Source organism: Argentina silus (assembly GCF_951799395.1).
Source record: "Argentina silus genome assembly, chromosome: X".
In the NCBI taxonomy this organism is placed as follows: domain Eukaryota; kingdom Metazoa; phylum Chordata; class Actinopteri; order Argentiniformes; family Argentinidae; genus Argentina; species Argentina silus.
In genome coordinates, this window is record NC_139653.1 from 10,427,172 (window position 1) to 10,571,350 (window position 144,179).

General features: G+C 41.0%; 7 protein-coding genes across 7 annotated transcripts in view; 3 read left to right on the top strand and 4 right to left on the bottom strand.

Moving 5' to 3' along the window:
* Positions 1-1,023: 1,023 nt before the first annotated feature.
* Positions 1,024-48,014, bottom strand: pde10a (phosphodiesterase 10A). The gene is made up of 22 exons (XM_083695137.1): positions 47,898-48,014; positions 33,413-33,544; positions 21,656-21,684; positions 18,163-18,283; positions 15,840-15,889; positions 15,548-15,688; positions 14,886-15,041; positions 14,345-14,395; positions 13,677-13,735; positions 11,935-11,986; positions 10,489-10,631; positions 10,179-10,271; positions 9,608-9,794; positions 7,475-7,617; positions 6,925-7,008; positions 6,537-6,687; positions 6,220-6,375; positions 5,748-5,917; positions 5,448-5,559; positions 5,194-5,274; positions 4,934-5,022; positions 1,024-4,257 (listed from the first exon to the last, which is right to left on the bottom strand). The coding sequence occupies exons 1-22, from the start codon at positions 47,959-47,961 to the stop codon at positions 4,134-4,136; spliced, it is 2,388 nt and encodes a 795-aa protein (XP_083551263.1). The 5' UTR covers positions 47,962-48,014; the 3' UTR covers positions 1,024-4,133.
* A 22,473-nt stretch (positions 48,015-70,487) lies between these two features.
* tbxtb (T-box transcription factor Tb) lies at positions 70,488-73,655 on the bottom strand (the record flags this gene model as incomplete). Its single annotated transcript, XM_083695506.1, has 8 exons — positions 70,488-70,754; positions 70,934-71,070; positions 71,584-71,760; positions 71,873-71,934; positions 72,106-72,167; positions 72,408-72,542; positions 72,773-73,037; positions 73,450-73,655. 8 exons carry the CDS (start codon positions 73,653-73,655, stop codon positions 70,488-70,490), a joined length of 1,311 nt encoding a protein of 436 aa, XP_083551632.1.
* A 16,546-nt stretch (positions 73,656-90,201) lies between these two features.
* Positions 90,202-91,567, bottom strand: prr18 (proline rich 18). The gene has a single exon (XM_083695140.1). It carries the CDS (start codon positions 91,424-91,426, stop codon positions 90,659-90,661), a length of 768 nt encoding a protein of 255 aa, XP_083551266.1. The 5' UTR covers positions 91,427-91,567; the 3' UTR covers positions 90,202-90,658.
* Positions 91,568-93,988: 2,421 nt separating this feature from the next.
* Positions 93,989-112,795, bottom strand: sft2d1 (SFT2 domain containing 1). The gene is made up of 8 exons (XM_083696030.1): positions 112,642-112,795; positions 111,156-111,242; positions 108,825-108,907; positions 99,770-99,851; positions 99,245-99,280; positions 99,047-99,105; positions 96,899-96,928; positions 93,989-94,625 (listed from the first exon to the last, which is right to left on the bottom strand). Exons 1-8 carry the CDS (start codon positions 112,705-112,707, stop codon positions 94,586-94,588), a joined length of 483 nt encoding a protein of 160 aa, XP_083552156.1. The 5' UTR covers positions 112,708-112,795; the 3' UTR covers positions 93,989-94,585.
* A 4,714-nt stretch (positions 112,796-117,509) lies between these two features.
* On the top strand, positions 117,510-123,928 carry lhcgr (luteinizing hormone/choriogonadotropin receptor; the record flags this gene model as incomplete). The annotated part of the gene is made up of 10 exons (XM_083694567.1): positions 117,510-117,586; positions 118,568-118,639; positions 119,000-119,074; positions 119,372-119,446; positions 119,828-119,902; positions 120,197-120,274; positions 120,688-120,756; positions 120,872-120,946; positions 121,292-121,477; positions 122,713-123,928. 10 exons carry the CDS (start codon positions 117,510-117,512, stop codon positions 123,926-123,928), a joined length of 1,998 nt encoding a protein of 665 aa, XP_083550693.1.
* A 2,849-nt stretch (positions 123,929-126,777) lies between these two features.
* Positions 126,778-141,330, top strand: mertka (c-mer proto-oncogene tyrosine kinase a). The gene is made up of 18 exons (XM_083695165.1): positions 126,778-126,891; positions 127,091-127,191; positions 127,275-127,445; positions 130,909-130,995; positions 131,133-131,248; positions 131,468-131,657; positions 132,378-132,523; positions 134,443-134,578; positions 135,013-135,163; positions 135,730-135,818; positions 136,340-136,435; positions 136,566-136,646; positions 136,836-136,928; positions 137,113-137,231; positions 137,378-137,487; positions 138,705-138,864; positions 139,752-139,888; positions 140,099-141,330. The coding sequence occupies exons 1-18, from the start codon at positions 126,806-126,808 to the stop codon at positions 140,535-140,537; spliced, it is 2,508 nt and encodes an 835-aa protein (XP_083551291.1). The 5' UTR covers positions 126,778-126,805; the 3' UTR covers positions 140,538-141,330.
* Positions 141,331-141,603: 273 nt separating this feature from the next.
* The window catches only part of tmem87b (transmembrane protein 87B), an 8,696-nt gene continuing 6,120 nt past the window's right edge, over positions 141,604-144,179 (top strand). Inside the window, exons 1-7 of the mRNA XM_083695948.1 lie at positions 141,604-141,737; positions 142,619-142,679; positions 142,860-142,951; positions 143,097-143,231; positions 143,336-143,389; positions 143,521-143,695; positions 143,865-143,926. Coding sequence (XP_083552074.1) covers positions 141,612-141,737; positions 142,619-142,679; positions 142,860-142,951; positions 143,097-143,231; positions 143,336-143,389; positions 143,521-143,695; positions 143,865-143,926 — 705 coding nt within the window. The 5' untranslated portion in view covers positions 141,604-141,611. The remainder of the gene's footprint in view (positions 141,738-142,618; positions 142,680-142,859; positions 142,952-143,096; positions 143,232-143,335; positions 143,390-143,520; positions 143,696-143,864; positions 143,927-144,179) is intronic.

Below are 144,179 nucleotides of genomic sequence, written 5' to 3' on the forward strand. Positions count from 1 at the left end.
GATGTTATTGAGATTTGACAATTTAACACCAACATTTATCAAAATGTTTGAATTGAATGATATAATATTACAGATGCAATCAATAATGTCATCTGCATGCATCAGCAACATCTTACAAATTAGTAAATGAAAAATATTCATACTTTGAATACATAATTATATTCATACAGCCGATCTAAAGTGCACAGAAATATCAATATCACTGTCAATAATATCAAATATCAATATCACTGTTAATATTAAGAAAAATGTGATGAACAAGGGTATAATATGATTGGCAACAATTCATTAATTAAGTAGTCATGAATAATAATGGCAAAAGTTGAGTAATATAACATTAATGTTCATGGTATAATCAATAACCGTAATTAGTCATCATAAAACTGCTTTGGGGGACCAAGTGTCATATGTGTAAGCCACTATCATTATTTTACAATAATTGTCATTAGATTACTCTTAAAAACACAATTTTGTTCAGATCGTGAACACTATATGACATCACAGTACATCGATATGTACTGTAGAAGGACCACTGAAACCAGGCAGTCATGAATTCCGCCATGGACTACCTATTTTCTTTTCACAAACAACATCCTGGCCGGTACACAGGTAGCTCAATATGCATGCGCGACTCACTCAAAACGAACTTGTCCACCGTGAGAAATACTTACTTTTGTCTGTGGCTGTGTCCATGACTGTGAGACCAAGAAAGTGACATGGACTTCAGGAATTCCTTCTTTTTTCCCCCCCGACGGTTGTCAGGGGATACCGAGCGTCAACACTGGGTGGCGAAAGTTACCGCGCGTTCTAAAGCAACGTCCTCTTTTACACCCAGCCCAGTATTTGCTATACATTATCCGTAGAACCCCCCCCCTCAAAAACATTTCCTCTCTCATTTAATCACGATTGGTAATGGCAAATCCTTAAAGGTTGCCCATTTCATGCTTTCAGTATTATGGCTACTGTAAACGTATTGTTGAAGCATGACAACAGAGGGCACACACACAGCCAAGTGATTTCAGGAATATTTAATAAAAGTCATTACTGTCCTTACATTTACAGTTGCGACATTCCTCAGTTATCTTGGGAAACATGTCTAGACCTTTCTGTTTCAATGTGTACAAAACAAAAAGGCAAACATTTCTTCTTTGTATAAAAAATATAAGTTAATTTAAATGTAACTCTAATTAAGAAAATAGCAATAGTTATAATAGCAATAATAATAATAATAATAATGATGATGAAAATAAGCTAAACAGAAAGTGGTGCTGAAAAGCAAAGAGGGACAGTGCAGTGCTAGAACCCTCTCTAGTTTAGAGGTGGGGTTAAGGGACTGGGGGAAAGGCAGTCAAAAGCTCACACACACAAAGTCAGAAAGTGCATGACTGCCGTTCAAAGTTAGCACCATTAGAGCATACTGCTTACTTTTTCCGAATGAATTCTAGCATGTAGACATACGCATGATAGGCTGCACCTATCCCTGTGCATATGTAAAATCATATACAGTTCGGTTTAGGTGTATTTTCTTTTAATGTGGATCTTTGTTGTAAGTTACTGGAAGCAGCTCTGAAAAGTAACACAGAACACATCATTAAAACTGACTGTGTCCTGAACCCACAAACTGCAGGGTAAGTAGCGTTGATCACAACGTACATTCACACGTTTGGGCCCAGTGATACTTTTTCAACAAGTATTGGAGGGAATGACTATTCAAGGGAAAAGTGTCATCTTATTGAAAAATATTGGTAAATTGCCAAACAGAAACATTACAAATGGACAGACCAAATTCCAAATCTACAATGGTGCTGGAATATCATATGAGGAAGATAAATGATATATTAACTGCATGTTAGACTGTCAATACAATTGAACATATCTAGTGGAGAATATACAGTAGTTTGTTTTTCTCCATAACAAATTAATATAGTACTTTTTGTACATTGCTGCAAGTTTCCCTCTCCACCCAGTGATAGACTTGTGATGTATTTAAGCTTTACAGGGGGTAAAGTTGTCAGGAACTGACATGGTTTTCTGTTTGACATGAAATTAATTGAATACAAATATTACCTTCAGTTACAAAAAAAAAAGAATAATAATAAAAAAAATACATACATATATATATATATATATATATATATATATACACAGTACCAGTCAAAAGTTTGGACACAAACTTGCCAAGAGTGTGCAAAGCTGTCATCAAAGCAATGGTGGCTACTTTGAAGAATCGAAAAATATACAACATATTCTGGTTTGTTTAACACTTTTTTGTTTACTACATAATTACATATGTGTTCCTTCATAGTTTTGATGTCTTCAATATTAATCTACAATGTACAAAATAATAAAAAATAAAGAAAAACCATTGAATGAGAAGATGTGACCAAACTTTTGACTGGTACTGTGTGTGTGTGTATATATATATCTATATATATCTATCTATCTATATATCTATCTATCTATATATCTATATCTATATATATATACACTGGGTGGCGAAAGTTACCGCGCGTTTGTATATATATATATATATCCCTAGCTTATTTGAAAACAGTGGCAGGGGAGGGATAACTGAGCTGTGGTCGATCCAATTGCCCAAAATCCTCACCTTGCTCTAAAGTGACAAATAGTGAATTCTCTGTCCAAACACCAGCTCTGGTGGATTCATTTTTGTTAGTAGATCATAGTGTCTCCTCCATCCTCTCTTCTACTGTATATTACTTAATTCCTTCCACAATTGTTGCTGGGAAAAACAGAGAATAGAGATCATGTGTATGTGATTTGGGACAGGAATCATCTCTCTCATTATCCCCCTGGGCATTTTAAGTTGTTAAATGATTGTACATACGTCACATCAGACCATTTTGGTTAAAAGTTAACTTAAATTTGAATGTTTGTTGATTATTGGGTTGAAAATGTTTTCTAAACATTAACGTAATAATACCATGGCAAATATTTGCAAACATAAATCTAACTGACTGGTATCTTGATATTTTTGTGATGTATCTTACTCCTTAATATCATATCTAACTTTTCTGTCAAGGTTTCATGAATACAACCAAATAGTATTTATTTAGCAAATCTTAAAAAATAAATTTAAAAATGATGCTAAAAAGAGGGAGACTTTTCCTAAGTCATGTCTGCACTGCAGTCCAGGTATGTCAGGCTATCAATTATCATTGTATGTGTCCTGCTCCTCCTTGTCTTGTGAACTCAGGGCAGCAAGTACTTGCCCTAAAAAAACAACTGAGTGGTTTCCATGAACCAGACACTGGAAAGCTGACTTGTGCAGTAGGTTCCTCATTGCCAGAGGCATGTGGTGGGCTGGTGGGGACCATTTCTCAATGGAACATTGTGACTCTAGTGTGACTTTAGTAAGTGTTGACATTTTCTAACTCATCCCTTCACAGTCCATCTGTGCTTTGCACAATATGCTATGGGGGATTTCTGCCATCTCCACATAGAATAGGCTGTATGTCTTCATTCAAGTACAGCAAAGGTTTTTGCTCAAAGTAACAGAAAACATTCTCCAGACCACCTCCATAAAAAGATGACCTTGCAACATGCATCTTTGTTAAACATTCCTTCTGTCTCCGTAAAAACCCCTCACAAGTAGTTTTGCGTGCGATAAGTCTACCACAGCAGGCAACAGTACCATTTCAGAAAGTCTGAACGGACAACAGTCAAGATTTCACATATCCTGGCCTGTAAAAGGTTCAGAGTGTAAGGCCTCTACAAATACAAGACCATAAAAGAAAAAAACAACATGGTATAAAAAAAAAAGAAGAAAGAACAAAATGAACAAACATACATACAAATGCAGAAAAACTGCAGACAAAGACTAATCCATTCTTCCGAATGGGTTCCCAAGCAGAGTGGACATAGGGCGATCAGGTTCTAGTACCCCCTTTGTTGTCCATCAATCCCTGGGACCGGTGAAACCGTCAGTGTTGACACCTCCGTCACCCAATGAGGTAACCGTGTATTTTTAAGATCCCCTCGAAAGTCAACTTCCCTGCCCATACTCTGCCCCTTCCCATTGCCACAGGTAGTGGGATGTTGACACGGGAAATTCAGAGTCCCTGGCAGGGTTTAAAGCATGTTCTGCTGCAGGTGAGCAGCCCTTCTGCCAGTCAGTTGTCTACCTTGACAGGGCCTGAGTCAGCTACGTTGCTGGTTTCCACGGGGTCTGAAGGAGCGAACACTGAGTCCTCCTGATCTCCACTCACTATCTTCTCCCACTGGCCAAGGTTATCCCTGCAAACACAATCCAGATTAACAAACAAAAACAGGCAATCAGTCTGTGTGTGTGTCTGTGTGTGTGGCCGTGTGTGTGTGTGGCTCTATTGGTATTGAGACCATTACATTTGTGAACATTAATAGAGGCCTCAAAGATAATAAAAGGAGGATACTACAAGGTCAGCATGACCCTCCACAATATCAAGGAAGGGGGGTGGTTATCATTGTTCATTCATTCTTTGAGGTTGTTTTGGTATCTTTTTCTACTGTACCATATCAAGCCTGATATGAGAATGCAAAACCCAATTGTCTATTCAGACCATTCCATTCAATTAGTTGGGTTGATGTAGTTTACAGGTCTGTTGCAGATCCCACAACAAGCAGGGCTCCATGGCTTCTGGGCCAGCTGCCCACCCATTCCAGCCTGGAACCTTGGTGCTGACGCAGGGAACAGCCTTCCATATTGCACCTCTTAGTTTGTTTACATTCCCAGCAGATCAAGGTCACAAAGGCTTAAAGCACTGGGTTACGCAGGAGGAGCAGTGAATGTGCAATTTGAGCCTGATAATCATACCCACATGTACACACATACACACACACACACACACACACACACACACACACACACACACACACACACACACACACACACACAATAGCATTATTGAGGTGGTGTGTATTGCAAGTAACTCACTTGCAGGCTCCTAAAAGAGGACTAGAGGGTGGAAAAAGCTCAGACAGTGTTGTATAGCATGGGATTGCAACAGCGTTGTAGAATCCAACCTATGGAGACAGAAAAAGAGAATCTATATGTCACATGGATTATGAACATGTATTCTGACTAAATAAACATCTTGATATGGATGCATAAAATGCTCTCTATGCTGATGTACTGTGAAGATGATGTATCGCTGATATGTGGGAGTAAAAGTGGGTAGTGTGTGGTATTGTTACCTGCCCCTGGGGAACTTCATCTTTCTTATCCCTGTCCATCATAGGGATGGGCTGCAACCCAATCTTCTTCATCTCATCCCCCTGTGGAAGACAAGACCAGAGGAAAGGTTGAGTGAAAGAAAACCTTGATATTGTCATTAAAAGTCATAAACATTTGAAATTTGATGAGCAGCATCATGAACTATCAACATATATTTATGACGAATGAGCTCTTTAAAAAGTAGAGCTGTAGTGTAATTTGTATCATACTTTACCTCAGCCCAGAACTCTGCATAGATGTCGTTGGCTGTGAGTCGTGTGATCGGCCACAGCTTGGTAACCGAGCACAAGTCACATGCTGTCATCATCAGACCAATCACACGGTCCCTGAGGGGAGCAAAGTCTTGTTACAGCTTGAACTAAAATCATTGTACTACATACCCATGTCTCTGAGTACTTTATGCTAATGTTCTGAGTACAGTATGCTAATGTTCTGAGTACTGTATGCTAATGTCTCTGAGTCTGACTGAGCTGTATAGATATGCCTGTGTGTGTGTTCTTGTCTGTCCACAGACCTGTGTGCGTGGTTGTTGAGGTCCAGCGCCTCCGTGGTCAGCAGTTCTGCCAGCTGTTTGCGGTTGCCAAAGTAGAGGGCCAGGTCGGTGGCGATGATGGCCTTACGGATAATCTCCAGCACCTGCTCGTACTCGCTGGAAGTCAGGTTGGAGAAAATATTGTGCCCTTCCAGCTATGGGAAACAAAGAGATCAATAAAAAAGCAAAAGCTCCACTTATGAGGCGTTCGGCTCAGCTAGACTGTGGCAGAAAGCCAGTGGGCATCTTTAGTCCAGCCCTGCCTAGACATCCTGTACCTTTGGGCTACTTTGTCCTTTCAGTGTACAAGGATTCCAGGTACAGCAGCATCCACTGAGACTGCTCTGAATTCAGATACCAGTAAGAGCAGGATCACAGCAGTGAGGATCAGTAGTGAGCATGAGGATCATGGGTGGGTGTGCAGTGTGCAGTGTGCAGTGTGAGGGAGCTCTACCTGTAGGATAGACACTGTCTGGGAGAAGTGGTGCTGCTCCATGGTGGAGGTGGAGTACAGGGCAGCCAGAGGATGGTCAAACTTCTGCAGGTATGTGTTACTGTATCCTCGATGGTCCAGGTCATGACACAGGCAGGCAATCAACAGACCCTTCTTCTATATATGGGAGTGTAAAAGAAAGACAGGATGGGAAATAGGGAGAAAGAGGACAATTACATGTGAAAATCAGCTACAGATCTTTTAAAAAATATATTTTTTTCTTTCTGATTGACTGTGATAAACTGACAGACATTGGTTGGGTTGTTGGACAGACTAACCTCTATCTCTGTGAAGATCCCAGTGGATTTCTGCAGGATGGCATACATGCAGTGTGCCACCGTCAATGCATGTTTCCAGTTGTGGTACGGAACTCGCCGGTAGTTCTTACGTACTGACATGGTGAATCGGCACAGCTTCTCCAACTCAAAGCTATGGCAGATAGAACAGGAGAAATATCTGGATTCATCATTCATCCTAAGAGACATTAATCTCACTGTTGCATATACCTTACTGACACCTTACTAAAGTAGAGTGTTATGGGACTCACCTGGGTAAATAAAAAGGAACAAAATGATAGTACTGTGAGGAAAAACATTGCACTGTATCTGGCAGCCCTCAGATTGAGATCAAAGTAGTCATGGGAATCATAGTCTTATTAAGTGATACCTGCTTTTCCCACAAGAGCTGTGAACCATATAGACAAAGACAGCAGGCCAGAGCTCCTCAAAGGGAGTGATGTCAAAGTGGAACCTGGGGGAGGGAAGGAAAGAGGGAGCGTCTCAGATTAGCATGGCCTGCACAACTGGGAAAGAGGAGAAGAGAGAGTAATGAGAAAACATGCGAGGTCTGGAGCTGAAGATCTAGCAGGCTGTCACACAGTGGCTCCGTCTCTTCCTGCTCTGTGGAGTCTCTGCTCTGTCCTCCAGAGTGGAGCTTCACTCAGGACTGGACTGTGTCAGTGTCAGTGTCAAGACAGTCTCCTTCAGAGACACATGGCTGGGAACCAGACTTATGTCAGGACCACAGCCAAGAGTCTAGGCAGACAGGGATACTGAGCAGCACTGTGCTGCACATCCACAGCAATACTGGCACCAATGCCTTACTATACATACTTTGTTTAGCAGCACAGAGACACGTGTCACATAATATTGTACATACTGTAAAGCAAATGACCTTCTGTGGGAGATCTCATGAAATATGGAGAGAAGATACTCACAACTCGATCTCTTTGTAAATGGGTGTGGGGAGGTTGAGCTGTGTGAGGGTCTTCCACTCCTCCGATGTACAGATGCTGTGGTATGACAGCTTCTCCATCGTCACTCTGTAGATGCACTCTGAATGCCTGATCCGGTGGTACATCTGCAGTTACACACAGACACAAAGAGTCACAGCCAAATAGGGGATCATTCTCTATCAGTGGACATCATTGCCATAGAGTGTTCAGTGTAATAAATACGACTAGTACTGGTATCAATAATTCAATAAACCTAAAAGCCTTATAAGTTTAGCCTTTAAATGTATATCTGTCTCATGTAAATGTATATAGTAATCTAGGTCACAACTATCAATTAATACATTTAAATCAGAAAAACAGGGCAGCAGGTCCCATCTCTTGGCATTACAAGTAGAACAGGGGGACTTTGGCAGCCAGCATAGGCCTCTGGGAACCAACCCTCCTGCCACATCTTTGAGCTATGTGTCCCTAAACAGCCGTTCAGCATCCCTGCTGCCTCCATCCCCTCTCAGACAGACAGTGATTATACAGTCAGGCACACAGCTGCAGGCGCCAAACCCAACACCTTCCACCAAAACAAATAAATCACACAAGCCAGCCAAAGTGACTTACCTAAAGGCACAAGGTGTGAATTATGGCAAAACATAAATCCCATCGCAGGATGGCGGCAGAGTGCTTGTGGTCTTAAAATATTAACGTGCCTCATCAATTTTAAAAGCAACATTGTGATGCAGCTCCTGCGCAAGTGTGTCGCACAAGAGGGTGAGTCAGGCCCCAATGGAAGGAGAGAGTCTGGACCTGGGGAGGCTGGTGGAGGCAGAAATCATAGGACGGGCGCATTGTAATGCAATACAATGAGCCCGCCCTGTGATTTCTACCTCCACCATCCTCCACTGCTCTGGACCACACTACTCAAACACCAAGAGATTGGAGGACTGTTGTCATGACGCCTTGCTTTTTATAATTTTCACATAATACTGAAAATCCAGTCCAATCCATAATTTTCACAATAAGAGAAAATCCAGTCCAATCCAGAGATAAAGAGAAAGGAGGGGAGACTCTAGATTAGGGGTGTTAAAGATGTGGGGTGATTTGCGCAAAAAGGATATCAGCTTTTAAATGGGAAAATAGCAATTAAGTTCTATCAGAAAGCATTGCTTGCATAATGTCTTTTTTTATTTCATATTTTAATCCCTACTATCCCTTTCCCTGATTAGAGGACATGAAAAAGCTATTTATTGTGCTTGGTAAGGTACAAAATTATACAAAATTGCTCGTAATGGACTTAAGTATATTGCTTAATTAATTATTAATTCTATTTTTAGTTCCAACCTTCAGAGTCTATGGAGGCTATTGAGCTCTGTGGAAATTAGGCAGTGAGTGTATGAGTACAAGCTACTGTAATATCAAGTGCTGTAATAATATGAGGTACCAGTGTGCACAGCACTTGACATTTGTTTAGTTTTAGTAACACATTTTTTCCAGCCTGCAGTTGGCCGTATCTTTGACACCCCTGTTCTATAACAACTATAGCCAATATATTATAATTTCCTATACATGTATACATGTAATAAAATACTTAGGGGACACGGTGCTAACCACCCAGATTTGGAGTAGTTAGTAGGTCTATTTCCCTGCTTTGGAGAGGAGCTAGCTACTTGTTCCTGTCGACTTCCATTAATTGCGCTAAGGCATTTAGCAATGCATCACATTGAGAGCCTGTAACTTCCTTCAAACTGTACACAGATATATACAAATGATTGATATTGATGAGTTCATCTGACTCTGGGTAAGTAGAATTGCCAAAACTATCCCTTTAATTCCCTTGGTGGAGATGCTAAGAGGCCTTATATAGGCTTATTATAGTATGGTATAGAAATGTACTATAAAACATTTTGAACCTATTATGTACGTAATAGTATATTTGTGTGAAGGGTATATTCTGTTTCAGCCTGCTGCTACAATGAGAATTTGTAATATAGCGGTCATAACTGACTATATAGCTGTAGTCATTCAAATTCATGATTTTCCACATCCATCCATGCTTTCACTGTGTTGCCATCTTATCCTGTGTTTCATGCATACTGTACAGTTATTGAAACATCAGACACTCACATTTGCACAGTGTAAGGCCAGAGCACAGAAGACAGCAAACATCTTAAAGTTGTTCTCGTCTGTTTTAGTGAAGGCACTTCCACTCAGCTTGTTCACCATCTGTACGACACCTATTACGGTCCCCCTGCTCACAATGGGCATGCACAGGATGTTCCGTGTAGTGTAGCCAGTATAGAGGTCCACTTCCCTGTGACGGGTGATGGGTAAAAATAGAGAGGGGCACCTTGTCATTACAGTGCTCATTTATAAGACTGATATTCTGATTTACAGCTAAGACTGAACCTGAATACTCTGAGCAAACACATACATGTCTGGTGTGTTTGCTGACTTATCTGGGCTCTGGGTAGGCAAATAATGTTACTTCAGATTACACTCAAATCTAGATTGCCTGTCTAATAAATAGGAGCATCAGGTTAATGTCTACTCTCTGCTATGCTGATTAAATAAAACAGGTAATCTAGGCATGTACAGTAGTCCATTGAACCTCTTTCCACAAAAGTCACAGTTAAAATCGCTCATGTAAACAAATCCTGACTACATAGCTGTTTAAGGATGCTGCTTATAGTTCTACCTGTTGAAGCGTGGGTCTGCATAGGCATCTGGGATGTTTAGGACCTCCCCCGTCCGTGCCACCTGGCCTGCGATTCCTTTCTCTATAGAAAACCTGGGAGGGACAGATGAGCAATGCACAACTATGCAGGCAGGAGCGCAGATACATGAAAACAACATATAACAATGAACATAATCACCACAATAACACACTGGACCACTCTGGACCACACTGGACCACTCTCACAGGATCATTGGTCAATTCACTGAAACGCACTCTAAACAACCCATAGATAAGTACAAATACAGAGGAAATGCAACATTACACTTACCTAATTTCTTTGGTTTTCCTGAAGACAGGTTTGCCCTCGTTCTCCTCCCCGATATCAAACAGGTCTGAGTACAGTTCTTTGTTATTGTGATCTACCTGAAAGAGAGCACATCTATCCGCATTCACCAGGTCTTTTGCATATATCTGAAACACAAGACAATGACACATGACTTACTGTAGCAACATCAATAGTGTAGACAGAAAGACAAGCATATATAATTCTACTCACAGAGAAGGGTGAATCTCCTGATTGACAGGTGAGTGGATATTTAAAAGAATTGGCCCAAATATCCACTAAAGGGATGCTTCACAGATACACAAAACATTTCTTAGGTGTCAAAGAGCTAACATGATGATCATACACTCACTGAACACTTTATTAGGAACACCTGTACACCTTCTCATTTTTGAGGTGGTGTAATAGTGTGGGGAATGTTTTCTTGGCACACTTTGGGCCGTTAATACCAATCAATCATCGCTTGAATGCCATAGCCTATTGGAGTATTGTTGCTGACCATGAGCATCCCTTCATGGCCACAGTTTACCCATCTTCTAATGGCTACTTCCAACATGATAATGCACCATGTCACAAAGCAAAAGTAATCTCAAACTGGTTTCATGAACATGACAATGAGTTCAGTGTTCTTCAGTGGCCTTCCCAGTCACTGGATCCAATAGAACACCTTTGGGATATGGTAGAACGGGAGATTCACAGCTTGAAAGTGCACCTGAAAAATCTGCAGGAATTGTGTGATGCAATCATGTCATCATGGACCAGGATCTCAAAGGAATGTTTCCAACATGTTGTGGAATCAATACCACAAAGAATTGAGGCTGTTTTGAGAGCAAAGGGAGGCCCTACCCAGTATTAGTACAGTGTTCCTAAAGTGCTCGGTGAGTGTAAGTCTTGAGGAATAAGATATAACATAGTATACACATGTTAAATAACAGTAATTAGGAATCCATCTTCCATTTAGTGAATCCATTTCCCCCTACATAATTAGCAGAGGTGGTATCATCTAACACTGAATAAAGGAGGGCGCCATTCAGCTTGCACACCCTTTAACAAACACACCCTTTAAAGACAACAGAGGTATGTGTGTGTGGGTCAGTAGGCCTGGAACCACATGAACTGAATGGCCTGACATGACACCAGAGTCACAAGACAACACAGGATATACAGCAGCTCATTGCCAACCACTCATTGCCACATCACCAAAACACTTACTGCTCACATACACTTCCAAGGACGGTATATTGGATAAGTGGCTACAACCACTGGATAGCAATTTTGATTACATTTACACACAGCTGCTGATGGAGATCTAATAGATTGTTGATGAGGTACACATTCCTTGAAAGCCCAACGGAAATCCTTGTTTGTTTCTGCCAATGAGATTAGTTCCTCTCTATAAGATCACTACAAACCTACCTAAAACAAACTTACCATGATATGTTCAAGTAGAGAATCTATTGCCACAATGTTGTCAAAGTATGTTCTGTTGGAAAAAGGGAAAGAGAGAGTGGGAGAGTGGGAGAGAGAGAGAGAGAGAGAGAGAGAGAGAGAAAGCACATTGTCATCATGTCTGACAAAAATGCTGGCCAGACTTCTGCTGACCTCTGTTCAAGTCATGTGAACCCATGTTTACTGCAACCTGTCACAAGTGATAAGGGATGCCATCTAACAGTGGGAGAGAGTAAACACTGCTACATAAAAACCTTAAATTAAGACGTCCATTAACATGGACAAGTCATTAGTTCACAGCTCAAATCTCTGCCAGCTACATTGACTGCTGTAGATATGTATCCACATTGGATATATAATATAGCTGACCTTTTTGCACAATATGGCTTTAATCACCTCTATACGAAGAACCTTGAACCTGGAAACAGGCTGGTATTGCGGTGTTGAAGAGGATGAGGGATTCTGTGATTATTGCAAGGTCGGAGAGATTGGAAATAAGATGTATTTTCTTCTACAGTATACTGTCCATTCTATCGTGCCCTATGTTTAATTTTGTTTCAGGAAACCCATTCAAATATCATACGGTTAAGCAAAGAGGATAACATCAAATGGTTCTTCAATAATAATATTTTCGCAATCTGATATTATCTTCATTAAGCCTGGAATAGCAGGAAAAGAGCAACATACAAATAATAGCCAGGGCTTTTTTTATTGTCTGCCTGCTTGTTTATTTTGTTTTGTTCATTTCAATATTCCAGTCTTCTCTCTGGGTTCGATTGACTACAGTACACATAAGCTGCATACTAGCCCAAACTGTGCATGTCCTGAAGTAGTATTCTGTATTTATTCAGAAATGGAATTACTGTCCTCAGTGGTCTTCAGTATTTTCATGTAAAATGTAGCAGTGGAAGTGTTTTATGTACAACATTGTATATATTGTACTATAATTTAAGTATAGAGTATATACTATATATACTCCACTCCTAACCCTGTTGTAAACTTTTCTATTCGTCTCAGCGCTCTGTGTATTATTCTCTCATAATTCTTGACAAATTAATCAATATTATTCTTGCTTTTTATTATTGCTGCTTTTTATTATTGCTTTATTATTATTTTTTATTTTTTTGAGGAGGCACAGCCTCCCTTGTATCCTTGAACCTCATGCCCCTGATATAGATTAAAGGGGCAATTTGGGATTGGTGCATCCATTTTTGTACTTTAAAATTAATCATATATAGCTATTGATTCTTGAAGAAGAATATAACTTATAAATGCCTCATGAGCTTAGTTCAACTGTCTTACCCCATCAGAACCCAACATATTATATACAATATTACTCCATTGTAAACAATGTAATTGTAAACAAGCAAACATAGTTAGGACTATAATTTTATCTCATGGATGGTCAGTCCTTGCATCCATAGCTCAATCTATGAATTTGAGCGTGGTTACAATTCTCCAGCCCCATCCCTCAGCTGTTTATTACAATAAATGGCAGGGAGATCATTTTGTTGTTATTTAAATCCCAGATTGCCCCTCTAATGTGTTTAATGATCCCATTAGGAATGGGCATTTATGACTCGAAAATTCAGTTCGTTTATTCATTCATTTATACAATAGCTTATGTCTGTCTACTGAACTACCTTGAACTCCATATAATGAGACTCACTATAGCCTGTTCTCTGTCCCATGCCAGCTAAACTATAACAGAAGGTGAGCCTTACTTTGACACATCGAGTAAGAAGTCATTGAGCTCAGTCTGTTTGGCGAGGCCTCTGCACATCTGAGAATACAAAAACAGGTAATGATTTCACACAGAATTATGAAGTGGTGTTTCAATGTTTTGACAGAATACTCCCGCAACATAATGCATTGAAACTAACCAACTACCAGTTTAGTATGTGTGCCAATTACAGGCCCAGTGTTTCAGTGAGAGAAGAGCCTCTTGTTTTGCACCCAGGTAACCATGGGTATGACATGCTGTGGTTCTGTTCCCCTCACTGTGGTAGACAGGCCCACTGTGACCCAGGCTGCAGTGGGACTACTCCTTCTGCATGCTGTTGTGCTATTTACCGGTAGCAACTGTTCAAATACAAACAAGGCTGCCAGGTTATAATGACGTCCCTTGAGAACAGTGTTAAACGTACGGCTTGGTTGATTAGACTATTAGGCTACTGGCAGCCCAGTTCATGTACACTGTGGACTTAATGTACACTGTGGACCAAAACAACCACTCTCATGCAACAGCATGTAAGTGTCCCAGCCAACTCTAACCAAATGACTAGAGTATATTGCCTAACATTTGTATAAACAGAAACCAGGTATCATATTCTGAAAGGTTTCCAACTTATTTGTCTTCTTATTTACTGGCATTTTGCAATAGCCTACTCACCTGCACTTGGTGAATGGCTACTGATGCCCAGGCTAAATTTGCTGTTGCAACCTTAAAAAAGATAATTACATCATTACTTGGAGGGCAATAATGAGTGGAGCATATATGAATAGATAAGATCTACAATATAATCTAAATGAGGGTATAGTCTTGATATGATATACAGTATACTATGTGACATCCCCATGTAGCCTATACAGTTAGGGTCGAATTTAGACATTTTCTATTCTACCTCCGTTTTCTCTCCAGTAATGGCTGGCACTTGGCACTGGTCTAATATTTTCCTCTCAGGACCCAGCCCACATACCGGGCCCCTCATTACTGTATCTCATGATAGCAGTGCTAGACCACTCTGGTCCTCCAAGGCCACACTGTTTGTTCTTCTTATTACCTATGTACTATGTGCTATAAGTGTAGACAGTGTGGCTAGGTATTAAATAGATGCAGACTAAGGAGCTAGGATAGACCCACTGTGGTTCCTAAGAGCCTCTCACCACCAACCCTGGGCTGGTCCCCTGAGGTGGTGTTTTGGGAGACTGACCTCCTGCTGGCTAAGGTTGAAGGGCTCCTTGCCCCAGTGGCGGTGCAGCTCCAGGATGGCGATGAGGTCCCCAATGGCAGTGAGGATGGGAAGGCACAGGACAGAGTGAACACGGATCCCTGAGTCCTGCCCTGTGCCGTCGGGGAAGCGCTCGTCCTGCACACAGAGGACAGGGGTTGGCAATGAGACCACCTAATCAGTCAGACCTCAGTAGCTCTGACTTAGCTAGCTTAACAGTTTAAGTATGGTCAATGGGTTTTATATAGTTAGCTACATCATGTAGATCACAGGCAAGCTTAATCAGAGTGACATTATAGGCTACAGATCCAAACGCTAACACTGTCCTTTTCTCCCCCAAAAATTTAAATACTAAACCTAACTCTAACCACGTCCATTTCTTGACCCCTTTTTAAAACCCTGATTTTAGCCCAAGATTTTTCTGTCATCTTTTAACTCAAAGCCAATTTAACCCTAGCATCAGCCTGATATCCGTCCTCCCTAAAAAATCCTGATCGTGACCATAACTTTATCTTGATGTGTTTGTATACATGTGTAGTATTATATATACTAGTAGTAGTGTATATAATGTATATACTATATAGTATTGTAGTATGTGAGAGGGGGGTAGCAGTGTAAGTGGGGAGGGGGGTGTTGAGACTCACCCCCATGATGTCCTCTACCAGCAGTGTTTTGTGTGTCTTAGCGACGTGAGCGGCGATGGTGGTCCCAAATGCAATGGGGCCAGAGGGGATGAGCCCTGGATGACCGTCCTTTGCCCCCGTTGGAACAAACAAACATAAACTCTGAGGGGGGCACAGACAGAGGAGAAACATGAGACACACTCAGTTGTTCACTACACACTAGTCACTACAGACTAGTCACCTTCTAAACCAGATCTGCGGAGCTCAAAATCAGCTTGTGCTGACGATCAGGAGATGTGTGTGGGGCACTTACATTGTTGCATTCACCCAAGAAGTAAAGTGCAAATCCATCTGCTTTTGTGGCTGTTGATGAAAGAAAAGAGATGTGTGACTCATTTGGACATATGCATACATACAAGTGGATAATCTATAAATATCAGCCTTAAATGTCTAATGTTGGCAAAGACAAGCTTGTGAAAAAAAAAAAAAAGTGGCTCAAAAGTTCTGTTATATCTTTCACAATGATGTTGAGAGATTTTGAAAAGGGTTCAGCTTCTAGCTGCGTTCTGTCATCCAGGGCCTTGCCCCACGAGCAGATGTCAATGTTGTGTGAATTAGGCATCACCCTTGTCATATAATAACCTTCATATCCCACCCTTTAACAATCCATCCATGAGAGCCTCTAATCTGGTTTTAGGCCAAACATAGCACAGACTAGTGTTGTCACGATACCAACATTTTTTGATACCAGCTTAAGTATCAAGAAATGATACAACGGCAACCAAAAAAACCAGAATGAATCCATAATGAGATTTGATAGCTGATATTTTAATCAGTATACTATGCTGAACAACAAATGAGTGAACACAAAATAATTCTATGAATTTTTACATTCATTCAATATGATACAAAATATAAGGTTATATTTGTCAATTTGGCCATAATACATGCCCAGGTCTTATCTCAATTACTTTAATATTTCACTAAGTTATGGTATGTAAATGTTCACCTAATCTTGAGGTTTCATTTTTAAATCTAACTTAATTCACAAGAAGAAGAATAGATTAACATGTACAGGGATGGAACATCAGGCAAAGGCACACCCGTTTCTTTTTTTTTTTTTTTAAATGTGTTATGTTTTCAAATCATGATCTAAGCATATTCTTAGCTATCAGACCTCTTTGCTGACCTGTCGTGATTTGAATTCCTTTTGTCAATGGCGCATTGCTCCCCCCCCCGTGAGCATATAGACGAATTACACTTAGAAGATAATATTCTGCATAGCTCAAAGTAGATACTGCGTCAGGAATTTATGGTAAAACCCCAACCCAAAAAAACGGTTCTACATTTTCATAGCAGGGTACCGTGATACTTTTGTAGAAAGTACAACAACACTGACAGAAACTGCATTAATCAAAGTATTTAGTGACCTACTACTGGCCTCTGACACCAACTCTGTCTCTATCATTGTGCTCCTTGACTTGACTGCTGCATTTGATACAGTTGATCACCAAATTCTATTACAGAGACTGGAGAAACTTGTGGGAATCCGTGAGTCTGCTATGTCTTGGTTTAATCATACCTCACCAACAGATACCAATTTGTAAACATTGATTGTGATTTATCTGAACATTGTACTGTCAATTAGGGTGTTCCACAAGGCTCTGTTTTGGGACCACTACTTTTCTCCCTATATATATGCTACCCCAACTTTAAGTTGCCGTGAAACCTGGCATGCCACTAATTGTCTTGTTTGACTGTGGTTCCACTGGCATGTATCTAAGCATTTTTGAAAGAGTGGCCCCAACAACATTTTGGAGTTAAAACGTTGCTATGATGGTGACTATGACATAATATACTGTATAAAACCTATGTATCCATGTGTGTCTATATACAGTATGTGTGCTTTAGGTGCATGCTCTGTTATTCATGTACAATATGTCTGTGTGTATCATTTATACTATATGTGTGTAGGCTTTTGTCAGTGGTGTCTGTCTACACCCGTATGTGATACTGTATGTGATGTGTGCTCTGTGTGTGTGTGTGTGTGTGTGTGTGTGTGTGTGTGTGTGTATGTGTATGTGTGTGTGTTTGTGTTGGGGGAGTGTAAATGCATCAGGGGCTGGGACATATCCCAGGGCACCCTGGTGCCGCAGTGCCGTGATGAGGCGTGGGAGGATGGGATGTGACAGGCTGTGCACTGTTCACCCTCCACCAAACCAGCCACAGCTATGCCAGAGTACTACCAGAGCCAGAGACAGGAGAGCTAACTACAGGAGCAGGGGCACAGACAGGACAAATACAACAGAGGTTTTGGGGAGAGAGCATCTACAGTCCCCTCAACAAAATCTTTCCAGTACACTTACAATCTATATCTGAAATATGGGGCATATGGTATGAAGACTGCAGACAGAGACTGAAGGGTGTGCTTTCATGGAATGAATGAGAAATGAATTCACACATCTCTGCTGTACAGTATTGACATGACTTAACAAGCATTGATCCATCGACCAGAAATAGAAGGGGAAAAACAGGGCTGATGATTTTATGGGTTAGGGTTCTTCACTTGAGGTGTAGTGAGGCAGCTATAAGACAGACACAGGGCACCTGTTGGCTGAGGGCCATCTGTTGCCTACCTGTTTTGATGATGTTGCACAACTCATAGAGCAGCAGCTTGTTGTCTCCCCCAGTGTCCAGGCGCTGCTCCATGTAGCTGTTGAGCTCATACACCACGCCCTGCATGTTTGTGTCCTGGTACTGCTGGACACAAGAGACATAATACTACTGACACTTGCCCATCTTGCACATAATGTATGTATGCAATTATAGTTCCTACAGAGGAAACTCATTTGTATTAGGGATGTTAACCCTAACAATAACCATAAGGAATTCCTAACCGGTTAGAGAAAATCCCTCAACAAAATTTCTCCTATGGATTTTTGACCGCAGAAATATTAATTTGTCATGAAAAAATTTAAAACTGTCTCTTTATGAAACTCGAATATTGCCTCGCGAATATTTCACAGCCTCTCTGCCACCCAGCATACGTATAGGCGTTCACGTTAAAAAGCTGAAGTTTAATGCAAGTACAGTATTGGTTTATTTTGTGGGTCATCAGAATGTTAGAAAACCATATCTAGCAGTCAAATGCACAAGTGCGATAATTATGCAATAATGCATTACATGCATAATTAAATAATTGTTCTTATAGTTTCAACGTTTAACCATTACAAATTGCCACCACTAAACCTTTAGAAAGAACACTAATTTTTAACATCCCTAATATATGAATACAAGCAGGTGACAATGACACACCACCCATCCAAATGACATTACATCACACATATCATGGACTCACACACAAACAATCCAATCACATACAAACACAAACACACCTTGCATTTATGTCGGCTGTGATTTTAAAATGATCCAATGTCATGAATTGGGCTTGCTTATTGCCATTCACAATATGGAGATCCATTCATGTCCCCCACCCACCCTACCAAGGAATCTCCGCTGCAGCCACAGTGGGAGGACATTAGAGCCCCCAAGTCATGAATGCCCTCCCTCCCTCCCTCCCTCCCTCCATCGCCTATGCCTGGCTGCTCCACTGAGCTAGAGGAGCAGCGTTACATAACAGCAGGCCTCCCGCCGCGGTGTGCACAGGCCAGGCCAGAGACAAGTCTATTTCTGTGACTGCAGAGAGGATCAGGACAAGACGATGGGGAGACTGGCATACTAGAAACCCAACCGCATGGGACCCCCCCCCCCACACACACACACACACACACACACACACACATCCTGTTGTAGGGGAACACTGGAACACAGCTCTAGTGCCCTCCCACAGGCCCTCACTCAACCCCTCTCCTTCTTCAGCGCCTCCGCCCTGAGAGCCAGGCCTACACAGGTGTGAACACATGGAGCTCCACCCCTGTGCATCATACACAGTCTCACATGCACATTGCTTTAAGGTGTTACTACTTGTTCACATCACTCACACAGGCACCATCTCTACTATGTGCTCATCCACACACAGCCTCATCCACAGGCTTATTACTGACAGTGTTCTTTATAGATAATATAAAGTATTTAATAATTATTTTACCTACTAAGAAAGCTGAATTTATCAAGGCATTTGCTTAATTATTATTATTATTTTGGTATTGGGCAGGTCCATGTAAAAGGACCCATGAGGACCAAAATGTGAATTTCATCAGATTGGGTGTCAAATGAAAGCAAAGTCTATATTTTTGGGTAATGAAGTCAGAAATACATTTCGAAAAACATCTAAGAAAACTACCAGAAAAAGTATTTAAAGGTGTGAGGATAATGAAAGTTAACAAAAGTAAGAACTACAGGTAGACCTACCAAGAATTATTTATGAATTAGGAAGTGATTAAAACTGGTCATTCGGTAACGGAATTACTACAATTTAATTGGCTACATATACTTATTGTACAGGTTGTACAGAATCTAAACTGGTTTTTCGACTGTCCCTGTGGGAGACCCTTTAAGGAACTCTTTTGGGTTCTACATGGAAGAGTAAAAACAAAAACAAAAACAGGCCAAAATGAAAGAACTTGTATTAATATGGGAAAAAGCAATAGAGTATGACACTCCAATCAATTTGACTGAGTTCCCAGCCAAAGGCAAGCAGCACATTGTTACTTAAGTGTTTCCTCTACTGTTACAGCTCCCTCTCTTTTATGGCTGGGGTCTTTAGGGCTGCAGAGAACCCCTTTAAGTTCCATACAGAACCCTTTTGGGTTCCATGTAGAACCCTCTGTGAGAAGGGTTCTATATTAAACTTAAAGGGGTTCCAAAACAGTTCTTCCACAGGGACAGCCGAAAAACAGTGGGAAATCACACAGTCATTAGAAAATTACAAACCACTGCATCAACATCCTCACCAAGCACCGCATCAACATCCTCATCTCATGCTCCAATAAATGGAGACTTCATTGTTGAGTACAGTGGGGAAAGCAAAGCCAGCAAATCACATAAATATATAGCAAGTGACTTCCATTGAGAATGATGACATGTTGCACACTTCTACAAAAAGGATTAAAAAAGGACAAATCAAAGGATTTGTCTTCATCGTTAAAGAGCGCACTGACACATATGGTGTGATGTCCCTAAACCTATGCGCACACATGGGACGACGGGGCGCTACAAACCGACCAGTGATCATTCATTGTCAATGGAAGATGGCAACTTGACAAGACTTGGCATTACGACACTTGGCGATGTTGTTTAGGCTAGCGGCGCGACCAGACAGAATAGGATCCAGGTCTTGTATTTTTGACGGTGCTAGGCGATAACCAATCAGAAGACGGAGAAAGGTACTCCTCCTAATGTTTCCTGAAGGTTATACAACCTTACTTTAGTTCCACTGCATACCTTGTTCCTACTGTTTTGGTATAAAGGTGGCAGAATGCAAGCTGGCAAAAGTTTACCACAGGTTGTGGCATATAAATTAGCAACCAATAATGATACGAGTAGTGGAGTAGAAACGCCCACGATCTACCCATGACGACCTCAGTGGAGTCTCGATCTACCATGACAACCTCAGTGTGCACACGGTGCACATTAGCATGTTCAAAAAAGGCTTTGTTTTAATGGACCCTTTTTAATGGACCCACTTTGGTTTGTTCCCAATCATTATTGGTTGCATTTATGTTGTTTCCTGGCTTATTAGCTACTTTATATGCCACAACCTGTGGTAAACTTTGACAAGCTAGCATTCCCCCCCTTACTACCAATCCTGGATCCTATTCTGTGTAGTCACGCCACTAGCCAGAACGACGTCCCTGAGGGCCGTATTGCCCGAAGTCTCGACAAGTTGCCATCTTCCATTGACAATGAATGACCATTGGTTGCTTTGTAGGACCGCGTTGCCCCATGTGTGTACATAGCTTAACAACCCCAAACTATTTATAGTTCTTAGAGAGATGGTTATTTTTGTTCAAAGTTCACTCATAGTTTCCATTGCAAGAGTATGAATTTAGTAACAGGCATCAGCACTATAATGAATGAATGTAATGGGCTTGAAATATGACAGAGACCTTTAGGATATCGCACGCATACACACGCACACGCACACACACACAAGAATGCAACACTTACCCTGCTGACTTCTTTAGCTGATGTGTCATCTGAAAGGAGACAAAGCAAGCTATTACACTCTGGTAGAGATGGGGACAAGGACATATGGCCACAGTTCATGTTCATGTCCATGTAGAGCAGGGTCTAGTTATAATGTGAATGCAATCACAAGGTACAGAACCACAACCAGCATGTCAAATGATCTTTGCTTGCAACAACTAATGAAAAAGGTCAAACATGCAAATGGACAGTCAACATTATTTAGATAATAACCTACTGTAAATTAAAACAAATGTGTAAGCACCAAAATGTTGTGTGCAAATATCATTGTTTAACTGTTGACATGCCAAGACATCTCCTTCAGTGTTTGTCTGACAGTGTTCATTTCATATGAAGGGTGCTAGTTGTGAAAATTTTGCAGATTCATGGTTTTGATGTCAGGCTGTTGGACAAAAACTAAACATAACTATTGCCTTTGGACTGAGGTGTTGAGGTATGCTTACAGAACAATTATGGTAGCTTCAGCCAATCAAAGCAAATATAGGGGTTGATAGGGTGGGAGTCCTATTCAAATGAAAGATCACTCAATATACATTTTAAGGAGTCATTGTTATGTATGTGTAGTTTGATATTTTGATGAGCATGATAGGTAGCAATTTGTTATTTGTGAATAATTCTAGGAGATGAATAAGACAATAACCTACTCACTTAATTGACATAACTTGAACAGATCAAAACAATATAAGGTTTACAAAGACCTGCCTGCTGAAACATTTAATTGGGAACTGAACTTCTTTGTAAATGCGAAGAGAATAAAGCGCTCAACTCTGTTGTTATAAACATTCCTTCAGTGTGCGATGAATTTCCAAACTTAGCCCTGGGAGCTATTTTAGAGTAAACCCCAAGTCCTGGGAATGACGTCAATCAGGAGGCATAGGGCTATAGGCCAACACCAAACAGCAGACCATCACCCAATTTCAATCGTTGACATGCATTCATGTGAACATATTCACATGTAGTAGCCTAAATAAACTCACCCCTATTAATTTGCTCCCTCATCAAACACTTTTAGACAGTAACATGAGTGAGACAGTGAGATGACTTTCAATGTGTGTATGTTTGTAACAGTAATACATGACTTCAGCGTTTGTTTCTAATTGTTTGTAATTTGACACTTAATGTGTAAAATGTGTGTAAACTGAACTACAGTATGCGCCTCTGATGACATCCCATATTTTGAGTTGCCCATGTGCTTTCAGTAAACATAGGAGAAGAGAGCAAACGTGTTCCTAGAGAATATACAGTACCCTCCCTTTTACCAACTTACTTAACATCCCTTTTACCAACATGCTAACTACTGTTAGTGCAGGAGAAAAAGAGCAGGTGTACTGTAGCCATCTAAATCCAGTAACAATTAAATATATTTCTGTCTAACAACTAAAGCTACCTGATTGTATGCATGTAGACTATAAACACACGCACGCACGCACACCCTGGCCTTCTGTGGGCCATGTGATAATGCACTATGATAGATGTTCAGGACAAACACCAGCAGGGTGTCAACAGCAATCGGCCGAGCACACATAGGCTTTTCACAGCGCAAAAGCCCATAGTCAGCTGGGCCTAAAGTGCATGATACACAACGGGTGCTCCATCGATCCACTGCAACAGAGACACAACCTCCCGCTGGATGGTCAGCCAGCGGTGACTCAGCGGTCAATAAGTGTAGACCCCGTGGTCGTCCAACATCGACTTGGTCCACGGAGAATGTTTAGCTGCCAAAACTACCAGACTCTTCCTCTGTACGGTGACAGAAGCCCTAGGATGCTGTGCTCCTCTTCTTCCTCAAGCAACACGTGCAAAATATCTCAACTTAAACAGTACTGAGGGAAACAACTCACAACAGATTCAGGATATTGAATTCCACTGGACACTGAGCGCGTGAGGGCCGCCCTTCTGATTACCAGGCCCTGCAGGTAAGAGAGGGCTCATAGCACAGCAGGGGATGGGATTCTGCCACACAAGCGCATCTTTGTCTGCCTGTGGCCGCCGTCCAAACGCAGCTGATAAACAGCATCAGCTGCCTGCCAACACAGCCCATCCCGGCCTAGCGCGTCATCACTCACAGAGTGGAACGGCCTGGTAACTAGCAACCTCTCATCCTTCCTCCTTCTTTAGCCCCATCTCAGCTTCCACACACCTTTGCTTCACACACACTCAACCTGCTCTACACAACAGTTGGGGAAAATCTGCTACCCTCTCCTGTTACAGTAGATTGGGACACCTTTGGGACACTTTTCTACTGATCAATACAAAAAATAATTAGTCAGCCTCATCATGTTCACCTTGAGAAGATCAGTGATGTAGCTGGCATAAATGTGTGGATTTAGCACATTAATCAGAGACCTATGACCGTCTAGTCAAGAGAGGCTTGGTGTGATCTAGTTCAGCCTTCCTCCTACCGGGACAGAATACCTTCTACCTGACCACCTCATAGCAGGCATCATGGAAAGAACACAATGTATGTGTGGGTGCTTGTTTTCCTGGGAACTGGCCTTGATTAAGACCATGCTGACATCAGCCACAAGGAAAAGACCCACTCAATAGAGAGCAGCTGTAACTTGAGCTGATAAATGCAATTCAGGGCCTCAGGACCGAAATGGGTCTTCATCTTTAGATGGAAGTGTTCAGTAATCTAGGTTTTGCTATAGAAATGACAAATATGAGTGAAGAGAACCTTTGTCTTCATAGAATACATTGACATGATTATTGACAAATGTTTGTGTCAATAATTCAAATGACAAGTTACATTTTCACTAACAAATAAAACAATGAGAGGGCTGTAAAAACAAAAAACAAAAACAGGCCAAAATGAAAGAACTTGTACTAATATGGGAAATGCAATAGAGTATGACACTCAATGAATTTGATTGAGTTCCCAGCCAAAGGCAAGCAGCACATTGTAGCATAATGTTTCTTCCACTGTTATTGATTTATGGTATTGTAACCCCTCATCCACAGCTCTCTCTTTCATGGCCAGGGTCTTTAGGGCTGCAGAGCAACAGACAGTCTGGGCGACTGGGTTGTGAATCACAACAAGACTGTGTGTGTGTGTGTGTGTGAGAGAGACAGAGAGAGAGCTACAGAGAGTAAGGTGTGGTGGAGGACACAGCCAAGCAGTGAAGGGCCTCAGGAGGGGGAACAGCGCAGGGTTTGGGATTTATTAATTACCTCCTGACAGTGTGCGTGTGAAGTAAACAGGGCCAGCAAGACACTAGGCGGGAGAAGGGTGGAGGACACAGATGTCAGCGGGGCCTGGGGGTCCTCGTTGGTCACAGCCATAGTGAGAAGATCACACCTTACCTACAGCACTGTAGCTATCCTACACAGCACTCATGTGTTATGCTTCATTGGACCTACCACTACTTCATCACAAAAGGACATCAAATGCTCACAGTGCAATGGTTCACTATAACTCAATTGCAACACTGAAATACATTACAAATAAGATGGATAAGAAGATGTCACATTTTCTGCTAGTTACCTTAACTATGTGAAATAACTAACTAGTAAAATGGTCCCCCACTCCAAGTAAAACAAAAAACATAAACAAAAATAATCTCCATTCTTGACAATGCTTGAAAATTGAGTGGTGTTGCTGGGTTTATGGTTTACGTCAGATGGACTGCAGTCTGATTCAACATGCTTTATATTCCTTAGAGAAACAAAATCTAAATCCTGATGAAGTACAGTACATATCCCTGTGACATACATCATTCATCTCCTTTGCCATGTTTCCTCATTCCAGGATTAACTTTTACAGAGGAGGGGTAATTCTTCCAGAACCTTTTCTGTTGGCAGCACATCAAAATGGTACAATTCTACTTCTAAAGACATTTCTAACTGTGAATGTCAGTCACAATCTCCTTTCTTTTACTGTCACTAACCACAGACCACAGAAGTGTTCACTAAACAGCAGCACTGGGACAAATAAATATTAGGCATATGAAGACCAATAAACCAAATGTGTGGTTTAGGATTACCAGGACCACATAAAAACAACCATAGATATCCATATATATACAGTGAGGGAAATAATTATTTGATCCCCTGCTGATTTTGTTAGTTTGCCCAATTACAAAGAAATGAGCGGTCTATAATTTTTATGGTACTTTTAGTTTAACAAATAGAGACAGAATATCAACAAAGAAGTCCAGAAAAAACACATTATATAAAGTTATAAATTAATTTGCATTTGATCGAAGGAAATAAGTATTTGATCCCCTACAAACCAGCAAGAATTCTGGCTCATACAGACTGGTTATATGCCCATGAGGCACACAGATTAGTCCTGTCACTTTAGGAAAAGTACTCCTAATCTCTGCTTGTTATGGGTATAAAAGACACCTGTCAATAGAATCAATCTCTTCCATTCCAACCTCTCCACCACCATGGGCAAGACCAAAGAACATTCAAAGGACATCAGGGTAAGAGTTGTAGACCTGCACAAGTCTGGAATGGGCTACAAGACCATCAGCAAGAAGCTTGGTGAGAAGGAGACAACTGTTGGTGCAATTATTAGAAAATGGAAGAAATACAAAATAACCATCAATCGCCCTCGGCCTGGAGCTCCATGCAAGATCTTGCCTCGTGGGGTAAGGATGATCATGAGAAGGGTGAGGGATCAGCCCAGAACTACACGGGAGGAGCTTGGTAATGATCTCAAGGCAGCTGGGACCACAGTCACCAAGAAAACCATTGGTAACACACTACACCGTAACGGATTGAAATCCTGCAGTGCCCGCAAGGTCCCCCTGCTCAAGAAGGCACATGTACAGGCCCATCTGAAGTTTGCCAATGAACACCTAAATGATTCAGAGAAGGCTTGGGAGAAGGTGATGTGGTCAGATGAGACCAAAATTGAACTCTTTGGCATAAATTCGACTCTTCGTGTTTGGAGGGAGAGAAATGCTGAATGCTACAATCCCAAGAACACCATCCCCACCGTCAAACACGGAGGTGGAAACATTATGCTTTGGGGTTGTTTCTCTGCTAAGGGTACAGGACGACTTCACTGCATTGAGGGGCCAATGGACGGGGCCATGTACCATAAGATCTTGGACGAGAACCTCCTTCCCTCAGCCAGAGCACTGAGGATGGGTCGTGGATGGGTCTTCCAGCATGACAATGACCCAAAACATATGTCCAAGGCAACAAAGGAGTGGCTCAAGAAGAAGCACACTAAGGTCATGGAGTGGCCTAGCTAGTCTCCAGACCTTAATCCTATCGAAAATTTGTGGAGGGAGCTGAAGCTTCGAGTTGCCAAGCAAAAGCCTTGAAACCTTCAGGATTTGGAGAGGATCTGTAAAGAGGAGTGGACCAAAATCCCTCCTGAGATGTGTGCAAACCTGGTGACCAACTATAAGAAACGTCTGACTTCTGTGCTTGCCAGCAAGGGTTTCTCCACCAAGTACTAAGTCATGTTTTGCTTGGGGATCAAATACTTATTTCCTTCAATCAAATGCAAATGAATTTATAACTTTATATAATGTGTTTTTTCTGGACTTCTTTGTTGATATTCTGTCTCTATTTGTTAAAATAAAAGTACCATAAAAATTATAGACCGCTCATTTCTTTGTAATTGGGCAAACTAACAAAATCAGCAGGGGATCAAATAATTATTTCCCCCACTGTGTATATATATATATATATATATATATATATATATATATATATATATAGGCAACAATTCATATTAGGTTGCAAAAGATTTCCTCATTAACAGAATCAATAATGAGTGGCAATGGGCTGAGAGGAGCACTTCTGTAAATGTACATCCTGTCATACACATCTTAACTGGGTCATTACATGTCAAATCATCCTGTCATACACATCTTAACTGGGTCATTACATGTCAAATCATCCTGTCATACACATCTTAACTGGGTCATTACATGTCAAATCATCCTGTCATACACATCTTAACTGGGTCATTACATGTCAAATCATCCTGTCATACACATCTTATGTCAAATCAATGGACAAAAGAGGATTTTGACAGCTACCATCTCAGATTGTTTTGAAATGGTTTCTGTCGTTAGAAACAGATAAGATAAGTATAGTACAATTGCTATGAGGTTAAAGTATAGATTGTCAACTTATTTATTTAAGGGTATTTGTGTACATGTTGGTTTCACCATTCAGAAATGTTTTATAGTCCCCTATTTAAGGGCACCAAAAATAATGGGAAAAATTAATAAAACGTCCAAATTAAGCACCTATGTTTAGTATTTGGTCGACAATCCTTTGCATGCAATAACTTCAATCTGTCCCATTACTTGTGCCCTGCAAAAGGGGGACTATGTATAAAAATGGTTGTCATTTCTAAATAGTGAAACCAATATGTGTACAGATACCCTCAAATAAAAGCTGAGAATGTCTACTTTTAACCTCATAGTATTTGTCAGATTTCAAATCCAAACTTTTTGAAGTATAGAACCAAAAGAATAAAAAATGCTTGACTGTCCCATTACAGTACTTACGCTGGTACAGTATGCATACGTTTTGGAAAGAGGAAGCATTTTGTCTTCTTTTAGCTCTATACTCCAACAGTTTGGATTGTTTGAAATCAAATCAAACAATTACTATGGGGTTAAAGTAGAGATTCTCAGGTTTAACTCAATGTTTTTTTCTTTCAGATTGGTTTCACAATTTAGAAAGTACTACATTTTTTCAACATACTCCCCCTATTTCAGGGCTCCAAAGAAAAAAATCATATAATGTCCAAATAAAGCACTCCTGTTTAGTATTTGGTCAACAATCCTTTGCATGCAATAATTGCCTGAAGTCTGTGACCCATTGACCCCACCAGACGCTAGGTATATTCTCTGGTGATGCTCTGCCAGGCCTGTAACTGCAGCCATCTTCAGTTGTTGTTTGTTTTTAGGTCTATTTTCCTTAATTCCCTCTTCAGCAATTGAATGCATGTTAAATTGGATTTAAATCTGGAGATTGATTTGGCCACTCTATAACTTTAAAATTTTTTGGCCCTGAAAAACTCTAATAATGATCTATTAATTCATATATGAATCCCACAAATGAAAATGGCCAATTTGGGTTCAGTTAGCTTTTCAGGGATTTCTACAATATCATGATGCAGGAATATTTCTCTTATCCTTTTCAAACTACAGAAATCATTTCAGAACAATCTAAGATGGTGGGGTGTGACTTCTTGGATTTGACATGGAATGACCCAACTGTCAGACAGTCAACAGTTAGACACATGCAAACACCCGCACTAATGTACAGACAGACACACAGATAGACAGACATGCATGCTCACAGCTCATATGCACACACACATACACACACACTGTAAGCAAACAACCCTGTACAACACACACACACACACACACACACACACAGTTATATAATGTTCTGTATGAGGTCTGTAGTCTGAGGCAGATGGTGAGTGCAGTGGCAACAGAATGAGCAAGTTAGGCATCACATGACCAATGACCAAAGGGCTAGCCGGAGAGACTGACTGCTTCCTGGAAGCAGCAACTTATGCAGCAGCACTAATAGACAGCACAACAGAGGTCACATGACACTGGGGTCTGAGAGGTCACATTTCATAGTAAAAGACCATAGGTCAAATACGTTTCATCTCTGTTTCCCATATGAAACAATACTTTTGAGTTTTGCATATATAATAATAATAATAATAATAATATTATATGCCATTTAGCTGACGCTTTTATCCAAAGCGACTTACATTGCAGTGAGTGCATACATTTTTCAATAACAAAACCTAAATGGACACTCTCCCTCTAACAGGTCAACCACCATTTAGACTCCTTCAGTCTGCTGTTGCAGATGATGGTCTGGTTTAAACTAAAAAAATAAACTAAAAAAAAAAAGACCACTCTCAGAACACAGTTCACAGCTGGACAGAGAGGGCTAAAGTGAGAACTGGAGGGGGAGGGGGACCAAGGTTTATCAAGGGGGCCAGTCCCAGTGGTCTTATACCACCACAGGAAGTGGAGTTTAAGAGATATTGCCATTATGACGCAAAGCCAAGCCCCCAGAGAGACGTGTGGCATAATGAGAGGGCTGTCAAGCTGATTACTCATGTTTTCATAAGGCCTGGCTGACAGTCAGCCTGCCTCTCTCTCTTCAGTGGACAGCCAGCTTCAGTACATTTACAGCTACAGCAGTACCTACTGGCCACAGGACCACCACCTCCCATCTTTAACTACCAAAAAGACTGAATGCTTGGTAAACATATAAACATGGTAAACTACGTTTATTTAAATAAAAAAAAGTTATACATCAAGCGGAAGTAGGAGAAATATGTTGTACTTTTAATTATTATATCACATTGAAGACAAAGGCTACAGTATACAGTATCATCAGTTGATTGTCATAAATAAAGAACGACATTGGGTATTTTGAGATATAATTAATTCTGCAATATGAATATGGAACAGAAGTAATGCTGTGTCATAATCTCACATGATGTGTAACCTTGCCTGGATTCTGAAAAGTCAGGAGTATACGAAAGTGGAGCTCTGACGACCAGGATTTGACACCAACCTGTATGCAAACAACTTGAAAAGGCACAAGATGAAAAACTGACTTGCAATTATGACTGTAGACACACAGAGGCCTTCATCTTTGACCCATTTGGCTAGCATTTCAACACTCGTATTGTTCCTAATAGCTCCCTCTTCCAATAGGGTAAACTGGGAATCACACTCTTTTCTCCCACTGCGCCTGTGGCTCCCTATCTCTCCTATAGAGCCATGACCTGCTATGTGAACATTAACGCTCTGTTACTCTTTCATCAATTAATGACAAAGATGACAACTACTCTAATTGAGGTATTTAGAAGTCATGTTCACCATTATCAAGGGGTATACATATTAGGGATGCACTGACACCACTTTTTCATTACTGATACTGGGTACTGAACTTTGAGCACCGGCCGATACAGAGTACTGATCTAATAAAAGGCTCTTTTTCTAAAATGTGAAATGCTACTGCCACCCCTCGAAACACTCTCCTTGCAAATTTTGCAACAAGCTGTTTTACTGGTGGCTGTCTCAAGCGTGAAGTAATTCTGGACCGCAGACATGGTTGTTACCATGGTTGTTATCAGACATGGTTGTTACCATGGTTGTTATCAGACATGGTTGTTACTGGCGTCACCGCACTCGTGTGTCATCTCAGCTGCGCAGCAGTCAGTCGACGACGTGCGTGTTTGGCAGGTTTTTACAGTTTGTGCCGTGGCGTTGGATCGGTAATTCACATTCCCTATCTCAGATTCCCGATCCAGCATTTTAAGCCTGATACCAATGCTCAGTCATTAGAGATCGGTGCATCTCTAATAAATATAATTATTATCAAATGAAATATAAATATTTAAAATGACTGGAAATCTTGCAGACAGGCTTTAATAGTTGGTGTTGAAGACAAACAGAGCGGTTGTTCATCGTAGATATAATGGTTGACCTTTGTCTTCTTAGGGGGACTTTAGTTCCAGGTCTCATGTGATAGTGCTGACGAGAGACACAGAAGCACAAGAGCCAAGAACCGCTCTTTCTGTTCTGTGGAGCCTTGGGCTTACCATGTGAACGTGTTCCCTGATCCAGTCTTTATCTCTGCCCAGGCACTGCATGTCTGTGTGTTTCACAGATTCATGTTACACAAAAAGAAAATAGCTTCTCTTAAATGCACTGCTGAAATTATTAGTTTATTTTATAGTATCATAGAGCATCGTAGTTTGGCTATGGCTTATCTGCATATTTAAATATATTTCAGTCAGGAACACTCACGCCTTCGTCCAGTTTATTGAATATAAAATGGTTATACAATTAGGCTTGGCGTATTTGGATGGCTCCACCCTTTGAGAGACCATACATCTATCAACCCCCCGATAGATCCAGACAGAGCAGAAGCAGGTGGAGGCTGGGGATGGTGGTCGGAACAAAAACAATAGCAACAATATTGTAGGCTACACAGAGGTGTATAGATTAACCACTTAAATAGGCTGCCATAGCAACATGTAACATGTGATTGTGTCAGGTGTAAACAGCTAGCAGCTAGAGTGTCCTGCCTGAACTAAGCTCGCTCCATTCCCGTATGTTGCCAGTGTCACTTGAATATACAATGATTGTATGACTATTGTAACCAAGTAAATAATCAACATATATTCTCTCAATAACATGTATGACAACAGTAGCCAACAACAGTAGCACGCCTGACATTATCTGACTGTATGATTGGACAGACTTTTATGTCTGACCAGGATCATTTACTGATTTCATTGACACACATTTCATTGAATCTATGGTTCAGAATGACACGTCAGAGAGGTGTGGAGCTTTGTCTGAACCAGGCCTCTACCCTCCCTACAAAGCTTCCCAGAGTATAGCACCCATCACCTGGTGCTACTGGGCTCTCTGCTTGCTCTGCAGGCCTCAATGCAAAAAGCAGCTTAAAAATTGGACAAATCCCTCCTCCACCAGCTCTCCTCATCGCCCCCAACCCCCCATATCCCAGCACACACCCCCCACCCCCCCTCGGCCCGCTGCATGTCCTTGGAGGTCGGTTCTGACGTCAGCAGCTGAACTGGGCCATGTGCCAGCCCTGTGGGCCCTTGATGGATGTGGTTGGTCTGTGAAACAGGCCGCTGTGTTGAGCGCAGACTCAACTTGGCCTGCTCAAACGCGTATAATGACCTGCAAAAACCCGACAGGCCCTCTCTACCTCTCTTTCTTTCACATGCTCTCTCACAATTAAAGTAGACATACATGAGAGTGAATTAATGATTTGCACTAAAAATGGGTGGAAATTAAAATAGCACCAACAGGGAGACATTCAGGTCCTGGCTAACGTGCTGGATCAATTGGGCTTGTTTTTTTTTTTTGTTTTTTTTTAATTCTGGCAAAACTAAACATGGAATCAGTCCCCCTTCATAAGTTTACTGTAACTCCCTTTACTATACAGTACCAGTCAAAAGTGTGGACACACCTTCTCATTCAATGGTTTTTCTTCATTTTTTAAATTATTTTCTACATTGTAGATTAATATTGAAGACATCAAAACTATGAAGGAACACATATGGAATTATGTAGTAAACAAAAAAGTGTTAAACAAACCAGAATATGTTTTATATTTTAGATTCTTCAAAGTAGCCACCTTTTGCTTTGATGACAGCTTTGCACACTCTTGGCAAGGTGTGTCCAAACTTTTGACTGGTACTGTACGTCTGATCATATCATATGGTAAGTGGGTATAAAAAATATCATCAGTCATATAGTCAGTTATTCAAAAAAGAAAATATTCAGAAACTTGGTTATTCTGATATATTTTTTAATTCTGGCATGTTCTACTCTTTAAGATATATTTTGTCTTTTGGTGCTGCAGCCTACTTTATCAACTGTAGTGAAAAAAGACAGCCAGAATTCTCAAATCAAATATTTCCTTATTACAAGATATGCAAGAAATATCTAAATTGAGAGAGGTGGCCATCTTTTTGTTCTGATAAACAAAACTTTTCACACAGCATTTAAACTCTTCCACATACCTTGCTGTTTAAAACATTGATGTGTGCAGCATATGTGGCAAAATTAAAGTTCATTTAGACCTTTTGTCCACTCATAGAGAAAAATAGTATTTCAATATTATAATATCATTAGAAACGTAATTTTACAGCCCTTTCACAATTCCATACATCAACCATGCTCCACTAAGATGGTGACCAAGTGGTTTTACCTGCAAGCCTGCTGCTGTTCTTCCTGCTCAGCCATCTGTCCACCGTCTCTGCACTCACGCTCTCAGACACAAACTCATCCAGCATCTGGGGGTGCAGGGAGAGGTAGGCCTTCACTTTCTCATCCGTCAGACCTGCAAAACAAGAGAGAACATGCAGTCATTCTCTGATTCATTTACTTTTCACTGAGAGAGAAAGTAAGTATTAGCTATTAGTACAGTATTGGCTATTTCAAATGCAATTTTGTCAAATAGTTTGACAGTATTCATCATGATTCTTCATGACTCTATTTCTCCATAGTAGGGTGAGTGTGACAGTGGTGGCAGTGGTGAGTGGTGCAGGCTGTACCACGCAATGCCTGCTGGGAGCTCCTAGGGAACACGACTAGCTAAATGTTTACTGTAGTGTTGTGTCTCCAGGGAGAATAGCCCCCAACAGAGGCAGAGGAAGGTAAAGAAGAAGGACTCGATTGTGCTTAACAGGCAATTAGGTTCTTGAGAGCTTGCTAAGTGCTGCTGTTTATTGTCTTTGTTGTCAGGGAAAACAGCCATTTGCAAAGCCATCAGGTAACATGGTTTTTAATGTACCCGTTGGTGTCTGTACTCTCCAATGGAGCACCACACTTCACTGACAGGCTGCATCATGGGTAATCATCAGAGGCCTTGATGGGTAATCCAAAACATGGAGGAGGAAGGGTTCTTTTTCATTATGGAGATGGAGGTTATCAGGCTTGGGTTAGTAAAGTGGTGGTCATGTCCCATGTCTCTCAAAACAAACACTATCAAGTGACTACATGTGTAACTTAGCCTCTCAAGAAATCCTGAGACCTATGATCAATCACTGGATGGATGTGATGTTCAGTATAGCTAACAGATGAAACAAAGACATAGAGTGCATGTAAATATTACACTATTAAGCAATACATACTACAAACAGTTTATTTCAATCAGATAAGATACAGTATCATGGTTGAAAGATAGCAATTGTAGGAAGTTCCAAGTAAAATGGGCAGTCCTAAACACTTTTATACCATATTCTCACGAGGCGCCTGGATATTAGGAGCATCTGTAGACTCCCTTTATGTATGAACCACAGAAGGACACACAGCTGGGAGGCATGTGTCCTGTCCTCACACACACACCGACACCGACACACACAAACACACGCCCCAAGTCAGACAGATGGAGAAAAAGCAGAGGACGTGTGAGTGGGGTCTCTGTCTGGAAGCCCACATGACTCTAAGTAGTGAGAGGGCTACAGACTGTTTTGGACATCAACAAACAACAAAAGACAAAAGAATGGCAAAGGCTATATTCTTTAATCACCAAAACCAAACCAGATGTGTGAGAGATGGCCACTTCTATGTAGTCTTATAAAAGATTTAGCCACATTCCACCTTGTTACCACCTGAAAAACTGTATTTCAACTTAAAGTACAGACTCAAAGTCAGATAAGATGATAAATAGTGATAGTGTTTGTTTTGTGTGTCTGTCTGAAGAGTGAGGGGCTAAGAGCTCCTCAGGCAGGCACATGGAGCGGAGGGAGGGGGTGCTGCCGACTGACGCTGTCCAGACACGAGACTCTTCAGGAGCGGAACGTCTCACGAGACTCTCAGCCAGTGCTGACGCACATAAGCAGAGTGTACAGCTTCATAAATCAGAGGCAGTGGGTGGGGTGGGGTGGGGGAGCTAAAAGGTACACAGAGACACACAAAGAGAGAGAAAAGGGGAGAAAAAAAGATAGACCCTTACAACTTTGTCCTGTTTGAGACACAAAACAGGCATTGTCACAATACTAAATAAGACTGCACACTATACAGGTATGTGTATATTTTGTGTAAGTGAACCTCTGAAATAGTAAATTATATCAAAACAGATTATGAATATGGTGCTGTTTGAACCACAACAAATGTCTGTATACACAACAAGAGCTGTGCGAGTGTCATGACAACGTTCATTCATAACCAAGTAAAGGTTCTACCAGGAAATGGCTTGCCCTCATCCTTTTTATTCTGTGGATTTTGTGTGGATTTCTTAAGCCTACACTGCTATTAAAGGAAAGATACACTGCTTTTAAAGGAAAGATACACTGCTATTAAAGGAAAGATACACTGCTATTAAAGGATGGATGGTTTATGTTTATGAAAAAAATTAGCATTTTCACTGTCCCATATCTCTTTGTGCTATAGATCACAGCTCTGAGGAAGTGGATCTGGACTGGAGTAGACTGTGCAGGAGAGGAGTAAGATAAATGTTCCCTGTTTTCGGGGAATCTGCCTCGTGTTTCTGGTCACCGTGGTTCCATACTGGTCATTCTTAAATCGAACCTGAGTCAAAAGTCATGGTGCTCCAATCTCCACCAGGTGGTGTAGTCAAGCTCTTTTATGACACAAATGTCTTTCAATGAATACAGAGCGACCTCTGATCTGCTTACAATGTACTTTAAGAGTATATGCCCTCCCAATAATATGGACCACCTTGTCTAGGCTAGTTACATTTAGGCTAGTTATGGGTCGATGGAGATGCATGATATTCATTTTTGCCATGCCTCATTTTAATTTTCCCAACCACTAAAACAGAGCAGAACCATAGAGTGCTACTGCTGTCCCTCTATGAACCCTGACTGACCCTCTCACCCTCTCAAACCAAAATCTGTTTTACCCATTCAATCCCACAGATTCTAGAACACCTAACCCCCACACCAACTTCCATCTATGCCCCAGAGCCTTTCATACAATTGGCCACTTATATTCTTTAAATAGCAACCAAAATATCAGTGGCCAAATCACATGCAACATCATCAAAGTTCCCCAGCGAATCACATGGCACGGGTATCACAACAACAAGTTGCGGCTACAGCCTCACACCACAAAGTACACACGTCTCCAAGCTGCCAACCTCGTTCCCACTTCGCCACGCTCTGAGCAATTATCATAAGATAGTTTTCAATCCATTATTTCTAAGAAAAGAGCTGAAGGCACGATGTTGTGTTCTTTGACGAACACTATTTTTATGAAGTTGCCAAGACAAAGAGAGATTTATAGGGAGTATATTTTCCATTTTTAATTAAATGACAAAGACAGCTTTGAGAAAACGTGTGAAAAAAAGCCCTGACAAGTTAGGGCCCAGAAACAGATGAAATGCACACACACTGTATTATGCATACATTACCCATTAATTTGAACAAAGACAACAAACTAATCCTTGTTGATTCCTCTGGAGCATAGTGGCAGCTCAAATCTTTCTGGACAGGTCTTTTCTGAAATTCTGGGTGCTGAGGGGCAGTTCCCTATAAAAGGACTCATGAGGACCAAAATGCGAAATTCATCAAAGTATATCAAATTGTGTGTCAAATGAAAGCTAAGAGTCTATATGTTTGGGAAATGAAGTGAGAAATACATTTCTCAACCATCACCCATCATAATAATAGGGATAAGCAAAGGCTTTGACTTCTGGTCAAACATATGGAAAAGCATCTAAGAAGAATCTACCAGAAAAAGTATTTAAAAGGTGTTTAGAAACACATTAAACCTCATTAATGTTCAAGTATAGACCCCAGTCAACTAATATCAACACTTATATTTCGTTTTTAGGACATGGTTTGGCTTCTGTAAGTTTAAGAATCATTGCCCAGTCAACAGGTCATTCTGTTATCTAAAACTATTATATAAAATAAAATATAAAATATTTTCAAATGTCTCATGAAAAGTGAGGATAATGAGAGTTAACAAAAGTATAGGTAGACTTACCAAGTATTTGTAGTGTTTTTACTAAAATCGATTTAGTTTATGAATTAATAAGTGATCGGTAATGGAATTACTGAAATTGAATTGACTACATATATTTATTGTACAGGTTGTACAGAACCTAAAAGGGTTCTTCGGCTGTCCCTGTCAGATTCTGTGTAGAACCCTTTTCACAGAGGGTTCTACATGGAACGCAAAAGGGTTCTACATGTCACTAAAAAGGATTCCAAAAGGGTTCTTCCGCAGGGACAGCCAAAAAACAGTGGGAAGTCACACAGTAGTAGTTACAAACCACTGCATCAACATCCTCACCATGCGCTACATCAACATCCTCATCTCATGCTCCAATAAATGGAGACTTCATTGTTGTCGAGTACAGTGGGGAAAGCAAAGCCAGCAAATCACACATATATATGGTACAAGTAACTTCCATTGAGAATGATGACATACATGTAGCACACTTCTACAAAAAGGACAACAAAGGATTTATCTTCATCATTAAAGAGTGCAATGACATATGGTGTGGTGTCCCTAAGACAGATTCTTAGGATCCTTCCCACACCGGTTGCAGACAATAAAGAACGTTTTCATTTTGCAGATTTGGCAAACTTGGAGCAGATTGGGTGTCTCTGTATGTGTCTGCACATGACGTAGGCCTACTTGTATTTTATAAATTAAAAAGAAAATGAGAGTGTCTATTGTACATGTCTGCCTTTGTGTCCCTAATTTGTCTACATCATCATCATCTAAAGAATGACATTCAAATCCAGAAATGATGCACTTCTTTAGGGAACCCATTTAGTCATTCTGTTACCGGATGTAAACCCACTTCACTTACTGTAGCTCAACAACCAAAAGAGATACAGTTAGGTCCATATATATTTTGACTCTTGACACATGAATATGGGCTTAAAGTACCGACTCTCAGCTTTAATTTGAGGGTATTCACATCCAAATTGGAGGAAGGGTTTAGGAATTACAGCTCTTGTATATGTAGCCCCCTCTTTTTCAAGGGACCAAAAGTAATTGGACAATTGACTCAAAAGCTGTTTCATGGACAGGTGTGGGCTATTCCTTCGTTATTTCTTTATCACTTAAGCAGGTAAAAGGTCTGAGTTGATTCCAAGTGTGGTATTTGCATTTGGAAGCTGTTGCTGTGAACACACAACATGCGGTCAAAGGAGCTCTCTATGCAAGTGAAACAGGCCATCCTTAGGCTGCAAAAACACTGGAGAGATAGTGGCAACATTAGGAGTGGCCAAATCAACATTTTGGTACATTCTGAGGAAAAAAGAACGCACTGGTGAGCTCGGCAACACAAAAAGCCTGGATGTCCATGGAAGACAACAGTGGTGGATGATCACAGGATCCTTCACATGGTAAAGAAAAACCCCTTCACAACATCCAGCCAAGTGAAGAACACTCTCTAGAGGGTAGGCATATCATTATCCAAGTCTACCATAAAAAGAAGAGTTCACGAGAGCAAATACAGAGGGTTCACCACAAGATGCAAACCATTCATAAGCCTCAAGAATAGAAAGGCCAGATTAGACTTTGCCAAAAAACATCTAAAAAAGCCAGCCCAGTTCTGGAACAGCATTCTTTGGACAGACGAAACTAAAATCAACCTGTACCAGAATGAAGGGAAGAAAAAAGTATGGAGAAGGCTTGGAACTGCTCATGATCTGAAGCATACCACATCATCTGTAAAACACGGTGAGGCAGGGTGATGGCATGGGCATGCATGGCTTCCAATGGCACTGGGTCACTAGTGTTTATTGATGATGTGCAAGATGAATTCTGAAGTGTTTAGGGATATACTGTCTGCTCAGATTCAGCCAAGTTCAGCAAAGTTGATTGGATGGCACTTCACAGTACAGATGGACAATGACCCAAAACATACTGCGAAAGCAACCCAGGAGTTTTTTAAGGCAAAGAAGTGGAATATTCTGCAATGGCCGAATCAATCGCCTGCTCTCAACCAGATCGAGCATGCATTTCACTTGCTGAAGACAAAACTAAAGGCAGGAAGACCCACGAACAAACAACAACTGAAGACAGCTGCAGTAAAGGCCTGGCAAAGCATCACAAAGGAGGAAATCCAGCATTTGGTGATGTCCATGGGTTCCAGACTTCAGGCAGTCATTGCCTGCAAAGGATTCCCAACAAAGTATTAAAAATGAACATTTTATTTATGATTCTGTTAATTTGTCCAATTACATTTGAGCCCCTGAAAATAGGGGACTGTGTATAAAAATGGTTGCAATTCCTAAACGTTTCATACAATATTTTTGTTCAACACCTTGAATTAAAGCTGAAAGTCAGCACTTCAATTGCATCTTGATTGTTTCATTTCAAATCCATTGTGGTGGCATACAGAGCCAAAATTATGAAAATTGTGTCACTTTCCAAATATTTCCAGACCTAACTGTATGTTCAAACTCAAAGTATAATATGATAGCTAACACCCCACTCTCTTTATTTGAAGCAGGTATTTGGAACAGAGTTTTGGGGATACATTGTTACATTAAAAAAACAGGGAGATTTTTGGGTCATTCCATTACTGAACTTTGAAGTTGCACAGTTCTTAAAGTCAATGTGTTTTTATTTTCAGTTGGAATTGTTAGAAGTGATTCTTGTGCATAACAAACTTAGCTATCAAGGGTTTTTGTTTGGCATATGTTTGAAAGTTTAAAAAAAACTAGTCCCAGGGTTACTGTGGAATAACCCTGGGATAGAAACTGAGAATCAGTCCAATGCATCCCTTTATCCCTCTCATCACCAACAGAGTTCATATGGGGCTATGGAAAAACCATCCTCTGGAAGGAAGCCTTGGTTTGGCCCAAAAGGCATCATTCCAGAATGATAGTGATTGATAGGGTTTTGTCCAGTACATTACAAGCATTCCTGTTGTTTTTTGTTAACCCTAAAGTCTTTCCCCTCTGGTTCTTTTGGAAAAAGACACAGGACAAGCTCATATGACCACAGTGACACTCAGAACTGTGGGTGTGCGTCAGTCTCCTGGGCCGTGAACAAAGGGCGCCAATCAAAGGCACGGTCAGATCTGTAACACACTGTCCCAGCTGCTGTGGTCCCCAATGGTAAACCCCCAGGGGAACCACATGTGGTCACTCAGGGGAGAGAGTTTGAGATCAGCCCACTTTGGTGAAGGCAGGTCTTGGTCAATGACTTGACCTGGGGTTTTGGTCAAAGACCTCAATAGCATTTTCCTTTCCTCTAGGGCCTGACACCAAAAGCAATAGCGTCATTGTAATACACTCAAGGGAAAAACTTACCGGAAATCATTCTAAACATTTAAAAGGTTGCAATTCAAATGTCTGATCGAAGACACAATCTTGGATTTAAAACTCTCAACACAAACACACATATACAAATACACACACACACACACACACACATATACAAATACACACACACACACACACACACACAGAAAAACTGTCGTTATCCTAGCACCCTAAAATACTCTTAGTCACCCAATAGGAATGTGGTTAACCAAAAAAAGCAAATATCTACAACGGATTCTATCAAACAAGGAAAAAGAATACAATGATCTTGGCACTCTCATGATTTGTTTGGGACAACTGGATCAGTGATTCTCCAATTTGCTACATTTCTTTATATAATCCTTTTTTCGTTGTACTATTTATCATTTTATACGCAAATATTTTCATGTAGCCAAATAACAGCAGCAGCTCAAATACACAAATCTCCTTAGAGCAACATTCTTCTGATTAATGCTCTTCAACTGATTAGCAGGCCACTCGTTTAATTGAATGTGCTATATTGACAGCATGCAGGGAGTATTTAGTACTAGCATTTATATATGTTTGTGTCAAGCTAAAGCTCTCTTGGCAGAAGTCTCTCAGCCATGGGTTTCCTGTGTAAAACCTAGGGCTTGAGTTCAGTCAATGAGGCATTGTTGCATAACAGTTGACAATGAGAGGCCATACTCACGGTGTGTGGAGGTCAGCCTGTATGTCTCAGTCAGGCCCAAGACCAGGCTGACAGGAACCAGGAGATAACAAATGGCCATGCCAAAATAGAATTGAGATAACAGTGGTATAAGATGGATATAAATATTTCTAAATTCATATTGAAGTCTGCTATTCTATAAATTCTATTTAGCTATAGGTCCACATGTTCACTAACATGAGAGAACACAGTACACATCTCTATCTGACACAACATGGATTTATTAGCTTCTATGGGAAAACGGAGAGAAGGAAAAACACGATTCAAGCAAGCCCTAATTTCAGCAGGTACGTCATTCATATGTCTGTCCTTATTTTTACAATGGGGCTCACTTTTCTTTTCTAGGTCTACACTACACTGTCAGTGGTCCCTCTGGATGTCTTACTTTCGTCACTCATCCAGCCTACGTTTGAGTGAAAGAGCAGCAACCCTCTAGGGAGCAGAGGACTGGCTTAATGCCCCGGAAGTCACACAGCCTATCCACTCATGTACCACACTCTGTCTACACATTCATTACACCTTCTTTCACTCTCTGGTGAACTTTCAAACTCAAGACAAGTCACTCAATTGATTATACACATCAGAAAATTATAACACATATGCCAAATAATAAATCAATAAGTCTGATTTATTTCATGGTATAATAGGAATCCTAAATTGGTAAACCACTGGCTACAACAGCATTGCTCGCCTAAAAGAACTTAAAAGCAACTGCCACACAATAGCCCCAGCCCCAGCCAGTAATACAATCTCTTCTCCAATTCCCTAAATAAGTCCACACATTGTCAAATTTGTTTTATTTACTATGTTGTTCAAGTTTTGAAATATGGAGGATTGTAGTGATATAACTCCATGGGTGTCCACAGTGTTTAAAGATGAGAGAAGTGATGTCAGAGACAGAGGTCAAGCCCAACAGTGCAGATGTTCAGTGAGCAGAACTTTTCCCCCTACCACAGATAGATAAATAAATGCACACGAGAGAAAAGGGAAAGGCCACTTCTCTTGCACCGCTCTCCTCCTGGCTGAGTGTCAAGGGCAAGCTGCCAAGGTACTACTTTTCACTTTCCTGACATGAGGCTGAGGCGGGGAGGGGGAGGGGGTCTGGAGGGTGCGTGCGTCAGCAGGTCCGCCTGGGACTCCCTTGCCAGGAGGTGGGAAGAGCATGTGGTTCTTATCTTATCTATGGGAGGGCTGGAGCACAGCGTCCAACACTGACATACAGAAAGTAGGGAAGAGGAAGAAAAAGAGAAGGTTGAAGATTACTTTTACTCTTCCTTATACTACACCACTGTGTGTGTGTGTGTGTGTGTTCATGTGTGTGTGTGTGTGTGTGTTCATGTGTGTGTGTGTGTTCATGTGTGTGTGTGTGTGTAGTTGCTTCTCCCCGATACAAGTGTGTTGCCATAGAAATGAGAATAGGTATGTATTCGTTTGTGTACACAATATATTTGTGTACAGTAAACATTGGTGTGCTCTAAAAACACAAAACATTTTCTACCACCTGTAATGTCATCCTAAATTGCAAGCGGTAGTCTTTAGTGGATGTCAATACAGCACAAGGGTTCTGGCCTGATCATTCACACACACCTTAGACCCAGACACATGGAGCAAGCAAACACCCTTACACAAACATGCACGCTCACACACACACACATACACAGTGTAAGCAAACAACCATGTACAACACACACACACACACACACACACAGTGATTTCCATGGAAATGTAATTTGCATTATTTCCACTCTTATGGTCCAGGTCATTAGATGTAAAGGGTAAGGGCTATAAATGTCAGGCTGAGATGCAGATAAGGCATGTCCCTTGCTCTACGGTCTACAATGCGGTCATAGGCAAAGTCTACAACTCTTACTCTGGTTACACACACAGATGAGGTCAATTCAGAATCAACTAAGGCTTTTTCATAAGCCTTAGTTGGTTTTTCATAAGACCAACGTTAAATTAAAGATAATCTGTGCCAATGGTTTTTGATCTGAAGAAACAACTGGCTGCTTCATCCAGGAGTGCAGTTGTTAAGGTGGATTTTGATCTCCCTGCCTGTCATGTGTATCAAATTACAGTTTAAAACAACAAATCAAACCTGTTTAAGCTATGATAAGGTAATTGACCGCCACAGCACTAAACTGATAATGTTCCCTCGTCCACATCTGGAGAGATATCTACACTGAACTCTGCAGCCACCACCTAGGCTAGTGGGGACACAGTAATGAGAAACCCAGATCCCATCCTCCTCTCCACCATGCTCTTTTACCAGACCTGACACAAGGACAAGTAGTAAAGAGCAATGGGGCTTTTCCCAGTTTTCAACTCACAGCAGCGAGTCACTCGAGGGTCAATGGACAACATGACTCAACATGAGGAAAATGTCCTCAGTCTCACGACCCAAACGACTCATGATGAACTAACACTGATGCATTCCAAATCATCCACATAAATGGGTTTAGGACCAAAAATGATCAGTCTGCAAGTGTCCTTTGTTCATAGTATTTTTTGTATACTAAGTTAACACATATTATATGATCAGCTCTGTCTAATTACAGAAACTATATAAATAACTTTACCAGACAAATGTGCATCCTGTATATTGTACATGGAAGTTGGAATTCACAACCATTCAAATGCCAATCACCAAACATTCTGCAATACCAACATATTAAACCAAACAATATTGAAGGACTTATTTCACTGAGGGTAACTCACTACTACTTAATGATTAAATGGCATTCAGCAGGGCGGGAAATGTCCAGCATGAAGACTTCCCGCTTGACAATGCTGCCTTCTTCATTGGGTTAAGAGCTTCCTAGATGCCTTGAGATGTTTCTACGACTTGATTGGAATCCACCAGTGGTAAATTCAATTGAGTGGACATTTGAAAATGGCACACACCTGTCTACATAAGGTACAACAGTTGACAGTGCATGTCAGAGCAAAAACCAAGCCATGAGGTCGAAGGAATTGTCTGTAGACCTCCAAACAGGATTGTGTTGAGGCACAGATCTGGGGAAGGGTACAAATAACGTCTGCAGTATTGAAGGTCCCCAAGAACACAGTAGCCTCCATCATTCTTAAAAGTTTGGAACCACCAACACTCTTCCTAGAGCTGGCCGCCCGGCCAAACTGAGCAATAGGAGGAGAAGGGCCATCATCACGGAGGTGACCAAGAACCCAATGGTCACTGGAGCTCTAGAGTTCCTCTGTGGAGATGGGAGAACCTTCCAGAAGAACAACCATCTCTGCAGTACTCCACCAATCAGGCCTTTATGCAAGAGTGTCCAGATGGAAGCCACTCCTCAGTAAAAAGCACATGACAGCCCGCTTGGAGTTTGCCAAAAGGCACCTAAAGGACTCTCAGACCATGAGAAACAAGATTCTCTGGTCTGATGAAACCAAGATTGAACTCTTTGGCCTGAATGCCAAGCGTCACGTCTGGAGGAAACCAGGCACCGCTCATCACCTGGCCAATACCATCCCTACGGTGAAACATAGTGGTGGCAGCATCATGCTGTGGGGATGTTTTTCAGCGGCAGGGACTGGGAAACTAGTCAGGATCGAGGGAAAGATGAATGGAGCAAAGTACAGAGAGATCCTTGATGAAAACCTTCTCCCGAGCGCTCATGACCTCAGACTGGAGCGAAGGTTCACCTTGCAACAGGACAATGACCCTAAGCACACAACCAAGGCAACGCAGGAGTGGCTTCGGGACAAGTCTTTGAATGTCCTTGAGTGGCCCAGCCAGAGCCCACACTTGAACCTGATCGAACATCTCTGGAGAGACTTGAAAATAGCTGTGCACCAACACTCCCCATCCAACCAGACAGAGCATGAGAGAATCTGCAGAGAAGAATGGGAGATACTCCCCAAATACAGGTGTGCCAAGCTTGTAGCAAAGAAGACTTGAGGCTGTAATTGCTGCCAAAGGTGCTTCAACAAAGTACTGAGTAAAGGGACTGAATACTTATGTAAATGTGATATTTCAGTTTTCGCTTTGTCATTATGGGGTATTGCGTGGAGATTGATGAGGGAAAAAAATAATTGTATCCATTTTAGAAAAGCCTGTAACATAACAAAATGTGGAACAAGTAAAGGGGTCTGAATACTTTCCAAATGCACTGTACATCTCTAACTGCAGCATGCACAGTACACACACACACACACAAACACAATCAAAGTTTAAGATAATGTTCTATAAGAAGTTAGATACTTCTTTAAAGGGAGGTGTCAAAATAATTGTTGACCTCCACGCTACTCAATCTTTCAGCAGTTATCAGACATATTTTGAGCAGATAATCAGATGTGCAAAAGAGAGCAAAGTCTATAACAAATATATAAAGAGTTGAAAATTCCTGTCACAGCCTTAATGACCCTGCAGAGTTGACTGCAGCTGTTTCAGCGGGAAGCTCCAAGGGGGACAGAAAATGATGATGGGGGGGGGGGGGGGTGTGTGTGTGGGGGGGGGGTGCATACCATTGATGGCCAGAAAATAAACAAAACAGGAAGACACTTCCTCTCGCACAACGTCATCTGCTCTTCAGGCATGCAGACTTTTCTACTGAATACCTAAAACAGCTTTAATTGAAAATGCATTTTGAAAAAGCAACACAATAGCCTATTCCTTTCATTGTATTTAATATGTACTATTTAAAACACCACTGCAACAATAAGTATGATCACTGTCACTATAGTAATAATAAATCATTGATGAGCACAAAAAGGTTTCAATACATATTCATGACAGGCACATTTAGATGGATGAATAGGATGAACTTTGCTCTTACATTTAACATAGGCCGACTGCATGAGGTCATCAATCAAAATAGAATAAAATTATAAAATGAAATAACTAAATGTGACTTTCATCAATAGAATATAATTGAATTGAATTGACTTGAACTGAATTTAATAGAATGAAGTAAAATAGAGTGAAGTGGACTATAATACAATATATTGTTTTTGTTAGCTGACTTAAGTTGTTGTACACATAATAAACATTTTTTGCAATTTGCAATCACCATTTTCTACACAAGTTACACGGAAAACTGAGGATGCAAAACCATTTTTTCTTGACTTGATGAAGAACTATACCCCAACTCCCTAAAAATACACTTTTTGTGAGACATATTTCAATACCAGTTCACCAACTCAATAAATCAATTTGTGAGAGCTCTACCCAAGCTCAGAAAGTCCTCCTGTGAGATGGCAGGCAAAGTGTGTCAGGATAATCCCAAATTCAGGTCTGATAAATTGATTGTCAAACATCAGTGATTTTTTAGAAAAGCAGCATTAAGTTATGTTTTTCCTCTAAACCTAAAAACTACTCCTTCCTGATACGTCTGAATAGAATAACCCTTCACCTCACACCGGTTAGTACCTATGTATCACTACAGCAATGCTGCAAAGGGCAAACTACTTTAACACAGATGGTTCCAGGTTATCTACTGTTTCAATCATTTATTTACATCATGCCTACACTTAAAAAACACCATGGGCAAGTATCCTGGACCTGGATTGAGTCTAGTAACTAGTATTAATGAATAACTTAAACTGTATCTGAGAAACCACACCCAAATTGCCAATTAAAGCTTGACTGTAGCAGAGTGTTCTAATAACAACCAAAATGTAGGCCAGGCCTACTTGATATTTCACAGTAGCTGTGTTTGTATGAAACCAATGGATCATCCCTAAATGCATCAGTTACAGGTTTTATTACTGTGTAATTGCTCTGTTATTATCCTGGAAAATCTAAATTATGATTGACTGTATGCAAAGTGCCACAACTATTTATGATACTTTCTAAAATATGGTACAGTAGGTATACACTTTCGCTTTCATGCAAGACAATGCCTGTCTCATCAACAGAATGTGTCAGATGTGTTACCTGATGTCTTATAATTTAGTAGATGTCTTATAAAGTAGTCAGAGAGGTAAATACGTGAGCATTCAAACCTCCTTTGATTTACATAATACACCATACGCTTACATGTAAGAGTGTGTTAGTTCACAAAGACTCCAAAATGATTTGATATAGAAATCATGTAATGTTTGCAGAACGTTTGTGACTACTCCAGTCAACACTTCATGTGCCAAATGCGAAAGACGCGACGAGGTAAATGAGACAAGTTATGTTGCTCTAACACATTCAATGCAATATTCATCATGAACCCACCCAACAAGTCTATCAATGACAACACACTGCGCCTCGAGAGTAATAGCCACGCACTGTAGCAAGGAATGCACGCGCAACGCATAGTCGGACGTTGTGTTTTGATGCCCGTGCTGTGCTGCCGCTTCTCCCGTGTGGATGGAGCTCCATAGATAAAACGTAGTGTACTTCTCCGGTGGACTCCTCTCATTGACTCCCGGAAAAAAATGTTTTTAAACTTGAGAAAGGACTTTATGATCTAATAATTCTGGGATTAAAATAATTATCCTTCTATGAAGTCCCCATCCTAATAGATGTGTCGTTTATTTGTATTCGTAAATGAATATTTTGAAATTGATAACCAAAATAACAACAAATTATATTCTAACCATCTCTTATCGTGCAGTATGTCTGACTGATTCAACAACAAAATGGCACAAAGAGTCACTAATCGTGCCTCCGCGGATACAGAAACACAAAGTTTGAGGATCAACTTTATAATCACTTAGTGATAGGGTAAATGTTTGATTATTTAGGCGAGATTATGCTTAACAGTTTACCCTATAATGTGTAAATAAAAAGTACTTACTTGTACCCAGAAAACAGTCCGTTAACCTTCTAAAACAGCTTGTTGAAGACGGACCATCTTCCATGTCTGATTGTGAGCGCAAGGAGCGAGAAGCTATGGAAAAAAACGCACCTCTGCTGAAACTCCTGCGACTGGCAGTCCTGCTGCAAATGAAATAATTAGTCCAGAATGCTTGAGGATTAGGAAATTGTCCGTGCCTCTTGAGCAGAGGGATGCCGTGGACAGAGTGTGATGAGCACGGTAGAGGCGAGAGCAATCTGCCCCCATTCACCGATGTGTAGTTAAACGTCGGTCCGCCTCCTCGGCGTGGCAGCTCTGTGAATGTGCAAGAGGAGGAAGAGGGCGACGGCACAGAGAAATGGGAGTATACAGACGGAGGGAAACGGGGAACTGCACCGTTGGCGGCGACGTTGCCGACTGCCCTGATGTTCTTGGGTGTCGCTGCAAAGAGGGCTGAGCAACATGTCCAGCTACTCTCCGGAGACAGGCTGCTGTTAGCGCGAATGCTGTCTTCGGATCTGCGTGTTTTCTCAGTAGTCCGGGGGGAAAGGGGGCGTGTTGTGAGTAATTTCTCTGGGTTGGACATTCTCAGTTCGTATGCTGTAGCAGCAAGGCAAGGCGCTGGAGACTTCCACGAGAGTAATAATAAAATGAATGGAGAAGAGGAAGGATCGAATCAGTTATTATGTGCACTAATTATCCATATAAAACATGTGCAGTGCAACGTTTGAATGACTTGAACTGACATTTCTCAAATTAGAGTTGCATTTTGCCCACATGTAACAAATGCAGCCAGACATTGCCCTACTAAGCGTTCTTTGTAAAACATAATAGGTTCAGACCAGCTTCATGACAGAGAGGAATATAGTCATTATATAGAACATTTATTTCCACATTCACAAAATACTAGGCTATACACCCATAAGAATGCTGTCGCAGCGACAGACAATTTTGATGCACTCTCGACGTCACCAGCAGTGTGTGTGTGTGTGTGTGTGTGAGAGAGAGTGAATCTATTTTTAACAAACAGATGACGACTCTCTCTCCACTTCATTCTGTCTCCTGTCCTAAGAATCTTCACATTAATAGCCTACAATTTAATTTAGGCCTAAACTATTCTTTCAGCGAATGTTAAATTCAGCAAATTGCAATAGGCTTACAGTATGGAGACTTAGGTCAAATAAAGATAATTGGTCAAATGAAATGCAACAATATTTAAAGAAAAACCGTGGGTAAAGAAAAATAGAATATCAACATAGAATATCAACATTACATGTTTAATTGTGCAATTGTATAGTGTAAAATGAATATCTCTTCAATGGGTACTGCATTTTCACCAATGTCGAATGTCTCCATAGCCATGTAATACGAAATAATGGTTTCGCCATTCAAATAATAAAAAGCTGGGCTCTTGCTTGGTGTAAAATCCATGACGTATTGTGATGTATTATGAACTCACAAAATGAACATATAATCTCGGTTTCTAACACTGTCGCCTACACATTGAACATTAAACAATCCAATGGTTTACAGGACGTTTCTAATTATGACTAGAGTTTGGTTTCTGTTCCTCTGTTCTTTTTTTACCTCGAGGTTTATTCAAAGGATTTCCTGTATCATTTCGACGTTTCATTGACGTCTTTAGGGCCCCACACAGTTTCCAAACCGTTGCAAATATGTCAGCCTTGATCTGTTAAGTGAGCTGAGCTCGCAAGCCTTGGAGGTAACTGAGGATAGCCGTATTAATTTGCACCAGGACTAGGTCTACCCATTCACAGAAAAGAGAATACATTATTTCAAATCTATTTGCAATGCAATAATCTAGAAACTGGACCTGAACTGCCTTTTACAAACCTGCATAAAATTATACTAGACCTAACATTATACTGTTAGAACTATGAGAACGGACTAAGTTTACCATTAGGACCCACTGCAGTGTTGTGCTAGAAATATTTTATTAATATAGTTATTATCAAATAAGGGAGCCTTTTCCTGATTGTACCACCTGCTTCCTGGTTATGTTTGTAGTGGGATCCTAGAACCTCTAGGTTACCTACCTCTTGAAAAGATTGGTTTAGGACTGAACATTCCCGTGTGCCTGGATCCTGGACTTCCTGACGGCCAGGCCACAGGTGGTCAGGGTGGGTAGACACACCTCCAGCATACTCATCCTGAGCACAGGGTCCCCCCAGGGCTGCGTCCTTAGCCCCCTCCTCTACTCCCTGTACACCCACGACTGTGTGGCTAAGTCCAGCGACAACTCCATCATCAAGTTTGCGGACGACACAGTTGTGGTGGGGCTGATCTCAGATAACAATGAGGAAGCCTACCTGGACGAGGTGGCGGACCGGTCACTCTGGTGTCAGGAGAATAGCCTCATCCTGAATATCTCCAAGACAAAAGGAGCTGATTGTGGACTTCAGGAGAGCACAACATCCAAGGACCTACACGCCGCTGGACATCGGTGGGACTGGCAGAAAAGACCATGGGAGCTCCACCCCCCCCTCTCCATGTCCTGTACACCAGGAGGTGTAGGACCAGAGCCTACAGGATAATGAAGGACCCTCACCACCCGAAAAACGGACTGTTCCAGCTGCTGCGGTCAGGCAAACGCCTTCGCTGTCATGCAGCAAGAACGGAGAGACTAAGACTGAGTGTCTTCCCCCATGCCATCAGGATCATCAACGATGACCCCACCAGTGCCCCCCTCAAGTCACTCACACACTCATTGACATCATAACACATATGCACACACATAATCATCCATTGCAGACTCATCCTCCACTGTAATTATCTGTACTGTCAACTTGTCATTGCCATTGTATATTGCCATTCCATTGCGTACATTGCTTCACCACTGTTTATACTGCTTATACTGTTCATACTGTTTATATTTTTTAGTACTTCTATTTTATTTTATTTTATTCTAGTTTAAAACTTATTGTTGCACTACTCTGTGGCACTGTCACTTTTGCATTTCACTGTATACTTGTATGCACGTGACAAATAAAGAATCTTGAAATCTTGACTCCTACACTAAAGAACAAGATTGTTCCTGTTTTCAAACCAAAATGAAATGTGGTACAGCAACAGTCACTTTAATATTTGTTATTCTAAATAACCTCAGCTTTATTCTACGAAAACCTACGACCAAGTCGCTAAAGTAAGGCACGAACAATATTCCTCAGAGACTAAACAAGCAAAAGCTAGTTTGAATTAATTGCTGCTAAGCTTTTTACTATTAGTGTTTAGTTGCCACCAAAATCACTGGTTTCAATGGATGAGGACCCCATGTTTGAAAGACTATCTAGCTGCCTACAGTGTTTAAATGTCCACCTGAAAAGCACCATGCTGGTTGGTGCACAGAACTGCAACATGATACAGCATATCATTCACAGGCATTATTACATGCCCCCCCCGGTCAAGTTCAATACCATAGTTTGTCTACATAAAGATGGACATCACCAGTATCACCTCTTATAGGTCTAATTTGAATAAGCCATGGAGGGCGACACCCAAAAACAATGCATCATGTCATCATAAACTGGGTGGTCTGACGCAGGTGGGAGCGCACAGCTGAGGGGAGGTGATGACAGAGGAAGTCAGAAAATGTCACGCAGTATAGGGGCTTTTGCATAGATTACATAAAACAGTTCACCACATTTAACAGTTCCTTTGCCTCTTATTACCCCCACACATTCTAACTTCAGTGTGAGGAGAGAGGCCTTCAAAAGGAAGACTGCTCATTACATCATTTGGATTTAGGGTTTCCCCACAAAAACCCAACATCAGTTGGCCTTAATTCTCTCAACGTCAATGAGATTTTAATATTATTCATCACAAAAAGGTAGATATAGGGAAATACGGAGAGTCACAAATTAAATCGCTCTGAAATGAAAAAAGAAAAGATTTTGAATGAAAATAAAAAAGAAGCAAAAAACTCAATGACAAATTGCTTAGCCTCACAAATGAGATTTAAATCTGTCAGAGTAGCGCTTTGCACAATTCCTAGTGTGTTTTCTGAGAAATACTAGTTTTGATGACAGAGGTACTAGTTTCTCTTTGACAGAGCTGGTGATACAACTATAGCCTATCTAGTTAGCAGCAACCCCTGTTGAACAAATGAGATTTTGACTTTGCATGCCCAGGGATTTCATGTGATACTGTACATAGATGTTTAACACATAACAGAACACACTATAATGGCTAACACATGGATGACTGTCTTTGGTTACAGCACTAAATCACACTCAACAGCATAACATATTACGAAAAAGAATGCAGAGTATGACTGGAATCATTCTCCCTCCCAAAAAGTTCTGATACACAAGTAAAATTAAATAATCTGAGAGATTTTCTTATTTTAAAATATGTGTCAGAGATACTTAATAACAGACAGGGGCATGTGTGAGTCCTTCTGCAGGTAAAGGCATAACCCCTGTGATAGCTTACTGTATCATGATGCGTCAGACAGAATCAATCCAGGCAGGATATCTGTGTGAACAGCAAGGACACCATGTGCACTCTACATCTGCAGCTGGAATGTGGACGCCCTCTCCTGTGCGCTGATCCATTTCGCCCTCTGCAACTTCAAAGTGCAAAGGAAAAGTACAACAGAGAAAACCATGGAAGCTTTTCTCTCTGATGTTCCCTTTCTCTCCTTCCATCCCTCTTACAAATCCGTCCCTGGGCAACAGGTAACTACCACTTTGTACTTATTGTGGGATTGTTCTACCTAGTGTATGTTGATTAATGTGGCAAGTTAAAGTTCTTGACAGGAACATGAGTATGAGGGAGTAGGAGATGGACGATGAAAACAAATATGCATCTCCCTGCAGAGATTTGTGGTAGATTATATTAGAGCAAAGGGAGGTTGCTTAAATGACCTCTTTCTGGTGCTCTAACCCCATCCCTGGCCTGTCTGTGACCTCCTCTGACCCAACAATCCCCTGCTGTGAAACCAGAGTTTGCCCCAACACTGACAATACAGTAATCCTTTAAACTAGCAGAAATAAGAAGTTATGTTTTCATAACTGGGTGAACAGAGGGCAAAAGAGAAATAACTCCCTAAACAGGAGAGTCCAGAGAGTGCTTTTTCTGCCTTCCATATTAATGTTTCTTAACAACCATTTTCCACCCAAGTTAAAGTAAAGTAAATAAGTAAAGCCCAAGTCCCTTTAGTAACAACATCAAATGGAGATCAGTACACACTAGTGATGGAAGCACTAGTACACTGGCGTGTGTGACGTTAGTCCACAGGTGGTTAAATGACAGAGACTTATTTGCACTAAATAAACAATATAACACTACTTCATGTCTCTGAAATGGATGGGTTTTTGGGGGAATATGCAAGAAAATAGAACTATGCCGTTTAATGCATTTCTAAGCAGCATTATTCAATGATCACTTAATTGTTGCATATAGTACCTTTAATGTTTATGTACTGTACACACCAAGTATGGATTTAGAAATGTTTACAATGGGACAAGATTTCTATCTTTCATATCTTTGCTACAGTATCTTTATTGTAATCAACATAAAGAAATGCAATAAATTGCTAGAGAAAAACTACAGATTTGAATATCCCTCTTTCACTCCATCTGCTCTTGGTCTGTCTTTCTTCTCTATTTCCCACATGTACAATATTTGCAGGTAGAGAGGGAGAAAAAGAGAGAAACAAGAGAGAGAGATGTACAGTTCCCATGACAGAGAGCAGGAATAAACGGGCTAGCCACCACCCCAGAAAACCTCAAAATGTCCACCAGGGTTCTGTGCTCTCTCCTGTTTGATTTCTATCAATTCAGACAGGCACTGGCCACGCTTCTTTCTCTGTCAATATTACCCTGCCACCGCATCCCGCATCCAGCTGAGCATTCACACCATGTGTGTAACAGAGAAATTCATGGAAATCATAAAAGAAGCTGAAATCTCTAATGTGACATAGGTTCTGTATGTGAGATGAAAAGGTGCATCTGAGGGTCACTGAAGGTTTTTACAGTAGACTCCATCATCAGATCAACAGACACATTAAGAATAAGAACATGGTTAACTGCAACTCCTCTCCTAACTGTTCTGACCTGTGGACTGTGTTGAACATACTCCCCTCCTAATTGTGTAAATCTCCATACATGAATTGCATATATTGACATATATGTACGCTCATACATAAACAGCCACCCCACCCCCACTACCACCCCTGTCCAATTGAGCAAAATAGAGCACCCCTTTGATTTGATTTGTATGTGCTTCTACACTAACACATACACTACTAACTGCAGCATGTGCAGTATACACACACACACACAGACACACACACACACAGACAGAGACACACACACACACACACACACACACACACACACACTAAATCACATGCGGCACACACACTATAGAGACTTGCACTTCAGCCCCTCCCCTCCCTCCCAGTGAATGGTCTGCTCTGACGATCCACAGGACAGCCGGAGCATTGACGTCAGAGGCAGGCCCATGAAAATACAGGGTCCCTGGGGGGCTGAGGGAGTTATGCACATCTTCACAGCTCTGCTAGCAACTAATTCAGCTACCATTGAACATTCTGTTCTCCCTTATTCGTCAGATATGTAATAACAATAGCATTGTCATGCACTTATACATACTGTAGCCATGAACATATGCATGCAACAGCTATGCAGATCATCTCAAATGTGACGTCAATAAGAGCCATTACACTGCACTTCATTTAAAACATGTTGATGCGATTGTATGGCCTCTGTCAATTTATGGACTCAATAATTGCTTTCACATTACAATCTCTCTCTCTCTCTCTCTCTCTCTCCAGGTATGAACATTTTTTCATGTCAATAATAATAACAAGACATTATAGGAATGAACTGTGTAGGCCTACTATATATACATTTAAATAAATAAAAACAAATTATAGAATAAAATAATATTGCTGGCTCATTAAAAGCAAAAGTCTTCAGTTGATTTTTAAAAGAGCCTAATGTTTGCTTATTTATTGGGGAATTGCTCAAATGGAACTAATACATACAGTACTATATCTTCCCTGGAAGGTTTTTTGTAATTTTTTTCACTTGGGGTCCCCTAGTGGTCGACGGCTCTACGCGCAACACCTAGTCCGTGTATAGGTAGAGATGGGACTGGATTATGTGCTTCTGCTACTGTCCATAGTAATCAAGCCTGAGGAATATCTAAACACCCCTAAACACTAGGCTAGATCCTGATTTACCTAAGAGGAATAAAGGGGGACTAGATAAGTGAGAGGAAGAGCCAGGGAAAGAGAGAGGATGAAGTATGATTGTTAGAGAGAAAAACAAAAGGATGAGCATTTAGAAAGGACACAGATGAAAGGGCACATGAATAAAAAAAAAAACAATCTAAGTGGCAAAAAAAAAAAGGGATGAAAAAAGTGAGGGGGAGTCGGGGGGGGGGGGGTTATCTGCGTCATAGCCGAGCCGACGGGGCAGGCTCAAGCAGGAGATGCTGTTACTGCCACTCACAGCACCCAACAGGGCCTCATGTCCTCCACGTCACAGAGCTGGCAAAAATTACGCTTAACTCCTGTGAAACATACGCTCACACACACACACACACACACACACACTTCATTCCTGTACACTTAACGCCGCACTAATTGTAATCTACTGCATACATTACATGCTATTTTGCTTAAAAGCTACCACAATGTTTTTTCTTGCCAAAAAATGTGCAAATTGCACTCTTTACACAAACGTACACACTTGCTGTTTTACACACTCTCTTCCTGCTGGACTGACAGAGCTAATGGTTCATGGACTTACTAACATATTTATTACATTACATGACTTCATTAGTAAAGTAGGTCGACTGAGTCCAAAATAAACCTAAAAATAACCTGAGCTCTTCTGGTACAGTTGTTAGATCTACCTACATTGTTTTGAGGGAGGGGGGAGGTAATCAGACACAGCTACCATCAGTGAATTTGATCATTCCATACTCAGCGGCCAGTCATAATAATAACACCTCATCATCTTTACTGACAATATACCAATAATGTAAGGGACCTCACCAACAACATGTACACTTAGTACTACCCACACGGCAAATGCAGTCTCTCTCTGTCTCTGTGACTAGCACTCATAGACAAGCACGCACGCACACAGACACACACAGACACACCTCTCACAAACATGCTGTTTGAGATCAGAGACCTGCAATTTCATTGAGGCCATTCCTGACAATGGATTTTCACCCTCCCTCACTCTGGGAGATAATTATGATGATGAGTGTGTCGTCTGGGGTTTCAGGCTGAAAAAAACAAACATACTGTAGCCCATTTAAGCTTTGTGTGTACCATACTGGGGTTTACTGACGTCACTGACACATGTAAAACGGTTCACTGTTCAATCTGGTAAAATCTGGTGACAAGCACAAGACATTCAATATGTGTGTACACACCAATGTTCCCTCTAATTTTTCATGTGTCTGGGCATACACACAAGCTCCCTGAGCACACTGAGGACCACTGTGAGCAACATCAGATGTGCACGCTGTGCACATCTGAAAAAAAGTTGCGCTACGCAGCAACTGGCGGCAAATTCAAATGTGCGTAACGCAGCAACCGGCGGTAGATGCAATCGCAGCATCCGACACAAATGGGTTAAGTCCGCCGCATTGTTGTTAGCTAGCTAACCTGCATGGTGCGTATGGGCAGGGCACATATGCAAGCACTATCAATGCTATGATTGGCTGCGTAGCGTAAGTAAACCGTATCGTATCATTGGCTGGACACCTGTCACTCACTGTGTTACATTGAAAAATGGTACAAAAAACACATTATTGGTCTAATTAATTAGATTAGATTAGGTCTAATATTAGATATTAATTAATACGTTTATGGTGAATTTTATTTTATGCGCTGCATAGATTTTCTTGTGCGCTGAGAATGTGCGAGCAGTGCGCGATTGCGCAGGCGCGCAGTTTAGAGGGAACATTGGTACACACGCACACACATATATGCCACTACTTTGTTTTTGTTTTGCATATGAATGGAATGTGGAATGTAAGTTTTTCTTTTCTTTTTTTACTGATTTACTGACGCGGTTGTTTTAACCAGCAATCCATGATTTACTTAATCTTGCAGATTTGTACCCTACACTCTCTGCAGATATGACTGTATTTGGACTTGAGTGTGTTTACATGATAACATAATTCAGTACAGCGGCAGTGAGAGTTTTATGGGTTCTATGATGACATTGTAACAACAATGGGAGCAGCAGCCATATATCTCCCAGCAGGAGTTAAAGCCTGCAGGTTGTGACGCATTCAGGGGACGCGAGGCGTGACCTCACCACTCTGCAAGTCACCTCAGACATAGACAGAGAAGTTATTACTGGCACGACCAAGGCAGACATTTTATCCCTTTCACTCTCTCTTTCTCTCCCCCTCTCCCATCCTTTCCCTCCTGCCCTGCATTTGTTTTTCAGTCAAAGCACCAATGCATAGACATTAGGAATTCTGTTAAGTTATAACATAGGACAGCATTGTACTTCAGCTCAGCTATAACCAATCTTTTAGAGCATGAACGTTCTGAGTTGACCTGTTAAGACCCAGTACTGAATATCATGCCCTGGACGTGGGCTTTGAATCACTTACATAGTACATCCACAGCAGGTCACTAGGCCAGTACTTATAGCTGAATGATGTCATACATGCTGTCACTGTACTTACTGTGACAGTACACTTTGTGTGTATAGTGAGGTGCTGAAGAGAAACTCTGTGTAGCCTCTACCTTTTGTGTTGGCCCAGCACTTGGCTGTATTGTAATTCAAGCAGGCAAGCATATTTAAAAATATAAATAGTTTCCATACTGCAGTTATTCAGCTATATGACATCACGATGCACATGCAGCACAATTACGAATTAAGTGAACATTCAAAAACCTGTGATTTATCACATTCAGTGTTCTCGCTCTCACTCTCATTTGTTTGGTCTATCTCTTTCATTCTTATCATGAACTACCATGAGTGCCAACAAGTCAAGCAGGAATTAAAAAATAAGGTTCCTGGTTTTGGTTAATTCAGAAATTCAAGCTTTATTAAGACCCTACAAGTAGCCCATACTCATGTTTCTGACCAAAATAGCACATTAAAAAACATTCAACATTAAATAAAAATGTCACTATGAACCATAATTCTATAGGCTAACCATCTACACAAAACCTTAACAGGGTGTGGATCCAAAGGGAGAATAAATAAAGGGATGATATGAGAAAACCATATTCAGACTGTAGCCATGCCGGCAGCCTTCATCACAAACAACACATGAATCACAGGTGAGAATTATGGATAATGACGTACAGGTCTGTCAATATCTCACTCAGGGTAGACAGCGGAATGCCAAGACAGCTCTGCCGCCAGACGTCAGGTCTGTCTGTTTACAGATAACACAATGCACGCACACACACACACACACACACACACACTACTGTGACAATGGCCAGCGACATGACCTAATTATATAAATGAAGATATGCTAGGCTGCTGCCCTCTGGAGTAAAGAAACATGCAATATTCTAATGAGACAACTACAAAAATGACTAAGACATTTAATTTAATCCTTTTAAAGGTACTTTGCAGGAAGGATGTTTGGTATAAATTTGACATTTGTATCTAAAATAATCACTGAGGTTGGGATATTTGTGACATTCTGTCTTTACCCTTTACCCTAGAGGAGGTAAGGCACACCATTTACCATGTGGATACTTCAAGGCTACTCTTGGTTTAACATGAAGCTTAACCATGTGCTTAAATATTAAGAGTACAAACATTCATGAATGTGAATACTGAAAACTATAAACATGGAACATTTCCAAACGACCATCTTTCAAATTAACTTTTTATTAACAGAATTTCAGGACAATTCAAATCATCATGGTCATGTTTGTTCCATTTTCACATGCAATGATCCAACAGCCTGAGCAATTACAACTAGGGGACAAATCTCATAAACATCAGATATCACCTGAGCAAATTTGTGACATACTATTGAATCAACTTCAACTTCTCTTATGAAATGGCATGAGAGACATGATACATGGATTTAAGGTGTCATTTTAAGGTATAATTAATTCCACTATGATGACTTCTACAAATCCCTTCAGACATCATGAATTATACACAGATTTGCTGTCATGAATTCATCATACAACGGCAACATATAGAAGCCAACTTGTTGGCATCTTGCTTTCTCTTTTATCTTCTTTAATTTACAGAACAAAGGAAGCTTATAACAAAAGGCATACCCATCAGATTCTTAGCCTTGAGGTTAAAAAGGCCGGCCAGTAACCTAGAGGTCACTGGTTTGATCCCCAGTACTGACGGGAGGGTGTGAGCCAGCGACCGGAAGGTTGCTTCATATCTCAGGTGCCTACCACTGCTGTTGTGCACTTGAGCAAGGCACTTAACCCCTAACTGCTCGAGGCGCGCTGCACTGTGGCTGACCCTCTGCTCTGACCTCCCTGGGTATGTGCATACAGTATGTGTAGGGGCTACGTGTGTTTCTCTGCCGACCTTCCCAGTGGAGTGATTCTTTATTCTTACAGTTTGGCTCCACCTAGTGCTATCAGGGGTCGCTGATACTGTACAATATACCCGCACAAAAATAGTGGTTTGTTGTAGGGAATTCCATGCAAAGCAGTTTTTACTGAAAAAGTAACCATATTGAAAAATATGAATGCCGTGCACCTGACAGAGTAAAATAAAAGTAAATTCATGATTCTGTGAACGTTACTCATGTTCCGGACATTTTGTACACTAGACCTGCAATTCAAAACTAAACCACTAAGTGGTATTATTGTGTAGGACAAGAGCATGGTAAGGGGATGATACAAAGTTCAGTATAGATGAACTGGTAATTACTGTACATGAAATGAGATCAATTATATGCATGTACCTGAGTGTACAGTGCCATCTGATCATCTACTTCTATTACAAACGCATGTGCAAACTGATAATTGTACGTGTGTGTGCGTGCATGCGTGCGACAGACCAATGATAAACAATAAAGCAAAGAACAACCAGTTCAGTTCAAGTGCGGTGGGACGGAGGCTTAAGCCACCAGTCTGCCATCAAGAGTGTGGCAATAAGAGTGAACGCTACTACGCTCACAATGTCTTTGAGCAACACTACCAAATAAACCAGATACACACGGCACATTGTTGGAAAACCCATGCCAGAGTGTGAGGTTAAAGTGTAATCCATCCCATCAATCCTCAGTATAATCCATTGCAGCAGACTATTCATGCTTATACCGAAACCATACCCAGATAACAACCCAGATAAATCAAAATAGCATAATTTATTGCTATGCATAATTGCTATGTAGGAACAGGCTGATGTGCTTTTTAATGTGTTCTTAATGAGATCAAAAGTTCCTATTGTTTTAGGAGAGCTGGCATTCGTTCTGAAAATGATTACAGAGAGCTCCTGAAAGCAATCTAATATACTGCAGGTGGACTACTGTCTAGTGACTAACTGTACTTTTTCCAACTTCATTTGCATCAAGGGATGATGACGCTTGAACATATCAGAGGATTTTAGATAATTGTTTCTTCATAGAGATTGAATGTAGATTCACTATTTTCTATCATGGCCATTTTTACACTAAAATCTGGACCTTTAAATTATTCTGGTTTTAGAAAAGTAACTTTATCATGCTAGAATTCACTTTTGAATGTTAATGTTTTGATGCATCACAACAAAAAAGGCCTAAGGGTCATGTTCATGTTTTTGATTACAATATTTGATTACAATAATTCAGTAACTTCAGGGAATATTATGCAAAGCAAATGATTGCTTATGGTTGTGTACACACATTGTGCTTTAGGGGATGAGATGTTTAAACTGATCTGTGAATGTGCCTCATGGACACTGGCCAGTGGCTGATAGAGGAAACAGAGGAGAGGCCCTGTGTGGAACCAGGAGAGTTCCTCTAATCGACAGGTCCAGGCTCCACACCAAGAGCCAAGACAATAAACTCTTTGTGGCCCTGATATGAATCAGCAGAGGCAGCAGAAGCAGCAAGGTCATTTTCAATAGTACTTTGTCTAGGGTTGTGCATGCTGTACTAGTACAGACATACAGTACGTCCATAACACTTGCCACAGTGGAGTCATGAGAAATACTATAATAAGAATAAAGTAGAACATGAGAAAATAAGCAATTGGTATGTCTTTATACTAGACGCATACTGTACATTTCATCTTGCCCGTCTATGGTAACATGGCACATGTTTGGAAATGCAGTGTGACCAGAGGTTTGACCCATTTTTTAGATTTATAAGCTTGTTTTTGAGTACTTGTTTTTGGCATTAGCAAAGGGCAGGCATTGGTCCGATTAATTTATCTTTATAGCACAGGGATTGTCTGATATTAAAACAGATTATTAGACTGGCACATCCATCCAAATATGAGTGCAATCCTGCAGCAGATGCTCTAAAGCAATGCCCTTGAATGAGCTGAGAGTTATCAACCAGTGCCTTATTTTGACAAGCAGAGTGATTTTTGGAATACATTTGTGGATGTATTTCATTTTGGGATGTGATCTGACAGAAATTATGTCACTCTTTCGACAGTATCTTAGTGTTCGGCGAAAAACCTACATCTGTAGATCAAATTGTAACTGAGTTTTACTTCTACAATTTGAGTTTTACTGCTACAGTATGCATGTGTGACAAAAATGACCCAATGCAGCAGTAGGAGATTATATTTGCTATCAGCCAAAATGTGGGTGAAGTGAGGCCTGGATCTAGCTTGATGGCATGGGTAGGAGATGGCTTTGGTGGAAGGGGTTGGAGAATTCACCCCCTAAGTAGTCCCAGATGCCAAACTCTGCAGGGGTAGGAAGTGCCCGGTTCCTCTTCCATGCTAGCCAAGGGAAACTCTCATTTGGGCCCAGACCCAAAGAATAGAGCCAACAGCTCTGCTGCCGGGTCACATGATGTGTGTAAACAACTCAACAGTACCAAGAAGCCAAGAGAGGGCATATGGGTTAAATAAAACTCCTGCCAGCCCAGTCACAATAAAAAAGGTTTCAATGGTTTCCAAAGGTGGTGTAATCTGAAAGTCACTCAGCCAGCAGTCATATCATCAGTGAGAGAGAGCGAGAGAGAGAGAAGTAGGCTACTGTACTTTAAGCTGAGTGAGAAAGCAGGTTTTCGATGCGTGAGCACCACAAAGTACTTTTCAAGTCGCCGTTGTTTCCACATAAATTACGTCAAGTAGCATAGGCCGAAGCATTTTGTGAGACACATGAACTCCATTCAAGAAATGCACCATGCCACAAAACTAAGTAGGCCCAAATACATGAGTTACATGGATACCACATACGTTAAACATAATGAGCACAGTATGAATGTAACTACTGAAACAGTGGCACTTGCACATCGTCTACACTTGCAGAACGACTTCTCATCGTACCTTGATCACTGCATTCCGCACGCGGGAAGCCTTCGTCGCTTAGACTTTTTCGTTTCTTCGACATTTGCTGCTGCTCCTCCGTCGTTGAACTGTTCTGAGGCAACAGCAGTTGCAAAGGACACTATGTATGTTGGCTGGCAATGCACATACAACAGAAAGGGGACGGTGAGTGTAGAAATTCAGACAAATCTCTGTCCCATTCATTCAGAACTCTTCGCTCAATGTCCTCCTCTCCAGCCGATCTCCAAATCAATGCGGGTTGAGAAAGCAGGTGCGCGGAAGCCCAGTCACCGACTCACAGACGATATTGTCAGAATGTAAGAATATCCGCGGTCATTGGACAAGATGTGTTTCTCAAGATAAACAGGTATAGTTGACCCTGAGGAATGATAAATAATGCATCGCAGGCGATTTGTTGATCACGTGTTTCCAGGATTATACTGAATCGTGTTCAGCGGGAAATTACGCATGAGAGCCAACTTGATACTGAGCCGTTCCATGTCTGTCCACGAAAACACATTTGTCGGGGGGCGCAAATGATTAGTTTTGGTAGTAGATAGACTAGTTTTCATGTTCAGTTATGTCATTGTATAGCTCCTGTTGCGAACTAAGATAAAACTCGGAGCCTTGGCACACTGGTGACTGCTATTACAACAGAACCATACCTTGAAGAAAGCAGAGCAAACTATAAACTGCGATATACTGTAACATGCTCCCTTTCAGCGTTTCCTTCAACACTAATAACTGATGCCAGTCGGGTGAGGCAGACCCCCTCTAGGCAAGAGGATTCAACGTTTGCCGTGGCATGCGCGCGAGAGGCAATACCAAATAACTCGTTGGGGAAACAGTGCACGGTACTGTACCTTTCTGCTCAAACAGAGACTATCAGTCCAGCGATGTCTAAAACATACTGTACATGTCTTTATCAATCCTTTTGTAAAATGTTTTAATCCAGTTGCTAGGGAAACACAATTCGACCACACATGACTCAGTAGGCTACTTCAGCGACCAGATTTTACGCAGCGGTTCCTTCAGCATTCGAGTCGAAGGCACAGAGCAAATTAAGCAATTTTCAGTAAGTGTAATGTTATCTTAATAAGTTAATAACATAAGTCTCACAAGCGGTTGTCAGTTGCGTGCATCTTTACTCAAGTAACATCAAGTAACAACAACGATAGCCGTCAACCAGCTGTCAATCAACCCGGCTGTCTTTACGACAGCTACTGTTATCAGTACAGTAAGTGGTCGGCCTAAGCCTACAGGAGAAGCACTGGGGTTGCTCTGTAGTGATGTATGGGGCAATGACGTCAGTAGCTTCCTTCTTATACTTTTGTTTCTCTGCCCGTGCAAATGGTGACTAGATTGACTCATCAGAAATGCCATACGCAAATCACGACACAAATCAACCAGGCGTACCTTAAGAGAGAATGGAAAGAGGGGCAAGTGCAAATCGAACACACTGAAAGCTCCACATTATTTTTCTGTTTTGAGTAGACCTATTGTAAAATAGGTGCATGCCCAGTCCTTGTTCAGTCAACCTTTAACACAGTCTCAATACAGAGCGCAATTAGGAGGCATACAGGCTTACTTCTCCCTGACACACCTGTCTGAGATGATGGAAAGAGTCTCAAAATCAGCTGCCCTCCAGATAGCGGGGCGTAAGTGCGATCATAAATGCAAAAAATGAGCGTGCTAACTCCGACCATCAGTGAATCAGGCTGGGATTTGGGTGTCAGCGTCCAAATCTTGCGCATCCTATGAGAACAAATGAGGATAGTGAGATCGCAAACGTGTTGTACAGGCAACCTCTACGCGGAATACGTATTGCATTGTTATTGCATTTGATCTCATTTCTATTGAGAAAATATTGGGACCGTGACACCTGTTGAGCCATTCAGTGTATCCCCCCCCTCTCTCTCTGTCTATCTGTCACACACACACACACACACACACACACACACACACACACACACACACACACACACACACACACACACACACACCCTACTGTATCTCTCTCTATCCCTCTGATTTAAATATATCCACTGGACTCTAATTTGCCTGTTCTCTGACAGTTATTCCTTTATGTTGATGCGTCTCCCTCCTGGCAGTTTCATCTAGGCCGACAGTGCCATTTATTCCAATGACGCCCGTGGTATATTTTGACACGTTTCTCGTGCTTCGCTGATCCCCTCCCCCTCCCCATTCACGGCAGCTACTGACGTCAAATGTGCTTGCGTCAATGCGCGCACTTTGACAGATAGGATAAATAGGATCCAAATGGGATAAATAGAGGTTTCTTTTTTTGCCTTCAAGGCTTTTTCGTTTTGGGAAAAAAGCTCCACAATCATTGCGCTCCATATATACAGAAAAGTTACATCTTAACGTCTGTTTGTATGTCCATCTGGTCTACAGGCAGTAGCGGTCGATCTGTGGGCTGAGGGGCCGGTGGTAAAGTAAGATATTGGCCGGTGGTAAAGTAAGATATTGGCCGGTGGTAAAGAAACACCAAAAATAAAAATACAAGAGTAAATGAGCGACGCAGCCCACTGCTCCATCTCCCCCATTGGTCCATTCTCCCTTTTCGCGCGGCCCTGCCTAACAGTCCTTTCAATTTGTCATTTAAAAGTGTTATTTGCTGTGATTATGTCAAGGCCATTATATTGTGATAATATATGTGACGTATATATTAAGGTGACATCATATTGCATTTGATGACCCTGTCCTCTCTCTGTGTTATGGGAGGTAGTGTTTGATACAGGGTATTCTAACACCGCATCCTAACAGGTCTGCTACAGAGGAGCGTAATGTTCCCGCCAGCTAATGTAACCTGCTACAACAGAAACGCCACGTGGATGCAGAATACATATCCCACCCAGTCTGTTTTTGCATGGAAAGTCAAATGCATCAATTCCGAACTTGACTTTATGTTGAGAGCCCTGTCAAATCTGAATATCTTCAGAGTTGTATTTCGGTTTATCAGCTTTTCAGCGGTTTAACGCTATTTTATGCATGTAGCCTACTGCTAATATCAATGTTTCTATTACATTATCATATTATGAAGCTGAGTGAATATATTTTAAGCATCCAACAAGCATTGAAACATATACAGTCATGAGAAAAAGTTAGGACACCCCCCAAAATATTAAGTTATTCTCTTAAAAATATGGACATATCAATATGTTATCTTCTTTCTAACAATGTCTATAGATAAAGGGGATGTAATTGAACAAAAAACTATGAAAATGTAACTTTGTAATCATTTATTTAACGAAAAATTAACAATAATGCCAATTCCTACTGAGGAAAAAGTTAGGACACCCTATGCCCTAATAGCTAGTATTGCCCCCCTTGGCTGAAATAACCTCAATTAGACATTTCTTATAACTGTCTACAGGTCTCTGACATCAATTGGGAGAAAGTTTTTCCCACTCCTCCTTGCAGAATTCTTTCAGCTGTGTGATGTTCGAGGGGTGTCTTGCATGCACAGCCAGTTTCAAATCAATCCACAGCATCTCAATAAGATTAAGATCCGGACTTTGACTTGACCATTCCAGAACTCTCAATTTATTTTTCTTGAGTCATTCCTTGGTAGATTTACTGGAATGTTTTGGGTCATTGTCATGTTGCATGGTCCACATCTGCTTCAGCTTCAACTTTCGAACAGATGGTCTCACATTTTCCTCAAGCACCCTCTGATACAATACAAAATTCATAGTGGATTCTATGATGGTGAGCTGACCAGGCCCTGCTGCAGAAAAGCAGCCCCAAACCATGACATTTCCACCCCCATGCTTCACAGTTGGTATGAGGTTCTTGTTCTCAAATGCTGTCTTGGTTTTGCGCCAAACATGTTTACTCTTACTGTGCCCAAATAGTTCAACTTTGGATTCATCTGTCCAAAGCACATTGTTCCAGAAGTTCTGGTCTTTCTCTAGGTGTTCTCTGGCAAACTTTAGTCTTGCCCTGATGTTTTTTTTTGACAGCAGGGGTTTCCTCCTTGCACACCTCCCATGTAATGCAAACTTGTTCAGTCTCTTTCTTATGGTGGATGCATGTACTTTGACATCAATTGTGGCAAGAGATACCTGTAGGTCTCGTGATGACATTCTGGGATTGTTGGAGACTTCTTTAAGCATCTTTCGGTCAGCTCTTAGGCTGAACTTGCTTGGGCGGCCTGACCTGGCCATGTTGGTGGTGGTTTTAAATGTTCTCCACTTGTAAATTATTTTCCGGACAGTGGAATGGCCAATTTCGAATAGTTTGGAGATCTTTTTATATCCCTTCCCAGACTCATATGCATCTACAATTTTTCTTCTGAAGGCCTCAGAGAGCTCTTTTGATCTCGCCATGGTGATGCAACTCACTTCAACAATCAAGAGCAAACCAAACTAAATATCTGAGGTTTAAATAGGACAGGCTCCTCCAAAATCCTCTGTAACGATGTTCTAATCATTTGCACCTGATGTGGTGCTCTTTATTATAATTTTAGGCATTTTAAGTGGAACTAAATGTAGGGGTGTCCTAACTTTTTCCTCACAAGAAGATTGCATTTCTATTAATTACATTTTACCAATAATTTTTTAAATAATTTGTTTCAGTTGTATTTGTTTAGTTATATTACCTCAATTTTTCAATATTGTTCAAATGAATATCAAATGTCCATATGTTTGAATATGTTGAAGAAGACAAAGGTTTTCATAGGGTGTCCTAATTTTTTCTCATGACTGTAATTTCAGGCACTTTGTATGGGGTTTACGCATATAGATTGGAGACATTCGGGCGAGATGAGCGTGTTAGACTCCTATTGTAGTCAAAGTTACTTGCTACACCAGTGCGTGCGTGAAGCATAGACTTTGAGCATCTGAGCTAGCAGCAACGTAAAATTAGGATTGGAGTCTATTTTTTCTTGCATCCACGCGTGTAAACCCCATACAAAGTGCCTTAAATTATAGGTTTCAATACTTTTTGACACATAAGAACATATTCACTCAGGTTCATAGCATGAGAATGTAATAAAAATATATACTGAAATGTATGCATTCACTGCAATGTAAGTCGCTCTGGATAAAAGCGTAAGCTAAATGGCATACATTAGAAACATTTATATTAGCAGTACATGCATAAAATATCGGTACCTGTTTGAAAAACGAGCTGATAAACCGAAATACAGTCCTATTTATATTTGGAGGTAAAGCACAAGACCCAAATCGGTCTCAGATTTGACAGGACTCTCAATATAAAACAAGAAATCACATAAAACTCACTTTACCTATTTAGCAACAACTTGTCCCATCTTAGAAGACGTTTACGTGCCATAGATGGGCAACCATAAACCGGCAAAAGGCACTCAATAAACAATACAAATGTACACATTTCCTCAGTGTCTCTGCAGACATCCTTGTATATAATATATGGAATAGATCAGTGATCACACGGTTGTTTAGAACTTCCATATTGCCAGGGATAGTAATCTGATCTGGGCGACTTGATTATTAACATTACACCTGATTCCAATTACCAACTCTGATGGAGTTTCACAAATGACGATTCTATCCTGTCAATGGTATTTTTTAATTTTTTATCATGGACCTCAAATACGCTATGGAGACACAAAACCATCACCTCATGCAGCAATAACATAATAAAGAATTTGAAAATAACATTCACAGATAAGATCACACCAGTTATACATAATGGTGATTATTTATATTAGTTATTATACGATCAATGTTTGCAAATATCATAGTATTGTGTTTATCAAAATAAAGTGGTTTATATTATACAATCTTTCCCTAAACCATGGATTTACCAGATTTAAACTGATACGCAACTTCACTGACCCCTAGTGGAAAGTGAGGTGACTTTTGCAGTACATTGTAATTGATCAAGGTTAAATTTAGGCGTGCTCTAAATGACAGGCCTGAAAACACAGCAATCACGTTTAAGCAGCTGTGAGTTTAAATTCTGTAGGTGCGTCTCTGTTGTGTTTAGACGGTATGACTGTGCTAAGCTAGCTGTCAGAGCAATAGCCCTTGTGAGTTTGCTTAATTTGTTTGAGATATAGACAGGTAGACAGGTACAGTCATACCACCCCCGCCCAGACAAACAGCCATTACAGGCAAGGAACAGTAAATAGATAAAATCCATATACTTGGAAATCAAAAACGATGTTTTAAGTGAGAAGTTGTGGCTTGTCAAAAGCTGGAAATTAAAAACGAGCACCACCACCCATATCTATACATATGCACTAACAAGGTTTTCCAACATACAGCTTTTAGATACCTACTATAGTGCTGTATGTTGGTCTACTGTACTTCAAACAAGTAAAAGTCTGGATTTAAAGATGAAATAAGATACTTTTTGATCCAAAAATATGAGTAGGCCTTTTCCCTCAAGTTAGCAGTGGACGCATCATAGGAACATTTGGAGTGTTGGATGTAAAAATGAAACAAAATAGGATTCTAGTTTACACATTAAAATGCAGCAATGAAGCATGTTAGATATACTATGAATCACTTCCTCCACTGCATTAAAAAGAGTCAATGGTTACTGTTATGGAGCAAATGGGTTCAGTATGACAAATATCGATTTGAAGAAAACTGCCCTCATCACATGGACTTGTGAATTAAAGCTGGGTGACAGGCCAGTTCCCTAGACTTAATCACCAGCGTTTCTCACCTCTGACAGCTAGGGGGTCTTGACAGTCACTCACATTCCATACATCCCTTGTGGTTACTCCTGCCTCCATAGACTTAGATGGATGCAATTCCTCACCTATGTGAGTGGAATTCACTCATAAGGGGAGAGAACAGGTCTGAGTTAGCCGAGCCAGTGGCAGCACTGTATGTATGTGGGGCAAAAGTGTATAAGGTTATAGAAATGCACAGTAACCAATATCAGTCAGCTCATGATGATGTTAAATTTGCTTGAAATTGGTGACATCTACAGCACAGGGCTCTGGTTGCATGCCTGCTGCCATCCTATAGTGCTATTGGTAAACTAAAAGTATACAGTATGTTTGCCATCCTATTAAATTGAAGCCATATGCTGTCAAAAAGGCTTAATTTCAGTGCTATTGACTTTTTACATTTACATTTACATTTATGGCATTTAGCAGACGCCTTTATCCAAAGCAACTTAAATAGAGCTTATCGATGCTCCTCATGTTACATTGTTTTCTGTTTGCAAATCGTTCCATCTTTTCTGATATCAGTAAAGGAACTGCTTCACTCTCTAGCTTTTTGCTCTGTGTTTTCAACTGGACCACCCCAATCCTTCTCTGAAATGTGGTGTGTGAGGTGAAGGGGCTTTGGGACCAGCTATATGACTGCATCCTGCTCTTTAGGGTCAGGGTGATATATGGCTGACTGTTATTAGTAGCTCAGGAAGGTTGGTCTCTCTCTCTCACCTGATGAGGTAGGCTGAAGTATGACTATTGACTGCCTCTTAATGGTCCTACAGTTTCCTAGCTGCATCTTTTGGTGTTTATTCAACACAAGATTCCTTGATCTTCTAAAGCTGTAAACAATGAATTATGCTCTGGATAATAAATAAAACAAAAGTACTCATTGTTAACTTTTTATTTACAGGTGAAAGGACTCATGAAAGACAATCAATGATCAGTTCAAACATTAGCTTATTAATTCCAGTTGGTTCAATTAATAAATTCAATAAAGTACAAATTCAACACATGTAATAATAGAATACAAAAACATATTTTATCTAATTATACATATTTACACTATACACAACACTTTCACTGTACAATTATTACACATAGTTTTATCCTGCTTTGGAAACATCTCTGTCAAATGAATGGGTAAACTCAATATCACAAACAAAGCAGAATTAGTTATGCGTTAAATGTATGCATTTAAAAAAGCAGTGCTAATTGTAACAGATACAGGCTTTGTGAGCCTTTGGATTGCTTACATGACCCTTGTTACATTCAAAAGTCAGAAAACATCACACAAACTAAATTCTTACATTGATTGTAACAGAGGACAAAGCATTATGATCATAGGCCTCTCAATTTTCAATAAACACAGTGTGAGTGTGTTCCCACTAAAGGGAGGGAGGTGTAACTGGTGTGTTCCCACTAAAGGGAGGGAGGTGTAACTGGTGTGTTCCCACTAAAGGGAGGGAGGTGTAACTGGTGTCCACGCTGTTGGCAAGCGTGTGTGGGGAGACGTTTCATACTGTGAGGTGTCATGCACCTCTAAGGCTGTACTGCCGTCATACAGCGTGGAGCCAGAGGTGGGTGCTGTGATTGAGTGGGAGAAGCCAGGGTAATGGCTGCTGGAGCCATGCAGGAACTGGGAGCCCAGGCTGTTAGACATTCCTCCAGACTGGGACACGGGAGTGAGTGAGGGGTTACTCATGGACCACAGGCTAGCATACTGGCTGCAGATAGGGAGAGACCACAATTTCATATCACTCACAAAATCACACATTCGGCATGAGGACATAGACAACAGCCTACAGGGACAGAGACAGAAGTATCCATGAGATGGAGGACGTGAAAGAGGAAGTTGATGTATGAATAGCAGGAGAAAAATTAAGAGGATGAAGACGCTACAGACCTGGAGTTTGTACAAGCGGTGGAACTATGGGTCATGGGCAGCAAACTGGAATGGGATGGCATCTGGAGACTGGACCAGTTATCATGAGAAGGTAGCATGGACAGACAACCTGAAGAGTTATCAGAGTAACCAGCTGCAAGAGTACAACAGGAGACGAGAATGAAACCCTGAAGTGTATGAAGCCATCTTCTATATATCATGGCAGAGGTGTTAACATAATGAGTATTATTCTGTGGTAGATTTTTATTTCTGATACCCCCAGATCACTATTCCACAGAATGAAACAGACAGATCTCCATCACATTCACAATTAATTACACCAGTGAAAACAAATAATATGTCATTACAAGAGTCATTAGATCCAAATAATGAATGGCCTTAATTAGGGCTCTACAGATTAGGCTCAACAATCCCCACTAGACCAGTGACACATAGTGATGGCTACAGTTGTGTGTGAATATGGCCGTTCATGCATTCCCTGCCTGAAGCCTAGCTGTTTACAGCTTTGAGTGTCTGCTCACACAAAGGCCAGAGGAATGCAAAACATTCCCTGGTCAGCCACATTTGTTTGAGTTTCTTGTTAATGGTGGGGAGGAAAGGGTGTATGCCCTGGATGGTGGATACACAGAGGGTGGGAAACACTCACTGGGGGAGCTGGTCCTATGGGTGTAGGGGCTGGTGTATGGTGCAGAGCGATGGTTCCTCAGGGTGGAGTAGCGCTCACAGCCATGTGATGAGGACAGGGACAACGGGCTCCCAAACTGGCTGTGAGGATTGGTAGTTGGGCAGAGAGAGCCTGTACCAGGGATGAACCAGCCACTCACTGAGCCCAGAGGGAACAGAAGGAAAGATAGAGACACATCAATATACAGTTTCCTTTACAACATCGAAAATAGGGTAACAATGGCCTAGTAATAATCAAACCTCTCACTTACATTGAGAATAGCTTGACTGTTGGTTTTCACTAACGTCATCCATAATGTCCTTATGGTCAGTTCTGTTAAAGGGCAACCAGACTTGGATGTCAATAGAACACATTGCAAACTAATACTAAACCCTAATGTTGGTCTAAGGATCAATTATTCACACATTTTGTGTAGCAAATAATCTATCAAAATAGTTGTTTCAAATGAAAGCAACATTGTCAAATTAGTAATTATTGTCGTACCTTTCTTTGGCATCCAGAAAGGCCTTGGCAAACGGATTGTATTTGATTTTAAGAGCTGTTATCTGAAATGAGGGGTGAAAATACAATCAATAATGAAATAATAATAATAATGAAATAATAATAAAATAACGAATTTCAATGAACAAAATGTTTTTATAATATTCTTGTAACTAAAATTGCAAAAATGTCTGTGCTCCCGCCGTGCGTAAATGTCACTAATTTCTGTTTTACGCACACAGAATAACTCTCTTCTACTATCTATTATCCATGAACATGTACACAACGCCGATGCATAATAATACCTCCTCGTTCTGGTACGCTGTGACCGCGATGAACTGCGTCTCGGGGAAGGAATGGCTGGTGATCATCCTCTTCGGCCCTCCGACGCGCACGATATGGATACGCGGCTCGTACTTGTGCAAGGAATTCAACATGATCTGAAACGTGCAAAAATACACTTTTAACACAGATATACATACTACTGTTTGAAATGGCCGTGCTCTTTCTTTTAATCGATAATAGTATTCAAGAATTGAGTATGTGCGGGAAAAAATAACCAACATTTGCTACATATTGACATTTTATATTGAGGAGCAATAATAAAGTAATAAAAACTTAATAAACACTTTAATAATAAAGTAATTTGATGAGAAAGTCATCTCCTAACCTGTCCTCCTCCGTTTAGTTTGTTGGTGAGTTTGACTTTACTGAATGATACAGGAGCTTTCATCCAGTGGGCTCCGAAGTTTGGAGAGTCCGGATGGATATATACGCAGCTCGGGGCTTGAGGCTCTGGCTTGCCGCCGGGAACCCATTCCCCGTTCACATACTTCCATCTGTGATTGTCAGCAGCCACGAAGTCAAGCAAGAATGAGTACATGGCGTTTGGATCCAACCCAGAAACATTCACCCTCAGAACAGGAAACATGCGCCTTTGATGCAAACAAAAATAGAAATACAATGTATAATGTTTCGTTATTCCAACCCGCAAAAATACTATTTTATCTTACATTCATCTGTTTCTTGTAAACATTTTTAAGTTAAAAAGATCATTATGACAAATAACACTATAGGTTTATTTCCTATGCCATATGAAGCCTATCAGAATTTGAGGTGCTAAAAACCCGTGCAACTTTAATATCACAGTGTCTGTAATAGGCCTTCAAGTATATTTTTCGTTCAATTAATGATATCATAGCAATAATATGTCACAACTTGACTTGTGTATATATATCCTCATGTAGCTTTTCATTTCTGAAAATTAAATACTAAGAGTATGCTTACAAATAGCCTAAATGTTGTTGAGTTATAATGTAAAAAATGTTAAGACAGATTATGAATTACCTGCCGTTCTTGGTCACTATCATTTCATTAGTGAATTCCTTGAACTTTTGCCATAGTTCGTTGTCATCCAAGGAGACTTTTAGTTCCCTCTCTGTGGGATCCCCCTTCTCGCTTCCTGCCTGCAACTCATTCTCCACCGCACTGAGGAGGTGGTCAACCCGGTACTGAGTGATCTTCCCAAGGCCGTCGTTGGCACCTGAGGCCATTCTATCCATGAGCTCCAGGATGGAAGAGTAACGTATCAGATCCTCTGATAAAATAAAGTTGAGTGGGTGCTTTTCTGCTCCCAAATGTCTATTTGTCCCCTAGGTATTTCTGACATGAACAGGATGCAATACTACTCTCTCCATTGTAAGTGTCCAGCTATATACTCCGAGAATACAGTCCATTACCGGATAGGTCTTTAGAGCACAGCTGGTTGGCTGATGTTCCCTTTGATGAATGCCGTCTTGTCATCCATTGGTTAAACGCGGCCATATCCGTGAGGATGATATTGCTTCTGAAGTCCATTTCCCACAGCAAATTTGAATAAAGCCGCTTACTTTATTACTTCAGTCTGTAAATATGTACACCTATATCAAAGCCACACCTTGCAGTAAGGAAACAAACATTCTACATTATAGTATAATCTTTATAAGGCTTTATAAACTTTACTCAACCAATGCAGTAGTAGACATTTAGTAGGCTACCAAAATGATTTCTGCACATCAAATAACATAACTTTAATATTATACAACTCATACAAATATATACGTTAGAAAACAGTGGTTTCAGGTAAAATCAAAACTGTTCCACTAATGTTAAAGAGTTGGTTGTCCTCAATATGTAGGACCTATGGGAAGTGGTTTAGGGTGAGAAAAGGTAGAACACACTATACAGTTAATAAAAACACTTCTCACAAGTTCTATCATTTAGGGTTAGGGTTATGGTTTGATTTAACAATATTTATTATGATTGTTAAATCAAATTCATCAAACGAATAATCTCTGGAAAATAAATAGTCACCAGACATACATATTTCTCTTGACATAGATGCATATCCACACATTTCTTGTTATTTTATCTATTTGCTCATATTATAAACTGATAATGAATATCTCGGTATCTCGGTATCATTTTACTTTCTGAGGGAATGTAAAGCATTTTTAATTCGTTTTAGACAGTTAACTTGTAGTTTATTAAGTTTTTGTATCAGTTATTAGTACACCATAATCTAAAACAAATAAACATTTAAAGCAGAACTTTCATTTAGCAATTAGCAGAGGCTATCAACCCATGTAGCCTACATTAAAATGTTTTATACAAAATAAGCATTCAGATATGAAGTAGCAAAGAGAGAGGCCTATGAAAAACAAATTGATAATCATATCACAAGTAATCATATCAAGTACAGTTCCTGTCAGTAAAAAAGAAGCATACTATGATTCCAGAATTGTACAAAGTGCACATAGGATTTTTAATTTTGCTTGATATTATGTATATATTTCTTTCTTTCTGTCATGGCATCAACTTGGGGGTGGGTGTCCGTGTCCTGGTCATCACATCCAATGCAACACTCAACAGTCTGCATCCCGAGCATAATTACGCCAAAGCTTACAGTCATAGTCTATCACCTAAACATGGGACAATAAAAGATGGCTTAAATTCAGAGAAATTCCCAAATCTAATGTAACACTGTCAGAGAATTCCCTTACCCTCATAGGCTTGTGTTGACACACATCTTCCATGGATATGGGCTCAGGAGTCTTGCTACAGCACATTACAGTGACCCCTGGATTAGTCTGAGGATGTTTGTAGCTGGAGAAAAACACATCAAACACCAGATGATTATAATGTATGTTCTTGTTGAGTCACACTGATAGTATAGGGAGCAGAGTGAAGATATTGATGGCTCAGGTGCACTACCCTGCAGGGGGTGTTGTGCTCAGCTCCAGCGTAGGGACAGTCTGGTCATCTGGGCTGGTCCATGCCTGTGACAGAGGAGAGGGAGGATGTTTTCCGGCACACCTCTTCTTCCCTGGTTTGGAGTGGATACTTGGAAAAACAAACTGCATCTGTAGATGAATGCCCAGAAGAAATTAGTCTGAGGGTTAATTACCTATATTTGATGAAGACAATTAAAAGTCTACAAATAATCTCTCTATATAAGTAAATAACATATTAGGAAACATGTGAAAATGAAATAATTTTTCATAAATGTAGCAATTACCATGTTACAATATCACAATATTTTCTATATAGAGGTTACCATAGCAGCTTACATATAACAAATTGGAATAGCAGATATAACATTCATGTGTAACCTTCCATCGTGATTTCCAGTGTTGTGTTATGTTGTGTTGTGGCTGGTTTATATTACTAACCAAATCTTGGATCCTGGGCTCCTCCTCCTGGTACAGAGAGTGTTTGTCTCTGTCCAGCAGTCTGGCCGGGAGTTAACACCCAGCAGAGAAAAACAAACTCCACACAGTTTATACACAAGTTGAAAGAGCTCCTCATTATGCTTCTGATCCTGGGCTTTTTTCTCCCTCTTTTGGACCTCATTAAAAAGTCAGTACTGCTATGTTCAGTTAGCACCAGCATTACAGACTATATCTCAGTGAAAACGTGGTGCACAAAACCAATGGATATAGGCCTTCCTTTTAGAGCATAATGTGAATTTTGCCTGACTGTCTGCTAGGATTGTTAGATAGGCCATACAGTACCAACCTCTGAGAAAGAGCCATGTTGGTAAGGGACAGGGCATGCATGTGCCTCAGCTTCCTCAGGTTCAGCTCTGATGCATGGCTCCTCTCAGGTACCTCAGGAATAACCTGAGTATGGATGTGACATGATGAAAAAATCAAATACTTCTTCCCTTCACTTAACTTAATGCACCTCATGAACCACTACAAGTCCACTCCTCCAACTTATTGGTTGACAGAACAATCACATGCCTCTTTGCTGAACTGAAATATAACATTACATCTATGAATGTGGTACAGTGATACATTTAACAAATATAAATGTTCACAAATAGCTATCAGACAGTTTACCAACCACAGACAGCATCTGGGTCTTTAGGTTCTTCAGAAAAGAGGGGTGAAGAGTTGCAAACGTAGGGATCTTCAACTGTAGGTGGCAAAACAAGGTGCAAGTTATTTTTCATAAATCATTTTGGGATGATTTTGGGAAGAGAAACTTGTTAGGAGTATCCTGTGCTTTAATGTAGAGAGGTAAATATGGTGATAGCTTATCAACGTCAGAGTGAGAGGTGTCACGGTGAGTGTCACTTCCCACAGTCCTTGTGTCCCATTTAGCGCCTAGCTCTCATCCTCTCACACCCCACTCAGTGCTAACACTCACACTAGGCCACTTCCTGGTGTGGGGCATCCTGGGACTGGAATTAGACTTGTGAATGCATGTCATTGATCTACATGATCCTCTAACCCAGGAAGTCTCCCATTCACATACTCACAAAAGAGGAGCATATAAGAGGGGTAAAAAATTATTTTTAGAATCGATCAAATCAAAGTCATGAATATATGAGTGGATGATGGCCAATGATTCCCAGCTGTCAACATAGTAGGTTAGGACAGCCAATAGACACACACACACACACACACACACACACACACACACACACACACACACACACACACACACACACACACACACACACACACACACACACACACACACACACACACACAGACAACAGTCCCCCACCTCAGACATTGTGAGAGAGAGTGTGTTCATCCAGCGGTGATGGATGTCTCCAGGCAAGCGGTGGATCTGAGATGCTCCTCTGCCCCTCCCTCCCCCAATACCTGTCAGCACCGACCAGGGTGAGTAATGCCCCAGTCCGCTGGCCCTGACCAGTCCTGTCTGCCCACTGTTTGCCTTCCCCTGCGCTCCCTCCAGCCAGGCCCAGGCTCTGTTTGCCCAGGTCCATTTTGACACAGATGTGTGAGAAAAATGAGTCCTGCGTGCCTGACCATATGCCCATCTCAACGCCTCTACATAACCTCTTTTCCATACCTCTATTTCTTCTCAGTCCCCACATGCTCTCTCCCCAGCTGTTTCTATTCTTCTGATGGTCTTAGTCTAAATCAATCAACTTTGTGTTTCAAGGAGTCTGATCAATACTGCCAGAAATTTGGGGTCAGAATGATTCAAGAAACTTCCATGGTAGCTGAAGCTAGACCAATGTGGGCCAGCGAACGCTGCACACAATGGCCTAGGAACCCACCTTTCCCATTTCAAACTCTCATGTTAGCGACTGTCATTCATATATGAGAGAGAGAGACAGACAGACAGACAGACAGACAGACAGACAGACAGACAGACAGACGGACAGACAGACAGACGGACGGACGGACGGACAGACAGACACAGAGAGAGGCATATGGTATAAATTTTTATATGAGTTATTATACAAATGTATATGTAAATGTATGTCTGACAGACTATGTGCCTGTGTGAGTATGTATGTGGTAGTGTGTGGGTTTGAGTGTGTGGATTTGGAGAGGGGGTCAGGGGATGACTCCTGCAGGTGTGTTTGCCTCTCAGTGGCCCTTTTAAGGGGGATTACTGCCCCTGCGGTTTGACACTTACCTTAGGAAATATTTGCTCAGTTTCGTCCTGTTCCTGCTGCTGTTTGCCAGCGCCACTGAGAAGAAGAGCTGCACAGCTCTCCATGGGCCCTTTCTTGGAGAAAGTTATCTGGAAGACCAAAATAGACACACACAGTGGTGGGCCACACAGGGCCGTACATCAGCCATTATATGGCATGGGCAGTACAGTACATACAGTATACCTCAATTCAAGTGCTATAGATGTAAATGGTTTACTATGGAGTACCCTATCAAGTCTGGTCTACACTTTATTGTGATCATAACAATAATATGATCATAACAACAACTGTTACAAAGAAAGTTTCCATATTAAGTTGGTTAACCAACAGATGATTATCATGGGTATGGAAAAGATGAGAAACACCTGTGTTAGGATCTGGTAGGAGCACATCCTTATACTTTGCCTGGTAAGAGATTAACCAAGGGGGGGGGCTAACCTTTCTGTGTTGTCCAGGTGGCAGCCCTCTTTGTGGGAGAGCGCTATACTGGTCCACACCCTGTGTGATGTGTGACCCGCACAGTACGTGTCGGGTTGTTAATATATTCCTAATGATGTGCTACTTCTCAAGGGTAGCCATGGCGTGGCGCAGCTCACACCCGATAACACTGCACACCTGGGTGATGACACACTTTGTCTGCTGGGTGCAAACTGGCCTCGGACAGGACTCCTGAGCAAGACACCGTTTACTCACAGCACAGTGTAGCAGGTAACAGGCCCATACAAACCCCAGGGGCTGCACAGGACAGATACAGAGAGGGGAGGACATCCAAAGATATGAGGGCAAACAGATACAGTTATGTGGAGATAGACCGAAGACAAAGGCATAGGGATAGACATGAGTATCAGTAATGTAAAGATTTGTGACCTATCTCAATGAATATACGAATAACATTTGTCTCAGTAGACCTTTTCTTATACAATTTTTCCATGTAATGAGGTCAAAAGATTGCAGTATGCTATGTACTGACATATCTAATTCTCCATACAGATGATATGGACCTGTGAAATTCAACACACTTGAGAGATCATGACTTGATGTCCATAAAAATGGTGAATGAGTGGTTAGACTAACAATAATTCATACCTCCTGATAATCAATATATATAAATAGCTAAACAGATGGATGGATTGGTTCATACTTAAACTAAATAAGCAAGGCCTGCTCTGACTTTCCATATTTTGGCTTCAGCTCTAATTGCTTTTATTTTGGGGAGATGGGGAGAGGGTATTTATCGCAGACATGGGGAATGCGCCTTGGCACAGCAGAACTGGGGGCAAAGAGGGCTGTCGGCTGGCCATGTTTGTCTGAGGAGCAGTGAGAATTCACACAAATGGAAGACTTGTTAGTGCGAGCATTTGCTACTCTTCTTACCAGCATCCTAATGTCTCAGGCCAAAGTACTGGCCATGGTGGCAGGCCCTTACTAACATCATACATGCTCTAAACAGAGTGAGGTAGGCCCTAACTGACAACTAGGGTGACACTGGACAGTCGTCAACGCATAAGACCAAAGCTCCAGAGTATTTGTAGGTGTCATGAACAAAGGTATACTGCACAGAAAATTCAGATTAATAAGATTTACATAGTTGTATAACTATGTAATCTGGTCTGTGGCTGTTTACTTATTTGGTTACTTATTACTGAAAACATAAATAGGCCAGCCACTTCAAACTTGTGTTACAGCGGAAAAAGAGGGCAAAAAAACACTATGATTTGTGACAATAAAGGAAAGAATATGAGAAACAGAAAGGACACAAACGTTGCTAGATTATCCTTGCATAGCCCTGTGTCAATGGAACTGTGTTTAACTGGAAGGCCATAAACCTGTACAAAAGAGGAGGCTCACCAAACACTTCAACATCTGCTCACAGTCCTGGCATGAAGTGACACCAGAGGCCCAATTGATATGTCTCTATTGTAAAGGACATAATTAAGACATTTTCCCCTGGGTGATGTTTGTAGAAGTCCGAGGAGCAGTCAGGAGAGGTGAGCTACTACAACGCAGGGGTCAGATTGTGTTTGGTCATCACACTTCTACGTGAGCAATCAGCTCTCTCCTTCAAGGGGGCTGATACTAAACAAGCCTCCAGTGGGGTCTGGGTTTGCCCAGGAAGAGCAGGACAAACAATACCCCTAAGTAGGAAGTAAAGGCCATGGGCCAAAGCCTGAACTACTCATCCCCAGGCCTCCCCAGGAGCCGAGGGCTCATCACGGTGTGGTGACAGGCTCACTAATACCCTCCAGAACTGAGGGAAATGAGAGTCAGTCCGCAGAAAAAGTGCCTTTTAGAGAGCTTAGGGGCTAAAGAGTCACAAGGGGTGCTGGGCAAGAACACATAACACAGCTACTGTAGTCAACCGCTCTACACCAGGATTATCTCTAACATGAGAGAGAGTCCTCACTATGGGATACACACTCTGTATACCTATTTGCTGAAGACTGGCCGGTGACGCTTGCAGGCAGATCAAGTAGATCAGGACCAAGCCAGCGAGCCCATTTTATCCTCTAAACAAGCTCAGCAAGAGAAAGGCAATGTGAGGGGTCTCCCTCATCTCCGTCAGAGAACCTGGGTTACATTCCTAACCTCTAGTTCTCTTTCAATCGACATCAGTTCGACCCCTTCAAAACAGCCTGATTGCCTGGTCCAAACTGGAAACTTGTAAGAATACAAGAATATATCCTGTATACATCATGCAGTCTCCAAACCAGTACCAAGGACAGTGTGCATCACAGAGAGCGCAGTCACATTCAGGCTGTAATACCTTTGAAAGGTACCTATGTGGAGTAGCCTAGCTAGCTGCGGCACATATCTCTGAAACAGAGGCACCCTTGAACAGTGCCCATGATGCTGCCAAATTGCGGGTGGAGGATAGGGCCTTGGCAGGGTGTGCAAGGCAGACAAACAACTGATCACAAACCCGTAACGTAAACATGCAGAGCACGTATCGTGCAGAGGGTTTTCAGATGCTCTTGCTCTGGAGATGAGAAGGGTGGGGAATGGAAATGGAGAAGTACAGCAGTAAGCCATGGAGATAACTTTGGGAACGAACGTTGTGGTAGGGCGACAGTGCTGTGAGTCTTGCAGGGGTGTGGGAAGCTCTGAACGAGCCAGAGTCCAAGGTTAGACTTAAGAAGGTAACCGTTTGGCTGGGAATGAGCAAGCTATTGGCACAATTCGTCTGGAAGCCTAGGTCAAGCAGATGTGACAGCAGTATTGCTGTGTGATCTGTTACCTGTGCCTCTGAGTCCGGACATATATGAGCCAGTTGTCGATATACGTGAGCATCCGAATGCCTCTCCCCAACAGGGGGTCAATGGCGGCTTTGACACACTTGGTACAAGGGACAGACTGAATGACAGAGTCTGGTATTCGTAAGACACTCTCAAGGGGGGGAGGGGGACCGGTCCTTGGCCTGGGGTGGCTGGACTGCCGGGGACGACCTTGACATCTTGAAGGTCAGGGGAGGAGGTCTCATAGTCACAACCTGGTTTGGGAAGGGCCTTAAGGGGACAGACAGTGGTGTAAACCTGCTTGTCCTTCTTCCTCTACTCGACCCTGGACTTTAGGTCATCCAGAGCCACCTCAAACAGCTCAGTCATGTCGACAGCCCGTCAAGGATGTCCCAGCACTTCCTAACGGAAATGCGGGAACGGCAGAGGCATCAGTCTTTGGGTCAATCGGCCAGCAAGCAGATTGGGCCACCTAGCCTTTTCTTCTTGGTGGGTTTCATGGCTGAAAAAGGCTGTTTCCACAATGACTTGATGGCATCGAGACATTCGTTGAGGATGGGCACTCGCTGGCACGGATGGGAGGTTGCCTTTTAGGGTGATCCCATCTAGCCTTGTCCACAGTGGCAGGGCCCCGGGGAGCCCAAGTATGAGCTTGGAGGAGGCTCTGTGGACAGCTTCCATCCTCATTGCATCAAATTCAAGACCCTGGTGCTTGCCTACCGGGCGGCGAAGGGAACAGCCCCTCCCTACTTGCAAGCAATGGTTAGCCCCCAAACCCCTGCAAGATCACTCCGCTCCTCCACCTTGGCTGCCCGCCTGGCACCGCCACCTCTATGTGGATGCAGTGGCCGCACTACTCGGTCACGGCTTTTCACTGTCCTGGCGCCCCGCTGGTGGAATGAGCTTTCCACAACGGTCAGGACTGCAGAGTCACTTCCGATCTTCCGCCGTAGATTGAAAACCCATCTCTTCAAGCTACATCTTAACAGTAGCTCCTAAAGACCGCTTCACCCTCACTACCCCCCCATACTAACCCTAACCCCGAGACCTCTTCTCCCCTGTTACCCCCCTGTACTAGTTCTCTCCTGCTAATAAAATATATATATATACAAAAAAATTAAATAATAATAATAATTAAAAACTAGCCTACTGGCATTACGACTGCCAATGGCCCCTGGTGTGAGCATTGATTATTTTGTCTGATGATGACTGTTGGATCGATGATTCACTTACTTAAACAAATGTATTTGTTGTACGTCGCTTTGGATAAAGGCGTCTGCTAAATGCCATAAAGGTAAAAATTTAAAAATCATCAGAGAACTCCATGTTGGAGGCACAGCCAGATCCTCCTAATTCAACTCCTCACGAGTCTTGCATGAGCCGGGGCTTGTTGGAAGTTCAGCGATGGAGAAAGAGTTGAGGGGTCCTTCTCCAGAAGAGAGCAGTGGCGCCTCGCCCTCATCAAGGCAATCTGCGGTAAAGACACCCTCCACGTACCTGACTTGCCGTTTGAGAACCGTAGTATCCAGCAGAGCACATAGCGCGCAGTACGAGGTGTCAAGGATGGCAGTCCATGAGTGAACTAACTCAAGGCACGGGAGCAGATTTAGTGAGAGTCCGCCTTCCACAAGGCACAACCACATCCATTCCAACTGTCTACCTGGAGAGCTGACTTCTTTGGACGAAGTGTCCCGGACCTGGTAGAAACTGGAGCCCTGTTTTTGTGGAGACACTGTGGTAATTAAGGGACTTGACACACACACTACAGCCATAACAAGGGAAACAACCAAATTTAGTAAAATCTCCCTTGAGTGAAGCTTCACTAAGATGGCGCAAGACAGCTAGCGTGCCAATTGCCTGAGCGCAATAGGTAGTGTTGCATTGTAGGTGCTAGGCCTGTTCGCACGAGGTGTAAGGAGCTAGCAACTGTCAGATTGGCAGCAGGCTCAAGTCATTAAATAATGACGAACGTGCAAGCTATCCAACCATCCTAGTGGTTAGCCAAAGCTCACACTAGGGACATAAATTGTCTAATACAAGGTAACCAGTTAGGAATTTTGCTGAACTAGTAAGAGCTCAAGTAGTCCGGGAACTAAGAACACGAACTAGCCAACCTTCCTTCCTTGCTTTGTCAAAGCTAGCCAAGGGCTCAAGTGGTCCGAAAACCAGAAGTTACTCAAGCTAGCTGACCGTCCAAGTGCTATCCGTAGCCTACACGAGGGACATAGCAAGTTATAAGCCTAACCCTAGCCCTAGCCCTAACCCTATAACTTGAGGAATTATCATTGAGGTTTTTGCATTGCTGTATGAAATATGCTATACAAGTAAAGTATGATTTAATTTGATTTGAAAAGCTATCATGACTTACCATGACTGAGGAAGAATAGACCTATAGAATACTTTTACTCCAGCTAGCATTTACATAAGCTTGAGCAGAAACTAACTTGGTCCAGTTGTCCACTCTCTGTAGTGGTGATGTGAATTTTAGGGGCTGATCCCAACATCTTCTGCTGCGCCCATCCTTCTGTCATTACATCAGGTGCAGATCTGCTGCCAATCACTGTGAACATCATATCAGTCACATATCATGCCATTTAAGGCTACACTTAGAGCAAGTACATGAAGTCATACCTGCATGTCACATTGTGTGAAGAACTTATAAGATAGCACAATAAAACATAACAATCACTCAACTCCTCTTCCTTATCTCCTGTAGACCTTTCTGTAGCTGGGTTGGACCGCGTTTGTGGCTGATAGACATAAAGAACTCTTCTTGGTCTTGGTGGGTTTTAAGGCATCCATGTCGGGCCAACTGCTTCTGAAGGTCCAAGATCTCACGGGGTAGATAGAGAGAAAGCTTAGCAAATCAGCTGGTCCACTGTCCTTGCTGCTCTTGATTATCAACAGGAAGCCTAAGATCTTCAATATTTTCTCACATATTGAAAATGTTTAATGCCTACCAGGTAGTAGCTGGTTTTAGGAAGTGACTGCAGGTAGGTGTCATCATGGGAGAAAGTTGAACAGGTAAGCTTCTTCTGTTTCTGAGAAACAGAGAGAGGGAAAGACAGAAAGACAGGTAGAGATGAACAAAGACAGAGAGAGGGAGGGAGATGTGAGGATTTGGACTTAAAGCAGGTGGCTCATCTTTCAGAGGCTGGGGAAGTAAACATGCAGCCACAGGAAGCCATTAACTTCAGCAAGGACTGATTAGGACCCAGCAGGTGTTCTTGGTTATGCCTGCTTTGGTCCTGCCCCATCTTGGTGTATTTGACAGAGCCTCTTGGTCTGTGCTGAGGAAACAACAGCAGTTTCATTTGCTTAGCAATTTGTACCAAAGGATTCCTACTGGCAAGCTCATAAAATTCTTTATAAAGGCCTCTTTGTCTCCCCCCAAGTAGAAGTCATTAGAGAAGACAATTACAGCCTCCTGAAGAAGCCCCACTTTTACAGGAAGAGAAAGATAAGACAGGACTTCTCTCAAGCTCTATCAAGTTCCTCTGAAACACTAGTGCTCTCTCCCACAAAGTCAAAATCAAAGTCAATAGCATGTCTTTAGCAAGTATGTGTATTGTTTTAAAACCAAGTTCAGAAATATCTGTAAGGCACATCATTTACATTTTCATGTTTTTACAGTGTTTGAACAAAGTCACATTAGACCAGAAAAAAAACTGAAGATAAGGACAATGGGAAAAATATTGGCCTATGATGAAATGATCTATCACCAAATTGAACATTCAATAATATTTTGGGGATACAAATCAATAGTTGGAAGTCAATGATTAAATCAACAAGATAAGACTGTAACACACCATTTGTTTTATAAGCAGAATTTGCATCTGAACGCTAATGGTACTGATCAGTGATTCATGACGAGGTAGCTCTATAGTGCTCTGCCTTCATACCCCACCCCTAGTACTGTATATCCCACCAAAGAAAGACACTACCCTAACTGTTCAGGGGGGATGTAGGTCTCAAAAGATTACGTTGTTAATTGCATCTCTAATGGTTTAAATTATGTGTTTGTCACTTTGGGAGAATTAAGTCTCTCTGTGATACAGGAGAGTGGGAAGGTATGGCTGCCAGGACCGTGGGGCTTTGGTTTGCAGGGTTGTGTATTTGAGCTCAGACGCACCACAGTTGTGTGGTCGGGGGAGGTGTTTGGTGGTTAGGATGGGTGGGGTGGGGCATTGTATGGTCAGATAGGTCTCTCGTCACCATAGACAATGAATCAAAGCCTGCTGAGTGCCGGTTTCAAGGAGGAGACCCACGAGTCAGGCCAAGTTAAGAGGCTTGATCTCCATCACCCTACACAACACCAGTGAACCAGCCTGGGCTTCTGTAACCTGGAAGCCTAGCTGGCACTCTAACACAAGGTGCCAGGATCACATACAAGGACTGATTTAGAGAGACTATCAAACTTTTAATGGAAACTTTCTATTTAGAATACAAAGGGAGACCAGTTGAGCACAGCAAGTCTTCTTCTTTTCACCAGGAATAAGTCAAATATATTGCAACACTCCCTGTAGTTAGTGGCCTGATGCTGCCTCCTGTAGGCTATTTGCTATTACAGGACTCCTTCAGATACCTCAAAAATCTTATAGTGATTTTGAGAGGAAGTGCATTAATGCAAGAAACAATGATCATACTGAATTTCCACCCTCTCACTTTTGTCAGTGTGTGTGTGTGTGTGTGTGTGTGTGTGTGTGTGTGTGTGTGTGTGTGTGCGTGTGCGTGTGCGTGTGCGTGTGCATCTTCTGTGTTCTCTTGAATGTTAAGCTGGGAGACTAAATTTGTGTTTTTTACCTGTTTATTTACATTATCTATTGGATATGTGCTGGATGCCTCCCAACGTTGTTTTAGCTCCCGTCTCTGTGAATGGATTTTTTCTCTGAGCAGGGAAGCATAACGACAGTACAGGACATCTCTGAGACGGTGCATGTTTCCGTATGCCTCTAGATGGCGCTAAAAGACAGGAAAGATCTCAAATCAAAACCCATTCATTACTGTAGTTAAAAAGAACTGGAATAGTATGTGAAGGTGTCAAAAACGACAACTCATCAGTTTTGAAGAAGGCAGTATGGTGTTATAACAAATGACAGCATGCATTTCTTACCATTGATAAGCAGCAGTCACAATTTAAAGGAACATTTTCATTTTCCACAATGATATGCTGTCTGACCTATCAAAGGCAACCATGGTATCGACTGTATCCACAAGGTTGTTGTTGTGGGGTACCTGATCAAGAATAGCCTGCTGCCTGATCCTGGCCTCCTGATCTGGATCACTGCCAGGGACACCCTGACACTCAGCCTTAGTCTCTCTTTCCCGGCTCAGCTTCTTCCTCCCATGATGAGGATTGTCTTTATTTGCTGTCTGTCAACAGTCAAAAAGAGGTTGGATGGTATTATGGAGGTAGTCAGCCTGTATCACCACTCAAAGATACAATACAGCTTCATAGAAAACAATTTGTTTAAGCTGTTATCTGCATTAAGCCTATCAGTGTAAGCCTATTATTATGGAGGGGGCTCAGTGTGTTACCAACAACTGTGAGCCTATGTTAATAGAAATGGTTTCATAAGGCAATATGTGATTATGTATATAAATGTTTTAAATCTGTGGTCCTCTATGTGTTAACACACATGGAGCGATAGGAAAGAGAACGGATGGAAGAAGAAAGGAAAGGATGTGCAATAAATAGAGAAAGGTAGTGCAGATTGTAAGGTGAAGACAAAGACTAACATATTAAATTAAGCCAGTAGTGTGTGCTGCCAGATAGTCATAGTCCTCCAGCACAAATGTGACACTAGTTGGCATTGAGAGTGGGGGATGTACATGTCGGTGCAGGGAGAAGGTGGACAGAATGAGAAAGATGAGAAAGACTAAGCTTTCTCATCTGGACGTCTTCATCAGCCCCTCCTGGGGGGGCTCTCCCCTGCCAGTTGCTTCACTGGCTGCCACTGAATGCCCACATTACCAAGGTTTATGGGTTGAGCCTGTTCAGGAAGTGGTTGGTTTGTCTCCTCTCACAAAGGGCAATAGAGGGAGACAGAATTTATCAGGTCTGTTGCCACAGTAATACTATAGAGGCACGGTGGAGGTCTGCAGTTCTCTTAGCAGAGCCTAAAAATGGAGTGAGTGATATGACGCCTAGGACGAAGGCAGCAGCATCCATCTGCATGGCCTGCCACTATGAATCAGACGTGGACAATATGTCCGTCCAGCACTACCCACTCAGACTACTCTGAACATTGATAAGGAGATGTGGCGGGGGTGAACACCATAGAATTCCAAAGTTTGTTCTCCCAGAAATAACTCCCAGCCCTGTTACTGGTCCTTATCCCAAAGAGCAAGGACGAGACATACTTAGACTGACTGAGGAGGACATTAAAAGGAATGGATAACCTGAGGGGACTGATCAGAATCATGAAGAGGGCAGTGAAGAGGTGAGCAGGGGATAATTGGAGAGAGAGGGGGGGAGAGAGAGAGGGGGGGGGGGGAGTGGTAAAGGAAAATTAAAAGATAGAAAGAGAGAGAGAGAGGTGAATGAAAGGGAGAACTACTAGTGTGGAGGAGGGGTTAGCACTACAGAATGAAATAGAACAGTAGGGCAGACTGCAGACTGTTTCCAGTTGTAGCCAAGACAACCGGCTCAGCAGTTGCTCATTCCTGCTTCCTTTATCCTACTTTAAGTAATGGACAGGAACACACAAGGGCTTGATTCTGAAAAGCTCTAAGATGATGTAAGCTAATTTAAACAGTAACCCCAGGACAGATAGAACTGTGAATTCAGAGAAGTGGGAGGGGGTGCACAATGCCACGACTGAGATTTCACAATGGCAAAGAGTTATACAACATCTCCCCACAGTGCCGTCACATTGTACCACCACAGGCACCATGGAGAAAAGACCAGCTCTTGGTACGGTGTTTGCTCGACCATGACCTCAGAACTCAAGTCACTTACTTGTTCACTCATGTATTGCTCCTGACATCCAACACAAGCATGTTGACATTGATGGTGACTTTTATTGTCCAGTTTGTTTCATTATGTTTTGTGAAGTCGTATGAGAAGCGTATTGGGCCTATATATGATTGTCTGTCTTAGAATAGAAAAGTTAGTGTACACAATTCATGTATGTAATAATTGGTTTAAAGCATTTAGCTATGGTTGTTTGCTACTCAATGGTCATTACAATCAATAATCAATTGATTATTGAAGAATAAAATGTACAAATGCATTACTAAGCAATGAACAAACAAACATGGAAGACAAGCCCTCTGTTAAACTGAATAAATTATATTGCTGCTAGTTTGAGTTACCTTTTTTAGACAAACAGGTGACAAGTATGTATCCAAGATGGAGGGCAGACTGCTTGATTGGTGGACGTCTTTACACTTGGATGTCATTGTGATGCCATCATCAAGCAGAAACCGTTCCTACTGAGATAGAACAGTAGGCAATGGCAAAGCCTTTAGAATAAACTTTGTACAAAGGTAGTGGACATTGGTAACACCATGGGTGTATTACAGTGTGTAGTACAATGTAATATAGCTGTTATAACTTTGGTAGCTGTTATATCTGAAGCTTGCATTACTCACAAGGAGAGATTTTAACACAAATATTTTGTGTATCTAAAACTTGTACACTTGTGTAATTACACACACTGTACAGTTGTAGAGTACTATTACAATGTGTAAAGGCTGTAATTACACTGTACTAACATGGGTATTATACTATGCATTACAAAGAGAGACTAAATAACAATGTTATTTTTACTAACATACCTGCAATGTGAATATATTTAATATAAACATTACTAAAGAAAATAGTTGCTTATATTATCAAATTTGAGGAACAACAGATGATGCAACCCCCAGAGACTGAAAAATGTGTAGGTCTATATTTAGTATATTTCAAAATGGCTTACCATTGAATTCGATGAGTGACCCTTACAAACAAACTCAACCTTTCAAAATGCTTGCTCTCTCACTACCCCACTGCCTTATACAGCATGTCAAAAGATTTTGAGTCACACCCAGAGTGCACTGCTCTCTCAATAAAATTATGGTTACCAAGTTACAGTGAACAATGTGACGATAAACACACACACGCATGGACACGAGCGCACGCACGCACGCACGCACGCACACACACACACACACACACACACACACACACACTCACTCACTCACTCACTCTCTCTCTCTGTATACGTACAAACTCAAACTTTGAATAACAATCTTAGTGACCTCCACCCTGTATCTGAGTGAAATCATGAAATCTATATTGATGTTATTTCGTGACGATTTCTTACAGTAGTAAGGCTATATCTTTAGCTTTCACAGATTCACAGCTTAGCTTGTTTTACATCTGTCAGTGGGTTTCCCTTACTTACGGCAGGTGCCCAATCACTACGCCTCTCACTGATCTAACAGTCGTGCCCCCGCCACCGTGAAAGATAGGATTGCTCATACAGTAGCTACAGCTCATTACCTCTGAGGTGAGGGGTATACTCATATTTTCCGCTTATCAGAACTATAGGTGGTTTTAAGCATGATGTGCCTCACAATAATGGCTGTGCGTGAGATCGACAGACGGTGCAAGCGAGACTATCATTAACCCTAATTGACACGAAATCTAAGAAGCTTAGTTTGTCCAAATTACTCAAGGTAGCCACAGGCTTTGAGAAAAGACGCTTTCAAAGGCATCAGTCATTCTTAACTTTTGACTTGTTGATTTAGCATTGTAGCTGGCAAGTCCACGAGAGCGACCACGGGGAAGTTTCTAGAATTAAATCAGTTTTGAAATGCTCAATACCACACTTGTATAGATTTAAAACATTTTACTTCATACAAATAACATACAAAATGGCAAAGTATGGCGAAACATTCTTAAATATTCCCAGTATAATAATAAATAGTGTACATCTCATTCACCTACATTTTCTATAGGCTATTTCAGTGCGTCTTTAGAGAGAGAAAAAAACAGTTAACTTTGTTCCCAAATGAAGGCGCGCCAACCATTTTGCCGTTGACAGCTATTGTTCTCCAACACAAAGGAAGGGTCCTTCAACGTCAAGTCAGTAGCTTATGCGGTCGACTCTGGGCACCTTATTCCGTCTGAAAATCTAACCCTCCACTGTTAACCATCTACACGTGCCGAAATGAAAACAAAAACAACGTGCAATAGAACATAGGAGTCTGTCATTGTCTACATCATTAGGCTTTAGCCTACACTAGAAAAACAACAACACAATGTGTGAGGAAAGCTGTTCGCTTTGCATAGGCCTATTTGTGAGCAGTGGTCTCTTTTGTGTCATTGGCGAGCCATTTCATATGAAAGTTCTGAAACATGGAACAGGCATCAGCAGCTCTTGAGGTGTGGAAGTGCAGCGAGTTTGTCGACTTTCCCAAAAGCAGCAGCACTTTCAACTCCTTTGAGCCACTCTTTGCACTTCCTCACAACAGTCTCGTCCACATCTCCGTCTTCTTCCTCATATTCCACATCATCATACTTATATTGATCATTCAACAGAGAGATCTTTACTATAGTAGTGATGTCATCTGAACTCTCCAATGTTGCGATTGGAATGCTGCCTTTGGAACCTCCCTGCGCCCTTTTGGACGGGAAAACTCGCCTGTGCCGAAAGTCCGCGGACGCACAACACTTTTGTTGTTTGGCCATCATCTGTTTCTCCAAGTTGCGCTTCTGAATAACCAGAATCGCCTCGGGTGTGAGACTCAATGAAAATTGAACCTCCCCTTGCGCCTCTTCTTTGCCAAGGGAGCTTCGTGAGGATAGTTTGCTGCCCCGGTGTGCAGTGGACTCCACGGAGCTTGAGCGCGTAATGCTGTCGCATGAGTCCTGAGGTTTGGGCAATGTTAGCCAAGATCTTTTGCTCTCTGTCTGAGTGGGAAGTTGGCTTTTCTGTTGTTGCGACTTTCGCCCCATATTCCTTAGATTCGCCGATGTCCAAGACGTAGTCAGCTTTTCTTTCTCCGCGTGTTTTTCTTCCCCCGGTTTGTTAGAGAGCATAGACTGGGGAGGCACAGGGTTGGCTTTCTTTTTCCTGAATAGCTCCCTCCCGGGAGAGGAAATCCGTGGATGTAGATTGATAGGCGGAAAAGGCATTCTCTGGGATAAAAATGATCAGGCCAATGGGCCTACTGCGACACTTTTTAAGTATATGGTGAATAAATCCAGCGACTGAAGGGAAGCGTGCATTCCAATCCACATAAATTTGGTACCTTGGGTGTCGTGAAGTGTACTTGTAGTTCGTTTGGAAATTCAACTGGTGCGCAGTCGGCTGTGTTGTCTGCTTTGTATGTCACTCGTCGGAAGGCGTGGCCATAGTGAGAGGAGAGCGGCTAAACAAAGCCATGACATACAAACAAGCATGGCTCACGTGCTGATGTATTCTGGCCGGTTCTGACAAGTGATGCAGATCCTTTTCAGGAATGTACCCTAACACTTAACATTAGTGTATGAAATAAGAAGTAGGCTAGGATATATGCAAATTACCCGAAGGCTACTAAGAATTATGATTACATTTTTTAATATTAAATATGATTTTAGAAAAATCCGTCACAAAACAAAAGACGACATGACATAAACTATAAACTATATAAAAAATGAATTGTCCCGACACAAATGGTCATATTATTTTCTTGCGTGTAATAATAAAGACACGCACGAACAAGCGGGCACAGACACAGACACAGACAGACAGACAGACAGACAGACAGAGACACACAAACACACACACACAGTCCCCCACCTCAAACAAACATTAGCCTATTAGTAATTGCCTTAGGATATACAGTAGCCTCTATGTATACACTGATGTATTTAGAATGTAATATATTGACTATTTAACATCAACAGGATTGAAGGATTTAATTTTTCAATAACTTGTATGTGAAACATAATCTGGAATGGTCATTTCCTGAAAAAGTAAGTGAAAAGTTACAGTTTTACACTATAAGTAAAAAAAACCCAACAACAAACAAACATATAAGACAAAAGTGGGGTACTTGCAAGTTCAGGAGTAATGACAACTTGTTCTCCAGTACAGTACATACAACATAATACACAGGGCCATTGCATGAGAAGCTTGGACGACATTCATTTTTGTGTCACTTTTTATTGTCTGTAACTTTACTGATACAGCATGACACTCAATTACAACAAGCAATATTGGTCATCCAGCAAATAAGAAATGTACAATGTATATTGCTTTGATAAGTATGTATATCTCAATGTAAATTAACTGTAATACATACAAATACATTGTATGTTTGTAAAGGATAATCGCTTTTATGAAACAGAGTAGTAGGGCCTCATATGATTTTGAAGAGCTTGAATGACTTAGGTTCAGCAGGCTTGGTGTAATAGCCCATTTAAAATAGCAATACATTTAATAGGTAAAGCTGACAAGTTAAATGGCTTTAGTAATCGAAAGACTGTCTTGTGGTTTTACTTCATTCCTCTTGGGGTCAAATGGAGGAGCAAGAATGGCTACCAATGGATTAGGTCTGATCAACAGAAAACTGAACAACCCACCAGATTGTTGAGGTCAAGGGGATTTCTCATCCTCAAACTTTGTCATCATCCAAAAGATATTCACTCACAGAGCCAAGAAGAGCTACAGTGTAACAAAAACAAACAACCCTCCCCCATCCAAAGAAAGAAAATCCTGAATTGTTTCATCCCCCAGATTACTCAAATACCAATAGTGTGCCTAGGACCTTGCTGAGCCCCTGCCAAGTCACTTGAAGGACTATTGAGAAGGGATTTATGTTGATATTAAAATCTGATCCATGATTGCACTATACACCCTAATGAAAAATTGTGAGGGGTCGCATGTGGGGCAGGCAATTTCATACCCACATGTACTAAGTAAATACATAAGTAAATCCTGTTTATCAAAAGAAGATTTACGTAAGTTAACATGCACAGGGTTTGTGGGGAATGACACATCGAAGAGTTTAATTATTTTGTTGCCTGTAAATATCACTCACTTTTGTTGCCTGTAAATATCACTCACAGGCTATAAAATGGGAAAATCCCTCTGAACCTCTATTACTGCCTAGCTAAAGCACATCCAGGGTGTCCTGTGTCAGACACACACGTCCTCATTAGCATAATGGACATATGACTGCAAACACTAGTTAGGGGGAGGGCTCAGGCACGTTCCTCAGTTGTCATGGCAACCGCATCCTCAGAGTCTGTGGCCTCATGCCGAAGCACTTTAGAATGAACCCAATGCAATCCATGGTGGGTTATTAGGCCATGTCAAGATCACACTGCGCAGAAAGGGGGAATGAGCCAGGCCATTAGTACATCTGGCAGACAATTAGGAAACAAAGCAAGCTCTTTTTCAGCCAATTGTTTGAGCTGAAGGAGTATTTTGTATATCAATGCACACATGGAACAGTATATCAGCTTTTGTGTGTCTTTGTCAAATGTGGGATCTGTATTTAATGTGGTACGATGCATCATCTGTAAGGCAGGAACTCTGTTGCCCTGGATGGGGGAGTTATCTACCAAGGATGGGGTAACACAATATGAGAGAACCACATTCTGCCACATTCTTTACACATCACTGCCTTTAACACATTGAGCATGGACAGATGTGTTCTTTTGTTTAGTTTTTTTTCTCTCTCATGAAATAATAGGCAAAAGACTAACATCAAGGGTGAATCATAATGAGTTTACTGAATGGAGTGCAGTTTCAAATGTTTTTTTTTTTTTCATTCAAAAAACTATCAACACAAGGAAATTCTATGTTTAAAATACCAGTAAATCTTATTTCATAGGACACCATACAAAGTAGAAAAATGGTAAGGCACTTGTGTTGCATTTTCAATATTACAGGCATTAAGCCCTTTCCCTGCACTGAACAAACCAGATATAAAATTGGTCTTTGATAATATATTAGGAAAATTCTTAAATATTTTAATTTCAAGCATTCACCTCTCACCCAAAAGCACAAACACACATAAAAAAGACAGAATCTGAGTGTAAAAAGAAACGAGATAACATTTTGCTGACATAGGCATAATATAGGTAACCCATATATTTAACATTAAAACACGCATGGTTTTGATTATTGTTGTCATGATTATAATGAGACAATTATTGAGAATTAAGTATTCACAGTACAAAGCAGTAATGAAAAGATTTTAGGAAAAAAAATGGAAAATGAAAATCCCTCCAAAATATTTTACAGATCCACCGTCTTTGCGTATTTGGGACCAGTCGTCAAATTAAATGGTGGACACAACCATTTTAGCTTAGACAGGTGGTAAAGCACTTCATCACTGCATCCCTGTAAAGAAAAGAGCAGAGTTGAGCTTTCATGAGGGCTTGCATTATAAACAATAAACTATATACAGTACATCCCTTGCCTAATAAATGAAATAATAAAACATTGCTAAAAGAAAAGAAAATAGTAATGTTCATAATTATTATTTTGTGTGCTCACTACATGTAGTGAAGAGTTAATGTACTCAAAAACATTCCCAGTATTGCATATAGCCTAGAAAATTACAACTGTATTGGTATTGTATATACTGAACATTCTTCCTTTGTTATGGTGGCTTGGGTGGGGCTTATGAATAAGTAAGTGTGTTTTGGCGGGAAAGCAGCACATGCTCCCCCTCACTCCAGGTATGGTAAGTGGTGAGATGATGCAACCCAAGCAATCACCATGGCAACAGCAGAACAAGGTCACATCGCCTTCCCTGCCTCTTCATCTCTCTCTCAATGGTTCTCTCACTGTTGCTCTCTGGATCAATGTGTTGCTATGCAGACTTTGCCTGCCATACTGAAAATTCACTGGAGGTGGTGTGAAACCAGTCAAGGTTAAATGGAGAAGGGAGGGTGGGAGAATCATAACTAAGCCAGGAAGAAGGGGGTTGGTGGAAAGACTGGTGACTCTCTCCTTCTGCTGCCCTGATTTGCAGTTCACCCCTTTCATACATACACAAACAATCACTATCAGCATCCTCTCCTACCCACGACACAGCTTTCATTTTTTGGTTTACAGTAGGGGCAGACAGCTATTACAGCGTCTTAAAACACAACTACATGAATAAATTATAATTTACCAAGACTTCACTGTCTGCTCATGAAATATCTGAGCAACAGATACCCTAGCTGTGCTCCAAAAAGAGCAGATGCAGCAGGTTTTTTACCATGGGCTGAGAGTGTGAGAGGGGCTATATATAGTGGCAACAGAGTCAAACACATTAAGGGATCAGCTCTGGCCATGTACTTTAAGTGGTGATGTGGTAAACAGCAAAGTTTATTTGGCTGACCATGGAGAAGGAATGGATTAGTAGGGCATGGGGTAATGTGTGTATTATGGTATTCATAAGGATAAATCCTCATTATCAAAATATATATTTGTCCAGTAATAACAAAGGCATTAATTAGTGTGTCAAATGATCTAATCTCTGCAAATGGAAAAATTGATTTCACCAAGAGGCTTACAGGGAGAGCAAAATGTTTTGCTGGCGAGGAGGAAATCTATCTAAGAATAAGAATAACAAGAAGGGCAACACAAAACAAACCAGTGAGCGTGTGGGGCTCCGATAATCTCTCCCAACAGGGTGCAGCAACATCTGTAGTCCATAGAGTGCTCACTACAGGTTGGGATGAGGGTGGCAAAGACTCTTTGTCTCCCTCTCCTTTTTTTGGCCAGAGAGGGGAGGGGTGGGGTGGGTGGTGCAGAGGGTTGGAGAAGCTTTCTCAGCTGTCAGGATGGATTAAGTCTTCCCAGAGCACACACAATCCCATTATGGAGCGTTTGGAGGGCTGGGGGGCACCAGACCTCTCACCAAATGAGAGATACCCCGTTCACAGCTGGGCTGGCAAAACAACATCACCCCTCTGCCCTGGTTCTAGGAGGACAGAGATGGGCCATATGGCTCCCACCTTAAAGGATTCTGAGAGAAAAATCACCACTTAAACCCTCCAAAGCCACCTAACTGGGGCTTAATTTAAACTCATCACAGATAATATGTGCACACTCAAAGCAGGGATGGGGCATGTTTCTGGACACTGTGTTTCTAAAAGCTGTTGTAAATGATATTTTCTCTTGATATTATGCATCAAACAAATAGCTTCATAGAGCTAAAACAGGGTGGGGTGAGAAACAACAAGCTGCCTTTTGTGTGGCGCGGGGGGGGGGGGGGGGGGCTTGGTCTGGTCCTAGAAGGGATTAGAGCCATATGGTGGAGGCAAACAGCAGGGTGTTTAGAGGTAAATAAAAACATGTTTTCATTCAAGGATCACCCCACCCCTACCAATCCCCTCCAGTTTGTGTGTGTGTGTGTGTGTGTGTGTGTGTGTGTGTGTGTGTGTGTGTGTGTGTGTGTGTGTGTGGAGGAATGATGGTGGCAGTGATAGTGCTGAAATTACATCTGTCAACAGTATGTCAACAGTGGACACGTCTTGCCAACTGGACTTATAAAAGTGTCTCACACCAAAAGGTGTACCTTAAATACATGTTATCTCAGATGGCCTAATGTTTTGACATACTGTTATAATCTGGGTCCACAAAATAGTATACTGTACTTGGAAATTCATGAATTTTACCTGGCAAATGGAATGTAAGAGATGCTGTACCTGAAAGAGAAGAAACAAGCCAAAGGGTTAGAGGAGTTTTAGTTTCAGTCAATCAGAGATACAGTTGTAATCTAGTGCAGCAGAGGACACTAGTAAAGAAAAATTATATATTAAATGATATTACTGACCAACTAAATAAACTGAAGATTAATTAAATTGTTACATAAAATTCCATATTAAAGGTCACAGATAAGTCAACTTAAAGCAGTGATGGATATCTTACTGATAAAATAAGAAGGTATGAAAAGAGGAAAATAAATCAGGCTCAATATTAGAGAATTAATGTTACGTAATACAGACCTTCCTGTTACATAAATGCAATAGGGGTGAATACGGTAACACACAATAACTCAAGATATTTGTCTTTCACTTTTAATGCAGAAAGAAAACTTCCATCAGGGGCTTTTAAATATACATACATATATATACACATATATCTGAACCTTCATTTATTTTGTTACAAAGTCCCTCTGGGACCACCTACATTATAAGTTAATAGAGGTTCAGTGTCTCTGGGACTAAATAGGCAACATCTGTGTCTCCTACTCAGTTATATATAACATAATGAATGGATTATAGTTATTAAAGCAAGCTGACACCTAATGAAGTGGCTAGGATACAGGATTGAAAAAAACACGGAGGATTGACTAAGAGGCTTAATTGTAATCTATCAATCAAGGCTAGTCTTACATGATATGACAATGGTGGACGTGCAAAAATAGATTTAAAAAATCTGTTAAAAATGCATAATTAGGTGAATCCTATTAACAAAAAACTAACTGAGGTATGAGAATATACAGATCAATGATCAACCATAGAGTATGTTCTGGTATGAATGTTCTGGTACACTGACATCTCATTGCACCATCTGAGCAGTAACCAGGAATTCTTTTTATTTCCTAAATAAAAGTTGGGTCAATGGAGGGGAGAAATGTTCCAGGAAGCCAACTCCCACATGCAGGTCTGAGTGTGTATGTGTGAGTGCATGATGTACTATACTATACGCCTCAGATGCGCGACTTGTGGTTGCCAAGGCAACAGCACTCAGCAAAGCTGGGCACAGCAAGGGTGAAAGTGAGTGTACTACGCCTTATACAAGAGCAAGGAAGTCTGAATCAGTGACGTGGGCTACTGCAAGAAACAAGCACCTCCTCTGCTAGGCCTGCTTCTAATGTGCAAACATACACACATCTATATAAACACACAATCACTGACATGCAAATACACAGACCAGGCTTTTCACTTCCTGCTTAACAGCATTCAACCCCTCTGCCAGGGCAGGCCCCCACACCATTTCTCTTGAGTCCTATTGAGGAATGTGACAGTTCTGATGAGCCAGACACACCTGATCTTTCACCTGTGGTTCTAACTCTTCAGCTATGAGGTCAGGAAAAGCTTATGGGAGAGTACTAATTTGATCCTCAACATATGCTGGACTGATTTAGTGCATGGGCAATAATGCCCATCTGTTCCTCTCCCTGGACTAAGGGACAGAGGTGAGAACACAAAGGAACCAAGTCCACCCTGGCCTCCTTCTGCTGTGCCAAAAGAACTCTGACCTACAGACCAGCAAGGCATCCCTGCTGATTACTGTCACGACAAACAAGTTCTTCTCATTAATACGTTTTTATCTGTTTACTGTTCTACTCTTGGTGAAAATATCAGTATATCCACTGTAACTTACGCTAATGTTATCTATACAATTAAGAAGAACAATACAACAACAAATTAACCAAATAAAATATAAATGTTGCTGGAACAATGGGGGATGAGCTACACAAACATTTTAAGGATTTGTTCAGCAGTTGATCTTTTGCTTTGTCGAGGCATGATTCTAAAGGTATCAGAACTCCTGGCAGGTTCTATCCAGGGTCAACAGGTACAGTAAGGCCAACCGTGCACAGTACTACTTGTCTTAACCATTTACCTCCAGGATTTAACACGTGCCCTGTTAGCTCAGGTCACAGTGAACCAAGCCAACTCATTCACACACTTCAACAAGGTAAAGCAGTTGGACAAAGAGTCCAATCCTCTTCATGGGAAAAGAAACAGAAGTGTGTTTGTGACATGTAAATGTACCATACAGGGGAATGGTAGAAATAAGAGGGTGTTACTTACCACGTCATTGCTAAGAACTGTAAAATGCAGAAGATGAGGGCCAGTAAATTTTTCTTCCACTACAGAGACAAACACACAGTGGAGAGTACATTATGTATCTATTCACAAAGAGTGATGAATATATTATGAATAGAGTGCCACTATGGACAGTATGTATTGTATGAGTTAGAGAAGCTTACAGCCATGAAGGATACTTACCCAAAAGACTGCACAAAGAGTCAAAACAAGGCAGAGCTGAAGACAGAGAAAAACAGACAAATATTCAGGCAAAATAATGCATTTTCCATTAGAGACATTACTCATCACTGGCTTTGGATGTGAACTGATTTGACAATAAGTGCTCTATTTCAAACTTTATTTCCTTGTAAAAGGTTTTTACTTTTCACTAAAAACCTGAGTGACTGTGGGTGGAAAGTAAATCGAATCATCGCCATTTATGCAAATGTCAGAGTTGCACGTGTGGATCTCGAGTTAGGATTCCATCCTGACTGAATACACAAACCACTTAACAGCATCAGTGTCATGATACTGCCTGGTCTAAATCAGTGACTTAGGAGAGATATCTTCAGAATCTCTTTATGCTACAGACTCTTAAGGACATTCAGATCTTCAGTTACATATGGCTTAATATTCAATGGTCAGTCCAGACGTTGTAAGTGTGACATGTTAGTTTCTCAGTTAGCAATAGCAATAACAGTTAGGAGTAACAGGAGGTGCTTTTACCAGCATAACACAGGTGGCTATCAGTCTGGTAGGTTCAAACATCCGCTTCAGCTGTTTCAAGGGCCCCATCAGGAAACAGGTGCTTTAGAAGACAAAAAAAAAAAAAAAAAAGTGGTTACACATCCAGCAGCACATGCATTTTAGTCACCATCACAGGTGAAAACTAAATGAAATGATGATACTGTGGAGATTGACGCAAAGCATCAACGGATCGTTGCGTTAATATGATATTTTCTGATATTTTAATATCACTTTAACTAGTTGGAATGTCCGGGTTTTAAACAGTCCCGCTAAAAGAACCAAGGTTTTTTCACCCTTGAAGTCACTGCCTGCCGACACTATGTTTCTACAAGAAACGCATATTAAACACTGTGACGCACAAAGGCTGAGATGCAATTGGGTGGGGCAAATCTTTCAATCGACGTTCTCATCAAAAGCTTGTGGGGTAGATATATTAATGTGTGAAAAATACTACATTTATTAAGCACTGGCGATCGTAATGGCCGCTATGTGATAGAATCTTGCCAGAAAACTATCATTTTATGTTACTCTCCTTAACCAATATGCACCGAACTTTGATGACCCTAACTTCTTCCGGAGCGTCTTTAATCTCCTGCCAGACTTGTCAACTACACACCTAATAGTGGGGGGAGACTTCAATTGTGTTTTAGACCCATTTATGGACAGACACTCTTCACACCCTCCAACTCTTCTAAACTCCACCACTGTGCTGAATTGTTTAATTGGATCAAATTACCCGTGTAGATATATGGAGACTACAGCACCCCACAGATAGAGATTACTCCTTTTTCTCATGAGTGGTCACACATGGTCCTCTGTGGCTCAGTTGGTAGAGCATGGCGCTAACAACGCTTAGGTTGTGGGTTTGATTCCTGCTGGGACATATATGCTGAAATATATGCACTCACTGCAATGTAAGTTGCTTTGGATAAAAGCGTCAGGTAAATGGCATGTATTATATATACACACACAAGTGCATAAATTGTATACTAGGATAGATTATTTCATCACTGACTATAAACTGACATCCAATATCATTTCCTCTAAGTATCAGAATATTTTAATCACAGATCATTGCCCAATCACGCTTTCAAGTCATTTCGGTTGGAGAAAATCACAGTACAGTTGGCGTTTCAATCCAGTCCTGCTTAATGATAAACATTTTCATCAGTGACTCTCCACCTCTCTTACAGAATATGTCAGTTTAAATGACACTGGGGAGGTGTCTGACCTTATGGGAAGCCCTTAAAGCCGTTTTACATGGTCACATAATATCATATGAGGCCCAACTGAAAAGAAAAAACAGGAAAAGACTATCAGAAATTGAAATCCAGCTGCCTTCTCTTGAGGGTTCATACAGGGATGCGCCGTCTCTGCTTGCCCTTGATGAAATTATAAAACTCAAATATGACTATAATAATATCCTCTCCGGACAAGTGAGCATAATGTCATTAAAATGATAACACAAGCCATTTGAGTTGGGCGATAAACCAAGCTCACTACTAGCGCATCAGCTCAGAGGCACTGAGGCCAGCAGGGCAATTCACAGGATAGCATCGAGCTCAGGCTCTCTCAATACCAACCTGGAAGACATTAATGGCTGTTTTAGGGAATTCTACGAAAAACTTTATACCTCACAGACAACAATCACTACAGCAGACATCTCCAACTTCCTCAGCTCTCTCGCCCTTCCAAAATTGACGGATGCTGCGTGCAATGCATTAAATACAGAAATATCATTACAAGAAGTGCTGGCAACAATTAAGAGCTTTCCGAATGGTAAACTGCTGGCCCTGATGGTTTTGGTGTAGAATGTTATAAAACATATGCCGGTGAGGTTGCCACTGTAATGTTCGAACATTCCATGCAAAATAAAAGACTGCCAGAATCACTTTACACAGTTAATATTTCCTTGATCTTGAAAAAAGGGTCTGGCAAACAGGCTTAACAAATGCATAGCGTCCATAATTCACACAGACCAAACAGGTTTTATCCCCGGGAGGTTTTCCTTCTTTAATGTCCGACGTCTACTGAACGTCATGTATGGCAAGTATGATAAAAATGCAAATTTAGCTATATTGGCTCTTGATGCACAGAAGCCATTCGATCAAGTCGAGTGGAACTATATCTTGATTGTGATAAGGGAATTTGGTTTGGGCGATAACTTTGCCTCATGGGTTGCGATGTTACATGCCTGCCCTATGGCCTCAGTCCTTACAAACTGTAACAGTCCCCATCCTTTGCTCTACATCGTGGTACGTGTCAAGGATGCCCATTGTCCCCTCTCATCTTTGCGACTGCGATAGAGCCCCTTGCCATCGGTGTGAGAGGCCATCCCTTCATTGCTCCTATCAGACAGGGGGGAGTTGACCACTCCATCACTTTATACGCAGATGATGTAATCCTTTATCTGTCACACCCAAAGGAATCTCTCCCACCTTTGCTTGATCTTATTAAAAAGTTTGGGGTACACTATAAACTGGAAAAAAAGTGAATTTATGCCACTCTCTGACGGTTTAGACCCAGGATTCCTCTGTGACTTGCCCTTTAGGGTCACAGACAAAATTCAATATCTGGGGGGGGGGGTCATCATTCCTAAAAATAATAACCTTCTTTACAATCAAAACTACAAGGCAATGCTAGAGAAGCTCAGAAGTGATGTTGAAAAATGGAGTTCTCCCTTTATCAATGATAGATCGTATTAATGCTGTCAAAATAGTCACCTTGCCCAGGTTTCTATACCTATTCCAAAATATTCAAAACATTTTTTTAACAAAAGCTTTGTTTAAGACTCTGGAATCTATCATTATGCTGTTTATCTGGGGATTCAGGAGGCTTAGCCTTACCCGTTATTATTGGGCAGCCAATGCTAGAGCTCTGGTCTACTGGCAGGACGCAGGTGACCACCACTCCCCTGTGGCGGGCTATGGAGCAAGATACCTGTGTTAGTTCCCTACGAGCACTCATCTTCGCAGCTAAGAGGCCCCCTATGGCTCTCTCAGAAGACAACTTCATGGTTAAGAACTCTCTGAAAATTTGGTACCAGATTAGAAAAGTCTTCAAGCTACCAAAAACTTCTCTCTGTGCTCCCATCTGTCATAACCATGTTTTTCCCCCCCTTCACAATCAGACTCAATTTTTCTAACCTGGAAGAGAAGGGGATTAGTTACTATAGAGAATCTTTATATAGATAGCCATTTTGCCTCGTTCGCTCAACTTAGTCATAAATATGAGCTTTCCCCCTCTCACTTCTTTCGATACCTGCAAGTCAGAAACTATGTCCGTCTAAATGTCCAAATTTTGAATTTTACCCTTCAGTCTGCGGACAATACTTCTTCATGACTATAGGGCCCAACACCAAACACTTAATATCCAGGTTTGTGGATTTCGGGGCAGTGTCTCCCATTCACCCAATATTTAAGGGACTCTTGGGGGAAAGACATCCAGGAAGATTTGTCAAATGATGACTAGGATGAAAGTCTCCAGAGTATACACTCCTGTTCCATTAATTTAAGATATCAACTAATACAATATAAGGTAGTACACTGGCTTCACTTCTCTCGTGTCAGATTGCATTCAATTTACCCCTCTGTCTCCCCACTATGCATCAGATATAAGACCGCTGAAGGCTCCTTTGGTCATGTCTTCTGGTTCTGCCCAAAACTGTATACTTTTTGGACCGAGGTATTTCAATGTTACATGGAAGTGTATGGTCATGTCCTCCTCCCAGACCCTAAGATAGCTATGCTGGGTTGGTCACAGAATCTGGCAACTTTTAATCACTGGGAGATACTGACTGTCCAGTATGGTAAGGTGATTGCTAAGAAAACCATTTTGTTGATTTGTAATAAGGAAAGCGCACCACTCTTCAAAGCGTGGCTGACAGAACTCACTAGCATGCTACATATGGAGAAAATTTGGTATGGGATTGCAGGGATGCCCGGCAGATTCCAAAATATTTGGCAACATGCATATCTTGGAACTCAGACTCTAACTAGGCCTACGTAAGCTAGTAACTATTCCCACAGGCTCAGACCATTTCGCATGATTCCATTAGTCTATATAGGACAATCTACATTTCCTTTAAGAGTACTGTTTGTCTATTTTCTTTAAAAATGTATTAGATTTTTTTTTTCCATTGACTTTATTACTTATTTTCCTTTATATTATTCTACTGCTGTGTCTGATGTTTATTATGTGGGTAGTGTGGGGTGGGGGCGTATTGTTGTTGTCATTGCTGTTTTCTGTCTTTGTCTGTTCACAATCTTGAAAACTATATATAAAAATATATATTAAAAAAATACAGTGCCCTCCATAAGTATTGGAAAGAGGAAGCGTTTTGTCTTCTTTTAGCTCTATACTCAGTTTGGATTTGAAATCAAACAATTACTCTGGGGTCAAAGTAGAGATTCTCAGCTTTAATTCAATGTTTTTTTTCCAGATTGGGTCACCATTTAGAAAGTACATTTTTTAACATATTCCCCCTATTTCAGGGCTCCAAAAGTATTGGAAAATATCATATAAATGTCCAAATAAAGTAATGTTTAGTATTTGGTCGACAATCCTTTGCATGCCTGAAGCCTGCAACAAGATGTTTCTGTACACTTCAGAATACATTCTGCTGCTGCTGTCAGCAGTCACATAATCAATTAAGACAAGTTCCATGTGGCAGTTCTTGTGGCAGCTATACATGCCTAAACCATAGCACCCCCTCCACCATGTTCCACAGATGAGGTGGTATGTGGTAATTCTTGAGCAGATCCCTTTTTCTCCAAACTTTCCTGCAATCACACATAATACAGTTCGTCTTAACAAACTGTCCACAAGACCGTTTTCCATACCTCTGAAGGCTTTTTAGGGCGAACTGACCAACCTTTTTGAGGATAACTTGTTGTTTGCACCTTTCAGTGAAGCCTTCGTAGTTCGGCTGGTGACCTATTCTGTGGATGGTAGTCTCTGACACATTCATGGCTACCTCCTGTAGAGTATTCCTGATCTGTGGGACAGTGGCTTTGGGTTTTTTCTTGATTATGAGCATTCTTCGGTCATCCACTATAGAAGTCTTCCTTGGCCTACTAGCCTGTTTGCGATTGCTGAGCTCACCAGTGCTTTTTTTTTTTTTTTTTTCTCCAAACAGTTGATTTGGTGAGTCTAAGGTTTTTTACTATGTTTCTGATTTTTCCGCCTCATAATGGCTTCCTTGACTTTCATTGACGTCTTGACTCCAAAGGCAAATCCAAAGCCTAGAATCAATACCAGACATTGACAGCTCTCTTATGCCTGCACAAATGATGTAACGGAACACACCTGACTAACCAGAAACACTTGTCAAGCTAATTTTCCAATACTTTTGGTGCCTGAAACAAAAAGAAATAGGGGGACTATGTATAAAAAAAAGGGTTGTCATTTTGAAATCTGGTTTAGGGTAAAACCAATCTGAAAAAAACATTAAATTAAAGCTGAGAATCTCTACTTTTTGGTTTGATTTCAAATCCAAACTGTTGGGAGTATAGGGCTAAAAGAAGACAAAATGCTTCCTCTTTCCAATACTTATGGAGGGCACTGTGTACGCTATGCAAAAGATATGCTGGATATCAATCACATTGCCAGCAGCTTGAGCCATTTGCAAAATGTCATAGCATTAAAAACTATACACCGATATTAACATCATATTAAGTGTTCAGGTTTTCTTCAATGTGTCGCCATCCTCAATCAACAATTTCACCCCTATTCAGTATTGCTGATGCACACATAACGTCAGCCATCTCCACACAATTGCCTCTCTCTAGTACTGGTCTGAGTGGGCACGGAGCGGCACAGCTGTCAGATGAAACAGATGAGTGGCATCTGTGGTGAACGAAAGCTCTCTGTGACGGGGAGGAGTGGAGTTGAAGGAAGGTCATAAGATGCTCAGAGGGACATGTCAAGTTGATTTCCCTTTTTGCCAGTGATTAATTCCATGAGGGAAATACTTCATCATAAAGGTATTATCATTGCTGACGTTATGAAGGAGGAAATTACGTTTGTTGATTCACTTTCCTCATGTTGAAAAATGTTCTTCATTGCCCTCAATAACATGAGTGAACCTATTATCTTTTAAACAACACTTGGCCAAAAATCTAGTAAATCGAGTCATGATGAGCGGAAAAGTATTTTAAAAGCCTAGCGTAGACAGCTACCAAAACCTTCATAAAACACCACAAGAGATTAATACAATGTAGCCTATGTAGAGTTTGATGTAATCTAAATATGACAGGCTTTCCTCATTTGAATGAACAGTACTGTAATTTATCCTGTATCCTATCCTATAAAAACAAAGATATTCATTCCAAAATTACATGAAATATTATCCTTGCTGGATTGACTCAATTCAACTTGTTGAGTGATTTGTTGATGAAATTTTAGCATTTTAGCTAATTTTAAGAGTGTCATAGTAAAGGGTCTGAATACCTATGTACATGAGGTATTTCTGTATTTCAATTTTAATACATTTCAAAAAACGTGTTTTCGCTTTGTCATTCTGGGGTATTGTGTGTGGATTGATGGCAAATGATTTTAATTTAATCAATTTTAAATTGACTCTATAACACAACAAAATGTGGAAAAGGTGAAGGGGCCTGAATACTTTCTGAAGGCCCTGTATATTGAGCAAAGACGGCTCCTGCCAGCTCCACACAACGTTGTTTTTATTTTATTTTTCGCAGTGATACCGTGTACCCAGGTAAACTTTGAGGACGGTATAAAAGGTATGAAAAAAATGCATACCGCCCAACCCTAATCCACTCAATTGGAGACGGACAAATTTGCCCCGATCACACTTTTGTGAGTAACTCAATTGTTTGTTATAAGTCAGGAGATAACAGCAATATTTGTTTAGAATGTGGTTTGCATGTTGGAACATAAGAGCCGACGGACTTGTCTGTGGACTTTACTGACACATCTGCATAAAGGAGCATAGCCACTGAAAGAAGAATCGTTTTATGTCCGCTTTTACTTTTTTAACTTTTGCAAATGACTAGTGTATAGACCTTCTTGCAAATATGTATAATTATATTTCATTACATGTCATTATTGCTTCAGATTTGTGTTCTGTTTTGCTTCTCAAGCATTGGCGCTGGTGATTCACATTTGACCGCAGTTTTATTGTTTTGTTTACAGTAGGCTATGTACAGTTACACCAACTATGTCTGTCAACATGTTATATTCATTATACAGGCTCTTTAAAATACAAAATGTGCTGCATGGTATTAATCTAATTCAATGACACTATCATCAACAAATGGAGGTCTCCAGAGGTCACTCTTGGTACTTTGGTTAGTAATGAGGGCTGGGGGCTTCTAGTGTTAAGGGCTTAGGACGGGGTAGTTCTGTCCCGACAAGCCTGGGATCAGGGGCATGGCTTGGTAACCAGGGGCTACCTGCCATGGCAACTACAGAAGGACAGACAACCACAAGTACAGTGAGGGGGGAGAACAAGGGAAATTCTAGGGCAATTAAGTAGTTGCTCTATAGTTAAGTATTCTTCCACCAAGCTACTGCATTAACAAACTACATTAACTTCTTTCTGCATTTCTAACGGAGCTGGGAAGAGTAATGGTTAGTTTCATACAGTGTGACCCTTATGCTGTGATAAGCCTACATAATTGAATCAATGCCTTAACTGAAGTATAACTGTGAGCAATTGAGGTTACTGTGGACAATGGCCACTCTAAACATGATACTACTGTTGTGGTATCATGTACAGTAACCAGGGGTTTGAACGCACAAGGTGAGCCAGTTTCTTTCACAGGTCGTGTCTATGCTTACCTGTGTAAACACATGAGGTGACACATGACACATGAAACAAAGAGAACGGTCTGTCCTGAAAATGATAGACACAGACAGAGGCATGCAATGTTAGGTACCAGTCTAGCCCATCATGGCCATGGACAGTCACATAATACATGTTCTGGTGATAGCTAGGCCTAATGCCTCTCTTGATACCCCTAACAATCCGATCAACAATCTGATCATTTAGCTAAAACATAACCACAAATGCCCCTACAAAAAACTCTCGCCACATTGAAGTTAAAATAACCTCCATACATCTTCATTATCCTGGCTCATGTTTACAGCAGCACAGATCTTCAATGGAAACCATGACCAATGCAATTACTGAAGCCCAACCGTCATTCATAGGCTGTTAAGATTTGGTTACTTGTTGTATTCCACAACTGGTAGTGCTGCAATGACGTTCATAAAGCAGATGATGAGGCTCTGGATTGTAAATCCTCTGCTGTGTGCTCTTGCAAATGAGATAGCATCGGTTTTGTTCTTAGAAGTTATTTTGATTCCCATTATGAGAGCTCATTTGGAAGCATCTCAGTAACACTACGGCTGGCTCCTTTGGTAAGCCATTGCCTGTTAACCATTGATCTTGCAGCATACAGGAAAACAAAGCTGAACAGGAAAACTCCAGGGAGCTTCTGTCTGAACTTGTATACAGCTGTAGCACATTAAGACAACAGGAGGCCACACTGACACCTGTACACCCCTCAACAATGTGCTCAATTGGCAGGCTGTTGCATACAATACATTCAAATTGGTGATGAAACATGAGGTTAATAATTGATCGGTCATTGCGAGTGTGGACAAAAAGTGTGTCCCACAATTATGTTAATATAATAATACTACTACTAATAATAATATATATGCCATTTAGCGGACGCTTTTATCCAAAACAACTTACATTGCAGTGAGTGCATACATTTATGGGTATATATGGTCCCAGCAGGAACCAAACCCACAACCTTAGTGTTGTTAACACCATGCTCTACCAACCGAGCCACAGAGGACCATGTTAAATGTTAATTTAAATACACACTAAACTAAAACATCCAATTTATGTCAAACAAGAAACAATTATATTTATGGTCTCAGCATACCATTTCAAATTCAAAAACCATCGTAATTCCTGGATTGATTGGAATAGAAATAGCACTGACTTCAGCTCTGACATTAGTAACAGTATTGTTCGTCATCATGTGAGCCGTACCTGGAGATTGCTGCGAGGTTCCCTAGCGTGTAGAAGACAGCAAACAAATGTGAGCCTTTGGGTAAGAACAGCAGCGCTGTGCCCTGGTTAAACACAAAAAACACAGCATTATATCATTACCATGTCCAGAAGGTTTTACCCAACTAATTATAGGAAAAGTAAGAGGAATATTAAGTGAAATATACATTTTAGTAGTAGTTTTAGTGCTAGATCGGTCAGCAAAACATAATGTAAATCGCATAATTTTTCTCACTTTCAACTAGAACAAGTTTAAACTCAGGAGCAATGCATGGTAAAATTAAATCTACATTGATTAGAGTCATATATTGTAATAGATGGCGACTATGACAATGACATGATATGAGCTCCACCTAGTGGCAAAACCCAATATCATTCTCTACATTATCTTCCTGGTAGTCCCTCGACGACAGACTCAGTGTTCCACACTCTAGTCTGTCAAACCGGTCAAACATAGCTTGCTCAATGGTAACTGAGCAGTCAGAAGTGGGTGGGCTGTTCAAAATTAAATGAACAACAGGAGGTAACACCAATCCAATATCACAAGCGAGCACATCCTGTTTTTAAATGAAAAACTTCAAAAAAGTGTTCTGTTTTTAGACTGTTGGACATCTCCACCACTAACTTCCAACTAACTAGCTAGCTTCCGTAAACAATTCTACGACGAAAATGAAAAACAACAGCGTGGGGGTGAGGAGTTGTTTCTTCAGGCTCAAAAGAATTTCGTGCTCTGTGTTCGAAGAAGATCTGATCACATTGGGTCATTTTTTTTCCTGAGTATGTATGTGTGTGTGTGTATACACATGTAGAGTACCAGTCAAAAGTTTGGACACACCTTCTCATTCAATGGTTTTTCTTTATTTTTTATAATTTTCTACATTGTAGATAAATATTGACGACATCAAAACTATGAAGGAACAAATATGGAATTATGTAGTAAACAAAAAAACAAACCAGAATATGTTTTATATTTTAGATTCTTCAAAGTAGCCACCTTTTGCTTTGATGACATCTTTGCACACTCTTGGCAAGTTTGTATCCAAACCTTTGACTGGTACTGTATATATATACAGTATATATATATATATATATGTGTGTGTGTGTGTGGTGTGTATACATACACACACACAGCCTGTGAAAAGAGGCTACCTTCCTGGTTGACAACAAAGTCAGAAGGATTCATTTAGTTTCTTAGACACACAAAGTTGAATGAATGATTAATTAGGAAAAACTCATAATCATCTTATAATGACATGACTTTGCAACAAAACTGTTCTGACGATTCAAGATATGAAATTAAAACGTTCCGTTATGATTGTGAAAGCTTGCATTTTATCTCTGGCCAACAGAGTGGTTAACATGGTGTGAAATATCAGTATGCAGTGTCTTCAAGACTGTTATCAGCATCACCATCATTTGGTACAGTAGGCTAGCCCACAAGTTAACTAACAAAAAGATGATGCAAAGATGTAGCCCAGGAAGAGTACTTCAACAGTACTTCAACAGTGAGGCTGACGATAGAAAACAACCACCAAAAATGTCCTCTATGGGTTGAGTAAGAACTGACATTAAAAAACCTACAGAACTCAGCTGTGATAATGATTTCTATCATTGTCTAAAAAAGGCTGTGTAGAAAATGTCAATCCGGGGCAAAAACTGCAAACTTATCGTTTGGTGCTTTCCATAATGCTATTTTGCACTTTTGACACAGATATTTTGTTCTCTTGTCGTATATCAAATCCACCACAAGAACCATGTAGGATGGATAAAAAGAGACAAAGGAAGGCAGACTGTACATTGCAAAACATACTCTACTGAAAATACGTACATATAGAATTTACAGCAGCAGAACTTAGTTTTGCTAATACAGCACAATTGCGCATGGCACACAGTTTTTCAACCATACTGGGTCTTCCTCAGGTAGGAGGAAGGACACATACACAACAGTCAATAATATCTGTCTAAACTATGTAGAAGTCTGACTAGTACAGTAGCACTTATATGAAACCTGTTTGGGAGAGGAAAGCCCAAACATAACTTAAAAAGAGAGAGCACTAAATAACCCACACTGGAATGATAGACAGAGACAGGTCATGAGAAATTACTTTGTGGATGGAAACTGCTGGGGGAATTGAGGAAGGGACGGTGGTTAGGTGGGGGTGTTAAGCGCATTGCAAACATGACACATTAAGTGAGACCCTAGAACAAATCCAAGAGCAATAAAATGAATCCAAGCAGTTGTTTTTCTTTTAAATGAAAACTCATGAAACAAAGACCTTGCTTGCAGAAGACCTTGCTTACAGAAATACTCACAAGTATTGAGCACAGGATGCCTGCAGCAAAGCATATGACAAACCACTTCACTCGAGTGCTGTAGCTGAGAGTGGAAGCATCCAGGACCTGGGTAGAACAATAGGAGGATGTCACAAGACATGCAATGACCTACGCAAAGACCTGATGCCTTCCTACTGATGATTTTACATGCTGTCCAGTGCCAAAGACAGCATATGATGTTACTTTTCCACAAAACACACAAGCAATTACGAACAATGACAACAATAATAACAACAACAACAACAACAACAACAACAACAACAACAACTGTACAGTAAACATGTTGTCCCCCACGAATTAGCACACCCTCCTTGTGTGAATTGGTGACAATTATTCAAACGTAGTGTAGTTCTTATTTAATTAATTATCAATCTTGCTTCTTTGGGCTTTGCGTTTATTTGAAGGTAGTCCAAGGATTTGAGGTAGGATAGGCGTCACTCACAACGCACCTCTATGGCAAGACGCATCCATCCACCTAAGCTTCGTCAAACGTTGGCCAACCAGTGTAATTTTGGAAACGCTGCAACGTTTGAAGATTCATCAAAATTGTCTCTGTGATGTCGGAGGTGTAAAGATGATACTAACATAGTCCACTCCACGATTTCATCGTGAGGGACAACAACCACATAAGTGAAAGCAAAGATAAAACGTATCCAATTGTATCAGCACTAATCTGTTGCATGAAGTATGTCTGACTGACATCACATGACAGCCATGGTTGTTAGCCAAGTTAGCTTTTCAACCATACCCATTTATAATATAATACAGAGGGTGTGTGCATAGTCTTATCATCAACTTCATTATCCAGCAAATTGATGCATAGTCTGTCTCAGGTCTGCATGAATTATGCTGGAGAATACATGGGATTCAATATCCCTTACTGACAAAAACAATTATGGAATATTTCTCTCTATTTTCAGTGTAAGATATACACTGAAAATAATGATGTGCGACTTTTTTTTACCTTACCTCATTTTATCCATCATCTCCTCATGAAAGCATGTAGTGAAGAACAATGATGCATACACATACACATACATGTGATTAATAATAATACAATTATGGCTGGTAGTAGCTAGTCAGACTCACACGTAGTATTTAGCTCAGTCAGACGACACGCGTTTTTAGCAAACGTTAGTCAAAAGTGACAGCTTGCTTGCTGCTACTCTGTCACTGCTAACATTATTAGCTGACTGGGCTTAAATTGCTGTGGCATTGCACAGAACACTAACCTAGACAATTCTGGTCGTGAGTAAAAAACAAATAACTGGCAAACTTCCCACTTGATAGCACGACTGTCGTTCGCTAGCACAGGCTAGCATCGTTAGCTAGTGATAGTATCCAATGGTTTTGCATTATTAGCTAGCGCGTTATTTGGCTAGCTAGCTATGATATGGCAAACGGTAGCAGCAGAGAGTGCAACTTCCAGTTGATATAGTACTAGTAGCCAGTTTAGTTATTTTACCTGTGCTGTGAGCCCCAACTCCTCATTTTCCTCTTGACCGCTTAGCACACGACGAAGCTTGTCCATCGTTGATAGCTAACTTATCGTTGAAAGTTCGCAATTTGCCTGTCTACTGACTGTACTGGCTTCCCCAGACTTCACTGCTAGGCGTGTCTCAACTCGCGAGTACTGCAACTGGTGGGCCAGCCAGAGGTGACAGCAAGGATGTCAGTCCTGTGATTCGCTCTCCGCGATGTGATTGGCCCACAGTCTTAATTCCTTTTCAAAATGAGTAGTAATAATTCCAAAATGATATATTGATTAGAGAGAGATATGTTTCTACTTTTCTAAAGTTCAAAAAACTTACAAACAGATGAATAATAGTGTTTAATCCTCTGGCATACACGAGGGGTCAATGGAAAGAGTTTTTCTATTCGTAACCATTATGAAGACTTTTAAAAGAGACTTCCTTGATTTTATTTGTCACTAAAAAAAACATTTAAATAATATCCATTGGGCACCGCTCCCCATTCAATAGAATTAAAAATGTTCCAAAAACCAACAGCGGGAGGAGCTGTTCTCAAGTCTTATAATATTACTTATCGGATAGCTCTGGTGCTGGATATTGGTTGAGAATTGCCAAAAGAATTGCCACTATTGCAAAAGGCAGAAAAGGGATACCAAGTTCCAAGAGGAATTCTGAGTATGACAGCAATTGACCATTAGGAATGAGCTGACTGATCAGAATAATGCCATTATTCTTGTATTTCATATACACAGACTTTGTAGGCTATTTTGAGAAAATGGGCATACATACAGTATTCTTATAAGATCATTTTCTGTCCCATCTTGTTCACAATCTAAAATAAGATTGACTTAAATTCCAGGACTTTTTGTATTATTTTTGTATTCCAAGGTCATGTACCCTTGTCTTGTCTTTATCAACTGCCCAACCAGCTAGACGCTTGAGAGATAGAGTCATGGGAGACTTTTTATTTAGGTCACAATGTCCTCTCACAAAGGAGTTGACCAAGTTGAACATGCCAACCAAGAGTCTAATACTTCAGGTCACAACATGCCATCATTTGCATCCACAGACTCAATAAGTATAGGCCTAAACAATCAGGCCAGGGGAGGGGTGGATGGTACTAAATGAAAACAGCAGATAAAAATCCAAGCATTTCCAAAATTCCGCTCAGGCCACTTCATCCCCCCTTTGATTCTCTTTCAAGGTCCCTCTGACCTTCCGCTCCAGTTGAACTTATATGACCTTATGCTCCAGTTGAATTTATCTGAAAAATAAACACAAATTCAGGCTGATAGAACATACTTTAATTGTGTATTATCTCTGTTTTGTCTTCTGCACTTCAGACAAAACACTGTTAAAGACCATTCAATTTAATGGTATTGTTCAGATAGGCCTACAATAATACTCATATTAAGCTATTTGATATTTCTTGTTCTTTTAGGTCATTTTATTGCACCGGTAAAATGTTTCATAGTTTATTATCATTATGCTTTTTGTCCGGAAAAATAAATGTATCATCTAATACATGGAACAATTGTGGTACAATATAACAGTGTGGTAGGACTGTGTTGGTAACGTGTATTGGTAACAGAGACACAGCCATCACATTGCATTCTCATGAGGCTGCAATGATAAATTGTTCTGACAGTTTGATCGGAAGACACGGGACTCGGGTAGGCGTGACTGAGCACCTGGAGTGCTTGAAGCATGCGCTCCACTGTTTTAAAATTCATTATTACACATTATATAATGTTGTGCACCAGCGACCCAGCTTCAAAGGCATATTTATTTGGACTTATGCACTGAGTTTTTATTCTAATGGAGTTATGAAAACAGAAGGCAAATCCGCGCTACATCCACCGAGTCTGTTCAAACAAGAACGTAGATGGTCATAAAGCCTTGCTCCTAGGGTAGGCTATTTGGGATTCACCAGGAAGACGAGGTCTTGCTTAAATTTGAGCAGCGTGATATTTCAACAATGTGGATATCGCTCCCCTTTCTCCTCTTTCACTCTGTTTGGCTCTACTTTGGCTGCAAGTGCGCCTCAAGTTACGTATGTCCAGGGATCTGTCGGTGCTTCTCCACTACCATTACATGTAACAACGTGACAGAGAGTTCCTTTACGATGACCCAAAGAGATGCTAGATTGTAAGTAACACTACCTTAATTGAGCGCGCCAGTGTGAATGAATGAGCATGCATGGTACACCAATGAGAGGCAGTTAGATTAGCAAGAAAAGTAATTTTAATAGACTATGACATATTTATGGAGGATAAAGATACATCGTTTTTCTTTAAAGTAGTAAACATCCCTGTGTGTTATATGGATGTAAATTGGCATAGGCATAGCCTACCTCTCGGAGATTGTGCGCATTTGCGCACGGCCATTGGAAAATAAGTGTTCAATGAGAATAATATCAACGCTAGGATGATGTTTTAGAAACAAACGTAATATGCTCTAGTGCGCTATATTTTATATGACTTTCAGATGATCGATTTGGTCTGGTACAATACAGTAGGCTAGTGTTACCAGTGTAGTGCCTTGCCATGCGTAAGTGCGGCATTGCGCGCGTTAGGCTATTTCTAGCCTTATAAATCAACTAAAACTTGCCTGTATAAGTAAGTGAAAATTCCTTATGGCATGAATTATAGCTGATGTATTTCTGACGCACACGTTCTCCATTCATAGGCTACAGTATGCGCTGGAAAGTACAATTTCTGCTGGGAAGCGAGAAGCAAAATGCTAAAGCGTTATAATGAACACGGGCTGAATTTTCTGTCATCGTGAATTTAGAGCAGCTTTAATATTTTGAATGTATCGTATTGGAAGGACCTCTGCTGTTTTCTCAGCCCCCTTGGCTTTATCTCAAAATGAGATGTCTTGTCTTTGTTTTAGATTGGATATGAAAGTTTCCCACTAAAGAAACAGAAACAGCAAAGTCAAATTATATTCAATCCAATCACAAAACTGGGTACCCTAATATATTATCCTTCATTGATGCTGATATTTTGAGGTGCCATATATGGAAAGGGATCCAAAGCTGGCTAGCTAAGGTTGTAAATCAATTAAAAGAAAACTCTCTTGGCAGAGTAGAGGACATTTCCTGCAGTGCAATGTCCAATGGTTGTCTGTCTGCAAATGTACAGACTTGGACTGTTTATAATTTCCCCAAGCCTTTTCTCTACTCATTTGCTGAAGACAAGTCTATCAAAAAATAACTGATGTCATGACATTCCAGTTGCTTCTTGTTGTGGCTTTAGCTTCACAAAGGTAAAAGGGGTCATTTATGAAGACAGGGCATGGATTCAGTAAACATACCATCATTTACAAGTTTATGTGTGCCTTTTGCTTTTTGATATTGTGTGGTGTACAGTAACACTGTATCAGGAAAATGATTCCATTATTTGTGGATAGAATAGTGTTTTTATGTAATTGTAGTCTCATTTCATTTGGATGCTGCCTTGGCTCATGAGGTTCAAGATTGAAATAGGGCCATATGAGAGCAGGCAGTGTATGTACTCTACACTACCCTGTTTTTTTCCTAAAGACCAAAAAAAACCTAATTTGGTAACATTACATCATCAGGAATGTTGAGTGTCTTCAGGAAAACCTTGTGAGTACTGTGGCGCTCACCTCTTATTCGCATTGTGTCTAGTAATTTTCACAAGCCTAAGCACCCCACAGACATTATCAATTATGTTTTACACCAATGCTGCTTGGACAAGCAAGACTGTCAGTTGAAATAGACAGGTTACTGTGTTTCTTGCAATTGGGGCAGTCACCTGTTCAGTCTACATGCCACAGGAAAATTGGATCTGTGGTTTTGAGGGAGAGAAAGGAACTCTTTTGATAAGTATTTTCATTATACTTTACAAAGGCCTGTATAAGACATAATTTACCCTTCATGTGACTTAGACTGAATTACATTATCACAACATTAAACTTGGTATTACTCAAGTGCAACTGGAATTACAGATCATTGTGAAAAGTTCATGGGTGCAAATTGTATTTTGGTCAATTGTTTATGACTGACCTATATAATAATCTTTAGTTTAATCTATCATAAAATGTGTATCATTCAAGATTCAATTCAAGATTCAATTCAAGATTCAAAGTGTTTATTATCATTGGCACAGTAGAAAACATGTTTCCCTGTACAACGAAATTCTTACTTTGCTGTCCGCAGAATGCCAACCAATGTAAAATATACAATACAAAAGAATATACAATATATACTAAACAAATGTACAAGACAGCAAAATTTAAGGCATAAAATAAGAATAGCAGCAATAATAATAATAAACAGTGCAAACGTAGCAGTGCAATTATGCAAACTGGTTATGAGGTAGTAGGGTTATATTAGTCTTAATCTCCTATGGGTTGTTTAGGAGCCTGGTGGCAGTGGGAAAGAAGGAGTTCTTTAGTCTGGTTGTCCTGCATTTAACACTTCTGTACCTCCGGCCTGAGGGTAGAAGTGTGAACAGTCCGTGCTGGGGGTGGGTGGGGTCCTTGAGGATGGAGGCGGCTCTCCTGTGAACTCTGCGGTGGTAGATGCTCTGCAGGGAGGGCAGTGCATCTACCACCGCAGAGTTCACAGGAGAGCCGCCTCCATCCTCAAGGACCCCACCCACCCCAGCACGGACTGTTCACACTTCTACCCTTCTTCCTATCGTCATTTGCATGAGCATCAGCATTAAAGTGTTAACAATTCCATCTGAAATTCATCTAACCCCTCCAGCACATTAGGCAGTGGCAAAATGACTCCTAAAGCGTGATCCATCTGTACTGTGTTCCCAGGTGGTGACTTTTCTGTTGCGATTTCAATCAGAGAATCTGTGTGAGTTTCACATTTTGTGTTAAGATGACACACCTCTTCATCCTCTATTGTGGAAAAGCAGAGGGTTGTACGTGTGAAAATGAACTACCTGTGAAGGAAAGGTCAAGTTGTTTTCTCAAAACCAAATGCAGTTCAGTTCAGTTCTATGTCTCAAACCAGTGGCTCAAAAAGCAGTGCTGCCATGGGGTGTCTATTGATGGTGACATCAGTGCTAAATGTACGAGGTTGCCAGGTTGTTTAAATCCTTGAAGACTGAAAATCTTGACCCTTTTCTCTCTAAACCACAGAACCTTGAGTCTGTGTTGATAAGCATCTCTGAGTACAAAGGCTATCAGACAAACAGTGAAATGAAAGTCTTCACACATACAACGCTTCACCCCAGCATTTAAAGAGAGCATTTACATTTACATAATAAACTTATTCCGGTTAGGAAACAATAAAGACTGCAAAGCCTTGAAACTTTGTAGAAACTAAAACTCTCCTACCTGAGATTGTTGCATTCTATTCATAAGAGACTCATTGATGCACTGTGAGAATATAAAGTAATATTTCCCATTTATAAGTATTGATAATAGCTTATCAATTAATGTTATCATAAAATGTTATTAACATGTTATAATGGCAACTACAATTGTTTGTATGGTGCACATGTCTTGTGTTTGTACTGAGGAGGACAACGGATCAGTGGCTGGCATTGTACAGGCAAGACCTTGAAAGATGTTATCAAGCAAAGATGTTATGAGTGTGGAAATTGTTTTTAGGAACAAGGACTTCCTTGACTTTTAAGATCAAGTATTGTATCTAACTTGCTTAAGAATAGTATTGTATTGTATCTAACTTGCTTAAGAATGGCTTGAAGAATGGCTTCAGACGACTAAGCATATTAGTGTTGCAGCCAATAGACTATGGAAACAGAGATCTCACATTAAAAGGTACACAAAACAAACAGGTATATTTGGTTAGCTTGCTTCAGATAGTCCAGACTGCCTTGAATTAATGGAAGTGCAGTAGTAGCTTTATTTAATGGATAATCTGTAAAACAGATTAATTGCAAATCAACTTTAAACATCCTCACTTCTCAGGGTACTGAACCATCTCTCTCTGAGCACCATTGCCAGTTACACCTTTGATGGCCTGAGAAGAGTCCAAAGAATGTAAGTATGAGATGTTCTTCATTTGTGAAAATGTCATCAGAGAACATACATTATGGGAATGAATTTGAGAAAAAGTCCAAAATGAATCCTATTTAGAGCACCAGCACCTAACCTAAGAACTAATTAATAGTTCAATTGATGTTGTTTTTTGGTAGGCAGACACCATCTACAACTTTCTGTGTTTGCAGTGTTATTACAGACCCCTCAGATCATCTCATTAACCTCTGAGCTCAGTGTGACGACATTGGCCCCATTTTGTCTCAACAAAGCAGCTGATTATTCTGTCTGGATATTACTGAAGTGCAAATTGTGTTTTGGTCAGTTGTTATGAATGACCTGTTTTTCCTGGTGTGATTTCAGAGAAATTGCTCAAAGTGTCACCCTTCAAAGCATAGAGACCCTTGCATTCAACAACCTTCTCAATCTCTCTGAAATGTGAGCAAATTTTGTATCTCATCAACAGAATACTCATCCAAATGGTCTCTTATATCTTCACTTCTACTGAGTATCTCAGTGTTTACATTGTTTCCCCAAGACATCCCTGTTAAATCTTGTTTGCGTCATAGACTGGTATATGAATACTGTATGTACATGTATATTGTAATAATTGACTAGTAATTTTTATTCTGATATACTGTAATGCTTTACAGAGATGATGTTTGATTTTATGAATTACTACTATAAGAATTTGACCTCAGATGCTGTGTATGACGTCATATTTTTGTTTTGTAGCTCCATCCAGAACACAAGGAGCCTGGTACACATTGGTCGAAGGACATTCAACAACCTTCCTAAACTGCGTTATCTGTAAGGAGCCTCCTGAACTTTAGAGATACAGTATTTCAACTTATACAGGGAGGGCACTTCCTCTAACTTATTTGCACTACAATATTTAAGGACCTGCGGCCCGCTGTGCTTTATTTAGATTTAAGCTTATTGATAAAGCCGACTGGTGCTTAAACCCAATACCATAGCAGTCACAAGTTCTATGTGACTATTGTACTAATGTACCAATAGTACATTATTTAAATTAGTATGTTATCACCAAGTGATGTTTTTGTCTGTGTCCACCTTTTCATTCAATAAAAAGAGACCCCTGCTGAGAATGTGTGATTTTCGAAGAGAAAGTTATAGTTGCTTGTTTTATGAGGATAACAGAAATACGGTCTTGCTGTTTTGTGTCAACAGGAGCATCTCCAACACTGGGATAACTCTGTTTCCTGACTTGACATCTATCCATTCTCTCGAATCTATCTTTATCTTGTAAGTACGGGTCATTGATTTTGAGGGCTTTGACATTCTTTTGACCAGTGGGACCCTAAAAGTGTCTATTCTCAGAACAGTGTCTAACAAAAACGTATTTCAAGTTTATTATTGTGACACAGCCAGAAGTTTCCCTCTTCATCTTTGGTCGTTTGTGTTTCAATCAAATTCCTTTTCAAGGATTTTTGAGCTGCTAAATCATTATGGTGGCAACTACACAGGCTACTAGTTATGGTTTGACTGATCAAGGGATGTTTCTTTCATTTACTCACTAAGTCGACTGTAATCTTACAGGGATATCTGTGACAACCTTCATCTTCTGTCAATACCGCCAAGTGCTTTTGTTGGGATGACAAGTGAAGACATTACAATGTAAGTATCGTACCATTTATGCTCTTTTGTGTTTGAATAATTACAGGTGTTTTTTATGTATAGCATATTCACCTCTTTCAGTCCACTTGAGCATTTATTTATCTATAAGAGACACAATTGCGATCTACCTATAGTTGCTGTTGGTTTTACAATGTCTTCACATCAATGCACTGGATGATTTGAGTTGTGCATTGTGCTCTTCTGAAGGTTTTGCCCCTATTGTCATAAATTGAGTTAGGAGTTCCCTAAATGTATAGCACTGATCATTATCCACATGAATGCAGCACACAACAATGCTAGTTATGTTGTATAATATTCCAAAGTTAGGCAGCAGGGCAATCATATTATGGCTAGAATCTGCATCAGAAATCTAAAAAGCCAATGACATTGTTCCTCCTCTTTCTTTCTTGCAGGAACCTGTATAACAACGGCATTAGAGAAATTCAAGACTGTGCCTTCAATGGGACCAAGATAGATAAATTGTATTTTTTCCCATGCTTTTAACCTTTTTCTAACCCTAACCCTAAAAAAAATTACTTGGTGCAAACTGCAGCAGTAAACAATGCTTGCTTTTCGATCTACTTTATTTGTTCCTAGGGTATTAAAGAATAACAGAAAGCTCAGAGTGATCCACCGGGAGGCCTTTAAAGGAGCTGTGGGGCCTGCTGTATTGTAAGTGACACTCTTTAGCCTATTTGTCAGGTCAACTTTGATACAGGATTACTTTTGAGAGTGGAATGTGGTCAAACTGTGCGTTTAAACTCTTAGTGAATATTATTTTTAGATCATTTTTACATACAGTATAGCTTGATATTTGTATTACTCTCAATAAGCTCTGTATCTAATACACTATAAAAAAGGTTCTACATGGAACCAAAGACCCTTTTTTGGTTGAGTGGAAGAGCAATGTTGGTTTTGTGTGTCAGTGTGTACTTATGCATACATGCACATGTACAGTATGTGTGTGTGCATCTCCAGGGATATTGTGTGAGTGAGTGTATTATTTTTGTTTTACAGAGATGTCTCTTCCACAGCTATAGAGACCTTACCATCACATGGCCTGGACTCGGTCCTGATACTGGTGGCCCGTACAGCGTATGCCCTGAAGAGACTGCCTGCTCTGCAGCACCTGGGGAACCTGCGTGAGGCCCACCTTACCTACAACAGCCACTGCTGTGCTCTCCACAGCTGGAACACACAGAGGTGACAGGAAGTACACAAGAGTGCTCTAACCCACAGATTTATTACTCTCTTGATATTTGCAATGAAGTTAGATATATCTCATTTGGGTGTGATAAAAGCTATATATGTTTATGGGATGTCCCGATGTTCTTTTAGCAAAGTCAGAGTGATATATGGCTTTGATTCTCATGACATTAACACACCACCAACAAAGCAACACATTTGAAGTGTCACTAACCGTAGGATATGAAATGAATTAATGATAAGATTTAATTTGTTGGACAAGAAGAAGCAGAAAGACGTTGAGTCACCATAATTTTACTGACAGTGAACAAAAGCATAAAAGGAATACACAATACCTCACAGGCCCCCTAGGCATATCAGTACTAGGCATTCACCTGGAATTAAATCATACCATTTGTAATGGAAGGATCGTAAGTGGTGAAAATATTTGCCTCTGTCTGTTGCAGTTCATTAATGAGGCTTACAGGCAATGGGATGAAAAGGAGGCCCACTTAACAGTTATCTCATCATCAGTATAGGTTTGTAGTATGCCCCATGCTAATTTTTAATGCAGAAACCAATTATTAAATGTATCTCCATTTCCTCTAGGGACGCTCCCATCAATGCTGCATTGAATAACGGGTCTATATGCTGTGATGACAGTAGTGCATCAGAAAAGTATGATTTTCTTTACTTCAATGGTTTAAAAGCATTTCTTGTCACTAATTATTCATTATTCACTAATTATTCATATACAATTTTTTGGATGACATAATGTTAATCGCTCTCTTTAGACCACAGAGTCCTCAGTTTAAGGCCAACAAACCTTTGCCATATAAGCTTTTGCTCATGGTAGTGGAGAGGTGTGCCCCTCTCTGTCCATTCAGGTCATTTCTTGACAATGTTTTTTTTTTTTTTTCTGAAATTATAGAAAAACCTGTAGCATCACTTTAAGGCTATAGTAAATCATTCATTACATTATGGAACTGATAATCTCAGTAAATATACCTGGAATACTGTGTTCCTACTTATTCGGCTTGCTGCTGAACTAATTAGAACCTGTCTGACATTGAGTAATGTTGTCTCTCACTCCTGCTCTATCAGTTACACCTCATACATCTTGACATTTCAGAATTTCAGAGAACTGTAAACATGCATCCCCTACGTGGGTCTTTAGGGAAAATGTCGATATATCACATCATGCTGCTAAAGTACATTCTTGCCTTTACTATTTTCCTCTCTTTGACCATCAGGGCTCAAGGTGTTATTGCAGCTTCATCAGACTTACCCCTACTGGTGGAGGTGCCAGTTATTCCAGAGTTCTTGACCAAGGATGAAGCATTCGGAAGTGTGGATTTTGAGTATCCTGATTTAGACTTCTGTCAGACACGACCAACTCTCCAGTGTACACCTGAGGCAGATGCATTCAACCCCTGTGAGGACATTGCTGGTTTCAGTTTCCTTAGGGTGGCCATTTGGTTCATTAACATACTGGCAATCGCAGGTAACCTGATAGTGCTACTGATCTTCTTTACCAGCCGCTGCAAGCTGACTGTGCCACGTTTCCTCATGTGCCACCTGGCTTTTGCTGACTTCTGCATCGGTGTCTACCTTCTGATGATAGCTGCAGTGGACTTGCGCACGCGTGGCCACTATAGCCAGCATGCCATTGAGTGGCAGACAGGGGCCGGCTGTAACGCAGCTGGCTTCTTGTCTGTGTTTGGAGGTGAACTGTCTGTCTACACATTATCCACCATCACTCTTGAGCGCTGGCACACCATCACCCACGCCCTACAGCTAGAGCGGCGTCTTGGCCTGGCACAGGCTGCAGGCATCATGGCAGGGGGCTGGCTGATCTGCCTGGGTATGGCACTGCTCCCCTTGATCGGAGTCAGCAGCTACAGCAAAGTGAGCATGTGTCTGCCCATGGATATAGAGACACCTCTGGCTCAGGCCTTCATCATCCTCCTCCTCCTATTCAATGTGGTTGCCTTTCTTGTCGTCTGTGTTTGTTACGTGCTGGTCTATCTGGCAGTGCGGAATCCTGAGTTCCCCGGCCGAAGTGCTGATGCCAAGATAGCCAAGCGCATGGCTGTGCTCGTATTCACAGACTTACTCTGCATGGCGCCCATCTCCTTCTTTGCCATCTCTGCTGCCTTCAAGATTCCACTCATCACTGTTACCAACTCCAAGATCCTCCTGGTGCTCTTTTTCCCCATCAACTCCTGTGCCAATCCCTTCCTTTATGCCATCTTCACCAAGGCTTTCAGGAAGGATGCATATCTGCTCATGAGTGCTATGGGGTGCTGTGAGAGCAAAGCCAATATGTATCGTATGAAGGCCTACTGCTCAGAAAATGTAATTAAGAGGAGTTCTGGCTCTGCCACTAAGGGCTCCCGCACAGCGATAAGGATGGTCACCCTCCCACAGCAGAACTACCAGCTTAAAGAGGGGGGAGACCAGGACTAAAGCTGGATATGGTCTCTGAGGAGGAAACCTGATCAGAGTGTTCCCTTCTCTCTTTCATCAACAACACCTAACAGTATTGTATGTGACCTGCAGGTCATTACAGTGGGACAGAGGCAAGACAGGAAATTAATTGAAAAAGAGGATAATGTTGTATTGTTGATATTGTTACTTTTTCATTGTATTTGACACTATTGATTTTCTCAACCACTGCAAGACAAGAAATGGTGTGGAACTGTTTGTTCTGACATTTAAGAATACCTATGGTGTAAAAACAGCAGAATTTATAAAAGGGGCTAGTCAGGAATGTATATCAAAGGGATTGTTGTGCACTCAAATATTATTTCAAAATTGTTATGCCTAAATATGTCATCAGGCATGTGGATAGTGTGGAAAACCTCTGTATATCCTGCAAATGAAGCAGTTTATGTTTTGAATTTCACATGCACTTGGTGAAATCGATTGCTATTTCATATGGAATCATTTATTGTGGAAAATCTTCAAGCAGTTAGTCTCCATAAGTCCAAGGTCGAGTTGTGTAGAGCTACCTTAAAGCCTTGTAAGCCATGGAGGCCTAGTCCATTTCGCTAGAATAGATTTTTTTAGTTTTACATATAGTTTTAGTTTTACATAGAGTAGGCATGGGGCGCCGCTTTGTGGACGAAGTGCGCTTTTTTGGGGAAATTAGATAAATAGCCTGGTATTGAGGTAGCCTCACTGTAGGCTGTGTGTTATGCTACTTATACATGTGGGATTGTTGTTGTTGTAGGCCTCATATATTAGTCGAGACGAATACAGTACAAGTAATCCATGGCAAAAGCAAGGTGCGTCAATACTGTATATTAATAGTCAACCCATAAGGCAAAAAAATAAATTAAAAAAGAGAATGATGTTAGTCGTGTTTTGTTGGTGAATTAAAATAGTTTGATCATCGTTCCTGTAGTATTGTATGATTACATTATAGCCTCGGTAACAATGCGACCCGTTGGAGTGACGGCCCGACCAGATTGTTTTTTACATTTTTTGGGGATGGCCCGCCCAGATGGGCTCCACGAAAAACTTTTGTGACATCACGAAAAAAAAGTTTATCTTCCCTGAGAGCGTGATTTCCAATCGCTGTGTTGTACGACGTAGGACAAAAACACAGGCAACTAGCGCTTTTTGGCAAAAGAATCCGATCGTTGTTGTTCAACTATGATGTTGTGTAGGCCTATTCTTGATGGTAACGTCTCCGAGGGATTAAAATGTGTCTGTCAAAGTGAGAAAATATCTTTCTTTCAGAAGATTTAGTGGAGGAGTGGTGAGATAGAACCTGTACTTGCACCTGTACTTTTTTTTTTTACTATGGCAAAAAAGTCGTCAGCATTCAATCTATTGACAATTTTCCTCTCTTCAACGAGTGTTGCAATCATCATTTTTGGGAATGTGACCAGTGGTAAGTTTTTTCAGGCTGTTTTACCAATGGACTAAGTTATTGTTTTATTGTTAATATTTTCCGCTGACACTTAAGTTACATAATAGGTTACATTAATTGATTGCATAATGTATTAGCAGAGGGATTTATTCATTGCAATTATTTGTTCATATATATTTCATTATTTGTCGACAATGTACCCTATCTAGCTTGTCGGGCTAGAGCTAATCTATGTGGCACTAATTAAAGATTCCCTGGTATTTAAAAGTGTACTTCCCTATGGCATAGCCTAATTGCTCACACTTCTGAAGTATAGCAAATTCTAAAGGTCTGTTCTTGCTGCTGTTAATTGCCGCAAAGTTTTGAACGTTTATGTTTACGTTTATGAAGCAGACATGATTCTGAGATGAAGAGGTTCAATACTTTTGTTACACATTTCACATCACTCAGCATTTGTCATTACTGATAGCAGCATTAAAGAACAGATTTGATTATTTTTTATTTTAGAAAGTAAGTAAGTAATTCATAGGACAAAGTATAGTAAGTAAGTCATAGGACGAAGTATAGATACAATGATGATTAAGCCTAGATGATTAACTACTAACTACATTTTAAGAAACACTACAGACACCTAGTTATTTACAGGAATCTATTGTAGGGTGACTGTGATTGAATAAATTCTTGTTATTCGCATGTGTGAATACAGTAGGATTGATGTAGGGAGAGAGAGGAGGGAACTGCATTGGCTTTTGGCCTAGCATGGTGGATCATTGCTTCCAGGCAGTGTATGCACTTCCTCTGATAACAGATTATTTGCAGTGAAAATTGCTGGAATTTCCTCTGTGTCAGAATCAAAGCTGGTCACTGTTGCTTTTCTTGTGGTTTCATAAAGAAGGCCACTAGAATATTAATTGGCTGATCTATTCCATGGAGGGCATAAAACACATCTCTGAATTGATGTGAGACACAGAAATTATCTTCAGAGATGATCTTCTCATCTCTTGTCTTTTGTGCGTATGGCAAAAGGCTTAACTGTTTTGCAGGGCGATCAAATGTTAGTTTTGCTTGCTGATACTTCCCCTTGTGGCTTCATTAAATGCTTGTGATGCATTTGTTATCTTTTGGTTTTGTAAGAAATGTATTTCAATATTGACTTTAGATATGATTCCACTCCCTCCATGTTAACAGCTGTGCATTATGGGAGTCTCTATGCTGCAAGCTCTGGACATTTACCTCATACTGGGCGGCAGGGCAGGTCACCCCAACCCACTTCGTCCCCTGAGACCCTCATTATCCCTGCCCATGCCCCAAAGGTGCACCTGAGCCCAAATGTCATCGAACAGCTCCACTTCAAGCCCACTGTTGGCTTGTTACAGCTGTCAGAGGGACATGAGGCCAAGTTCAACTGCTCCATTGACGTTCCTGATGCCCAGCTAGACTTGATCATACTGTGGTTGAAAAACGACATGGAGCTGGCAGAGAACCTGCAGGTGGTGATCAACGAGCTGCAGACAGTCACTCATGACGTTATGACCGTGCTCTCCACAGTCAGGTAACAGGGGTGTGAGCTGGGGAAGAAACTCATGGCATAACAAAGCATGTCTAAAAGCATAACAGCATGTCTAAAAGCATAACAGCATGTTTAAAAGTGTATTTTGCAGCACATAAACATGCTTTTCTATTGAGATGACATGTCACTGGAGCTACAGAGTAGTTTTCCAGAAAACAAGTTTCCCCCACTTGTGTTTCAGCATTACTCGAGTGCAGCGTGCAGATGCTGGCAAGTACCACTGCAGACTGAGTGTCAGTAACATAGTGATCGAGTCTCAGCCTATCACTATCCAGGTGGAAGGTCAGTCCCAACATCATGTAAAAGCGTCACTTGATGACTACTCTGTCCATCCCTGGGCTCTGACATTCTGTGTGTGTGTGTAGGTTTGCCAACGTTCATCAGACATCCAGATGATGTAAATGTCACGCAAAACACCCCCTTTAACCTGTCCTGTGAGGCCGTGGGTCCTCCAAACCCTGTCACGATCCGCTGGCTACGTGATGGAGATTCTGATGGGACCCTCCATACCTCCCCCAGCAACTACACTGTATCAGGTGAGACGCTATTCATAGCCTGATTTACAACTTACATTATTACACACACACACACACACACACACACACACACACACACACACACACACACACACCACATCAAATCAAATATTGCACTGTGTCATCTCAATACCTCATGTTGGGTTTCAGACAGAGATGCATTGTTCTATTACTCCATGTTGATGCCTTAAAAACCCTCTTAACAGGAAAAAAAAAAAAAGTGTAATTCCCTGCTGTGCTGTTCTTTGAGTTTGTTGTCTGGCATTAATTAAGGAAAAGGTTAATTCTGTACTGTTCTTGTTCATATTTTTAATTTGTTAAATTAATTGATTTTGTATTATTTTACCTCCCATGTATAAGTAGTTAGTAATTTAGTTACTGAATGTACTGGCAGACTAGTTACTGAATGTACTGAATAACAACAGAGTTGTTACTGTAAAGGACGTTGGGCTGTTTGATAAGTGTTGAAATGCAGAGCTGTTTTACTCAGCTTACAACAATGTGTTGGAGGTTTCAATACTGTGGTGTCTGCAGCCTCTGTCCTGCTTACCACACAACAGAGGGATTAATCATCCACTACTACTGTGGGCCCCTGGGACTGTGCTGAATAGCTAACCACTATCCACTATCAGACCTAGTCAAAGCTTTACAATACTACTATGTGGGCTGTATACTGAGATGACCATGTTGGTCACTGGCAAAACTGTCCTTTCAGTTTGCTTCAGAGGGGGGAAGAATCTGATACAAACGAAGCTCAATATAAGTGAGGAGAGGGATTTTGTGGTTGGAGATACAGTGTGTTGTTTTCCAAGGCTGAGATGGACCACGGTGTTGGTTTGTGGTTGGTACACCTACATATGGGACTTTTAATAAATGATAACAGCAATACATGTGTTGTGCACCTTTTGTATATTACATTTCTTTATAACTAGTTAAGTAAAGTTAAATGCTTCCTTTTGGAAATTTGTTTTTCTCTTATTGTCAAACTTTACTCTACATTTGTTGGTGGAAACACAATATCATCTCATTTCATTTATATAATCTTTCATTTTATTTATTTAGCACCATTTAGCTAAACATTATAGTTAAATCCCATTTAATGGAGCAGTCAGAGTGGTGAGTTGTTGTGAGCTGTGAGGCTGCTGGGAGGTGGAGTGTTAAAGGTCCAGAGCTGTGCTTTTGCCCAGCGTGATCTGGGGGCTCGGGTAGTGAGGGGAGGGGGGGTGCACAGGGAGACAGTTCAGGGGCTGGCTCCTGGGACAAAGGCTTCATTCACAGGACGGCCCACTACTCTGCAGGGAGGGGCTGGAAAAGGGGTCTGGCTGTTTGCAGATTGGCATGGCTTGCTTTCACCCAGATCCCCACAATGCTGAATTACTGCAGCTTGACCCTCTCTTTATGCATTTACTCACCTCACGAGCCCTGTTGGTCATGGCCCATCTGGTTAACAGGAACTATTTATAACATTAGCAAGGCATTTGTATTTTTTTTAAGTGGAGGTCATATTTTGCCATTGTTGTTTTTTGATCTTCCTAAATCCATTCTTTAAATATTTGTTTTATCGAAGAGGAGACACCATTCTGATTAAGCATGGGACCTGTTCAACTGTGGTTCTGGGAATGGGTAGCCTTTCCCACAAACATTGACCAGGGTCGTGTGCATTGAACTCCAGCTCACTGATGTCTCCCAGTTACATAAGTTTTAGAAGCTGGCACAAGCCCCAGAGGCACAACACAGTTTCAGCCTCAGGGACACAATCTCTCAGCAAAGTACACAAAGGACAGACTGAACAAATATGTAACAGTGTGCTAAAAGAGGGAAAGGTGTAGTTCAAAATCTAAAAAAAGAGGTTGAGACTAAATGTGATGCATTGATATAAAAAGGAACAATAACATGTCCATCTGAGAAAGCCTAGTAAGATGGCACACTCCCAAACCTGATAATTACAGGCTGCTTCAACCACAATGTGAGACTTCCAGGGCGCGTAACAGATCAGACATTTGCCTTGCTCCTGCCCACTCACTTATTTACTGGAATTCTCAAACCATTCTCAACATTGTTCGCCTTGGAATGGTCACTAGGTTTCTTTCCCATTCTTATGCTTTGTTTTTAACTGAAAAAGTTAGGCTAAAACTGAAGTGAAAGTGGACAAGGCAAGTGGCTGATCTTTTTTTTACTGCCTCCTGTGAGTTGAGACAGCCTCTGAGAGCCATCTCTTCTATTTAGACTTCATAAGGGTGCGATGGTGTGGTTTACTAAATTTGCTACTGTATGTTGCCGTTTCCTGATGTAGAGCTTTGGTTAGGCTGAGGCAGAAAGAGCTTGCTCTACAAAACCAGTGTCCTACTGGCCTGCTGGCTGCATGCAATCTTTTATGCAGAGTACGTGTCTATTTTGCCCTTCTGCTTGGAATGGGAGGTTTGTTTACTTGTTTGAACAGCTTCATTCCTGCTGGAAGTATTTACTTACTATCTCACTTTTAAAACAACAGTGAACCTTTAACATAGTAGTGTTGTATTTACTTAAGGCTTTATTGGACCTTAAACATAAAAGGGAATGTTATCCAAAGTTACTGTATAGATTCAGTGAATATGAGAGAGATCAATTGACAGCTAACATTTATTTTAAAAATTGGTCAATGAACACGTTACCAATATATCCAACATTCATTTGCACAAACACTCATTTGAAATGTCAATGTTTGACCTGTGAGAAGTGGAGGGGCTTCTTACCCTATCACCCTCTTCCAGCATGAGGCAGACTCATTAGATATTCAGAGGAACGTAAACAAAGCAACCCAAGCTGTTTCCAGTCAGCTTTCATGGGCTGAGTAAGAAGTGCATTGTGGAAAGGTTTCCGAGCATGGACAGTGAAAAAAAGAACACAAAAGGGACATTATGCAGCTGACATCTCAGTCCTACGCAAGCAGGACAGCGCTAGAACTGTTTAAAGACTGGTACTGTGTGGCAGGGAAAAGAACCCAGGCATTGAGACTGATGCTGGTGCAAAGTGGAAATGCGCTAAGTTTAGTTTGCTGGTATTGCTGCTAAGTGCACTACTGGAACTACTTGAAACACCTATTATGTCTAATTACTCAGCACTGAAAAACATAACCTAACTGGCACAGTGCATTTTTTCTCTTTTCAGGATGACTTACCTAGCACTTTACCCACTACATGTAGGCCTGTATTTTGTTATTTTATCTAACTATTAATAGTGGCATTCACTTTCATGGTTTAAGGTGGGAGGAAGTGAAATGAGAACGGTATTTTTCAAATCTTTTGTCATGTGACAGAGAAATGCTCTGTCTTGTTTGTGTGGCAGAAGCCTGAATGTTATCAGGACCATAAACTATTTGTAGTGCCATTTAGTGCTATGTACTGTAAGCCTTTGAATATGTTAATATTTGATTATATTCCTCTGTATAATGAAGGCATTCCTCTGTGTCATACCTCATCTGTAGGTGTGGATAAGCACACCCGATTCAGCTGCGAGGCTAACAACCAGAGGGGTGTCACCACCTCCAGGGAAGCAAACATTAACATTAAAGGTGATGTGGACTCCAAAGTGCCCTTACACAAACTGAACAGTCAAGCAGAACTGACAAGTTAAAGCCCACATTTACACACTGAAAACTAAATCTATACACCTCAATATTTGTGTTGATGATTTGTATGCTGTTTGTAGTATGTCCAGCTCCTGTCTCAGAGGTCACTGTGACTGAAAGGGAATCCAATAAACTAGTTCTGAGCTGGACTCCTGGACACAACGGCTACTCCCCAGTCACCATCTGCCACATCAGGGTAAGCTTCTCACTTCTTTACAGAGTATGAAGAAGAAAAAGAATCCAGTTGAATACTGTACACTATTTACTGAATGTATGTCAGTACATAAAGTGTTGCTCCTTGACCTGAGGAGAATATTAGTTTTAAACCAATGTACCAATGTAAACCAATGGGGTTAGAAATATCTGTATAGTTGTGATAAAACTTCAATCCTATACTTTATGTACTCTATTCAAGGTAAAAGAAGTAAGCCGGAGAAAAGGAGAGGTCACAATCACTAGGTTCATCAATGCCACAGTCCCACCATACCAATGTAATGTCAGTGGGCTGCAGGCCATGACCTGGTACAATATGAGCGTGTCCTGCAGCAACGAGGTGGGCCCCTCCCCTGTCAGTACCTGGGTCCAGAGCAACACGACTGAGGGAGGTGGGTATACTGACTGCATGGGCCAGTCTGCTGATTGCATTGTATTTAGGGGGTATACCTTTTTATAAGCACCTCTGTACTGTGTTCTTGCTTCCTCAGCCCAGCAGATATTGTGATTTATCAGATTTAAACTTTTTTTTTGTGCATTTTCCTATGTTTGGAAATAAACTTATGATATTACCTCATCATCTGATGGCAGACATGCAATGGTCAAGGAAACAATAGGAATGGGCTCCACTATAAGCATGATAATGAAAGTTAGCTTTGTGAACTCAATTACTACCTGACTCTAACTTGACAGGGGGTTCCCTTATGAAACGTGCGTCACATTCAGAATGTCTCTGAGTCTTCCTGAGAGGCCACATAGGAAGCAAGAGTGTTCTCATGGAGAAAGCATGCAGTACTTCTTACTGGGTGGGGCGGCTTCTGATTTCCTCTCTAAAGCCACTGTAGGGGATATTTTTGTGAACAGATCTTGCCAGAAACATTCCAATGCTGTGGAAAAATGGCTGACCCGAACCTGGCCTCAGTCTTTTTCCTTGATGAATTAGATTTTCACCATGATTTAATTTCTATGGTGATTGTCTAGTTGGAACTGTATACAACACTACATTTCAGGGGAATAGTATCACTATAGAGTAGTATCAGAGATTACATATTTGAGGCATGTAGTGTATGTGACCCTCTGCCCCTCTCTTTCCCCTTCCTGTGATGTTTCAGTGCCGTCAGTTTATCCCCAGAATGTCACTGTTCAGCTGAATGAGTCTATGCTGGTGATCCGATGGAGGACTCCACTCCCAGACAAAATCAACGGGATCCTACGTGGCTATGATGTTATCGTGAAGCATGGGATGCAGGTGAACAAGGTGAACTCCTGGAACATACTCTCACTACCACAAACATTTTTAGAATGTATTCAGATATGTCTAGAACAATGACAGAATGGTAGATGACATTAATCATTTCAGTTTCATACTGTGTCATTATTGAGAAACAGTTTGGAGAACTGAGATGGTCAGATGGCTTGTGGTAGATCCTGCTTTTGACCCTTTTCCTTTCTCCAAAACGACTTCAACTTCTACATTCTGTTATGAACAAACATTTTCCACTCCTCCCTTGAGTAAACATCTCCTGTGTGTAGCAATGCAGGGAAAGTCTTTTTTGGATATACTGAAAGTAACGCCTTTTCTGGGTATTGTTTGGTCAGAGTCTCGCTGGTATTGTTATACTGAAAGAGAGTTCATGGCCAGTCCTGTACCTGTACTGTACAGTGTTTCAAACTGTTCTGTATTGCCTGTCCATTCTCAACAGACGGTTGGACAACAACACTTTTGATAAACCTAGGCCACAAAAGTTCTCAACCTATGGAATGGAGTTTCTCCCTAGTTTGACGTCTAGACATCTAAATGTTCAAGCTTTTTGTGGATCTTTTTGTGAATCTTTTACCATTTGATGGCATGGTGAGTCCCATGGTGCACACGTTCTCAGACCCCAGCGTCATTGTCTAGAATGTTGTGCATATTTAGGTAGATCTACTGTACTCATCTCATACATTAAATTCAGACTATATCGATGACTTGATATGTATATGGTGACTGGTATTATTAGATAACTGATAAATATTACCCAAGAGGGTTTGTGTAGCAGGCATAGTTGTATGACTACACTCTAGTGCTGTCTAGTACAATGGTGTGTTTCCTGTCCTTCCTGGCTTTGTCATAGTTACAGGAAGCTGACGGTGTGAAACATTGTTGTGTTTTTTCTCTATCCAGCATGAGTCCCTGAGTCATCATTGAATGAATGGAAAATGAATACAACAATGGATATATAATAACTATGCATGTGCACTGTCGAGTCAAACTTCTACATCATACACAAAGGCATAACAACAACAGCAGCAGTAACTGGAAGTGTGTGTAATGCCCAGTTCTGGTATCCTAGGGTCAGCTGTTCCACCCATCAGTCAAACTGAAGTCAAACAGCTGTTTCCAAGAGAGTCATTTCCAGAAACACCTTACAAGCTTTTGTTTACAGTGAGATGAGATTTGAGGTACATGTCATTAATACTTGAATGTACTTTGTTTACCTTCTACTATCAGTTTGAGCTATTACTGCCGTCAACTGCCACATTTTATTAAAAGACTTTTTTTTTTTTTTTTTTTTTTTTAACTTTTTTCTACAACCTGAGTAGAACATTTTGCATTTGCGTATTTTTTTGGAAGACAGGAAAGTGCCATTTGTCCTCTTTTTGTGATTGCGTACATCAGTCTAGATAATGTTTTTGGTTTGAAATGGTGTCAGTGAGAGAGAACATCATGGGTCTGTGTCTTCTGTGCAGCAAGTCACATTGTCAGCATATGGTGAGAGGAACCCTAGATGTTGACATGGAGCGTTGTGCAATGAAGGGCTTCACCAGTCACATGATCCCATCTCACCTCTGTCTGCACACCAGTCACATGATCCCATCTCATCTCTGTCTGCACACCAGTCAGTCCACAATGTCTGTCCTCTTCCTTTTTATTAGTGCTCTGCTCCTTTATTTGTGCTCTGCTCTAAAGTGGAGCCTCAAGTGTGAAACCATGCTCTCAACCTCCAGTATTAACAGAACTGGGAATGTCCATACAGGCTCAGCAATTACTTATATCACAAATGATGTTTACCTTCCACTGGTATTGGGACCAGAAACACTATAATCTACACACAGCCTATTCCAGACAGAGCAGTATAGGTCTCCCCTCAACGTATCCATCTTTAACTGACCTCTCTAATATTGTGTATTCTTCAGATTCACAGCTACACCAATGCAGCCTATGTGGTGCTGCAGGACTTCAACATCACATACAGTGTTCAGGTGGCGGCCTGCACACAGGCAGGGAGTGGGATGCCCAGTCCACAAGTCTTGCTGTTTGTGCCAGAGAACAGTGAGTAGCCATCTGTATTTATTTCCCGTCACTCATACTTGCAACAGTTACCCTAACCCTAACGCAACTCAATACTCATCAGTTATGAAAGGCCATTGCGTCATTGTCCCAATCATAATGCTATGGTATCCAACATTGCGTTTTTAATGCTGGATTATATTGCAACATAATGGAGTTAGTGTCCTACAAATAGGTACCATCTGACATATATAATTTTTAGACTCATTAATTTCCTTGTTATCATAGTCTCAGCTTGAGTACTCCCTTGATTTTAATTACACTCCTAAACTGAGACACTTGCAGTCAGATTGGTTCTTCTATCAGTGTTTTCTACTGTATATTACTATTTCCTTCTATTGTCTACCATCGTCAAGTGTTTGATCAATATTGATCATGTTTGCATCTTGTTCACATGTTTGCCCACTCTTCCCCAGATTGGTCCCTTTCCCCGTCCTCCAGTCCAGATGTTAGAGGGTCTGACTCTGTCTACATTGTACTGGGTGTGGTGTGTGGCTTCTGTCTACTATTGCTTGTCCTCTGGGTGGCTATATGTATGCGCAGCAGAATTCTAGACACACGCTTTGGGTAAGTTTGCCTTACAAATCTCATCACTGCCCTTGAATCAACTTTGACCTGTTGCTGTTGCTGCCCACTATAATAGTAATTCGCTGAGTATCTTGCTTACAAAGTTGGTCAGTGGAAACGGTGTAGCTCAGTGTGCCTTCCTCCCCCTTCCTTCCTGGAAGCCTGTATTGCTCGTTGCAGGAGGAGTAAAGTTACTCAGTGCATCCGGGGCTTTGTCAATAAAGCAGCCTGGCTTCCTCTTACCTCTCCACCTGAGGCCAAAGCTCTGCTCAGCTTATTGCTGAAGAGTGTGCAGCTGTCTGTGTTCTGGAATTCATTAAGAAAACTCTGACTCAGTCTTGCCATTCAGGATACCAATAAGAGTGCGTCACAGGCTGCTTCTCAAACTGGCAAACAATATCTGTCTCTAGAGACAGGAAAGCATTGACTCATAAAGCTTCCTGCTCAAGATACATTTTTGGGTTAACCTAAAAAATAATATTTGAAGCTCTTATTGATGTTATTGACTCACACTGAATGGGGAGAGGTATTTCATTTATTTGGTTTCTCACTGTCTCCCTCTGTAGGCAGATGTTTGGAAGTGGAGACAAACTACAGCCCATTGTCCAATATAGGCCGCAGAGGTCTTACAATCGATCAGCCATTGAAATTACACGTATGTTCCTTAATATACTGTATATTGACGGTCAAAATCGACGTTCACCCATTTTTCTCTAACATTCTGTTTATTTACTTTGCTTTAATGTTACTGTTAATACATATATACTGCTTATACTGCACTTTTACTTTGCTTTAATGTTACTGTTAATACATATATACTGCTTATACTGCACTGCCTATACAGCTCATATGCTGCTTATATTGTTCATACTGCATTCTATTTATTCTGCTTATAATGTTACTGCTAATACATATACTGCTACACTGCACTACTTATACTTATACTTATACTGCACTACTTATACTGCTCATATACTGCACTACCTGTATATATTGTTCACACTGCACTTTTCTGCTTTTTTGCACTTTTGGTTAGATGCTAACTGCATTTCGTTGTCTCTGTACTCTGCACAATGACAATAAAGTTGAATCTAATCAAATCTAATCTAATCTAATCTAATCTAATCTAATCTAACATCATGTACTCAATGTTCTCCTCTTGATTTTCCTCCCCAGTTGGTAATCTTGGCGTCAGTGGCGAGCTCCAAGCTAAACTTCAGGATGTGATGATCATGAGGAACTTGCTCTCCATTGGGAAAATTCTTGGAGAGGGTGAGGGCACAACCATTCCACAATGTTGCATGAAACAGTTAACCTATTTACATTATAGATGGTATTCTGTGATGAAAAAGTTTCTTAAATGTGCCCATTTCTTTTAACTAATCTAACAATTGTTGACCAGGTGAGTTTGGCTCAGTGGTGGAGGGACATTTAAAAAAACTGGATGGAACATCTGAGAAAGTGGCAGTGAAGACCATGAAACGTAAGTTTGATAATCTATTGATTTACTTTTATATGGTTATTATCTAAAGATGTCCACTCATTCATGTCAGAAGGATTTTTCTCCATTAGCCTCTCTATGTAGTATCCTAGATAGTTGATAAAAGATACATGCTGTCTGTATTCATTGATGTAAAAGGAAGATAACATTTCCTGTAACTCTTTGTCACAGTGGATAACTTCTCCCAGAGGGAGATAGAGGAGTTCCTGAATGAGGCTGCCTGCATGAAGGATTTCCACCACCCTAATGTCATCAGGCTATTGGGTAGGTCTGATGCAATAGATTACCCTGGTGCTTATAGCATCAGTTCCATGTAATTTTTCAAGTAAATTGCAGCTTTTAAGTGAGCTTAGTCTAGAGTTACTACTTGTATCTACCATAGTGGCTTCAGGATCTTGCTTTGGATACTGGATCTGTAAATGTGTCTGTGCTGACCATCTCCTATCAGGTGTGTGTTTGGAGATAGGCTCTGGGCACTTTCCCAAGCCCATGGTCATCCTGCCATTCATGAGATATGGAGACCTCCACAGCTTCCTGTTGCGCTCACGCCTCGGGGACAGTCCACTGGTGAGCTATCTGCTAGCTGTCTGGCAAGCCTCCATGTGCGGATGCTTTGTGATGCAGGGACTTTGTGAAGCAGCATTTGTTTTTTGATTGAGTGGTAGTCAAACGCAAACCTTGTAATAATGAATGATAATTGTGTCTTCTCTCAGTTCCTGCCCACTCAGACACTCCTGAAGTTCATGATTGATATTGCCATGGGTATGGAGTACCTCAGTGGTCGAAACTTTCTGCACCGTGACTTGGCTGCGCGCAACTGCATGTAGGTTTTCCCCCTGACCTTTGTTACAATGTGAAGCATGTACTAATCACAATTTTAATGATTCATGTAGGCTGGCAGCTGCAATCAGATATCTTGGTGAGAGGGGGGCATAAAGGGATAGTTCAACATTTTGGCAATTCATTTGTTCTACCTACCGAGAGTCAGATGAATTCATCGATACAATTTGTATGTCTTGCAGTTTGAAGTACAACAACTACACTACATGGCCAAAAGTATGTGGACACCCGAACATTACACCCATATGTGCTTGTTGAACATCTCATTCCAAAACTATGGGCATTAATATGGAGTTGGTCCCTCCTTTGCTGCTATAACAGCCTCCACTCTTCTGGGAAGGCTTTCCACTAGATTTGGAACATAGCTGCGGGGATTCGCTCCCATTCAGCCACAAGAGCATTAGTGAGGTCGGCACTGATGTTGGGCGAGAAGGCCTGGCTCGCAGTCGGCGTTCCTGGCATCCTCTAAACCCAGATTCGTCCATCAGACTGCCAGATAGTGAAGCGTGATTCATCACTCCAGAACTGACTTGTTGGAAAGGTGCCATCCTATGACAGTGCCACGTTGAAAGTCACTGAGCTCTTCAGTACAACCCATTCTACTACCAATGTTTGTCTATGGAGATTGCATGGCTGTATGCTTGCTTTTATGCACCTGTTAGCAATAGGTGTGGCTGAAACAGCCAAACCCACTAATTAGAAGGGGTGTCCACATATTTTTGGCTATGTAGTGTATCTCGCTCTGCTCAAAAACAGGGAAATAGACCGTCCAAAGCTGGGCGGTAAGCATGCTCTGTTGACTTGAGAGGCTGCGCACAGCCTATGCTTGTGCCCACCGCCATGGCGGATGAATAAAATGCGTAGTTTGGAGAAAATAGTTCAAGTATTGGTAAAGATCAGAATAAGAAACCTTTATTGCCATGCAACAAATGGTTGCTAAAAGTTTTTCTTGGTGTTACATGCTAACCCTAACCCAAGTTTCATCAACTTGGGTTAGGGTTAGGGTTGGGTTAGGGTTCAACATCAACTAACATACACATGTAGAAATACATAGCTAAACATACTGTACATACAGACAGAACACACTGTACATACAGATTTGTTTATGTATAAGCATTGATCCTGACATGTGGTTATTCATTGAGGATTTGCAAATGTTCATCCTGTGTTTTGCTAAAAAAAAATGTCCTGGTCCTACAGGTTGCGTGATGACATGACCGTGTGTGTGGCAGACTTTGGCTTATCTAAGAAGATCTATAGTGGGGATTACTATAGACAGGGCAGAATAGCCAAAATGCCTGTGAAATGGATTGCAGTAGAGAGTCTGGCAGACCGAGTCTTCACCATAAAGAGTGATGTGGTAAGTAATTCAAACCTCCATCTGCTAGTGTCATTTCCATCACTTCACTTTTTTTATTGCGGGAATGCATGTTAATGTGTCAGAGAGAAAGAGAAAGTGCCGTTATTCTAGTAACACTAGTTTATTTTCTGATAAATGCGTACAGTCGCAGGCAAGTAGGAAGGGGGGGTGTTGGGGATGAGACTCCACCGGGGGGATTTTTTATTCTTTTTTTTATTCAGATCTCGTGTCCTTGTGATGGTGTATGTGACAGTATGTTGAAGTCTATGTGCGTTAAATTGTGTAACTGCTGTTCGATTCTACGCTTTTCACTCGCACTAACCACTATGTTATTCTCCTGTCAAAACTCACGAGAATTGCATGTTTAACAGGTGATAGGTGACATTTTCACTGAGTACATAAAGAGGGGGGGGCGGGGGGCGGGGCGACGACACACATCTTCTATTATTGTCGGAATCGAGACGAATAGCCGAAATGCGAGGTGTTCACCTTACTCCATCTCGCATTATGTTGTTCTCTCTCACTAGCAAAGATTTGGATGAGTTGGGATTGACATACTGACAAATATGCAATGCTCTCGTGATCAGAGCTGTTTATTGGGTTCGGGCGGGTGGACTCGGAGTAAGTCAGCTGTAGGCCTTGTATCATTTACCTGAGACCTGATATTTCATGCTTTTCACTCACACTAACCACTACGTTATTCTCCAATCAAAAGTCACCAGAATTGCTTGTTAAACAGATGATATGCAACATTTTCTCACAACATTTTAGGCAGCACCTTCCTACGTCCCCGTACAGCTTGTCTCATCCAATTGGCAATTGTAAATGTGATACATGAAATACTACCATAGTGGCAGCTTCTGTAGCTTAACCCATGTGTCTTGCAGTGGGCGTTTGGTGTAACCATGTGGGAGATAGCAACGCGAGGGATGACACCATACCCTGGCATCCAGAACCAGGAGATTTATGATTACCTTCTGGAGGGGCACAGGCTGAAACAGCCAACAGACTGTCTGGATGAGCTGTGAGTGTGTGTCCTCTGTCTAGATGTTTGGGTTTGGAGGGGTGGGTGGGTGGTGGACATAATGCTATGATCAGGAAATAAAGTTTAAACAGAATGGTGTGCAAACATATGTCATCTTCCGTCAGTCACAGAGGGTTTACTAATAAACTCAACATAAAGCAAATGTAATGTCTGAATACAAGTTTACAAGGCTTATCGTCAACTATCCAGGTATGAGATCATGTACAGCTGCTGGAGGGCTGATCCGCTAGACCGCCCCTACTTCCCCCTAGTGCGAGAGATGCTAGAGAAGCTCACAGAGAGGCTCCCAGAGGCCTCCAGCAGGGAGGACATAATCTACATCAACACCAGCTTCCCTGAGGAGGACCCTGAGGCAGAGACCCACATGGACCATCCCCTTTTTAGCTCCTCCCCCTCCTGCAGCCACCAGACACCAGACAACCCGCTGGTTACAGCAGACATCCACGAGAGCATGAAGGATGACGATGATCGTTATGTTGTGGTCATCTCCTCTGAGGGTGCCGCCTTAAGATCCACAGCAGCCATGGACACACCACTATTGAGTGATGGCTTTGGAGCCAATGGTCACACGGTTACTGATGTCACTGGGATGGAACAACACTCAAGTGACACAACGCTGTTACTCTAAATGCTAGGGGAAAACCCAGGGATTAGAACTTGAAATGAAAAGCTCTCCCATGGTTCATCTGAGGTCCAGAATACCTTTCAGCACCAAGTTCTGTTGAGGACAAGTGCTGTTGATTTCCTAGGTGTCACCACCTTGCTAACTGACTCAAATATGTACAGTGCTTTGGATCATAAGCACCTGCTGTTCAGAGCAGTATTGTCTTGTGTGTAACAGTGTTATTTGCTTGTCTATATCCTATTCTCTATGTTGTTCATTGAAATAATTGTGACCAGTATTCCAGTGCCTATTTTACCTCAAATGGATATGGTTACCACTACTGTAGCTATCCATGTTTATGTGTGTAAACTATAAGAGATGCACATCTCATATATTTTCCAATGAAGTAAGCTTTGCTCAAGAATGAAGTTCAGCATTAGCATATTGAAAACTGTGAACAAAGTGTACTTTCGGCCAACCACTGTTGTAAGTCAGTATTGCACTCCCATTACAATCTGTTGCCGATTTCACTTTTGCATTAAAATGTAGTGTTTATTTGAAAAGTCCTTTACAGCGAAGTATTTTTTAAATGGATATGACCTTTATATCAAAGTATTTTTTAAATGGAAATGTGCATATAAAGTTGACATATGTATGAGGTACTCCACCAAAGTTGACCCTACATTTCTATGGTCCTCTGAATGTTAACAAGGTTTAATAGTTTATAGTTTATAGTTCCAAATAGATTAAAAGAAAAAAAAAAAAACATTGAAAATTGAATATTGACCTCATTGTTAAACAAATGTGATTTACATGATTTTTCATGGTGCAATAAACAATTGCAAACTCATGGTGTGCCATCCTTGATCTTATTCAGAAAATGAGCCATTCCCCTGAACCAAATAACCACTCAGAGGGCATCAAAGATGCTTTACAAAATGGGAAGTATGGTGAGAAGTTGAATAGAAAACACTGCGGAAAGTATTCCATTCTGGCTCTCAATGACGCGCAGGTGTATGACGTTACTTCCACTCAGGTGAGTTTGCCATGTAGCCACGAAACAGCTTGTTCTCCATAAACATGGCTGTCTCTATAGGGATGAGGACGTGTTACTGCACAGTGAAACCTTGGCTCATACTTCTTACAGGGATTTTACTCACAAATGTAAATAGTGGGATCATGGCAGCTCCAGAGACGGGAAAGTGGAGTATAACAGTTGTTAATGTGAGTATTTTAGAGATCCAAGATCAATTTATGAAGAGGCAGGGACGGAGACCCATGTAGCCAGCTGCTAACAACAGTGCTATTCATATGATATATGACTATACTGGCTAGCCCGCTACACTCAGGCTTTAATTTGGTAGCATCAAGGGACGTGTAACTGTCTAAAATGTAACATGCAACAGTCATGGAATGTCCTTATTTTATCTATCCATCTGTCCATGACATTGTGCTAGTAGCAAAATATTTGTGCAGAGAGAAGCCTAGCTCGTTGGCTAGCTAGCTGGTAATTTAGGGATAATCTTTTCACAGCTATCTAGCTAGCAGGCAATGGGGAAACTAAGGGGACGATGCTCTTATTTTGACCAGCAGGTAAGATGTTAGGGGACATTTGAACTTTTTATTATTATTATTGACATTTTATGACACCATTTGGAGAAAAGAAAAGTCTCACACAATCCTCAGTCTTTGCTCCAATCTTGATGAATTGCCAGATTAATTCAAACATTACTTTGGCTAGCCATTGCGAGCATGTCCAACAATGAAGAAGTGCACTGCATTTAGAAGAGCCTGCATTTAGCCAGTGGCAGTTTGTTCATATAATCTTAGCTTCTTGCTGTAGCTAGCTGCCTAGCATGGTATCTAGTGTATCTCTTGACTCAAGGAGAACTACATTAATAATTTAATTAAAGTTCCAGTTTTCCACTGAGGTTTTGTACTTCTCCATATCCTGTTGCAGAGTAAGATGAGATGCCCACCAATGACTCATATAATAGTGACCAGTGTCTGTGCTTTATTACAGTACTGATATACAGTCTACACAACACTGCCACTCAGTTACATCATTACCAATATAAACATTGTTTTTTTTCCTCTCTTTACAGATTTCAACACCTTTGCTTTTGAGAAAATCCATGTATAGAGACACTGACATCAAAATGAAAGGTAGGAGTAGGCCTAATAACTAATCATTGCATTGTCAATTGGTTTAGGTAATGTTTATGCAAAGAAATATTAATTGGTGCTCTTCTCATGGTTACTATTCAACGTTGCTGTGTCTTTTCTTAGCACATATTTGGCACATGGCAACAAATAGCATTGTGAGAGATTGTTTTTATCTTTTAGTTTTGTCCTTTTACTGTCCAGAAGAGGTGACATTTACCATTCAATGGTACTTGAAATACTACCCCTGTCATAATGAGTTCAATAACATTGAGGTAAGTAAAGTACAGTAACTAGTCAGTAGTGGTCTATTGGCTTATTTGTTTGTACTTCCCTTGTTAGTTACATATGTTACAGCCCTATGTGAAGTACAGTATGCACTGGTGGAGTTACTTTTTAATAATGACTCGTCATTCCTAGGAAATGTATGAGAGGACATCTCTGAGTCGAGGAGAGAGGCTGGATCCCAACCCTCTTGGACAAGGGGAGTGCATTGAGCATAAGCACCAGCCTTTGACTTGCAACAGTGACCTGCGCTTCTTTCCAATGCTAAATGTAAGAGCATAGGCCTATGGGTTGAATATGTCATTCATGAGAATAATTTGCTTGGCAACCTGACTTGCATTTGACAACTTACTGTACAACTGTCTTTTTTTCAGAAAACGAAAGCCGAACCACGCCGAGTTGATCCCCCTGTGGAGGGTGCGGCACCGGTGAGCTGCATGGGGCCGTAATTATGCTTGACTTTGATGACTTACGTCACTTTGCTTGGTTCCCATTATTGCTACAATATGTTCTGTGAGTGATCTTTTTAAAACATACAGTATGTTTCTTTCATTTTCAGGATGACAATTACACCAGATGGACGACCGATGAGTTTGACAGAAGCAGCAGCAGTCTTAAGAACCATAGTGTTACGATGAAAGATGATGTCATTGCCACAACGTGGAGGGATGGACCCTATCTGCTGGTGGTGGTAATCAAGTCAAACAAACAACAGTCCAACTGGAATTTAACAGGTGGGCTCATGAACCACAGTTCACTCCAATAGTTTTTATGGTTTTTTCCAATAGCAGAAAACTATGATTTAAGGACAATGGCCATCATTATGATTGGTTATATTGCTGCATGTGTATTATAACCTTCATTATGTGCTTTAAGGATCCCTAATGGAAGTTTCTTTTTCAGTAAATGTTATAATGAGAGGAACACATGGCTTCATCTCTATTACGGAATGGCCACTCATGATTGTGAGTATTAGTAGTATCATCAGTGTCATCCACTCCAGTTTACAAAGACACATACCTGTTTAATTCCACTACACAAAGTAACCTTCAGCCCTGTTGTCAGATATTGACACATCATTCCCACTTGACTCTCTGCTATCCCTAGATTAGGTTTCTTACCACCAGGATGGTACTTTGTAATGGTTATGTGGACCTGTTATTCAGTACAGATGGCCTTGTAACACTATCTCGGCGTGAAGGCACTCAAGTCATTCTT

Bases quoted from the DNA above. Each gene is read 5' to 3' on its own strand.
- pde10a (XM_083695137.1), bottom strand. From the start codon at position 47,961: ATGGAAGATGGTCCGTCTTCAACAAGCTGTTTTAGAAGGTTAACGGAC. The intron at 33,545-47,897 runs GTAAGTACTTTT...CTTGTTTTGCAG, and splicing joins GGACTGTTTTCTGGGTACAA to GTCTGACGGATGAGAAAGTG. The intron at 18,284-21,655 runs GTAAGTGTTGCA...TGTGTCCAGCAG, and splicing joins CAGCTAAAGAAGTCAGCAGG to TACCAGGACACAAACATGCA.
- prr18 (XM_083695140.1), bottom strand. From the start codon at position 91,426: ATGCCTTTTCCGCCTATCAATCTACATCCACGGATTTCCTCTCCCGGG.
- sft2d1 (XM_083696030.1), bottom strand. From the start codon at position 112,707: ATGGACAAGCTTCGTCGTGTGCTAAGCGGTCAAGAGGAAAATGAGGAG. The intron at 99,106-99,244 runs GTAAGTATCCTT...TTGTCTCTGTAG, and splicing joins CTCTTTGTGCAGTCTTTTGG to TGGAAGAAAAATTTACTGGC. The intron at 96,929-99,046 runs GTAAGTAACACC...CTTCTCTTTCAG, and splicing joins CAGTTCTTAGCAATGACGTG to GTACAGCATCTCTTACATTC.
- mertka (XM_083695165.1), top strand. From the start codon at position 126,806: ATGGAGCTGGCAGAGAACCTGCAGGTGGTGATCAACGAGCTGCAGACA. The intron at 137,232-137,377 runs GTGAGCTATCTG...GTCTTCTCTCAG, and splicing joins GCCTCGGGGACAGTCCACTG to TTCCTGCCCACTCAGACACT. The intron at 137,488-138,704 runs GTAGGTTTTCCC...CTGGTCCTACAG, and splicing joins TTGGCTGCGCGCAACTGCAT to GTTGCGTGATGACATGACCG.